We start from the raw sequence: 144,179 nt of genomic DNA, 5'->3' as shown, positions 1-144,179 counted from the left end.
GTGCCGTCAGAATGAGAGTCCAAACAGCTAATAAAAACATCACGATAATCCAAATAATCCACATGATTCCAGTCTATGACATTTTGTACAGTGAAAAATTGCATGTTTGTAATTAAAACCCATCATAAAGATCCACTGTTGCTTCTAGCTATCTATCCAAGTCCTCTATCCATGATATTACTTAATCCATTAGTAATAATTTGAAACTAAAATGGCCAAAGGGTGGATTTGTTTATTAAAATGTAACTTTTCACTGGACATGATATTAATTTGTGGACTGGAGCCGTGTGGATTGTGGATTATTTTGAGTTTTTTTTTTTTTTTTTTTTTTTTATTCAGCTGTTTGAACTCTCATTCTGACGGCACCCATTCACTGCATTGGTGAGCAAGTGATGTAATGCACAATTTCTCCAAATCTTTTATGAAGAAGAAACGTACATCTTGTATGGCATTTGGCGGATAATTTTTTCATCAGATGTTTATATATGAGTGAACTGTTCCTTTTAAAAAAAATTATCATATTAAAATAATTATATGTCTAAAAGCAAAAGATGATAATAAGTATGTAAAATTATATACATACATGTATGCGGAAAAAAAAAAAAAAAAAAAAAAAATCAGACATTCCAGTCTGTGTGGGACCCCTTCAACTGAACTCCACAATAAACAGTACTAGGAGGGGAAAAGTATATGCAAATAGTAACTGAGTCATTTCCTGCAAGTACTGTATGCTCAGCTTCAGTTTTCACATCTGCTCTTGAAATTACAAAAACAGCACGAGGTGACATTAAACCACAAAATGTGCCATTGACGACGAACTGCATGCAGCTGCCATGTATTGATTCCTAAATCCAAAAACTTTGACAATGAGGTTATACACCTCATCAAAGTCTAAAACAGACATTTTAATCCAAGTTTGCTACTGCTGTTGCATTTAAATACATAATAATATTTTTGTATTTGGAATTGCAGAGCTTGTGGTTTCCTCCTCACCACTATCTTCACACCTGTGTCCCCATACGTTTGAATGAAGCTTGTCGTGTGCATGGTTGACTGTCAGGGAATTTTTTTTTTTTTTTTTTTTTTTTTGGCCTCTAAACACTACGCTTGCATTCTGATTTGAGAAAATAAATAACGAGAACTAAGAAGCGAACTAAAAACAAATGTATTCATATCGCTTGTGTTGCTGTGAAGAGCTGCTCTTTGATGGTTTGGAGCATCATTTTTAACTTCCTGTAACGGTTTTTACGCCTCTGCCCATATGCAGTCGAATTCTTCCACTTTCTGTCAATGTAAATGTCAACCGATACAAGTGAAAACAAAATGCGTCAATTATTCGTAAAGAGCCATGCTTTGGAGCAATGTCTGTCGTGCGTCATAGCTTGATAAAGTGTTGCTACCATCTACACAAACGCAGTTAAAAAATTCGAAAGTTGTGGATAATGTTTTACATTAATGTTTCATTACTGCATTACCATTATAACAATAAGAAAATACATCTGTTACATTATTTAATCATCTTTGTTAATGTTAATTAATAAAATAATACAACTGTTCATTATTAGTTAATTAACTGGACTAATAAACTAGATCTTTAGAATTTGTATTTATTTTTATTATTGTTGTTAGTTAATTTTAACTAATGAAATAATAAATTTTAAAAAATGTAACTTTATTGTAAAGTGTTGCCAAACTGTGAAATGTTATTTCAATTCAAAATAACTTTTTTTCTGCTTTAGTCAATTTTAAGATGTAAATTATTTCTGTGATGGAAGTTAAAAGAGCTCTAAAATAAAGTGTTCAGTCTTGCGCTGAGCTGGTTTATTTTTATTAGGAGACTCATCCTCTCAGGGGAATTTAAAATATGTTCAAGTTTGAACAATACAAATGGAGAGGGATTTTTTTGGCCTGCTTTCCAGCAAAGTCCCGGCCTTGAATATCCAAGCAACCTTTGGATGGTTTTTACTTTTGGGAGGCCAGTCATAGGCACAGTGAAAAAAAGCAATGAAATGTAATGCAGTAATGAAGCGGGCTGGTTCCGGTTTGACTATTTTCACTGGAATGTACTGTTAGTCTTCAGCTGAGCCTGTGTTCTTCAGAGCTTTATACAAGATATGCACTGTTTAGTCTTTCTCTTTGGGCCAAGTACTGAATCTGTTTTGCCGTCACTTAGAAATGCTGACATGCTGTATGATTAAATAAAATTTCTTGACACTGTCAATAAGCATATTAAAACTGCACTCATATAACAAGTATGTTTTCGGTGAATCTTCAGCAACGACATGTACGCAAACGGTTAATACATCTTGCCATGTTTGACAGATCAAACTGAACCTCGGGGGGAAAATGCAAGCCTTAACCTGAGAACAAGACTTCACAGACTGAAGAATTAAACATCATGCTGTACAATCACACAAAAATGATTGGGTACTTTCAGTCATTCTACTTTAAATAATAATAATAATAATAATGTTTTAATTTTGTTGTGTTACTTGCCATTTATTTGCAATTACTGTTTCTGCTGAATTATCCTTTTTTTTTCATTTAGTTAATTAGTAGCTAATAATCAATAAAAATTGTGTTACTTTATATAAACTTTATAGTTTATATAAACTTGTATATCCTTACATTGTTCTCGGCCTTCAACCTTGAATGAATTCAGAAGACATTTAACAACATACTTGTGTTTTTATTTATATTTGCATTTATATTATTGGTTTATTTATTTTATTGTGCAGCACTGTGGTCAACATTTCTGTATTATGTGATTTACAAATAACTGAATTGAAATTGAAAATAAATGCACACAAACCAAAAAAAATGTAAAAAATAAAATAAAATGAATAAATATTCATTAAAAAATTATTAAAAAAATTATAAAAACGTTAAAAAAAAGTGCATGCAAAATATTCATATTGCATAAAGGAGGAAAACAAAAACAACAATGTCCAATTTATTTTTTAAAAAATATATTAATTTAAAAATAATTTTAAAAAATTATAAAAACATTTAAAAAATGCATGTAAAATATTCATATTGCATAAAGGAGGAAAACAAAAACAACAACGTCCAATTTATTAAAAAAAAAAATATTAATTTTAAAATAATTTTAAAAAATTATAAAAACATTTAAAAAATGCATGTAAAATATTCATATTGCATAAAAGGAGGAAAACAAAAACAACAACGTCCAATTTATATCACCACATTTTTATAACTAACTAAATAAGTAGGGGTATGTAGATTTATATTACATTTTTCATATTTTTGGTATCATGCTGGTATCTTCACCAACCACTAAAGATCTTAATGGTTCTTCCCACATTCTATTAAATAACATAAGCTTACCCATAATATGGAATCTTAATCTTTCTAGGAATATAAGGTACTTTAACACCAATCGCCATTCCCTATATAAGGGAGGACTATCTCCTACCCATTTATTTCACAATAGCTTTCCTTGCCAGTATCAATACAGGATGAATAATGTCTTTATGTTCCTGTAAAGGAGGAGGGAAAATGCCTAGTAAACACATAAATAGGTGAAGCTTTAACTCTAAATTTACAAACGTCTGAAAGGCCCTCACAAATTAACATCCACCTTCTTACCTTCCCACAGACAATGGAATAAAGTGCCAAGGGATTTTTTACACTTCATACAGTTAGGTGACACCTGTTTGTTAAATTTGCTATATCTATATGGTGACACACAGGCTTGATGTGCTACTGTATGTGGAAAGTCCATTCCTATTACCAACACAATGTCTAACTTGTAAATATTTATAAAGATATTTTTGCGTGAAATGACATACATGAGACATAATCTTATCATAGATCATATATGTGATTTGCACCAGCTTGCTTCCATGAGAACAAATTAATAAAAAAATGCTCTCATTTTAGGACACAGACTTGAATTTTCAACCAGCAAGGAAAGAATAGATAAGGGTTGTTTATAATGAAGAAATCTTTTAATAACAGAACAATCCTGAAAAGTTGCAAATATAACTGCAAAACTCTTCAATTCAGAAGGAACCACGAGTCCATTTCTATTTCAACCCACGAAGCATCAGGGGGTTTATGAATCCAGCTCATAATTATTTGTGCTTGTATTGCCCAAGCATACAGCTGAAAGTGTGGCAATGCCCATCTACCTGTTGGTTGTTGCAGAACGTCCAATTTAATCGTAGATTTCCTGCCTGTTATGTTACAACTATATATGTTATATTAAGATATGTTATCCCTTGGGGTACCCATCTAAAATGTTCAATATATAAAGGCTTGATTTCAGATTTATAAAAGGTAACTTTATAACCAGAGACCGACCCCAGTGTTTTGACACCTTTAACAATTTCCATCGACGAAAGTAAAATTTTTTGTTGGTTTTTCCCCAAATAGACACAATGAAAAAAATACAAATCACGCTGTCATACACATTTTTCTAAAAGCTCTATAGCAATAGCAAACAATAAGGGTGAGAGTGGGCAACCTTGAGGTGTCCCACGGTGAAGATCAAATGAGGATAAAACAATGTTATTAGTTATTAAAGAGGCTTTAGGATTTCTTTATAACTTCAAACAGGTAGCCCCACTCTAAAGTCAAAGTCATTTATATAGCGCTTTAAACAAAACACATTGCGTCAACTGAACAACAGTTGCTTTGTAACAGCATTCGACTCTACCCCATCGAATGCTTTCTCTGCATCGACACTAGAAGGCCTTACTCTGTAGTTCTTTCAAGATAGTTCACAATATGAAATAAACGTTGGGTATTATAATAAGTGTGTGTGTGCAAACAATTTTTACAAAATAAAAAATTGTGACAATGTTTTAAACTATCATGTTTGAAAGTGTCAGTTGGGCTCAATATTCATTGAGTGCTATGCTAATTTGACTGTACTTTCACTCTGACATCTCTCACTATGAGAAGTACACTCATCCAGCGGCGATGATTCAGAGTGTCTAAAAACATTACCTCTTAGTAATACTGAAATCATGGCAATATTGCTATGTTCTGAGGGATTATTTAATGTTATAATGTAGGAGAAGCTTGATAAGTGACAATACGAGAAACGTCATATCGTTTACACAAATATGATGTCAAATCTGACGTGTCTGCAGAAATTTGGGGATTTTTGTCTTTCTTTAATCTTTTTTTGTTTTCTTTCATTTTCCATCAACACTGTCTCAAACTCAGAGCCAGTGAGACGTGGTGGATGGAAAGCAATCACCGCTCAAGCCCCCACATGGAACAAAACCACTGGAAGATATGATCAAGTAAGTCACCTGTAATTGATACTGTACATGAAGGTCAATAAAAATAAAAATATTCAGGCGGCATTAACTTCTTAAAAGATCTCTACTATGAAAAATACTCTCAAATCTGACTCTTAAATAAAGAGTCCAAAAGGGGGTGTTCACAGTGAGGCCATAGAAGAATCACCTTAACAACCTAAAAATAACTTTTTTACATGATTAGGAATGTTTTGTGCAATTGAAAGATGTTTAAAGTTCTTAATGGAACCATCAATGGCAATAAAGAACCTTTATTTTTAAAAGTGCATATTCAAACGTGATTTTATCTTAAAGTAATAATTCAAACTAAAATAAAATCTAATCGCATCGTTTGCTCACGTCAATGAATAAGTGTCGTTGTTTTTAATGACTTTCTTCTGTGAGAAGTTTCGAAGAATTTCTCAAAAACATACTGGCGATTTTTTTATATAGGTTTTTTTTTAATAAATAAAAGGTGTCATAAATGAAATACTCTTTCAATACTGAATCATACTTTGATGACAATAAGGAAGCTCTTGATAATGTTCTAGCAAACATTAAAAAGGATGTTAGGTTTAACAAGAATTAATTCAGTTCCTCTTATTCAATATAATAATTTGGCATTTGAATGTCAGATGAAAAGTTATAAGCAATTAAAATATGTCAACACTTTAACAGCTAGATTTATATTTCCCAGTGCTAAGTTTATTTGGAACAACATGTCAGTGCTAATACGTAAACTGAACGTAGGAAATTTTAAATGACGTTTATGATGTTTATGAACTCTTGGATTGGTTCAAATGGCAATTTGGCCTACTGTACGCTGTTATTTCCATCTGAGTGTATCTTAGATCTAACACAGTTGAATGAGGGACAGCGTGATTCAGATGTGTAGCTGACATCCGCTGGAGCACAAAGTCCCTTCCATGGGGGTAGACAATGCCCCCCTCTATCTGGCTGCATGATAGTCAATACTGAAATGACTCAACCATGCAACAACTCTCTTGACATTTGAGGTCTTTTTGCTCCTCAACATCGTTGCACACTGAGCAAAGCTGTGGTAACACTTTCAAATTAGCTCAGTGTGAATGTGTCTAACCACACTTTCAAAGACCTCGACAATGACATCAACATTTCTAAAATGTTGTTTTTCAGGCCCTCTATTCCAATATTTGACCGCAACTGATGTATTTGGGCGCTTAAGTCACACTTAAAGATGTCATTGCATTGCGCTATTTATAAGTAGCATTTGTTTTTAACTTTATAGGGTTGTTTCTGAAGAAAATAAGTATATATTTATCTGTATAGTTTCAGTTTTCATTTGAATTTAAGTGAAAGTTTTAGTAATTTTATTGTGTATTTTTCTGTTTTTGTGTACACTTTTATTGTCTATATGTGTGTGAGTGCGTGTGTGTGTGTGTGTGTGTGTGTGTGTATATATATATATATATATATATATATATATATATATATATATATATATATATATATATGTATGTATGTATGTATGTATATATATACAGGCTTGATTTCAATGTCTAAAAGAGTTTAAGAGGCCACTGTTCGTCTTATTCCTGCATACTATCTATGAATCCTGAAGTATTTATGCATTTAGACTTTGCATATCCAATATCTTTCCAATACAGACAGATTGCGCCCTTGAGTCCATTTTACCAAAACCCAAGACAGTTTTCTGAAATCCAATTCACTGACTTCCTGTCCAAAATCTGAATCTAGCCCACACCATCATCTTCATGCCCTCTTTATTTACGTGGCTGGTGGAATTGTGGGATTCCTACACATGTGAGAATGTGGGCCGTAGACCAAAATCTGTAGTTTCCAACCACACAGTCCCCTGCCACTGAATGAACAATAGGAAAATTGGCACAAAAGGAATTTTCTGTAAATGAGAGCTTTATATTAAATAAATAAAACTCCTACTTCTGTGAATACACACGACTTCTTTGTAAAAGCACTTGAGTTAAATGGAAGACTCCATCCTTGAGATCTGTTTGTATCTGTATTTTAATAGACTATTTATGTATGTTTCAAGGTCTAATCTCACTGTAGAAGGCAATGTAAAAGAAAACGAAGGCCTCTGGCGTGAGTGAAATCGCAAGTCTAAAGCAGTTCAAACTCACTGGCGTTGACTGATTTGTTAGAAACTTGTGTCTTGTGCTGGCAGGCTTATGAATGTGCCTGTTCAAACAAACTGATTGTAGAGAGACATTGCTGAGGTCTGAGGTAAAGCCACTTTCACCAAACATGGAGGGCAGGAAGAGAAATGAGGCCAGAATAACTGAGCCCTCCTCCTTCAGCTCATTTCTCTCAATTACCACTCCACCTCTAAATGACTTTTACTCACTCAGCTGCTTAAAATGGTCTGATGTTGTCTTCTGTCTTGTAGAATGGACAATTTAACATCTGTGCAGCCAGTAGTCAACTATCTTAGAATGTGTGCTGTTTCTAATGTTTCTACACAGGATGATATTGCACTCATCGTAATTGTATACTGACACCTAGTGGCCTGGAGGAAGCAAAACACAACAACAAAAATTATCGCACAAATAGCAGTAATGCACTTTTACTCAAAATTCCTTTTCAAAAAAAAAAAATCCTTCCTTTTCGTTTTTCGTTTAGGGGTAAAATGAAATTTGAAATATCTGAGCAGCAGTATTTGGTTAGGGAACATCCTGATGCTGCCCACTCTAATGAAAGCAACATTTATATGACTATGTAAATATGTGCTGCGTGCTTTCCTCTCAGTAGCAAAATAAAAATAGCAAAAGTGGAGGAAACAGCATTTCTTTTCTTTTTTTAGCATGGGTATGTTTGTACAAGCTCTCGAATTAGCACTCCTGTAATGTCACGTGTATTCACATGGCACTTTATTCAATATTTTGAATAAAGCAGTATTAAGCATGAAAAATAGTGTCAGTGTCTCATTTCATCAGAAGCACAACTTAATTTGTTACTACTGTATAAATAGGATCCCCACTGTTCAGTTTTTATCGGTGGACATCTCATTTTTAAGGACGAAATGAACCCAGAGAAGAGTTATGAGTAAAAGAAGGTGGAGCCTCAATCATTTTATTTTTATTTATTTTTTACTTTGTTAACTCAAATTTTAGAGTCTTCTTAATTAGAATTTTTTATCTATAAAAGTTTAAATGAAATACTGTCTATACTCGTGTTTAATAGTCTACACTACTAGTCTACACTACCATATATGTTCCTGTGGCTCAGTGGTAAAGCATTGTGTTAGGAGGTTCAATTGGGTTCAATTCCCAGGGAACACACATTGCACTATAAGACTTTTTAGATAAAAGTGTTTGCTAAATGCTAAATGTAAATCATGAAAATGTAATTAAGCTATACTGATGCTCAAGCTCCATGCACATGTTTTATTTATTACGCTATTTACTGTATGTGACTGGAGTCTGTTACTCGGGAGTGGGCATATTTCTCGGAAGTTCTATTCATTTTAAACATTTTGATGATGGTAAAGCACATCATTAAACTATTACAGTAAAATTAAGAATAGAACAAATACTGTTATTCATATTTTAATTTGGACAATAAAAGAAGTAAAATGGCACACTAGTTCCCATGACAGTCCATCGTTATTTCCAGATAAAGTCTCATATTCCCCTTTTAAGTTCTTGAATCTTGAACATTGAAATGATCGATTTCCCATACACATACTTCCCTTGTGTGATTTAGACATAACTGAGGCTTTAATTCAAGTTTATTTATTTGTATAGCGCTTTTTACAATACAAAAAACAGTCAAGCATATTAATTGTATGCATTATAAAATATTACATAAATATATATATATATATATATATATATATATATATATATATATATATATATATATATATATAAAAAATTCTTTCTTTCTTTTTTTTTTTTTTTTTTTTTTTTGATTTATACCACTTTTCCATCACATAATTGTATCAAACACAATACATAGTTTGGCATGTGAGCTGTACAGTGGTGTAAATATGTATGACTTGCAGAAAAAAAAAGTTGCACTGCTGGACTCTTGTTAGCTGACAAAATAAATCAATTAGTGAGAGATTAGAAGGAATGAGAGTTTATTTTGGCCACAAATGTACTTGCTGAAAACAATAAAAACCATCACACAATTTGTGTTTGACTGGTTAAAATGGGACTTATTTTGGTTAAAATGGGAACTGTAATGGTCCTTGTGGCTCTCTACTGGGGATTTATCACCTTTAATTGTTGGCTAGTTAAAACCACTAAATCCTAATGGAATGTCCCAAAACAAAATACAGGAAACCTTTTTTTTTTATGATTTTAATGGTTAATAGTTGATGACTTGATGGTTTGTAATTTTTGTAATGGTATTTTTAGTGGAAACCATTATAATTTATGTTTGTTCGTTTATTTTTCTATTTATTTTTCAGCAGGGATTTCAGTTATTTAATCATGGAAAAATGCACATATTGTACAGTAAATTCACTGTTTAAATTCTGGTTTCCCATTGTAGTACTTACATCTCACTAAAGACCCACACATACAACTTAAACTAAGATTGCTGAATGTTTTTAGCATAATGTTATGCATTTGCTTGGATGTTTTATGAGGCTTGCATGTGCTAAGGTGTTCAGTGTGGCTGTTAGCCTGTTGATTTTGGGTTACTAGGGTGTTCTGTGCGGTTGCTACACAGTTGCTAAGTTGTTCTGGTTGTTTTTAGGATGTTGCTATGCATTTGCTTGAATTTATTATATGTGATTTGTATGCGCTAATGTGTTCAGTATGGCTGTTAAATTGATTTAGGAATGCTAAGTTGCTCTGCGTGTTTTAGCATGTTGTTATGTGGTTGCTAGGGTGCTCTGTCTGGTTGTCATGCAGTTGCTACGGTGTTTTTTAGCATTTTGTTTTGCTATTGCTAGGATGTTCTGTGTGGTTGCTATGCAGTTGCTATGATCTTTAGAGTTTTTTATGTTGTTGCTAAGGTGTTCTGTGTGTTTGCTGTGCAGTTGCTAAGGTGGTCTGTTTGTTTTAGGATGTTGTTATGCATTTGCTTAAAACTTGTATGATCTGAGAGGCATAAGAGTTGTTAGGGTGTTGTGTGTGGTAGCTATGCAGTTGCTAAGACCTTCAGAGTGTTTATAGCACATTGCTATGCTGTTGCTAAGGTGTTCTGTGAGTTTGCTGTGCAGTTGTTAGGGTGTACTGTGCAGTTGCCAGGATGTTCTGAGTGTTTTATCATGTCACTGCTATTTAGTTCTAAAAGTCATTTTTATTTTTTATTTTATTCTTTAGCAAGCTGGCAGGTTGCTATACATTTGTAAATATGTTCTGTGCAGTTGCTATGGAATTACTTTATAGCACTTTGCAGTGTAGTTACTATGGTGTTCTGTGTTGTTGCGCCGCAGTTGTTAGGGTGTCCTGTGCTGTTGCTAGGGTGTCCTGAGTGGTTTTGGTGTGTTGATATGCAGTTACTAGGGTCTCTCCTTCAGTTTAAGCCTATGGGATGTTTTCTGATGAGCACTATATATAATATTATGGGCCTCAAAACAGAACCCTGAGGGACTCCATATTGGAACAAGATATAAGTTACACACACAAATACTTGTGGTTAGGTTTTTAAACATGCCGCTTAAACAGTTTACATTATTTTATACTGTTTGTGCTACTGACATGTGTACTGTTGATCCCTTTAATTCTTTCCCTGCCATTGGCAGATTTTCCAACTTTCCATGTTTTCACTGTTAAATGGTAGGAGGCGCTATTACACATCTTCTGAAAGAGTCCTGAAACTCTGGATCAAAACAAGGTAAAAAAAAAGAAGCAGAAACAAGCAGTCACATATGTAAGCAGGTGCATCTGTAAAATAATGTGATTATCAAATATTGACCAGCATATAAATCATTATGAAATAAAATGACACCCCAGGAAGTGGTGAAGGATTGTGCAAGCTTTGGGCCATGTGTCCACCAAAGTGTTTTACCAAGCTCAAAACACCAGGCGTTCTGCTGAAGATGCCTAACTGTGAATGCTTGAGAGAGCTTCTGAGGCACTGCGGTTGGTCGGTGAGAAATTTGTTCCACCCATCCTCCACTGTGATTGGACGGCTAACTAAAAATGCATAGTGTTGAGCATTGCATTTTACCCTAAGTCGAACATTCTTCAACTTTCTGCACCGAGAAAACATAAATAAATAAATAAATGCTCAGCACCTCATCACACTCCTGGAATTTAAAAAAGTGGCACTCCCATTGAAAAAAAAAAAAAATGCTTTGATGGACACATGGCCTTAGGGGTGTTGATGGAAGTGATCAACTCCATGTTTTGATCATCATTCTGAATCAGATCCAGATGTAGTCTTTGACCAAAACACGATTTTCTAACTTTTTTTTTCATTTTTTTTTTATATATAATGAAACATACACGAGTGTTGATAAAAGAAAGTATGCATGATGCTAGAATTTTGCTGTTGTTTAGAGGCTCTATTATTTCTTTTGACATAATTGCATGTTCAAATATTCATACAACAAAATATTTTTGGAATGTGAACATATTTGAATATGATCAAAATTGCTAGTTAACAAAAAAAAAAAAAACACCCTGTTGTGGAAAGTGTTAAGGTCATTAAGACGTTCACTAACGTCAATAAACCTCCAGATCTTGAAGGACATCAAATGTTTGGTCAAGGGGAAACCTTTGCACCCACTGCAGGTTATTTTGAGTTCTGGAGACGCTGCAGGCCCTCCTCTGCACAGCTCACACACTCTGCAGCCGGCACACAACAATGGGCGCAGGATGCTGTGGTCAGCGCCTTGTGTACGGCGTGATCTTCACACCACCGTGAGTGGAGAGACCATGACGTGGGTGGGTCAACAGAAAAACATAACTCAGCTAGATAGCACACACTAGTTTCCACAGGAAGAAACAATATGACCCGCTAAGCTAAGATTGTGCAAGTATTTTTATAATGCAATGTTCACATTTTGCAGCAACATTTAAAGGGACAGTTCACCCAGAAATGTCTGACATCACTTACTTACCCTCATTTCATTTCAAACACGTATTGCTTTCTTTCTTCTTTTAAAGAATTGTTTCGTCCCAATAATCCAGTGTTGTTTTGGACCCCATTGGCTTTTTTTTGTATGGGCAATAAAAAAAAAAAAATCTTCATTCTTCAAAATATCTTATTTAGTCACAGTATCTTATTAAATGATATAATTTTCATTCATGGGTGAACTTTCTCTTTAAGTCCCACAGTCTTTTGAGATATGCCTTTGGACAGCATAAACTTAATATAAGTCAACATAAACAATAAAGTCAACTTCTTGGCCCAGTATAAAGTCCACCTTCAGAAGATCATATATTATGATATACTTCTGGTTGATCTTTGACTGGGTCTTTCCTCTTTGTATATATTATTTTTCTTGTGTGCCAAATTAAAATTAGATGTGTTCAGTGGAGTATTTTGTAAATGAGGTAACAAGCTCTTCGCAAATACACTTCCTGTTTTACTGAGCTATTCTGAGACCAAAGAAAAGCAAGACAGTATTTTGTACATAGTGCAAAGGTCATCAGTGATTTGAAATGCTTATTTTGATAGTCTTGATGAATGATATGTCAGGTTTTAGACTAGATTACATATACTAAAATTGTCAAATAATGAGAAACATGTCGATATAAATGTATTATAGCATTATATTATATTTTTGTTTGTTTGTTTATTATATTATTATTTATTATATTATAGTTTCTATTTTAATGTGGGATGTACAGTAAAGTTTCTATCAAAATCAATTATTTTATATCAGACTCTCTCTCCCTCAGTTTAACGTGGGTATTCACTTATTTTTTTTTATTTTAATTTTTTCATGAAACAGGATGTAAGTTTAAATTCATATATTCAAATATTAGTCATAGTTGAGTAATATGGTTCCACCTCCTTATATTTAGCCTTATTTCTGACACAAATTTAGAAAGGTTGAGCTTCATCAACACCAGCTGTTTTGAAGCTGATTCAGGAGAATGTTGCTTTAAGATATATTTTGTAAGGCCTTGAATCTTAACTTCACTTGCTTCCCATATTAAAACCTCAAATGATCATTGGCAGATTTTACCATCTTCCCTGACATCATACTGCGGTCCAATAATCTATCAAACATGACAATGAACTTTAACTGCAGTATAATAATATTCTTGTTTACCCCTGTGTACTACTTACTAATTATTGCATCAAAACGTGGAATAATCTGGAGATAAAGAAAGTGGGCCAAAATACATTTTAGGGTAAAATCAGTGACAGATAGATGAATGAATTATTCAAGTAAAATGTTATTATTTAAATGTAATAAGAAATCAGGACAAATACTGGTCATTCACTTAAATGTGGTAATAGGCTTTCGACATGGAGGAAACTCCAACACACATGTTGGTATTTAAGTGAATGTTGCTATGGCAAATAATGCTAAACAATGAGCAAACACCAACAGTGGTTTAAAAAGAGGACACGGTTATATAATAGACTGAATGTCTGTTTTGTTGTGACATTTAACCCTCCCCTGCTCATCCTCCATTCGGAACTGTTTTTAAACGTATAAATTATGAAATTAATTAAGTCATTGTCATTGATGTATGTAGCTATTCAAAAAAAAAAAAAAAAAAAAAAAAGGTTTTCAATAAATAAGTAAAAAAAATAACTTGTGTGGAGTCCTAAGAAGAACTTTGTGTGAGTAACAGACCAACATGGTGCTCCAGAAGACTTGGAATATGGTGTACAAGTCATTTGGGCTATTTTTCTTCTTTCTTTCTTTTTTTTTTTTTTTTTTTTTTTTTGGTATTTATTTATTTGTTTGCTTGTGTATGTGTGTGTGTTATTTTGTCATTTTTATTTAGTCTTTGGAGACTTGGGACCATAGTGTACAAAGTCATGTGGGCTATTTTATTTTATTGTAATTTATTTTATATTATTTTTATTTTTTATGATTGAGTGAGTGAGTGAGTGAGTGTTAAATTTGGGCAATTTTTATCATTTTATTTGTTTTGTTTTGGTGTGCATTAATGTCTTTTTAGAACTTGACAAATGTGGTCACTATATACCGAAAGATCTGAGACTGTTATGCTTTAGGTTTCCACAGAATATAATATGAACTGTTTGGAAGGTGAATAAATAATGACAAAATGTTAATTTTGGGGCGAACTGCTCCTTTAAACATTGTTGTGAAATGAACGCCACCTTGATATAGTTGCCTACTGAGTGGCATCACTGTCTGAAAGAGGGCACAGAGTCATCATTAAGTGTAGTCCGTACAATGTCTCATCCTAAAAATTACTAAATATTTGTCTCCACCCTTACCGGATTACTAGCTCTTTGTATTTTCCAATTCCAATAGAAGATGTTTCAATTGTTACTGGCCTTTTGAATTTCACATGACTGAACCTTTGACAGGATGAGGTCATTTAGCATGCGAATAACACAATGTAGATCAGCACATTATTCAGCAAATCAGGTCCAGACATCACAATATTTTTGCTGATCAGATTCCATTACAAGAAACTTTCTAGGCTCCAATTTGCTTTAAATGTGATGATGTGATGATGATTTTCTTCTCATTTACTTAGTATGCAAAGTCAACTACAAGTAAACAATTTTTACTTTTTTCTGTCAAATGCGTCATTTGAGCCAGGATTTACAGTGCTTTCAAAATATTGCTCAGAATCATCAGCAACAGCGGTTTAACCAGTGGCCTGAGTTTTGAGCTGGGCATCTGTATGTTGGACCAAGGGGTGATGAGGCAGTGTTTTTTTTAAGATTATTTTTATTTTTCATTCTATTTTTGAGGAGTTTTTTGTTTTGTTGCTGAGGTATCAAAATATGATAAAATTTTCTAGAGTCTAGAGATAACAAAAAGTTTTTTTTTCAGTTCATGACTAAGCATCTCACATTGATTTTTCCACCAAAAATATGACTTTGCAAATATTTGTAGTATCTTTGATCACAACAGATTTGTAAAGCAAGAAAAAAGTCCAGAACTGTCTGAAAATCTTTTCCAGTTGTCATGTGCACAGTCACATTATTGAGAGAGAGAGAGAGAGAGAGAGAGATTTCCTCAAAATATTTTCTAGACCACAGGTTGCATATGACTTCTGACCTTTAATAAATAGTTCAGCTTTTCCATTACCAACACCTTAGTTTGTATCAATCATTCCTCTCTTCCTTCTCTGCAAATATCTCCACTGCTATCGACATAAAACCATAACAAATTGAACAGCAACCCACCCACCCACTCCCCCATCTTAACAACAAATACACACTCTCCTTCCGTTTCTTTCCACTCTTGGAGGTGGACGTTTCTAAACTTATCCTTTCCAATCATCCTACTACCTGTCCGCTAGATCCTATTCACACTCACCTCCTTCAGGCCATTTCTTCTTCAGTTATACCTGTTATACCTCTCTTCACACTGAGACTGGCAAGAGCAGCTTCCAAATCCTCAATACTCATATTGCTGGATCTGTCTGCTTCTTTTGACACAGTTAACCACCAGATCCTCCTGTCCACCCTCATGAAGATGGGCATCTCAGGCATCTCATCTAACAGTTTAAGGCTTGACTCTTAGGTTGGTCATTCAGGGTGTCTTGGAGGGGTAAGGTTCTTGCTTCTGGGGTTCCTCAGGGCTTAGTGCTTGGACCACTTCTCTTCTCTTCACATTGCAGCCTGTCTGACAGACATTTCTGGGTGGAATGACCATGACCTTTAACTCGACCTTGCTAAGACAGAATTGCTCGTGGTCTCAGGCAACCCAGCACTTCATCGCAATTTCTCTATACAGCTAGGTTCGTTACCCATAACTCCTTCCATAACAGCCAGGGATATTAGAGTTGTGATTGAAGATCAGCTTAGCTTCACAGATCAGATTGCTACAACAGCCCGGTCCTGCAGATTTGCCTTGTGCAACATTGGACGATTGGACCTTAACTATTACAGCAGGCCAGACAACTCCTTGCCCAAGCTCTTGTGCACTCCAGACTAGACTATTGTAATGCTCTCTTGGCAGGCCTTCTGGCATGTACAATCAAGCTTCTGCAACTGATCCAGAATGCAGAAGGAATTATTCTTATACTAATGTTCGTTCTATTCCTCTAATATATTAAATAAAAAATGCACAATGAATAAACCTTACTATGAGTTCTGTGCTAGAGTAACAGAGACTTGTCACAGCACTTCTATACTGTTGCTCCCTGGTTGTCCAATTACTAAATGAGCAATAAAAATAACAGTATCTTAGATCTGCTGCATATGGATGACAACACATAAAGATGAGTGTATGGGATCAAGTGAAACACAGATGAGCTGTAACTAACTGTGGCCTGCACTTCCTCGTTCGCCTCATGTGACTGTGAGTCATTGTGGTTTGGCACAGTCAGCGCACACCTACAGATATAGATTTTACAACTCAGCGTATCCAATACAGAGAACATTTCAAAATGTCTACCTGTTTACGGCCCTCACAATGTTTGTTTTTATGCATTTGAATTTTGAAATAATTATAATGCTCTCCAGTCCAACAATTGTGTTTTTTTTTTTTTTTTTTTTGCTGCCTCAGCCGATACTAAGACTGTGAATTAATTGAAAACATTCCTCTGAACGCTAAAAAAAGGTAATCAACTCATGTGGTTTGTTTCTCAACAGGTTTTTGTTTGTGTGACAGCACTTATGTAGACCACATCTAATCTGTGGAGGAATGCTGTGGAACAGGTTATAGTCTCCATGACGATGCTAAAATGTAAAAACACAACATAAAAACATAAATAAAGGATTCCAAAACAGACATTATAAACACTGCTGCCGGTGCTGTCACCGTAAATAAATACATTTAATTAAAAATAAATACATTTTCAACCTGATCATATTTTTTTAAAGCATTCATCATGTACAGTGGTTTTCAATTGGTGGGTTGAAGGTCTGTTCTGATTGTGGCCAGAGGGAAATAACGCTAAATATAACCAATTAAAAAGCAACTAGCTTATAAAATGTCACTTTTTATAATTATGTGTGACAAATAAATAGGCTTTATGACTTTTGCTGCTGACATCAAACTTAAATTAGCTTATAAATGATATACATACATACGTGTGTGTGTGTGTGTGTGTGTGTGTGTGTGTGTGTGTGTGTGAGTGATATATAAATATGCTTTTTGAAAATAAGTCTTCCCATGATATGTATTGGTGATGTAAAAACCTAACACAAATTAATCTCAAAATGATGTCACCTGGTAGAAACAAAAACAGGAAAGACGGCAACACGGCAAGAGTGTGTGACATGCCCTCATCATCTAACACCAAAACTATGCTGGATAAAAGTTGTATTGAAGATAAACAAGGTTTTTGCTGACTACAGTGTGTTTTGTGTTGTGAATTATTGGTTGCAAGAACCCATCAAATTTCAAGAGGCATTTAGAAACTAACATTTTAAAGTACATTTTACTATTCAGCCTGCATCATGTCAATACTGCACATCACTGAGCCTTTTGATGGTAATATTAATATATTTTAACGTTTGAGTTTTAACTCTCCTTTGCCTTTGGGTCAGATTTGCACCCCAAATCTAATGCTATTTAACTGTAATTTTTTTTTTCTCTTTTTTTTTTTAAGATTCTCACTGGTTTTCATGCAATCTGCCAAAATTCCGCAAAGGAAATAATGATTTTAACTTGTCAAAGGTTAAAATATGAAATGTATGTAATTTGGGGTCCTTACACAGATGGCTTAAGGGCAACCTTTGTTTATTTTTGAACAATTAAAGTTTGTCCCAGGTAACATCCGCCATTGGATCTATTCACACAATGATTGATGTATTTACTCTATTTACTGATGAAACTGTATTATGTTGCTATCATGGCATGGAGGAGTGGCCTGTTAATGGAGAATGAGTCAGAACATAAGGTAATGGTACCTGTATAGTCCAACATTACACAATAGAACACAGTGATTCATCGCAGAGTTGTTTACAGCGCTGTAGAAGTGAAGATTTTTTTGACCCTGAGTGACATGTTTGCTTATAAAACATACCTTTTGCACAAACTTGGCAAAAACAATCAGAGGCAAACTATGTTATAACTTAGTCAGGTTTAAGAGTAGCCTTCTTTACCGCAAATACTAGCATTCTGGAGCTGGATTGAGGTTTTTAAACACAAATATCATCTATGCACACCGAAATCCAACATATGATCTGGAATCTACAGCTCCGGATGGGTTTATGAATATCCTTCCCGGTAAATTCTCCACCTCGATACTTCAACAGTGTTTAGTTCCTTGGAATTTCTTAACCAATATTCATTTTGAATTTATTGATATAATTTCAAAGAGTTATTTCGATTTGGTTCTTAGGGGGTGACATTTTCCACAGACATGCACAGAATGAAGGTTTAAGAATGATACGTTCTCATGCGCTGAAATTCTACGTCCTATTGCGCAAATCTGTGCTTACACATGGAAGATCAGCCAGTCATGCCATCGCTCACACAATTTTTGACATTCGATTTTCTAGAATGAAAATCAAGGTATTTTAAAGGCATTCCACATGAGATACCTGGTAAAAAAAAAGAAACACACATGAATCTGGCTTCTGTGCCAGAAGATTCATTATTCTTTGGAAATATATATTTTTTTTTAATGATATCCATTGCACCGTCAAATAGAAATAGGTTTATAAAAAATAAAAAGGCAGATGATTCACATAGTTCCAAAAGATGAGCATTACTCATGCTAAGCACTTTGTAAAATTCATAGGGCTATCCATTTCACCATATCCTTTTCCATCTCATCCTAAATGCTCACTAACAGGTTTTGACCAACACCGCCCAGCCATATTTCACTGACAAATGAAAAGAGATTCCAGATGATAAGCTGTGCAAGAAATGAGAATCACGTGAAAAATATATATATATATATATCTAAAAACCTGAAGCCACTATATCTAAAAACCAGAAGCCACTAGTGGACTTTCACAATGACTCCAACACTCACATTTCAATATGAATAAATAAAGCAAACTTAGAATAATAAGATGCAGGGATTTGAGTCATATTGGTATAATGAAAATAAAAACCATAATGAAGGTTATGATTAAAACCTCACCGGGCAAGTTTCTAACTGGCAAAACCCATATATAGTATTTCTTACAAAAACACATTTTCTCAAAAACAGTGCTACAATGTAAAGACAAAATAAATAAATAGTAATTATAATTAATTACAGATATTTTTGGAGTAGGATTGAAGAAAATAGTATTTCTTCTTCCAAATCTCATGTTTAATTCAGTGTGCTGCTTGTCTTTTATCTGTAATTAATTACGTTAGTAATTAGTAAATCATACAATCTTTTTTTTTTTTTCAAGTTTAATATTTGTACATGTTAGCCACATGTAACAATGCATGACTGTGACTGCAATAAAAAAAAAGAAATAAATCATGAAAATTAAAAAGCATTATTTTTTACCTGCTACAAATGAATGGAAAGCATTAGGCACCAAACCTTTCAGTATTTCCTCCGATTAAAGGAGCACAGACATGAACATGAACTAAATAATGATAATACTTTTGACAAGATTGATTAATGTGAGAACTCTAGTGAGTGGCTTAGATAAAGCTGATTTATACATAAAGCTTGCAGATCACATGACCAGCCATGACTTATATTCAACTTAATAAACACCTTATTTAATCTCTGAATTAAAGCTAACAGGAATTGTTAGTCACATCATTTGTTGCCATTACATACAATGACTGTACAGTGTGGTTTGAATGCATTTTATGTAAAATTTTCAGTTACTCAATAAGATGTGAAACTACATTTCCCCAGAGATGTATAGTAACGAAGTAGAACTACTTCACTACTGTACTTAAGTACTAAAAGGCGGTATCTGTACTTTACTAGAGTATTATTTTTTTCTCCTACTTCCACTTTTACTTCAGTACATACTTTCGCTGAGTTTAATACTTTTACTCCGATATTTTTTTTATGTGCTGCATCGTTACTCGTTACAATTATAAAAAATTTACGAATCATTCCATTACAAACCACTGCCAGAACTGTAGATGGCATGGCAGGTTTGATGAAGCAGGCACATCATTGAGCGAATCAAGCGATTAAGAAGACTGCGCATGCTGACTGAACTGCTGTCTGTGAAGAGAGAAATGAACACCGAGCCGAGCCAGATAATGACTCGTTCACGAGTCAAGAACCGGTTGCATCGGTTCTCGGATGACCAGTAACGTTAGTTCTTTCTGACAGTTCGATTCAATAAACCAGTTGAAGAAAACAGTTCACCGATTCTTTTGCGCTCGATGCAATGGCGTCATTGGCGTTGACTGCACCTGGGCTCATAACATTAACACGGAATTAGTTCAGAATCAATCACCAAAAGAATCAGTTCGTTTCAGACGCTCTGTGTGTCGGTTTGCAGTAGGCTATCATCAGCTCCTCGGTTCACGAATCGGACGTGTCTGACAGAAACGGTTCTTGACTCGTGAACGAGTCATTATCTGGCTCGGCTCGGTGTTCATCTTCAGTTCTCTCTTCACAGCAGTTCAGTCAGTGTACTGTTTGAGTCAATGAATTACTCCGGGATATTGGTTTGTTTTAACTCAGAGGGAGTGTCAGACACATTAAACAAGTTAACAGCTTAATTCATCTGTGGATTAATGCGTATTGGAGACGCGAACCGTTTAAAACAATTCAGTTCGATTTGGTGAACTGTTTCAAAAAGATCCGGTTCCATCGAACGATTCGTTCGCGAACCGGATATCACAAACTGCTTTGTTTTTTACTGTCTTACAACAGACACGGAAGAGAAGACAATGCTAAATAAAGTCATAGTTTTTGCTATTTTTGGACCAAAATGTATTTTCGATGCTTCAAAAAATTCTAAATGACCCTCTGATGTCTTACGGGTTTGAAACAACATGAGGGTAAGTTAATAATGACATAATTTAGCAAATTGGGCTAACTAACCCTAGTAACCGTTTTTTTTTTTTTTTTTTTTTTTTTGTTTACAAGAAGTTACAGTCAAAGGAATTGTGATGGTCCTTTAGGTTAATCATTTGAAATAGTAAAAACAATATGTTCAAACTTTGGACTACTTTCTTTAATAGCTACATAACACAATACTTCTACTTTTACTTTCAGTACTTGAGTAGTAAATTTTAAAATAGACTACTTGCAATACTTAAGTACAAAAAATGTTGAATACTTTAGTACTTTTACTTAAGTGTGGTGCTTAAAGAGCACTTCAACTTCTACTCAAGTCACTTTTTTGATAGAGCACTTGTACTTTTACTCAAGTATGGGTCTCTAGTACTTTATACATCTCTGCATTTCCCATCATTCTCGCTATGTGCAGCACAAACATGATCAAATAAACAGATAGCATCAACTACACACCAAATCAGAATCAAAACAAAACCGCATAATTTTCTTTTAATTTTGTTACCCTAGTACTAAAAGCCATTTACTGGGAAGTGAAAGTGCAGGAAGCACACACTTCTCCTTTAACTTTAATGTCATAAAAATAACAAATGTAGTGACTTGCTCACAATCCAAACAACAAAGCTAAGAATTAAAGACACGATTTAAAAATAAACCAATAATCACATCACTTTTATATATATAAAAAAAAATTAAATAAAAAAAAAGAGATTGGATTCGTCTGTCCATGAGAGAGACAGCATTAGATTGGGATTCTCCCAAAGCCATGTGCTGATGTGGACTGAGCAGCTGTCGCCTGCATTAAACAAATTCCTTGAGCTGCAGGATGAGTCAGTGTGCGCTGTCTTAACCAGGGCTCTGACTCATCGCCACATGAGTCAACACAACCAGCCCAAGCCAGAGGGCACAGGGCTATTGACCCCACCTGTCCTGGCCGCCATCAAAACATCAACACAAGCCTATAGGCCACTACTGACATGCCATCCGTTTTCTTTTCCATTTTCATTTTCATGATGAAGGAAACTGATTTAAAAATTGGCAGAGCATTGCAATATCAAGTGCAAGGTTGGGGATTTGATTCCCCAGGAACACATGATAGGTAAAAATGTATAGCCTGAATGCACTGTAAGTTGCTTTGGATAAAAGTGTCTGCTAAATGCATTAATATAATTTAATTTAATTTTAAAAAATGTTTTTTTTTTACATTACATTTCCTACACACATTATTAGTGATTTGTTTACACTATTCCTGCAGAAATTACACACTGTGATTTTGATCTCCAGTAAATAGCGAGCGAGTTGCTAAGTTTGATTAATTTCCATTAATCAGTTTAAACTAATTATGCCAGTGAACTAATGATTCAAAACTTTGATTCTTTGTTTATCAACTCAAAACCCCAAATAAGATCCAGCCATAGTATTATTATTTGTCTTCTTTCAAATTATTTTAGAATGTTTCAGTAAAAAAACTGCATGAAGATAAATGTATAATATATTAATATAGCATTACCTAAAAAATATACAATATAAATCATTGTCTTCAATTCTTTCTTCTTAATGGTGTGTGTCTGTGTGTGTGTGTGTGTGTGTGTGTGTGTGCGTGCGTGCGTGCATGCGTGTGTGTGTGTGTGTGTGTGTGTGTGTGTGTTTGTATGTGTGTTTATACAAAAAAATATAGTATTTACTTTGAAACAATTTTAGCACAAATAATTTTAAATAGATGCTAAGTAGAACAGTAATTTAAATATACAATTTTCGAGAAAGACTGAAAACTTCAGTAATCTTCTGATTTAATTAATTTCATGTTAAATCAGAACAAATGAGTGCAGGCAGTACTCAAACATGTCCCGACATCTCACCCTGCCAACACTCATTGAAAAGTTTCATCAGCAGCGTTACCTGCCAAAATAGAAAACTGGACTTCTGTCAACTTTGTGTTTTCTTAAAGTTCTTAACATAAACATGTGCAGAATTCCTATTTCAGTGACCTATTACCGCTTTTCCAGTCTATTCCTCCTGTGGCCGATGACCAAACTTAACTAGCCACACGTCATTGTGAGAGTAAATAAGGGTGCTGAGCTCATGGAATGATGCATTAAGAGGACAAAGTTTGTACCACTCTGACCATATGTTGTCAGCATTTTATTCATTAGTGTCTTCATTCGAGTCATTTGGAAAATTTCTAAAGAACATCCAACAGAGTGCCTTTGAGTAACAGGTGTGACACTGTTATAATGGAAACTAAAATGAAAGTTGGCCTTTTCCTCAAGTACCGACTTCCTTGCCTGGTGCACAAACTGGTTGCTCCTGTTATAAGTCACAGTGATACACTGGTACATTTGAATTAACAAAACTCTTACGCAATGAAAGGCACACCCAAAGTGCTAAAGTGGAATGCTGCGGGCTTTTCATGAAAGGTGTGAGGTAAAACCAAATAGTAAAAATATTTTTTTCAAATTGTTTTTTTTTTTTAATGAAATGCTGAGTGAATTATATTTTTGGTCTGATGTGTTCAGAGCTTTTGTTGGTTTTAAAAAAAGCTGTTTAAAAAGAAAAAAGACTGACATGAATCATCATGCTGTGAGATTCCTGTCAAAACTGTCACACAAGCACTCCTGATCAAAAAGGAGATTTTCAAGTCAAGTCAAGTCTGCTTTATTTGTAGATTCTTCCACATGTACAGTACATACATACAGAGAATCAGAACTGCGTTACTCTCAGACCCCCAGTGCATACAGATAACATTAACAGTAGAGCCTAAAAATCTACTGTAGATCAAATATAAAATATAACAACTATACAATAAGGGACCTGGGGATGTCAGCCTGATGGATAAAGCTGTCCTTAAGTCTGCTGGTCCTGGCCTGGAAACTCTGCAGTCTCCTCAATGATGGCAGCAGACTGAAAAAGATGTGTGACGGGTGTGTGGGATCACCTGAGATGCAGAGGGCTTTGCGAGTGAGACGTGTTCCATAAATGTCCTGGAGGGAGGGGAGAGAGAGACCAATGATCTTCTCAGCTGCTCTCACTATGCGTTGCAGAGTCTTTGGGCAGGACGCGTTACAGGCCCCATACCACACAGTGATGCAGCTTGTCAGGATGCTCTTGATGGTGCCTCTGTAGAAGGTGTACATGATGGGGGGTGGGCTCTGGCTCTCCTCAGTTTGTGGAGGAAGTAGAGACGCTGCTGTGATTTCTTGGCCAGTGCTGCTGTGTTTTCAGTCCAGGAGAGGTCCTCTGTTATGTGCACACCCAGGAACTTGGTGCTGCTCGCACCATTGATGGTCAGAGGAATGTGCTGAGTGTGTGCTCTCCTGAAGTCAAAAACAATCTCCTTCGTCTTCTCCATATTCAGAGAAAGATTGTTGTCAACGCACCATCCGGAGCACAGAACACTTTGTCGTTTGATGTATCCAACGGTCGCAGTGTTGTCTGTTTGGACCAGCACGTGCTTTCCCCGTAAGCGCCTTTTTAGATGGTACAAGGCAAGGTGCACTGCTAACAACTTACAATTAATATACCAGTGCGGATAAGGGCCTATCCAAATGAATACAACCTCAGCGTGCTTAATGCCCAGACACGTGTGGAAGCAATTGTGACCATTACCCACATCCAGAAACTCACGGGTGAAAAGGCATCTTTAAAAAGACAGTCTGTCATCTTTACAAAGATGCACCTGCATCACCCTTAGTCATATATGAATAACATTACCAGTTCTGTATTGAGAAACAACAGTATAGATAGGTTCTCCCACTAAAATAAATGAAATAATGTGAATAAAATATATAAAATAGTAATAAATGTGAATTAAAGAAATAATAAAAAATCTTTAATTGTAAATGTAGCCTACTTAACATTCTGCCCTTCTAAAGTACAGTATTTAACAATCCTGAACTTGTTTGCTAGTCTCATCCGATTACCTCAAGCTGGTTTATTGGCTAGTTTTAAAGTGGTTCTGGACACTTTTCAGCTGGTCAGACTACTAAGACTAGTTTGGCCAGCCTGAGAGACCAAATTTAAAGGGTTACTCCACCCCAAAATGAAAATTCTAAATTTCATCCAAAATATGTTCTGAAGATGAACATAGCTTTTACGGGTTTGGAATGACATGGGGGTGAGTGATTAATGACAAAAGGTTCATTTTGGGGTGGAGTATCCCTTTAACCAGGTATCACCAGCAAACTGGCCAAGACTGGTCCAAACCCTTTTGGGTTTTTTAAAGAATTGCCATTGCATTTAAACAAATTCATATCAACCCTGACACCCAACGTCTCCTTTGAAATCTAGGGAATGCAATTCCTTAGTTTTGTTCTGACTCAAATGTGCGTAAATATCAGATGCAAAAAGGCATTTCCAGATCGAGCCGATTAGACGTCCACATGCGCACACACACACACACACACACACACACACACACACACAAACACTTATCCACTCAGGTAGAGTTGTTCCGATTCCGATACTAGTATCGGAAATATCTCCGATACCACAACAAATTCTGGCATCGGCATCGGCGAGTACATGAACCCATATACCGATCCGATACCATTTTCTTAAAAAATACCTAGTTATGACCGCAAGCTTTGCCTAACCGCTGCACGGTTCTTCTTCGCTGCTCAAAATGCATTGAAAACACAGGAAGTTGTGCTGTGTTGCCACAAGCAACCCCTGTTTAGAGCAGCGAAGAAGAAATGAAAACGCGTTAGCAGCCCTGATCTATATATGACTGGATCACTCATCACATTCTAAACTGCCAAAAGACAGTGAAGCCGCTTCTATATTATAGATCAGTGGTTAGCAGTATGTCTCTGTAGTACCGGTAGTTACAGACTCTCAAGTATATTCAGTACCGGCAGCTGCGTTCAGTCGCTTCCGTGTAAGTCAAAGCGCAGGGCTCCAGACAGTAGCCGAATATATACTAGTGTCTGTGAATATTAAACTGCAAAATACTATTTAAATATTACTCCCGCAAAATCTACATCTCTGTGGGTGACTGGCACAGATGCGCGAGAGCTCGCTGTTTTGTAGTCTCTGCTGTGTGTCATGAGGACACGAACGCATAAACCGTCACTTCATGAGAATTTACCGTTTCATTTGAGAATACTGTCATATCATAAACACAGACACTCAAAGATCTTCATGGCAGCCCATTAAAATAAATGTTTGGTTTACATGAGTAAATTGACAATATATAAAGCTACTGTTGTAGCCTACAGTAATAATAATACGTCTCTATAATAATAATAATTATGCCTAGATGGTTGCTTGTTTTTTACTTGTTTTGTTGTAAAGAGATTATCTGATTAATAGATCTTTTTTTATATTCCTAGACTTATTTGTTGCAGTTTTTTTATACAGTTATATTGTAAAACTTAAATACCTTTTTTAGTTTGCGGTGTTAGATTTTTGGCTGCATTTGAAGTTCTTTTTTGCATATGAAAATAAATAATACTGTCAAATTCATGTTAGATAATAAAAATACTGTAATAAATACAGTAGTTCACCATGTATTTGTTCATGTTTTATTGAGGGATCTGTCTGAAGCACACCATAAAAAGAATTCTAGCAATTTACACAGGGCTAGTAGTATATACAGCTGTATATACAGATACACACCCAGGTATCGGATCAGTACTCGGTATCGGCCGATACCCTGAGCCCAGGTATCGGAATCGGTATCGGGAAGAGAAAAAGGGTATCGGAACATCTCTACACTCAGGGGTGATTCATTTCAGGCTTGACAGTTACCAAGTCCAGCACAGCAAAACCCAGACTTATGAGTTGACCTGAGAGCATTCGCTCTCACGAAACCGTGTCACTGAGACGATGTGGTGAAACCTGTGGCTCTTAAAGCAGAGTTAGATGAAGGCAGATTTATGGACAATTTCCTCAGGTATAAGCACACAGTTCACACACCACCTGCGTCCTGCTCGGGCTGACAAGTCAAGTCCGGCTTTGAGAAAGGGTTCTATTCATAAAGCTAGGGATGTTCCGGTGAATACTCAAACCACATGGGCTGTTTGAAGTGTGATCCGCTAGACTGCACAGCAGCACTCTTGGGCTTAGTGCAGCATGCAACTCCAAAGCTAAATCTGACACTTAGTTTAGCGTTTACACAGAGGTAGGTCACTGTGCTCTCTCTCAAAGAGTTGTATTTGCACTGCACCATCACAGGCAAACAGTCATATGTGTGATTACGCTGTGAATGTGCTAAGCTATCGCGTGTGGCTGAGCACACAGAGCAAAGTATAATTGAAAGTCAAAATGGATCCGGAAGACAACAAGTTTCTATGTAGAGCTTTGAGAGAAAATTAGCAACTCTTTGAGAAATATTGTTAGAAGCAATATTGATCAAAATAAAGCCACTTTTTGAGGTATAGTCACAATACGAGAAATAAAATAAGTAATAAAAAAACAACAATTATGACATATAAAGTCACACTTACAAGAATTATCGTCACAATTTTGAAAAAAATAAATATCAGATGTGAGAAACAGTCATATTTACAATAATGATTAATTTTCTTAATCTAGATTAATCTCACTGTAATCTTGGAATTAATCTTGATTAATCTAGATTAAAATTGCTCATTTGAATTCTGCGAAGGCATTCGGAATATATATGCTACCCAAATAAAATAATGACTAAAATAACGTTGAGTCTTTGAGAATGGGTTTCTCAAGCCAGGTGGTGCATTAGACCAGGGGCTCATCTCCTGATTCCAAAATGCATCACAAACTGCTTGAGAAAGCTGTAAATTAATTCCACATTGCACAAGGTGCAAACAACCTAACGCCTGTTTCATACATAATCCCTCTGCAGTGCGTATGCGTTAACGGATTCCAGCGTTCACGAGGTTGGGGCCCGTCAGTACGTTCCAGTGGCGTTGCGTCTGCAGCAATGCAGCGATCGTTCACGTACCGAGTAGCGACTGCAAACGCGTCCTGTGTGAAAGCACAATGAGTATGAGTCCCTTCTGCACCAGATACGAAACGCACACGGACTGCATACGCACTGCAGACGGAGTATGTGTGAAACAGGCGTGAGTCTTGTCGAGGTTTCCATTTGGAAACTTCTTAAAAAAATGAATAAATTCCCTGAAGCAAACCTGGCGGCTTCAGGTGCATTCATATTATCACGTCACTTTTGATGAGGTGATTTCACAGTAGGCATACACACAGGTTCGAAGACTCGTTCTCACCCCCTACAGATTCAGCTGGGTATACATCCGCGCTAAAATATCAAGGTGAAAGTCATCATAGCTCGCGTAGTATAGACCCAGCTACCAACCCAACTTTGAGAATAGATTAACGGCGATATATATATTTTTTTACACCCAATAAGAGTCTGCCGTTAACGCAGCACGTTAACACTGATAACGGCCCACCGCTAGTCACAATTATGAAAAATTAAGTAACAGTTGCGAGGTATAAAGTCACACTATAATTAAAGATGCAGTTATAGAAATAGTCCGGTTTTGAAAGTCAATTAATAAGAAGTTGTCAAATGTAAAATTGCAATAATGAGAAATAGAGTTGCAACACTGTGACATATTAAGTAACACTATCAGAAACAAGTCACAATTATATATATAAAATAATTTTAAGACAGTCACTCTTACAAAACAAAACTCTTATTCCAAAACATACAACTGAACATGTGTTAAGTAATATGAACCTAACTGGACGAAGCTTGTTTCAAGTGTTGATTTTGTGTTTTTTGTTAATAATGACATCTATGGGTCATATGTCAATTGTGGTAAGTACAGAGAAAAAACAGAGGGTGAATCACAGACCTCCATATAAAGATAGACTCGTTTACATCCTCTTTGTCACAGAAGAGAATGACAAAACATTCGGGAAATGAGCCTGCAGGCCTTGCATAAGAAAGCCTTCTCAGCTCACCAAACTGCACGTTTCTGTGAAAAGTTTCTGCAAGCTTATGTAAAATTGTGCAACATGAAACAGAAAGAAGACGGGCTTTGATCCGCTGGCAGACAAACATTTTTAGAGAACAGCCAAAGCTCAGAATGTTTCCTAGCATAAGGATGATTAGTGAGGCTTTTTTATGTCCTTATTCTTTTACTTGGTCTTATTGTGTGTACATTGTTTTTAAGAATGCAAAGCATAGAAATAATTATAAATAATACTTTATTTATTACTTAATTAAATATCTGGCTTTAACAATCATTAAGACAAACAACAATCTAATGAAGCTGCACAAGTACTGAGTCTAGATATAAGTACACAAGTATGCACTTGCTTAATGTGCAGTAGTGAGGTTATTTATTTATTTATTTTTTTGTAGTACATGATTTTCACTCTTAAACACTGGATGTAGCTTTTACCTGCAACTGAAAACTGCATGGAATCATGTTCAAGCACGTTTAACATCTGCACATAATAGTTAGGTATGTTTCCTTCATTAAGTGCATACTTGTCCTTTAAAGGAGTTTGCCGGGAGGGTCGTGGTGTTATCAGAGCATGGGGAATGTTGACAGACGGGATGGTACAGAGATAACACTCACACATCCCTGAGATTGAGAGGCCATGAGTGACGCACGCAAGACTCTGACGCCTGCTGTTTTTTCCTTTATCCCAATGCATCTCTTTGTTATCAATCTCTTTTTTTCTGTCAGGGTACTTCCTATAAATTATTTTTATTTTACTCTCAGTGTGGTTTCCTAGCTTCCTTCGATTACCGTCAGTAATCTGTGCCTCTTGACCCCTGAGGGATGGTGGAAGGTTTGACTTAATTTACGGGCTTGATGTTTTGACATGGTCACTGGAATATCTCCTCAAGTTTTGAAACATTTGGGTTTTTCTGCTCTTAATTCCTATAGACAGACTGAGGAAAATTTTGTGGTTGCAGAATAAGCTAGTTTCTTCAGTTTCTTACACCCCTTTCCTTCATGTGCAAAACAGGAAGTCCTCTGAGGCCATTGGGTTTGTTTCTATTGTAAGTTGGATTCCTCATTTAATTGTAAATTTGACAAACTCTACGGAGTATCTGAAAAACCAGCACTTCCCAAAACCTTCCCGAAACCCCTTAGACATAAAATAAGAGATTTTAATTGATTTTAATTTATATATTTTATTATTATTATTAACTATCTTCATAAAAATAAAGAAATAATATGTATTGTTGTAAATTAAAATTGTAGTGTAAAAAAAAAATAAAAAAAATAAAATAAAATTAATAGTTTTTAGTATTTATTAATCAACTTATTTATGTTCTCATTCTCAATGCATTATTTATTAATTTATTTGTTTGTATATATATATATATATAATTTTTTTATTTTTATTTTTTTATTTTTTTAGTTTTTTTTAAGTTGAAAATTAAATGATTATTGGAGTACATTTTACAAGAAAATACTATTTCAGTTTTTCTACTTCAACGTTTAATGCTTAATTCAATGTTACTTGTTATTTCTTATTATGATTTGCTTAACTTAGTAGCAATTTATGAGTACAATTTGTTTCTACGTTACACCAAATTTGATTGCTGCAAAAATCTCTATGATGAGTGTAGAGGTACTCGCACACGAATGCCTCAAACAGACCAGTTATATAGCAAGAAATAAAGCACCTTGCAGCGTGAGCATTACAATCAATCTCTTCTCCCGTTAGAAATGTTCTGTGTTGGGTTTATAAAGTAAACCTCCACAAACATCTGTGGGTTTATGACTTCTAACTTCAAGAGCCACAGAAGTAAAAGCGAGGGCTGACAGATGGAGCAGTACTGCTGGTTAAATGGAGGAGCTCACTCTAGAATGAGAGATTTTGTACCCAGTCTTGGTTACCGTACTGCGCTCCACTGTGATCTCTTGGCCTAAATATTCCCACAGGAGAGATGCAATATGGCCACCACAATTTTATTATAAGCTAATGTGAATTTAGTAGTGTGAGATAAGGCCATCTGAACTATGAAATCCACTCATTTTCTTCAACTGAAGTTCGACACTGTCAAGGCACAAGCTGTCGTTGTGAATAAGAAGTATAGTTTAGAATACTTCATTTTATTACAGAAATAAAATATATGTTCTATTCCACAAAATATATTCTGTTGTGCTTAACAGAAAAAATAAACCCGTACAGGTTCGAAACAACTTGAGGGTGAATTTGGAGAACTGCATTTCAGTTTATTACATTATGTTTTTAGGAGCTTAGATCATGAATGTGTTTCCACAAACATATTTTTAATCAGAAAGTCTTCAGAACCTTATCAACCTATTGCTTGCTGAAAGAATGCCAAATGAGTCTATCACTGGAACGTGAGAGCTTTACAAGCATGTCAGTGCCAAAAAGGGCTTCTGCAAAACATAGTACAGCAGGAAACCTTTAGTTCAGTTGTTTTAGTATGGCCTCCAATAAAGTTTCTCGAATGGCAGATGGTGGGCTTATGTTCATGTTGAGGATTTAAAAGAGTTGGTGAGAGATTTCAGTTAGAAGACTCATAGTAGTGCAACTGTACTGGCCAGCTAGGAGTGCTCTGGGAGAGTGTTTGTGTGTGTAAACACATGGACTGCATAAACAGAGGTATTGCAGAGTGAAAGGTGGCATTTGGTGGAAAAGGCTAAGTTTGTTCCTCTGTGAATAGTTCACACTGTGGAAATGTGTTTCAGAGGGATGTGTAAAATCTAAAGACCCTAAGTAAAAAACAGAGCAGAGGAGAGAAGTGCAAACACACAAGTTATCCTTTAAGATGCTATGATTCTACTGATCTATTGTGTGTGTGTGTGTTAACATACATTTTTTTATATAATATTACATTATAAATATGATATATAATAGATGTGGAGTATACCTGTCACAACACCCAGTCATGAACTCTTATTTTGTAGGCTTCCTGTTCCTCTTTGTTTCTCTATTCACTCCCGTTTAGTTCCTGTTGCCTTGTCCATTTTGTTTGCTCCCTTAGTTACCCTCAAGTGATTTAGTGGGGATTAATTATCTCCACTTATATCTCATTATGCTTGTTACCCTGTGTATTTATACCCCTGTGTTTAACTGCACTGTTAAAAAATTACTGTAAATTTTACAGTAAAATACTGGCAGCAATTTACATATAATTTACATATTTTTACTGTATTCTCAATTACAGTTAAATTATGTGAATTAAATTACAGTAAGACGACTGTAAAATTTACAGTAACTGGCTGGCAACCCTGCTGCCAGTATTTTACTGTAAATTTTACAGTATTTTTTATATTTTGTATACTGCATTTTTACAAAAAATATATTGTATACTGCATTTTTAATATATTGTATATGGCATTTTACATAATTATTTAAATAGCAAATGCACACATTCAAGTAGTTTAAGTGTGAAAAGCAGTTCTTTGAAAAAAGCATGTGTATTTGCTATATTTAAAGTATGTAAAATGATAGCATACAATATATTTTCCCTATTGCTGACTTAACTTTACCTGCATAAAGTGTTGTATAATGCATAACTTAATTCACCAAAAAAATAAATTAAATAACATTTTTAAAATCTAAAGAAAAAAAACAGGTCAAAATGTTATATACCACTTTCAAATTTACATGAAAAAAATACATTAAAAGTATATTATTTTAAACTCATTTTTATTTATTTTAAAATTATTTCATTTTTTTTTTTTATGGATATGAAATTCTGGCATGATTTTTTTTATTTTTATTACTTGGAACATATTGGCCATCATAACCAAAACATGACCAACATGGTCATATTAAAACAGTTCACCCAAAAGTGAAAATTCTGTCATTTCTTACCCTCATGTCATTCCATACACTTAAGACCTTTGTTCATCTTCACAACACATATTAAGATATTTTTTATAAAACCTGATGGCCCAGTGATGCCTACATTGCTAGCAAGATCATTTCCTTTTCCAAAACCCAGAAAGGTACTAAAAACATATTTAAAACAGTTTATGTGATTACATTGGTTCAACCTTAGTGTAATGAAGCAATGAAAATACTTTTTGTTTGCCAAAAAACAAAATAATGACTATTCAACAATAATAATTTTTAAAAAACACTGCTTCATGAAGCTTCGAAGCTTTATTAATCTTTCAGTTCAAGAGCATATCAAACTGCCAAAGTCACATGATTTCAGTAAATGAGGCTTCATTACGTCATAAGTGTTTTGAAATTGCAATAGTTCATGTGACTTTTGCAGTTTGATACATGTTCTGAGCAAATGATTTGAAACAAAAGATTCGTAAAGCTTCTAAGCTTCATGGAGCAGTGTTTTGAAATTGCCCATCACTAGATATGGTTGAATAAAATAATTGTTTTGGGTGGGTTTTTTTGTGGCAAAGAAAGTATTCTCGTCACTTTATAATATTAAGGTTGAACACCTGTAATCACATGAACTGTTTTAAATGTTTTAGAGGCTTTCTGGGCATTGAAAAAAGAAATGATCTTGCTAGAAATGCAGGCTTCATTGAGCCACATCTTCATGTGTGTTGTGAAGATGAACGAAGATCTTACGGGTGTGGAACGACAAAGTAATTATTGACTGAATTTTCATTTTTGGGTGAACTAATCCTTTAAAAACCACAAAGACGTTTTCAGATAGCTTTCATCACTTAAAGAATAGACCAATATGGCCAAACAAGTCATACAAACTTTCCATCAAACAGATAAAAATCAACCAAATAACAATTATGCTCCAGATGAAGTTCCATCCCAGGATTCAAAGTGTGACTAGAAATATTGAAAAGAGCAAAAAGGACAATACATTAGATATATTACAAAACATAATAATACTTTCAGAAACAAATAGGGGGAGGACAGATACAGTTAGTGACAGATACAGGGATGAGAGGTACAGTCAGAGACAGATAGAGGGATGAAAAGTACAGTCAGAGACATATAGAGGATGAGAGGTACAGTCAAAGGCAGATAGAGAACAATAAAAGGAAGACGCAATCTTGGTGTGTGTGTGCATCCTTACATTTCAGAAATTCCATTGGAATTTGCACAGAAGAGTGGCAACATGTGGGTTGACTGCCACACATTTTCTTCTGTATCACTTGTCCTGTTTATTTTTTCCGATGGCACTTTTCCCTTGGCTTTGGATCCTCTCTCCGGATTTGTGCCCACAAAGCACCTAAAGGGTCATGAAACAGACAATATGTAATTAAGATCGGTTTTAGGACCTCCCAGAAAGTTGGAGATGTCCACTAATAAAAAAAAATAAAAAAAACATATTTAACTCAATAGCTTGCTGGTGTTAAATAGGGAGACTAGGGAAATAGGGAGACTATTTTTCCTGTCTATGCTCCTTTTCTGTATTCCTGGTTCCCGTTCCTGTGTTGGTTCTTTGTTTATCTGATCAATCTTACTGTAATCGGATCCTCTGCCTTTTGTTCCCATGCCTCCAATGTTACAGAAAGACTGACCACTTATGGACCCAGCAGTGAGGAACATGTCTCAAACAAGAAGATGTATTGAGGACTATGTTATTGGGGGGTAGGGGGTCCATAGTGGCATGACTGAGCAGCTCAGCTCGATCATGTCAATGTGGGACCCTAGTTGGACTTCAGGACTTTCATCAATCTTGCATTGCAGGTGGGCAGGTCTGCTTTTACTGTGGGTGTTGTGGAGGATGAATGCAACATTCACGCTGCACCCGCCACACCAGAGTTTCCGGGGCAGTGTTGACAAGGTTTGATAAGTTTCTGTAGCTTAGCCCACCTCCTCCCCACCTGCGTACGCACAGATCTCTGATCTCACAAACCAAAATAACAGACATGCTTTTCGAAGGCCAAATGTAAAATCAGATGAATTATTAAAAAGATTACTAAAATGAATATGTATGGATGACACTTGATTACAATGATAGTTAATTTTATTTCCCTTTGTAGTAACAGTAACAGTTTATTGGAAATAATAAATAAGTTAATAGTCTATTAGTCATATTAATTATATATATATATATATATATATAATAATTAATCTTATTATTTATGAACCCTGTTATAGTATTATTTATAAGTCAAAAACCAACACCAAAAACCAAAAAAACTTCTCTACCTCAGGTCAAAAAAAAATGTAGAAAGAATGTACAAACCGAAAATGGAAAATAAAAGTGGATTAAGAGAAAAATTTTATTAAACTTCTAGTAAAACTAAAGATACCAGACAAGGAACAATCAGTCAATGGAGGGGAAAATGCTTATAAATGTATTGAGTTGGTCCAGATTTGACTAATCGCAGAACAAGAAAGTGAGGTGATTTCCCTGCAGAGGCTGTCTAAATATGATTTTGGCCCAAAGACATTGTCCTGGTCCTGCTGAGTCATGACATGTTATATACAGATAGAAAACTAAACATGGCACTGTAGAAGTGAATGGACAAAGCACCGAACACATAACTGATATAATCACGATTTAAACATTAGTAACATTTTGACAACCTGGAAATCAAACACACATTTTACTAATGCTATTATTTAAACATTAGAAAAACTAAAAGAACTCCAGGATCTCATGTTCTAACAAGGCAGTATGTCTCTTTTGGTGTAAAGAGCCTCTCATAGCTCATACTTCTCACATTACAAGCTAAAACATGTAGCAGCATATGTTAAATTAGGCCTAATTAAGTCATCACCATAAAGAACACACACTGACTAGTTAGTTTTGAAAATAATGTGGGTCTGATTTCTAATTTAGGTGGAGTAATAAAATGCCTAATAGCTCCATTTAGGAAATCCCCTCACACTGGTAAAGGTGACAGGCTATTGCTCACTGAAAGGAAATCTCAAACCCTCTGTGCAACTGTCTATATGTTTGTTTGAATACATGCCGTAGCGAGCATGTGATCATGAGCAAGCAAAGCAAACCACTGATGATTGATGAGGAAGAGTTTCCATACTTGTGGCTGAATGCTGCCAATGAGGAAAACAGGGAGCCAAGATCCCTGAAGAAATGTGTCTGATGACACAAGTGAGAATTTCCATGTCTCATGCACCATTTTTAACATCTATGGCCAGCCAAATTGGACAAAGTCATGGAGAGAGGCAGCTATTTTTAAGTGAACATGAGATGGTGTGCCTGTTTTAGCTGCCTTAGTCAATGCAGCAACTGATGAAGTTGACCATGTAACAAAAGAATACAAGTCAACAAGTCAACATGACTGAAGGCAACATTTGCTCAAAATTCCAGAGGAATCAGCAATTAATATGTGCAAGTGAAGTGATTCAAATTTGTGTTTCGGTTGTGAAATGTTTAGGCCACTCATACTCACACATTACTGTACACAGATGTCATTATGGTCCCAACAAACACGGAACATTCTCAGAACTTTGGCAAATGTTCTGGCAAGGTTCTCTAAAAGTTATGAACAAATGTTCCTCTTATAACCACAATACAATGTTCATTCAAAGTTATCAGATTTGTAATTACATTCTCAAAATTTTAGCACATAAACCATTCATGGAACATTGAGAATTCTTATGATGTTAATTTTGCACATTACTTTCAGAATGTTCAGAGAACAATCAAAAAATATTTTTCAGAAACGTTCCCATGTTTTCTCATAACAGCATACATTTTTATTGGTTTCAAACACAAATAATAATAATAAATAAATAAATAAATATTTACTGTTTTTTTTTATCCTCCAAACTAAAATTACAGTTTCATAATATTTTTATAACTGTATTTTAAACAAGTGAAAAACATACATTCAGATAAGATTCAGAAAATCTATGAACAATTTTAAGCAAAACACTAAATGAACCCTATCATATTTTTGTAAATGTATTACTTAAAAGTTCCCACATGTGTTTTATGTATACTAAATGGTACACATTTTACAGTTGATTAATTCCCGAACTTACAAACATAATGCACTCATATCTTTGTATGTCATATTTTACATTTTGCTTATGTGCTGATTAATGGTAGGTTCTCATTGTGACAACTTACCCCATATACTCTAACAACATTCTCTGCACAAACTTAAATACTGTGTGACGTGTGTGTGTGTGTGTGTGTGTGTATATATATATATATATATATATATATATATTTTTTTTTTTTTTTTTTTTTTAATAGTGTAAAAAGTGTGACTCCTAATCCCAGCCTCCCTTATTTAATCAAAATTACTTTTTGCCTAATGATTTGCCTTCTCAACACAAATGAGCCTTCATACAACATGAGTCAGACTGATACCACAAAAAAAGAAACCAGGACCCAGCCAACTGTCAACAACATAGTGCTGTCTTACACACTTGTGCTATTGAATAAAAAGACCAAACCACACCGATTTACATTAATAACATCCTGAAACTATGTAAGGACATGCAGCTGCATGGTCCTTATTACAAATCATACAGAGTGATCTATTGAAAAGTTTATTTTGTAATAATACCCCTGACTGTGCATTTTCCAGCTTATTACGACAGACATACAAGTAGATAGATAGATAGATAGATAGATAGATAGATAGATAGATAGATAGATAGATAGATAGATAGATAGATAGATAGATAGATTTAATTATTATTATTATTATTATTTCAGCCTGCTGTGATGTAGTAAGAAAAACACTTGCTGGAAAACATAAACAGTATCGTTCTCAAGCAAATGGGGTTCTGTAGGCCATGGGAAACGTCTGTCGGGGCAGTTATCGCGACAGGTTACTGTAAATTAATCACACTACTCTCTTGTTTTGGCTGTCGGTGAAACTGAAACTCTTTTTTTCTTTCTTTCTCTTTTTTTGCCACTAGCTAAAAACACTGAAGGCGTGCTTTACAGGTGGGAGAGGCATACGGGAATATTATCGCCCCGCCCACTTTTGTTATTTTTTTCTGTCTTTCGTGAGCATAAAAATGCACTGGGAGCCTTATGAACATAGCATAACGCTTCCAGTGCTCGTTCACGACTTCAGACAGCAACATTCCTTCACAACAGAGCTCCACTATGTCCGATACGCTGGGCAAAAGTCTCATACGGGTAAGTTCAGTTGAGTTTTGTTTTGTTTTGTTCTGTCTGTTTTCATTTTGGGACCACGTCAGCATTGGCAAGTGTGTTTCATCCTCCTGATTCATATTGTTATTCTTTTTTTTTTTTCCAGAATCTCATCAACCTTGGGCTAGATGAGCCGTTTCTACAACTATCCCGCCCGTTCGCACCGAAAAGCATCAGCTCCGAGGGGCTCTCCGGTGACTTCTGGGCGGCGGACTCCACGAGCGACCGAGCGCCCAGCAGACCGCAGTTTCCCCTCAAAGCAGACCGATCCATGAGTCTGACTGACACCTTCAACAGAATGAAGCCCCACGACGTCCCCCCACCGCCCGGATTTCCTCCTCTCGCACCCCTGCCTTCGAACCGGTACAAGACCGAGTTGTGCCGAAGCTTTCAAGAGCACGGCAGCTGCAAATACGGCAGCAAATGTCAGTTCGCCCACGGCGAGAGCGAGCTGCGAGGGCTGAACCGCCATCCCAAATACAAAACCCAAGCCTGTCGCACCTTCTACCAGTTTGGATACTGTCCGTACGGAAGCCGCTGTCACTTCATCCACGAGGACAAAAACTCTCTGGACGCGTTCGAGCAGAACCCGCGTCAGCTGCGTCAATGCGTCAGCTTCGCCGGGTTCACGCGCAGCAACTCTCCCCCGACTTTATACGAGCCCCTGAGCTTCACCCGTGCGGCCTCGGTCTCTCCCCCTCCCGCGGACATCTTGTCCCCGGTCTTCAGCGACTCTTCCCGCGACATGTTCCCCTTCAGCCGTCACAGCACCGGAGATATCTACAACAACGCGCCAGAGCCTCGGTCACGGTGTGTCTGCGGACACGGAAATAACTTCCAGGGCTCCAGCAACGAGCTGTACGCGAAGGAAGACCTGAGCAAAGCCAACCTGCAGCGCTTTTCCTCCGAAGACTCGCTGTCAGACCGCGAAAGTTACAGCAGCACCGGCAGCTCGAGCGGCTCCGAGTCTCCCTCCTTCGACGGCTCGAGCGGGAAGCGCCTGTCCGTTTTCGCGCGGATGTCTGTGTCTGACTGAGGACTTTACCGCCATCCCTTCCCAATCATTCAACCAGTCTGCTATAATGAGCAACGCGTCTTAATACTGTTAATTTATTGTTTTTATTATTATATATTGTTAAAGCAGATTATTTTTATACCAAGCTGCCCTCCAAAACCTAAGCAGGCATTGTTTTTATAACGGCGTTGTATTATTTTCTGTCATATTGTCTTCCATTTGCTTATGTTTTTCTTGCTTTCAACGTTGTTTGGCAGTGAGCGTTGCAGACAAGTGCCTTAAAATATCATAACCTATGCTACTGGCGTAGGTTTAGAGTCGCTTTGGAAAAGACTAAATGTAATATATGTGCATATATAATTATGTATGTATATATATATCATATATCCAGTGTGTGAATTAGGGTGTTGCCCTTTCAAAGGAAGTTCTTGCCTTTTTGGGGGCGGGGGGCATGTCAGATCCCCAAAGAATTTGCACCCTTTCTATATCAACCAACAATGTGATAAACTTGAGAAAATGACCGTACATTCACTCACAAAGAATGCACTTTACAAATCAATAACGGGTGAATGTTTCCATGTAGCATTTTAACCAAAGCATTATGATGTTAGGTACCTGTTTTGTACAAGAAAACTAAACCAACCTATATATTTATATTGGAAAAGAGCTGTCGAGTTAATGTTTTGACAACCCTGGTTGGGTCCTTCCTCAAGGAAACTTGTCTTTTATCAGGGACTGTAACAGTACAGTATTTCTGTAGAATAGTTTCGCTTCATTTGCAATGTTTTTTTTTTTTTTTTTCTAATTGTATAGACATGACTAATATATTTATTGAGTATTTATTGAAGGTATAGCAATGTATTTTTTACTTATTTATCAATGTGTGTCATGTTGGTGACAAAAAAATAATGGAAATGGTTCATTTGACCAAAATAATGTAATAAATGCAAATTGTGAAAAAAAAAAAAAAAAACACTTGTACTGAACTAGATGTTTTCTCTACCCAATGCACCACAAAATCACAAGAATATAAACTCATATCACCATCAGTGTTCCTCGCCCGCCTACATTTCAAAATCACTTCATCACATGCCTAAGAAAAAGAAATGCTTCTTTGGTAAATACTCGGACCGGGATCAAGCTCATATTTGGCATACGCGAAGATATTTCACACAACAACACCGAGATCTGACCTGAATCTCCCAAACAGCTATGCATATGACAAAACGAAGTCTGAAGCGACCAATAGCTGTGTGTAGAGATCAAATCTGCCCTGCGTTTCCAGTGACGTTGTCAGCGTCGAGATCTGTGAGCTGGCCAGTTTAATGGAGTGCAGTAAGATCTTATCGAGCACAACACTGGCGCATGACAGCGTCGTGCATTACATAAACCTACACATTGCCTGCTACTTTAGTTCAACGTTAAAGAATTAGGAACCTGAATACATTTGAACTGTTTGCCCATTTTTTTCCTCTAAACTTGTGTTGTAACTTTTAATGTTTAACTGGAACAGAGCCTCGATCTCCTAACCTTTTCATAAACCAGTGCAAACATACTACAATACATCCCAATATGCAAACACTGTATGTTTATTGTGCAACCCGATCAGATGACTTAAAACCATTCGTATAGTGCTTTTGACAGTGCATACAGTTTCAAAGCTTCACAAAGATACCTTTTCAACAGTATGTTCCACATTTGTCATTTGGTGACAGTTTCAATATTAAAAATGTAGTTTTAATACGTCGCCTTGTTTAGGCCATAGTATATAAATATGTAAGGAATAAAAATTAAAAATTAAAAAAGTTATCCACCTTCTCTTCTTCAAAAAAGTACAAGTGGCTATTTCTGTCCTCTGTCATGTTGGTACAAGGCATATGTAATGATGAAATATAAAAAAGACCCCACCTCTGTGATCCACCCTAAAAGTGCTTTAGCTAAAAACATAGTCGGATCATCACATTCTCACACTCCACAACGTATCTTCATTCTGATGAGTTAAAGATAGAAATAACGACCACCATAACTCAAAATAAACATAACGGTGTCATGTGTGGGAAGATGGCACTTTAAGATATCGTGTCGCAGTGTGGTCCGAATCAGGAAGTGTGGGCCCCCGCCAAATGCCACAGGAAAATCTGATTAAATTGACAAGAAAACTGCCCCATCATTCCATCTGACAGCTCTCTGGGTATGCTAGCATTTGCGGCGTAGAAGCCGTTGTCACATTTAAGAGTTAAATGAACTTTATAGTCCGTTTCACTGCGCCAGAACACACACAGGATGTGTAACCATAACAACAGTGGGAGTCCAGCAAAAGCAAATAACCAGACGAACACACAAAAGGCCCGTCTTCTCCCTCTCTCTTCTTTCAACGTTTCAGCGTGCTTTGGGACGCCATTGGTGCGCTTCACACAACAAACAGTGGCAGCTGTTATGCAGCACAGTAAAGCCAGAGCTGAGATGTGCAATAACAGTAAGTGGCTCGTGATTACCTCACTGTTTACTAATGCTTCTGTGCCCCGACAGCTCTCCCCGGGTAGAAAAGAAGCTTATTTTATCAGCTCATACTGTACACCCTGCTAATTTCGAATGGGAGTTCATTGAAAAAAGTCACTTTTGTTCAACAGGTTTGCTTTGTTTTAGTCATGGGTGACTAATTTATAAAAGTAAAAACAGATTAAATCCAGATTATTCTTGTAATAATATATACTGTGTAGCAAACAGTCAGACACACTGTTTTTTTTTAGCTCCTCTTGACTTGTTTCCGTTTCAAAAAATATATGGAAACACACAGTTCTCCAAATAGAGTCGGTAGTTTTGATGAGGAAGTAGATAGTTACAAAAGGCCACACATTGAATAACTTATAACACTAACCTCTATATTTATGGTATACTATGGTGTTATCACACCTTTATACGTTTAAATATATTCTAACGTAGATTATATCCATCCTTTTTGGTGTTTCCTTGAACAAGATGTGCACTCAAAACCAAAAGGGATAGTTCAACCAAAAATAAAAATGATTTCATCATTTTACCCTCAAGCTGTTTTAAACATGTATGAGTCTTGGTAACCAGACAGCTGATTGTAGCCATTAACGTCTATGGGAAACAATAAATAAATAAATAAAAATACTATGGAAGTCAATGGCTACCGTAAACTGTTTGGTTACCAGCATTCTTCAAAATATCTTCTTTTATGTTCTATTGAAGAAGTAAAGCATAAAGGTTTGAAACGACATGAGGGTAAGGAAACGATGGGAGATTTTGGCACATGTAGCCCTGAGATTCAGATTGATAGTTAACCAGCATGAGTTTTAATGGTTAATGTATAGATTACTGCATAAGAATCCCCTGAATCTTGAATATCTGGGGACATTTAGGAGCACAAGTGAAAAGAAACCTAATAAGATGTTCATATAATGTGAAATTTAATTCAATAAACAGCAGTGCATTGAAAAGCGATGAGGAAGCAGGTCTCATAAGCAACAAAGAAAAAAAAAAAAAGGAAGTAGAGCACAACAAAAAGTTTTCACCAGGTTACTATGGCAACAACCACACTTAAAAACTGTGGTTTTGTTGATTTCCTTTTACTTGAAGTCTCAGGATTAATCTGGAATTCATGATTTCTGAACTGACGGTATGACATAACTTTACTGTTTAGACAATAAATGTGCAAAGCCATTGTTCAAAACAAAAGCCATGACAGAATTTGTTCTTGGTAAGTTAGCCGTCCAACCCTTTCTATCAATGTTCAACAGACCATAGTGGTTTATAAAGTACTTTAACCTTTCACCCTGCGTACGAACCTGTCTCAAGGCACAATTCCCAGTGTTAGTGACAGCCTGGATGTCTAATGTTTAACCTGCTTGTTGCAATACATTTATGTTCGCTGACTGCATGATGAATAGGAATGACAAAGAAAACGGAGCGCAGACTACTGTTAATGTTTCATTGGTTAGATTTTATGAGCTCGCCTTATCAAATTACCACAAAAACGGCCTGATCCAAGCAATCGAGAATGTCAGTGGACTTGATTTTAAAGGTTGGGTTCAATACAAATAAAGCTCTGCTGATAGCATTTGTGGCATAATGCTGATTGCCACAAAGACATTTCGACTTTTCTTGTTTTCTTTATAAAAAACAAAACAAAAACAATAAAAAACTTTACAAATAAAAGCTAAACTTTTACAATGGAAGTAAATGGAGCAAATTTCCTGAAGTAAAACTTATATGAAATATTTTTAAGATCTCTTAAAACTTGCATTAAATACATTTTCGGGTCTGGGGACAATAGAAATGATAAATCGACAGCATTTAATAAAAATAAATAAATAAATAAAGTGCAAAAAAGTTACAGAGCTTACAGAGTTCATAAAGCCCTTTAAAATGTTAAAATTTGCCTTAAAAGAATATCATGATCAGTTTTTAATACAAATAAAGTTCAGCCGACAGCATTACAGAACAATATTGATTACCACAAATGTCAATTTGTTATGGTTAAAACCAAGGCAAAACTCAAGTAAGGCACTTACAATGGATGTAAAGCGCAATTAAAAAAATTAAAAAATAAGGCACTTTAAAATGTTAAAACGTGCCTTAAATAATTCTGATCTGCATTCAAGACAAATAAAGCTCAATCAACAGAATATATAAAATTGTTGATAACACTAAGGCCCTTACAATGGCAGTAAATTGGATCAGTGTTTTATAAGTATAAACTTCTAATTTATTAACAGCACTTTAAAATCTTGTGTTGTAAACTTATGTCCATTTTGGGGTTTACAGCATTACATTGTGAACCCAAGTTGTATCGGGTATAATTTTACACAGAAATGGTTAGTAAGTAATTTTTCCACATTGAAATCATTTTAACACTCATATTGTTTGTGACTTGTGGCCATACTGTTGAAACAATGCATACAGTATTTTAACATGGATTCTCTTCCATTGCATCCCAGATGTTTGCTAGAAAGAAAATGAAAGATAAATGTATTATATTTATAATCAATACTAAGATACAATGAACTTGTGCAGATAAACCGTCTAATGAACTTGTATTGAACCCGGAATAGTTGTTTAAGGAATACAATCAGGTTAAAGGCAATATTCAGTTTGCAGGAAGTTCTACGATGGTTTCACGTTATCCACGTGGTTTCAGGTTTTGCGCTGTAAAATCTCTTTGCGGGGGCAAGGTTAAGATTGTGGAAATTGCTTTTCTGCTTCAAGTAGCATAAAGGGAATTGCACAACTCCCGCTCGGAGCAGACGTGCGCAGCGTCATGGAAACGCATCTGGCTTTTATTCTGCCCGTGCAAGTTGCTGTCTAAGCCTGTCAGGGATTCGCCCGCCAAGAACAAGATGAGGTCAGATCCCAAGCAAGGAGCGTGGAAGGAACACATGTGGCCGAAAATATGAGAGCCGAGTGAGAGATTGCTTAAATCACAGTCGCTCGCTGCCAAATGCCTTGCATCTGTGGTAAAGTATTCTCACTGCTAACTGGAGGGAGTTTTTCCATTTGCAATGTTACAATCCTATGAAAACTTCCTGTAAAACATGCCTATTTTCGAAAATATGATTTAAGCCCTTCAGGTGCATCAGATGGGATATGTTATGTCATTCGGAGATTTTACCATGCAAAAGTATGAACTCACAGATCCAGTTATGATAGTTATATGCTAAGGCTTTATGTAACCATACCACACCCTGCCATGGCCAGAGGGTAAAGGTCAAAGTAAAAGTAAGGATTAAAAGGGGGATTTTCCCTCATCTTTCCCATCACTGTCTGTGTATTCGCGTCACAAGCAAGCAGGACCTCTCCTCGCTGAGACTGCTGGATGAGCGCTGCTGGAGTGAGGAATGTACCGAAGAGAAAGCATGTCTAAAAAAGGAAGCCACTTCCACTGCTGGCTGTTGACGTCAGTCCACAAGCATTTCCCTCTTTTCCTTCACGAAGCTTTCAGAAGAAAATCAATCTTTAATCCAGTTTCCTGTTGCCTTTGTAATTGATATATTTAGCAACATATTTAGACATCAGAAATGATTTATAAATTACGGTTTTGTATTGATTAACAGTTTTTTTTTTTTTTTTTTTTTTTTTTATCAGTTAATGGCCTCAAAAAGTACTTGGATTTAACCCTGAATAGACACAACCAGAAGTAATAATAATAATAATAATAATAATAAATAGATAGATAGATAGATAGATAGATAGATAGATAGATAGATAGATAGATAGATAGATAGATAGATAGATAGATAGATAGATAGATAGATAGATAGATAAAACAATTAACCTAATTATCTGTGTTGTAATTATTAATTATAAATTATTATTAGTAGTGGTAGTAGTAGTAGTAGTAGTAGTAGTAGTAGTAGTAGTCATAGAAGTAACAACAATAAAAGTTGTTGTTGTTGTTGTTGTTGTTGTTGCTGTTAACAAAACAATAATAATACACATAAACAACAATAATAAAAACAAACTATTATTAGAAGTAGTATTAGTAGCAGCAACAAAAATAATAATTGTTGTTGTTATAGCTTTCATTTTTATTATTATTGCATAACACAATGAAAAACAAATCTTGTTACAAAACAACAAAGCTGGTCATATGTGTCTTTTTTATGACAAATTATCATAGTAATCCTAAACTCTGATAAAAAGTACCAAAATAATGTCTAATGACTTATAATAATCATTCGACTGGCTGATTATCAGTGATGGATTTAGTTTTTTTGTTGTTAAATGCAATGTACTTAAATTTAAACTTCTGACTTACATTTCAAAATACTGTGTATAAGAATCTTAGGTTATGTTTTTCAGATATTAAAGTTAAACAAGTTGCACAGTGCGACAAATTGACATTTTTGCAAATATATTAATCTGAAACACTTTTTTTGTAGCAATTTGTAGCAAAGAAAAGTTTATGATAGTGAGGAAGATAATAGTCATAGTTTTAGACACATTCTTGCACTTGTAGAAATGTGCATCATGTTATTTGTGTAAAAGCACAAAACAACCGCGTAAGTCTCAACATAAAAGAACAGTTATTGTTCTCTTAGAACTTCTGCTGCTTTCTGTTTCGGGTTCCCCTGTGAAAGATAACGCAAAAGTTTTACATCTGCAGAACTGTTTTATTCCCATATTAGGATTTAATCAGTGTGTAGGAAATCAATAAAAAGCGCTATAAAACTATGAAGGACTGAACAAAAGTATATTGGCACTAAATGATGTCATGTCTGAAACATGCTCAGGGAGGGTTACAAAATACATGACTATACTTCAGGAACGATGAATTAGTTACGAATCTGCTGGTAATTAGCTTAATAACTAGACAATTGTCAGGAAAGTTATGACTGCAGTACACTTCACAATACTCATTTATGATGAGTCAGCTGGTTGATATAGTCATTACATTTAATTATACTCATTAAACCCTCATTATGTATCAATTGTAAAATTGATACATAATGATTATATATATATATATATATATATATATATATATATATATATATATATATATATATATATATATATATATATATATATAATCATCACGTAACATCACTTTTTATATAGTATGGTTTTTAAAAGATTTGTATATATATATTTGCAATTAGTTTTAGTTTGATCATTCATATTTCCTCATATGTTTATTTGCAATTTTTATAGTATTATAAAGATGCATATTTTATTTATATCATATTTATTTATTTATAATCTATATTGTTTTTAGAAAATGTATTTTAAAATGTATTTAAAGATTGGTTAAAAATGTAATTAAATTAAATTAATAATTTGTATTATATGAAGGTTCCAGGGTTTGTACAGTTAAGTTAAAATTTTAACAGATAGATAGATAGATAGATAGATAGATTGATTGATTGATTTAACTTGATATACCAAGTACAACTTAAACTGAAATGAATATTAATAATAATAAAAAAGACACCTGCTAACCAACATATTACCAAACTCTGTTTAATAGTCAGGCAGAAACTCAGACACCAGACATGTGCTTCATCCAGATTGCTTTGCTGAGGCATGATGTTTTTTTTTTTTTGTTTTTTTTTTGCAGCATGTGAAACAGCCTTTCAGAATGAGACATGATACCAGCCTCAGCATACGGCCAGATGGTCAGACTTCAAACAAGTCATTACAATCTTATTTATGTTGAGTCTAAAATAAGTTCTCTCTTGGGGATTCTGAAACACTGCACATGACATTGCAAGTGTATGGCGGCGAACAATTCCTCTTTATGGCCACTGAGGCTGGCTATTTGAACAGGTGTGTGAATTCTGAGAGGGAAGTATGAATGTCAGTGGAGTTTGAAAGAGCCACTTTCTGCAGACGCTTTTTGCAGGCAAGGCCAAATTCCTTCCTTCTGCTCTGAAAATGATCTGGTGTGGAAATTACCTGCCAACCAATGATAGAAAAGGAACTATGGGTTTAAGTATTATAAGCCGGAGAACAGAATGTTTCTTTGGGGAAATGTACTACTTTTGAATTTCGCTCAGCCCTCTTCCAGGAAAAAGAATTGATATTTTTCTCTGAGGATCTACATTGCAAACTAAGTATGCTGAGCGTCTCCATTATTTCAGCATTAAACCAGTGCAAATTATTCATCAGCTGCCCTGTCAATAGTAGGCCTAATTGCAAACACCAACCAGCATGTATTGGAGTCCGGGACAAGTGTTCACACTTCTGAATATTTATTATAACTTTTAACACACATTGAACGTTTGTAGGATCTGCCATCCACGGTTCTACACGGCCTACCCTCAGCATCCATCTAAATGGCTCTATGACCAGAAACGTATTAATATGTGCATAAATCGACTCATTAACTTACAGTATAAGGCTTACAGTGTAATTCCATTGCCAGTTGCGCTTGTTCCTGTTGCTCGTTCCTCAATCTGGCAACCTGCTTGAGGGCGGAGTTTGGGGCATATTTTACATTCAGACTGCAGAACCAATTTCAGTAGAAGTGTTGCTATCTGGTTGCCAGCGTTTTAGTGTGTTGCTATGCAGTTGCCACACATGCTGGGCGTCAGTGCATTGTTATGAGGTTGCTCGGGTGTTCATAATGGTTGTTGGCACGGTTGCTAAGTTGTTCTGTGTAGCTGCTGGTTTACATACTTCCCCAAGTAGAATGAGCCCACTCCCAAATCTCTGAATTTTTTATTATCCACCAGGTCAAAACAAAAGGGATGAAACTTTTAAAAACCCTTGACGGTAGCAATATAAATAATGATGCATGATGCTTTAATAATAATAATAATAAAAAGAAAATTGTAAAGACGAGGGCTGAGGGGAGCTTTTTGAAGAACTGATTCTAAATGAAGACCGTTATGCAAAATAAAAAGGTTAGTCCACTGGAAATATAGGGGTAAAGGGCCATTTCTCAAACACGTCTAAAACATCCAGCCGGTCAAGTTTTCACCGCCGTTCAAACTAAAGCACGTCTGATTTAAACCACATGACATGCTTCCATTATGTTGCTCAGCGCTGGAGCGAATGTAACCACCTCTGACTTTTTTCCATTCCAGAAGTGTGCAAAGCTATTCCATTCTAGCTGTTACTGCAGTATCTGGCAGTCGGAGAGGAAACGTCTGAGGAAACACGGTAACAAGAAAAATCTTTAGAGAGGCATAACAGGATCTCAAAGAAAGCTTTCAGCCATGTTTTGTCACAGCGAGTCTATGGACCGTTCGCCAGTCACTCACACAGGAAGTTTGTCTGTCGAGGGGAGCGCAAGCAGTACAGTCCTGAAATAATTCATATTTTCATATCCTTTACTGAATCAACAAAGGATATTGGCAAACTGATGTCTTCAAAACAGGCCAAGACAAGACTAGAATTATCTGTCAAATTTGGTTACACCTTCAGAGCCACAGGTTCTCATGAGAAAAAAGTCATAGTAAGATCAGTACTGTGGTATCTGTGCCCTAAATTAGTATCCAGGAGTGCTTTCCCTTCACCGCAGAGTGTCTTGGATTGATGTCAGTATGTGCGTGTTCATTCACATCAGGTGTGAGGTCACACTACACTTCCTTTACTCTTGTTTTCTCTGGCTTTGTTTACACAGACAGTCCCCTAGTCGAAACTAAGCTTTCATTGCTAGGCAGCATGCTAGCGCTTGCAACACTCACTTGAGAAGAACCATGGCAATTATTTCTGGGTTTATTTATTTATTTATTTATTTTACTTCTCATCACAATTCTCCACAATTTGGTGCAATGTTGGCTTAAAAAAAATAAAAATAAATAAATAATAAAAATAAGTAGTAGTAGTAGTAGTAGTAGTAGTAGATATTCATAAGTAAATGAACTAATGGGTTAATTAATTGTAGTAATGTTATATATGTTTGGGAATTTATATATAAATATACTGACACATGGCTTTATCTGATCTGGCTGTACTATTTCATGCTACTTTATTTTCTTAAGATGATACAAATTGTATTAAATACTAATATTAAATGTAAATGTCACTATCTATGGGGAATTATTATTATTTATTATTGGGGGAAATGCATAGTCATTTGACTGCATTTGTAACATGAAACAGTCAACGAAACAAAGATACGATGTACTAATGTAGTATCTGTAAAATAAAATAAAATAAAATGTTATATCCACTGGGAATGTATAAAATCAAACTCAAGACCTGATTACAGTTTTAAAAAGAGCACTGTTCTGTGAGGGAGTTTTCTGTTTAAGTGTTTGACATGTATACAACAAGCACGCATTTCGGAAAGCATGTTTTCACACGGTGGATCAGAAGCATAATTGTGTGTCCGTTTTCAAAGCCTTGCACACCAGGACAAATCCACACATGCACTGAAATGTGATTGTGCTTTAAAAACACCTAGGGGTTCGGAGACCTGTACTTCTGAGGCCGCTCTCTCTCGCTCTCTTGCTTTCCTAAAGTGCTTTCGTCAGCAGGGGGGAGAGGACTGGTGCTTCTGAAACACATGTGGGATGTGGAGCTGTGACAGGATCACAAAGAGTGCCATTGAGCCCAGAGAGGCTCTGAAAACACCAGCAGTCTCCCTTTGCTTTCCACCCTTTTGCTGCCTCCATCTGTGGCCTGATTTCCTCTCCCTCCACAAAACACATAAAACCTCAAAGATTACCAGATTTTGTTTCCCAAAAGGGAAAGGCATCAAGATCCGAATGCTTTGTTGATTTGTTTTGGTCTACTTCTCACAAATGTGCTACATGCTGAAATCTTATGACTTTAAGGCAAAGTTAGAGTTAAAATATACTTAATTATAGACTATTATATATAAAATCAACCTGTTGTGAAAAGTAAGTGGTTTTGTGAGTCTGGCCTGTACCACGTCAGCAATTCAAATCATATAACGATGTCAACAATTATTAGTAGAAATTATAACTTAATAGAGCTAATTATTTGAGTTGATTATTTTATTTATTCATCTTTATATTTATATTATGAATTATTATATACTTTTTATTATTTATTTTTATTGTTGTGGTCATTTTGTATTATTTTAATTTAATTAATTTAATTTTAATTTAATTATTATTATTTTTTTTTACCATTTATTTATTCATTTGTGTTTGTTTGTTATTTAAATGCATTCATTGTTATGGTTTGATTTAATTTGTGTATTTATTTTGAATATCTTGAATATAAAATCACACCAATCACTCAGAAAGTTGGCTGCATGGTTAAAAAGAAAACACAACAGCTCCTGCGATTTATTTTGGCCTCCATAGGATGCTGAGCAGCATGTTCTGAATGCAAAGTACTTTTATTTTATTGTCACTTCAGTTGGACAGATAGATTTGATTAATCTGGGATTAAAGGGATGTTTGTGCTTTCTGTTCATTCTCAGGGAACTGACCTCCAAACCTTGGAAAGACCATTTGGAAACATCCAGTTCATTCAGAGTTACTCAATCGGCCTTCCCCTGAGAGGGAGCAGTTTTCTTTTTTTTTTATTCACAACTGTTTAGTAAGTCCTTAGACAATGTTCTTAAATCACTGTCTTTTGCAAGTAGCACAATGAAAAAATGTCTTTCCCCTGACTCTCAAACACCCACAGCAGAAATAACTGGTAGGTTTCCAAGAACACCAGAAAGTGGGAAATCTATGTCCACCCTTGTTATTTAAAACAACACCCTAAAAAAAAAGGATTACTGGATATCCAAAACTTTTATGGGAAAGAATAGTGTAGTTATGTGAATGATCCTTCCTGAAATCTCAATAGGAAACCATGTGATTTCCAAATTCTCTATTTTTCCTGGTCCTATAATACAGCTCTTCTCTGATTTTCTACAAAAACACATAACCTCCTAGCCTTTCAAACACAGGTTTGACAACGTGATTACAAAAGCCTCTTGGGTTCTGAAATGTTAGTTGTGTCTCAGGCCACAGGCACTTCCTCTATTTTTTTATTTTTTTTATTTATTTTTTTGGAGGAAATGAAGCAAGCAGGAAAGAGAAGTGAAACTGACCAGTTGTGACATTAATGAAAACATGAGCCAGGTTTTTTTTGTGTGTGTGTTTAGTTTTTTTGCTGTCATACGGTCCCGCACTGTCTATATTTGTATACTGTTGCAGTTCAGACCTTCCTTGAGGAATTAATAAACATTATAGAACATGTAGATGTAAATCTGAAGACATCTCGCCACTCATCTGAAAGGCCTCATGGGATATTTGAGGATGGGGATTCCCCATAAATAATATTCCCACGCCACAACTGTGATACAAATTAAACATGAATGATTACGGTGCAAATATACAATATCGATGACTTTTATTTTAATATGAATAAATACCTGGAACATGCTGTCTGCCGTTTCAGCTGAGCGGCAGCTTCCTGCTCAATGTCATGTTTGTCATGAGGAAATATGCTTTGTCTGTAGGCCGCTGTGCCATTTCAGCTATAGAAGATGAATTATAATAAACTACAGTAGATTAAAGAACGGTCTGTTACAAGCTATTTACTGTGAGGTGAGCATTTTAATAATGGAGAATTAGCAGCGTTTGTTTGGAACACACGGGGTGTATTTGTAAGACTCTGCTGACCTCTGCTGGTTGTTTGGTTGTATTCGGCGGTAAAGAGGAATTATTTAAACCTTGTTTTCTTTATTATTCTTTATGACTATGATTCTTAAGTGGAACAGAAAGTATGATGCATGTAATAATAACAGTCTCGGTCATCTGTTAATGGGAAAAAAGTGTCCACAAAATTCAATGAGCACAACACTGAAATGTTTTTTTTTTGAGTAATGATGCTAATATTTCAGCTTTGCATCACAAGAATAATTTACATTTATATTTACATTTATTCATTTAGCAGACGCTTTTTTTCAAAAATTATCGACTATAAAATAAATATGTAAAGAAATAAAATATATAAAAAGAGTTATTTTAAATTGTTTTATATATATATGTATATATATATATATACACAAAATTAAAAACACTAATATATATATATATATATATATATATATATATATATATATTAGTGCTTTTTACAATTTTATTAAAAAGTTACTGTAATTTATTTAGACATGTATAACTTCAAAACAGCATAATGTATCATTTTGGCCGACAGAACTTGAAATGAATAAAAATAACTAAAAAATAAATAAATTAAAAAAATGTAACATTCTGCTTTACTATGTGTGATTTTAGTGGTTTTCAGAGTTTTGTGTCCCCATATTTAACCAACTTCTATTAATCTTTTTTTTTAAGTACCTGTTTGAATGCAAATGTAAACACAACTAGTTACAGATAAACCATTGCAAACATGAAGATATCAGTCAAGGTTTTTTTTTTTTTTTTTTGTCTGAGAATGTTTCATCCTAAAAACTTTGCAAGAGTTTCTTTCCCTGTCCCATTGTCTTACAGTAGCCAGGTTGAGCTCCCCACCCCCAGCTCTTTCCGCTCACAGATCCCATTCGACACAAGAGCCTGGAGAGCATATGTTGGACCCGCAGTCCCAGTGAATGTGGCCATCTGCTCGGGATTCCATATGATCCGGGCCGTGTGTGAGAATGCGCCTGGCTTTGTCAAAACTCACTGGGTGATGTGGGAGAATCTTCCCCGCACACAATAGAGAACAGTAAGACAGTTTTAACCCTTTCCCTGGTTCTCCTCTCTCAAAGGACGCCTCCCTGAACCATTGTCCTCTCTGACAAGTGAATAGTGAACAGAATCAGTTTCTTGTTACTTAACTATCAAAAGCTCTCGTGGGATTCAGTTTCAACTCTTCATAACACCAACAAGACCCTCGTATACCAAGGTAAAATAAAAATAAGGTGGGAGAAATGAAGAGAATGTAAATGTTTTTTACCAAATGTGCTTTATATAGCAAAGTTTCATGGTAGAGCCACAGGCCATTAAAAAAAAAAAAAAAAAAAAAAAAAAATACACTTTCACCACCGGCCTGTTAATACATTAAAGGATAGGCAAATGCGGGGTTAACCAGCTAAAACAAAAGGATGTCTCCTTTCCATACTAGATGTGATCTGCTCACACCTCCCCCAACAACGATCCACAATAAATCAAGGACCAACAAACCCACAGCACTGATAAGATAAAGCACAAATTAGCAAATAAAGTCATAAATGCCTATGGATGAACTACTTCAAAAAGTCCTAAAATGCTAAGTGTTATTTATTGTACAACAAATCAATTCCAGGTCAATGTTTGTTTTTTGGCAGAAAAGAACAAATTTGGGTCTGACTCTTTTGCAAGCATTCAGCATTTTGGAAATCATTTTCTTTCAAACACTGGGAGAAGTTTATTCCTTAAAACAATAAAAGATTAGACTGCAAGATCAATGAACATCAATGGTTTCATTTGTGGTTTCTGACCCTTTTAAACTTTCATCATATGAACAAAATCTGATCAAAACACTCTTGTTTCGCTCTATAAAAATCAAAGCCAATTTGGAATAATGTGAGTATAGTGAGGATTACCCTACCCGTACTTTTTGGGTGAACCATCCACTGAAATCAATAAAGAGAAACGCCAAGAGTCAATGTTCAACAACAGGGTTTATTTTCAGTACAAAATAGGAATGGCAGCAGGGAGAAGAAATCAATATATTAACCTTAATACAAACGTTATCAAAAAACATGTTTTCTATAAATACAATAAAATAAATAAAAAAGGAAAAATTAAGTTACTTGAAACTCTCCATCATGAAACGAAGCCAACAAAAGGCATATTTCAGACAATCAGATGCAAAAAAGGGACCCATATCAGAACCAGCTCTAAAAACGACTAAACCAAACACAAGGCCACTAAAGGCTTGTAGAGTAATAAACGGATTTGCCTAGATTTACATTAATAACAGCTACACAATCAAAAAACTATGACACAGGCAACTCATTCCGAGGAAAGTTCCAGCTGTGCACTTCCAGAGGCCCGCGTACAGAGCCTCGGAAACTTAAGGCAAGTAGGTCTGGGAACGAACCAAACGCTGATGTCAAAAAAATAAATAAAAAAAGCTGGAAGAACTCAAACCGATATTTCAGACTAGCACAACCCAATAAATTCATATCTAACATCAAAACATCCAGAAACAGTCGGTTTATGATGGTAGTACATGAACGGCGGAGTAAAAAAAGAAAAAAGTAAATTCTGGTCTCTAGTTAGGAAGAGTACAAGGAGTTTCTCAAATATTGAAAAGGATCTTTAAGACCTGGTCATAACCTCTCTTTGGCCATTTCAGTACGACCTTGTAAATAGCTGATTGCTAAATGCGTCCTAAAAGTTAACAGCTTCATGCGTTACCAAACCACACGTTGACGCCAGAACTTTGCAGGTTTTCAAGTTAATCATTTTCCCCACTTATCTTTTCCAGTCATCAAAACAAAAAATAAAACCTGGTGAATCGCTCCCCTTAAAAAGCACATGAAACCCCACTTTAAGAACCATTTCAACATTCACTACCTTCAAACCGTATGCATGTCGTTTCACTTAAATAAAATCTCAAGTATCGGCTGAATAATACAGTAGGTATACCGCAGTATACGGTTCAGTCCTTGCGAGGAGCGACAGTCTACAGGAAGAAGCTTGCGCCAGAGTCGCTGCCTTCGTTGAAGATGCTGTCATCGGGCACCGAAAGCTGGCTGAAGATGGGCAGCCTGCGCCCGCTGGCTTCGGGTCCCGAGGAGGATTCGGAGCCGCTCGTACTGCTGGATGAAGAACAGCTGCCACCCTCGTGGTCTGAGAGAGAGGTGTGAGAGAGACTTCGGAGACCTAGGGAACCCCCGCCAGTGGGACTCTGTCGCGAGCAGACCTCAGGCTGGGAAGGAGCGGGCCGGGTGGGTGACAAAGTGGGCGTCAGTCCCGAGTGAGAGTAGCCAGAGTCAGGAGACGGCAGAAACTGAGGGTGCAAGTCTCGGGCCTGGTCTAGAAGAGTGTTGGGGTCTATATCGGGGAAGGCCAGGGAGAGAAGATCGGACATGACGGCCGACGTTGGAGTCGAAACCGAAGGTGCACACAGGAACGAGGAAGGCGCTAGGGGGGCTTCTAGAGGTTGGGGAGTTGTGGGAAACCCGGCGAAGCTGAAGCTCTGCTTGAGGAGGGGGGGCCGCTGGATAGTCGGGTTGCAGGTCTGGGGTCGGGATTGCGCGTGATCATCTTCAGCGTTGTGCACGAAGTGGCAGCGGATGCCATAGGGGCAGAAGCCAATGGAGTGGAAAGTGCGGCAGGGTTCGGTCTTGTATTTCGGGTGACGGTTGAGGTCTCGGAGTTCTTCGGGGCCGTGCGCAAACTGACACTTGCCGCCGTATTTGCACAGGCCTCTTTCTGCGAACGTGCGGCAGAGCTCCGTCTTATAGCGCGAAGAGGTCACAGAGAACGAAGACGTGGAGCCGGAGAGGGAAACGGCGCCGGACGTGACTGAAGACTCCTTTAAATGGCCGGGTTCAGCAGAAGACCAACCCAGACTTCCAGTGTCACCCTCCACCATGCTAACGGAGCGCTCCGACCAAAAGGACATCTTGCTCCACTTTGACCGAGGCGATGCTTTCTGGGGACCCCAGTGGCTTGTGTTCATGATTCCACTCTCAATGCTGTCAATAGAAAGTCCTGAACTGGTGGAGGAAAGGGTGCAGGGACTGTCAGGCTTCCCATATCCAACAGCAGCTGTGTGTGAGGGATTCATTGGCTCTCGAAGATCAAGATTTAAAAGGTGCTGGGAGGAAAAAAACAAAACAAAAAGGGTTAGACAACTTGAAGTAGATGACAAAGACAGGCAGTTTCACTTAAAACAGCAGGCAGGTCATTCCTACAGATGCAGTGGAAGGGAGTCGGACTCATTTTTGTAAAAGGCTTTCAAAAGAACCGGTTCAAAAAACGATTCTCGTGGTTCCTAACATTCTAATAAAAAGCGATACATATGCACATTTTGTCTTAGTTTTAACTTTTTTTCCCCTCTTTTTCATGCCACCGATTCACTTTTTGCAACCATTTTTCAGTTGTTTTCGACAGGTTTCAGTGAACCGACTCATTAGAACGATTCGTGTACGAGTCGAACACATTCATTCCCAAGTATAATTGAATAAAACAATAAATAAAAATACAAAACATGTCAGCTAACGGTTACTTCCTATTCCCTTTTTTTTGATTCACACTAACCCGAAGAAAAAAAAAACACCTTTGCAGCAGTTATTTTACAACTCCGGGGACTCAACTTGTTTACGTTTAAAAACCAAACGGAGTTCAAATGTTTGCGCTCTAAAATCCCAACAATGACAAAAGCAATGGTGTTTACACACAGTTCTGTTCAAGCTTCGCACATGCAAAACTAGCACAGCATTATCATAATGGCTGATTGCAAAGGCGCTCGCTCGTGGCCCACGTTCCCTCCCAAGTTGGGAAGTTTCTAGCACGCTGAATTTCGTTTAATTGATTCGACCAACGATTGCCAACCTTACAAGAAAACGTTTGCATGAGGCATTATACGTTTCCTACAGAATGCATTCAAACGCATTGTGGAAAATAAATAACCGCCCCTAAAAACATGACTGATGCATGCGCTAATACACCTGTCTCAAAACGATCACACTGTAGTTTTTACACTCATAACGCTAAATATACCTTGCACAGGACATCATCCAGATCAATGAACTGATTGAGTGCGTAGGATGGCATAGTCCAGTGTGACGAAGACTTTATTTTGCGATTCTTCCGTGATCCCACACAACTCCCTCGTGGTTTTTCAGAACTCCACGCTTTTTGGCTCAACACGTGTCTTTAAGGCTGCTGCACGGCGACCACACCCCCACGTTCTCTTTGCTCCGCCCACTCCACGCTGAACAGTAGAAAGCGCGCGGAGGAGTTGTTTGTGTTTGTTTGCACCACACAGTTTACACCCATTATGGCTATGACACAGAGATATTATAGACCTATGTACATTTATCTTACATCAGAATTGTATTAGGAAGATTATATAGTAATCATTATATATGGGAAACGAGTCTGAAACACCATATCACAGTAGGCCTAAATTCTTAAGACCTTAAAACTCCAAAGAAATGCTTGTTTTCTGTAGTTTTATCATTCAGTCCAGTGTTATCAAATTTAGTAGTTTAGTAGTTAGTAGTAAAAAAAAGTGAACCTGTTACAAAAACTTGCCTTGTGTAGACATATTTGGCACTTTAATAGGCCATTTAAAAAGTGTGACAATAGCCTACATATGCTACTTAGCTATATGAATTATGCTAATACAGAAGATTGGAATAATTAATGATTATTATTTTTTATTAGACTTTTTTAGACTTTTATGCCTACACCAAGGCTGAATTTATTAGATCAAAACTGCATTAATAACATTAATATTGTGACATATTATTACAGTTTAAATTGTCTCTATTTTATTATATTTTAAAATGTTATTTATTCCTGTGATGATAATGCTGTGTCATCACTCCAGTCCTCGGTGTCACATGATCCCTCAGAAATGATTTAATATGCTGATTTGCTGCTCGAGAAACTTTTTCTGTGATTATCAATGTTGAAAATAGTTTTTTTTTTTTTTTTTTTCAGGTTGTAAAAAGTAAAAGGAAATTATATACTTTTATTCAACAAGGGAGCATTAAATTGATCAAAAGTGACAGTGAAGACAAAATGTGGCAGAAAATGTCAGATTCAACATATTAGAATGATTTCTGCAGGATCATGTGACACTGAAGACTGGCGTGATGATGCTGAAAACTGAGATTTGCCATTACAAATAAATTATTTTCAAAAATATATTAAAACGGAAAGCAGTTATTTTAAATTGTAATAATATTTCAAAATACTAAAGTTTTTACTGTATTTCAAATAAATGTCTTGGTGAACATAAGAGACTTAAATCGTAATTTTTAACTTTTTGCCGGTACTATACACACTATTCACTCTATTTCATTATCCATTGAGTCTCACTCTATGCTTATTTACTAGATATATCTAATTAGTTTAAGAAAACATTGTTTGAGGCTACTGTGAATTATAACATCTCGGAGTTCGGTCACGTCAGTCTGTTGCTGTCAGACCTGGAGACGACGACTCTCTGAGGTGCTTTGATACAACCCAGCGAAGGTGTTGAAAGTGTCACCCACTGGTGGAGAGGTGGAGATAAAAGTCATTTTATATCCCTTTTCCTGGTGACCACAGACATACTGATCAGCTGATCCAACTGTGAGAGGAGACGGGGCTGGCTCTGTGTGGTGTATGAAGACCTGCGGGTGCCGGCACTTTTAACAATGAAGGTAGATTCTTCTGTAGTACCTGGTTAGCAATTATACCTAAAATCCAAAGAGTGACTTTGTTGGACCTACAATTCATAGTAGTTTTTTGTGGGACATGCCAACCCAATCTCACGGCAATTCGTACATTTTTCACAGAGTGGCTTATTCGTACGAATTCGTACGACCACGCTCATACAAATTCATAAGATTTTTGCCAAATCGTACGTATTTTACGAGTTTAACAATTCGTATGAATTTGTACGAATGACCTACACCTAACCCCGCCCCTAAACCTAACCGTCACTGGGGTTTAGGCAAATCGTACGAGTGAGGTCGTACAAATTCATACGAATAAGCCACCTCATAAAATACGTACGAATTGGTCGTGATATAGCGTTGGACATGCATAAGGGTCTGTATTTTGGGGTCTTCATCAATAGATCTTTAGTCAGGGTAGTGCCATATTTGATTTCCGACAGGAATGAAAAAGTTCAGTAGACAAAAACTCCATAAAACAGGTTTCAACGTTATGATTTGATGAAAATTACATGATCTATGACCTTTATACATGCATGCCATTATAAATATTATAAGTGTATCCCTCATAGCCTTGTTTTCATCCGAAAATTCAATATGACATCTAACCGGACTAACGTCTATGGTTACCACGGATCATGATGATTATCAGTCCAACCTTTTGTGGAATGAAAAGTTTCAGCATTTTTAAAAATAAAGGTTCTTTATTGGTATTAATAGAAAATAACTTTTAAGATCCATAAAATCCTTCCACTTGACACAAAGTTATTTAGCGGGAAAAGGTTCCTTAGATTAATAAAACTTTCTTCACACGAAGAAAATAAGGGTTCTTTAAGGAACTGATCACTGAACGTTTCTTTGAGGAACCAAAAATGGTTCTTCAATGACATTACTGTGAAAAACCCCGTTTTTGAACCTTTATTTCCAAGAGCGCATGAATGTTAAAGGTTCTTCATGGAACCATGTCCGTGAAGAACCTTTATTTATAGTAGACCTGACTAAGATCTATGGTTGCCAAGGCTCATGATGTTTATCAATAACACTCTTAAAAATAAAAGTTCCAAAAGGTGCTTTCCACAGCAATGTCATAGAAGTACCTTTTTTTTTTGGTTCCCCAAATAACCTTTCAGTGATCAGTTCTTAAAATAACTGTTTTTTTTTTTTTTTTCTGACTGTAGACAGAATTCTATAGAACTTCTAAATAATTATTTTGTGGAATGGAAAGGCTCTATGTGTGTGTGTGTGTGTGTGTGGGTATATATATATATATATATATATATATATATATATATATATATATATATATATATATATATATATATATATATATATATATATATATATATATATATATATATATATAGTTAATTTTCAAGAGATATTTAAAAAAAATGTGCACAGGAAGCCATTAAACCATTCCACTTCCAAAACTAACTTTAACTTAATAGTGTCTCCTTTCTAGATCTCGAAGGTAGTAGCTTTTAGTGACTGTAACTTTACTCTCTCATCATGTCGAGCCGCACTAATAAGGTTTACCCCTTTGTTAATGAAAAGCAGAAAAGACCAAAATTTGAGGGAGGAGGTTCCAATAAACCAATATGTCGTCTTATGAAGGGCTTGTTGAGACACAAGGGCTCTTGTGAACTAGCTGACTTAAGTCTAATTTCCATCCATGCTGCTGTAACTTAACCTCACAACCAAACCAAACGACTGCTTTGTCTAATACCTATTGTTAAAGATCCTGCAAGACTACAGCTTATAATTAGAAACACTCTTATGAGGAGGTCAAGGAACCGGAGACCTCATTACCATTCTAATAAGGAAAAACAACAAGTGCTTTAGACGGCGAGTGATGTAATGGTTCGGTGGGAGTTATGGAGGAATTAATAGAGAATAGACCAGCAGAGAATGACAAGGGTCAACTTCAGAAGTCCTCGCTACTCATTAGAGGCACAAATGATTGAAAACTAAATACCTGGTGGTCTACAACACTAAGCCTGTTGTCTTCGGGTCATTAGCGTGTGATAAACAGACATCTGGTCAGTTTGATTCGGGGACTTGGAAGAGGCATTTAAGGGGCTTCGATGTTTGCTGCGATGTTATTGTCAGACAGGGGGTGTGGTTGGGGAAGAGGGGTGCTTTGGGTGGGTTGGGTGTGTTGGGGACGGGGGGGGTGTTTCCCTCCTGCTCCACTGATTGAGCAAAAGACTTTAAAGTAAAAAGTTCTTGGGCTAAAAAGCCTCCCCCGATCCCCAAGGGAATGGAGGGGTGGTAAGAGAAGGAGGTGGGGGGCAGGGAAGGGGTGATTGTTTAGGGAAAGGGGAGAAATGGCTGAAGATCCTCACCGGTCTAATCCTTAATCACAACAGTGTCCAAGGTAAAAAGGAACATCACCCGAAAAGAAACCCCCACCTTTTGCTGCACTCATCAGATGACCAGAAAGGAAATTATTCAACCAACCACACAGACGTGAATGTGTACAAACTACTACATACACTACCATTCTGTGCGACTTGATGAAAAAATAAAAAATAATAATAATACAAATATTTTATTCAGGATGCAGTAAATTGATCAAAGGAGATATTTATAATAGCACAAATGAATGCTGTTCATTTGAAATGTATTTATCAAAGAATCCTGAAATAGAAAATGTAACAATGTTTCCACAAAAAAATGATTAAACACCACAACAGTTTTCAACATTGATAATGATTGAAAGACTGGAGTAATGATGCTGAAAATTCAGCTTTGAAATCACACAAATAAACTGCATTTTAAAATGTTAAATGTAATTAAATCTGTTTTTAAAAAGTTACAATAAAAAAAGAATTTAAAAAATAAATAATTTGAAATGTAATAATATTTAACAATATTACTGTGTTCTACTGTATTAAAAAGGCAATTCATACAAACAATTACATGAATATATCCCTTCTAGTGTTTTTAGTTCCTGAATTAATATAAAGAAATAATTTTGATTATTTTAAGGGTTAAAGTCAAAATTATGATGCAAATGTCCTGATATTCTAACAAGCGTTAAAATACTAACTAAAATATTAAATAATTGCATAGTTATAATTTCAAATACAAATTTGCAATTTTTCATATTATTTCATTTCATGTATTTTAATATTTAATACATTTTTACATATTATTAATATTTGAAAATAATAATAATAATAATAATTTGTCCAACAAAACAAAGGCATGTGGTATGGCTGACATGCAGAAACCAGAAAATGATATCATAGAGAGAACCCTGCAAACCTGCAAGACTGTAAAGTTCATAATCTAAAATGCCATTTGGTGTGATTCTGTAAAATACATATAAATTAATATTTCTTAAGTAAAGTCTCTTCAGAGTTGTATGTATTCACGATGTAATGAAAATGCTACTTTTGACTTTTTGGTTACACAGCATGACATTTTTTGACCCTTCAAATGAAACCTTTCTTGAAAAAGTATTTCAAAACTTATAAAACCAACATGAATATAAAGTACTATTTCTGCTTTTGTGCTTAAACCCATATTTTTCCTTCATGAATATTCTTGTTTGTTACTGACTTATTGATGAACAAATGAACAATGAACAGAAACCAGTACAAATGGGAAACAAATGACATTTCAAAATCTCCCAAACAAAGTCTAGAAACTCAACAAGTGAGCTTTCATATGACCTTAATCCATTACTATGCACCACATGTCACTTCAAATGACCTGTAAACGTCCCAAGAATGATGTCAATCAACTTGTAATGGGTTCTGCAGCTGCGGAGGCCCACCTTGCAAATGGGAAGCCATTACATGACATAAAACCTCATCTCAAGGAATCCAGCGGTCTCGAAACAAACCAAAGCCACAACAAGATAGCTTTGGCCTGACAGGGATCTCCATCCTTTAGCAGAGCATGAAAAGAATATTTCACACCCGCCTCTCAGGGCTGTTCTCATGCAAATGTTGTAAGAACGCATGGGAAACACATACGGGTGTGAGTGACAAAAGAGCTCACAAGTGTCTCATGCACTTATGTGCAGCTAAAAATGAAAGTCCTAAACATATGATTCATGTCTTTTATGACTTCTAATGATTTTTTATACGATTAATCTCCATTGCACACATTCTGATGCCCTAAAATTGCATTCCCATACAAAAAAAAATAAGAAATTTAATTAATTTTAGGGACCATGCATTAGTGGGAGATTGAAAAAACAAAACACATCTGTATTTTCAGTCTAAAATGTCCCATTATCCTCCACACAAGCTGCACATTAGCATGTTGCCTGCAGAGGGCTTGAGTTTTTTGTCCTGTGCACTATTAATCTGTTTAATTTCATTTGCAGGTGCTGAAGCACACACCCCTCTCCATTGAGTTCACCATGGGGGTTTTGGAGAGAGAGTAGACAGACGACCATCTGAGATGTCCTTGTCTGAGGATGAAACCATGCACCTCTCAGATAACGATGTGCAAAAAATTTACTTTGTACTAGTACAACACTGAACACCTTTACAGGGACAACTTTGAATCCTATTTAATCCTTAAATATTTGAATTGCCTAAAGAGTACATATATTATACTCTAAGGCACTAATATGTACCTTTTAGCAGTAAATAAGGTATAAAGGTGACTCTTTAAGGGTACTGCCACAGTAACAAGCAGTTGTATGCTTAAAAGTGATTCACAGTTTCTTCTGCTCATCAAGCCTGCATTTATTGGATCAAAAATACAGAAAAAAATGAAATATTGTGATATATTATTACAATTTAAAATAATTGTTTTTTAAATGTATTATACTTTAAATTATCATTTATTTCTGTGATGCAAAGCTGAATTTTTAGGATCATTATCACATGATCCTTTAGAAATTATTCTAATATGATGATTCATAATCAAAGTTGGAAACAGTTCTGCTGCTTAATATTTTTTTTTTCGAAACGTGATACTTTTTAGGATACTTTGATGAAAAAAAAGCTATGTTTTTAAAATATAAATATTTTGTAATAACAATATACACTACTGGTCAGTAATTTGGGGTCAGTAATTTTTTTTCTTTCTTTTTAAAAAAAAAATAAATAAATAAAAAAATTAAAAAAAAAAATATATATATATATATATATATATATATATATATATATATATATATATTTTTTTTTTTTTTTTTGAATAAATGCAGTTCTTTTTAACCTTTTATTCATCAAATATATGAGACAGCAGAACTGTTTCCAACACTCATAATAAATCAGAATATTAGAATGATTTCTAAATGATCATGAGACTGGATGTTACATGTGACACTGAAGGCTGGAGTAATGATGCTGAATATTCAGCTTTGCATCACAGGAAAATTTTTTATTTTTTTTTCAGTATATTCAAATAGAAAACTATTATTTTAATAACAATGTAATAATATTTCACAATATTACTGCTTTTTCTGTATTTTTTTATCAAATAAATGCAGGCTTGATGAACATAAGAAACTTCTTTCAAAAACATTAAAAATAGTAATGTTTCCAAACTTTTGGTCTGCAATGTATATATATATATATATATATATATATATATATATATATATATATGTATGTATGTATGTATGTATGTATGTATGTATATATATATATATATATATATATATATATATATATATATATATATATATATATATATATATATATATGTGTGTGTGTGTGTGTGTGTGTGTGTGTGTGTGTGTGTGTGAGACTTGACTAAGTATGGAATGTCTTAAAAAAAACACATTATGCTTTTAGTAATAGTTCAGTTAAAATTAAAATTTTGTCACTACCCACGGTGCTAATCGAGTCATGACCAGTGGTATTTTATTATCATTGATTTAATTTAATATTTTGTTTCGCAACAATTTGCATGAGTAGATTACATACACAGTCAATGGAAAGACGTGATCAGACTTTGGATCAGACGCGTCCTCGCTCGGGTCTAGATACGTGATGCCCCGCGTTTGGCGGGTATGCCCCATAACACTAATCTATTTGATCATTCCTTTTCGACAGAACCAGCAGCAGACGGCAAACAGTAATTATGTTCCATAAATAAGTAACACAATCCAGCATAAAACGTGCAAGAAGAAGTAAATAAGGAACTGCTTGAAGCAAGCTAGTGGTTTTCTGGATGCTAGACACTACTTCCACATTAGTCCACAACACTGTTGCTAACTAACATCATTGATAGGCGACTGCACCGCCCCGTGTCACTGTTTAGAATGGGAATTTTCTCATAATTTACAAGAAGTTGAAAACATTAGAGATATTGTTAGTAATCAGCTGGACAAAATATATTACACTAGCCTAGTTGTTTTTGGATATTTTACTGCAAATATACTTTAAAGTAAGTACATTTTTGTATGTTTTATACTATTTAAGTTAAAGTCTATTTTGTTTACCATATTTTTGACGTTAGTTTAACTCTGTTGTTGATGGGTTTGTTATTTTAGCATTTTATTTTCATAGCATTTTTAGTATTTTACATTGATCTTTTTTGAGCTCATGTGTCGCACATAATGTCCCACTTTAATTTGCAGAGAGAATTATTGAAAAGTTATTTGTAATTTAATGCTGAAATGTGTTAATAATACGTTGTTAATTTCAAAACATCTGTTTGAGTATCCAGACGAGCTAGACACTAACACTGGATCAACCGGCCAATACAGAAGAAAACGAGAGTTCGGGAAACCTGTTTGAAAACCATAATTTCATTGCAGTTCTGTTTGGTGCCACTAGAGGAACAAAAAAGGACACACTCCTGCTTTTAACATTCAGTCATGTTTATCCTTTTAGTGTGGGACCTTTTCCATCATCCTGACACTAAACCAGGAACAGGTGATCCAGACAAACCAAAACAATCTGCACTAAAGACAACCTACAATGTAAACTATACACACGCTCTCTGCCCTGTTAATATATGTATGTGTATACTTTCTTTTATCAGAAACCTTATACATCTTTGTAAGAATAAAATATAACCACACTTTCCATATGATTAAATATTTGTATAGTGTATGTATTAACTGAATACGTGCATGTTTGTAAAAGAGTGTGTGGTTGTCACAGTGAGTATCTGTGCAGCAGATAGGGGCTAGTTTACTGAAAAACAGTCCTGGAGGTAAAAGGTGTCCAGTTACGGCAAAGAAAACAAGTGAACCTAAGAGAAAGGCAAACCTTTACCAAACATACACATGCAGTGATCGCGGTAACACTCTAACTGTCAGACCTTTAGGGATGAGTTGCTGCTTTTTAACTATATTTGTCTGTTCACAGTTGCATACACAACATTGCCACTTGTTGTCAAAGCAAAACCGTTTTTAGGGAATAGAAAACTGTAATGTTTATTGAAGGAAGGAGAATATGTATGTCACTGTGTGTTATTCGGTGTAAGAATGTGAGCTAATTTCCTTGTGAATAAATGTAAGAAAATGAGAAGTGAAATGCATTGCCATATTGGAATATAGCCACTTTTACACACTCCAGTTTCCAACTGAAATGAACACTATAAGCAGTAAAACACAACTTGTATTCCTTTTCACCCAAATTACGAAGACGGGCAGATTATCAATTAACAAAAACTTATTTGTCCAATGTCCACTTTGAATGTGTCACAAAACATGCAAAAAAATTATTTTGCAGATATGTCACAACATGCATGTTCTTTCCAATGATACAGGATACAATCTGTCAACGTTTTTCTTTTTTATTATCATTCATAAAATAAAATAAAATAAAATAAAATAGTTGGCCTTCACTTTGTTGCTCTTAAGCCAATATAAAGGTCTATCCTGCAATATAACATAGTAATAAATAAAATAAAAATGACCATTAAGCATCTATTATGTTAATCTATAAGCCAAACTCCATCAGTTACACCAACGCTATCTCACGACCAATTCGTACTTATTTTACGAGGTGGCTTATTCTTCTGAATTTGTACGACCTCACTCGTACGATTTTATACGACCCCAGTGACGGTTAGGTTTAGGGGCGGGGTTAGGTCTAGGTCATTCGTACAAATTCATACGACTTGTGCAAATCGTAAAATACGTATGATTTGGAAACAATCGTATGAACTTGTACGAGTGTGGTCGTACGAATTCGTACGAATAAGCCACCTTGTGAAAAATGTACGAATTGCCGTGAGATCGGGTTGGTTACACCGAAGAAGCACTTCCCCATTCCCAAGCAGTTAAAACAAGCTAGCTTTTCATCTTTATTACTCAAGTTAGTTTCTTATTTTTGATCCCTCACCCCACAGGAAGTCTCTTCAGGCTGTGTATTGTGCCCAGCGCTGTGCTTCGCTCCCTGCCGAGGGCCCAATCTCGCTTCGTAATGAGCAGATTTGTTTTCAAAGCCTCCCCCTGCTGGTCGCCTTTATGAGCGCCTCTTTAAAGATACTCAAAAGCACGGAGAAGTGCACTTGTATGGATTTATTTGGAATGGAGAAAAGAAACTACACTGGTCCCATGTACAGAATCCCATTTGTGCTGCATTGAGTTAATGAAGAGTTACAGCATTTAAGACCTGTCTCGGTGGATTTCCCAGAGTTACTTGGCCACAGCAAAACATCTGCTTCCTGTATGGGAATGGGACTAATTCTGTTCCCACACACACATATACATACACCCTCAGGCTTACCCTGCACTCTTAGGGCCCTTGCTTTCTTTTCACAAGGCTGTCCAATCATAATAAACTTTGGAAAGTCCTCTAATGAGATTCGGGGCAGCTCTGGAGATCTGCCTCTCAGTGCATGCCTGAGCACCTACATTGTGTTTTTCCACACGGGGAACAAAGAGAACATTGCACTCTTCCAGAAGAGACCTCTCTCGCTTAGAAAGGACAAGTTTTAACTACTGAGTACCCCATGGATCAAGCCACAAGAGAGCGAGAGACTCAGTTGTGTATGCGTTAATCAATACTCACCAAAGAAAAGAGATGATTATGTTCAATGCGTAGTGTGCATTAATAATACTTTTCCTAATAAAGACATTCAGAAGGTGCTTTCTTTCTTTTAAAGTTATAGAATGTACATTTATGGTCAGGTGCATGGAATAACTTGATATATATAGCATTCGTCTAAAAGTTGCACAAAGTTTTGGTTTTTGATTTTGCTTCAGATTTGCTATCAGCTTTTATCCGCAATGGGGGTTTTATTTTTTAAATAATAATAGTAATACAAGGTAACTGCAACATTTTATCTCATCATTTTGTCTTTTGTTCTTGCAGTTCTGAGAAGCAAAGTCAGAGTTGTGAGATAAGTCGCGAACACCTTTTTTATTCTTAATTCTGTGGTGCAAAAAAATCGCAAGATGTGAAGTCAAAATTCAGTAAAAAAAAAAGTCAGATTTGTGAGATGTAAACTCAGATTTATGAGATATAAACTCAACTCAGAATTGGAAGGTATACTCAGAATGATGAAATATATATGCAGAATTATTACATATAATCTCAGAATTGTGAGATATAAACGAATCATTGCGAGATATAGTCAGACATTATTAGATATAAACTGAGAATTGCACGATATATTCAGAATTATGAGATATAAATTCAGAATTGCGATATAGTCGGAATTACGAGATGAAAACTGATAACTGTGAGAGATGAACTAAGAATTATGATTTGTATCTTGCAATTCTGTGTTTATATCTCACAACTCCACATTGTGAGGTAAAAGTCGCAATATCCTTTTTTATATGGCGGAAACAGGCTTCCATACATTTTATATCAACACAGTGCCAAAGTTGTTTTTTTTTTAATTAAAAATTTCAACCAAAATCAAACACTGAAATAGGCTGAACAAATACACAATCTGCTGAATAGGTCAACTTGCTAAAAAGTGGAATTTATGGACTAGTTGTGCTTGGCTACAGTGTTTTCTAAATTCATGTTGATGGTTTCTTGTTCTAGTCGTCACAAACCATGTTTATATTCTCTGCAAGTGAACATTCATTTAATACAGCTCACTTTGGTTTTATTTCCATTTTGATTGCAATAATAAAGTGCTCTTTCACTTGTTCTGGAACAACATTAGAGCACCCACCGCTCCTTACCCCCATGTCGGCTCCTAAACGACCCCTGAATCTAAACCAGGCCTACATTATCCAGGCCTGTCCCTCAGGCCTGTTGTTTATTCCTTCTTGAAGGCTCTTGACAAATAATCAAGATATCTGTCTGATTTGCAACTCCTGAGGGGAGACTGGGGGAGGACGTCAACACTCTGGACGAAAGTCTGCAGTTTCTTTGCCCCTCCTATAGACATATGAGCTTCAGGGCTGATACTTGTTAAGATAATAAGGCTCATATCCCACAGGCATATGGTTTGCTCCCAACCTTAAGTTTCCCATTACTTCTCATGAATTGCGTAGGTAAATTTTTTTTTAATATACATTTATTTGATCACGTTAGTAGTTTAAATCTCCAGCTTAATATTTTGTATACAGTCGATGACGACAAATTACTATACAAGCTGGTTCGGTTTAGTGATCAACCAATGTAGGCTGCATCCAAAAAAATTGAAAATTCTGCCTTCGGATGACACATTTCAAGGGTGGAATGGCATCAAGGCATTTGAATCCAAAGTTAGCTTCACTTCCTTTGATATCCCACAATCCTGTGCATTCCATTTCATGATGGTTAAGCTAAAAATAAAGATGGCGTCTGAAAGTTGCGTTCGGTGGTCAGTTTCTTTGTAAATGTATGTTTCTGATTTGCACTTTTGTGGTTATTTCTAGTGAGACATCAGTATTAACGTAATGAAATATTCATTTAGTTATCACCAAAGTTCGTTCTGTATTGTTGTAGATCATCAAACCGATATTTTGCCTAAAAAGCATGTCTGAAATCAGTGCCTCCAAAGTCTGGTGAGGCAGTGAGGCAACAAGTCAGCTCCCTAGGCTTTCGGATGATTCCAGAACGAATGGCTTTCGTGATTCAGTTCTGATTCCTGAACAAATGGTACTTCAAAATAAATCGAAAATATCCAGTGTGATCTATGTAGTCTGATTCCCAAGTGAATGACTCATATGAGTTGGTTCTGATTCCTGGATGGATGAATATTATGAGTCGGTTCTTTTTATTGAATTAAAAACAATCAGTGCAACCAATGAAGTCCGATTCCCGAACAAATGACTCTTAGGAGTAAGTTCTTTTTAATGAATATAAAACATACAGCACTGATTCTCGAGTAAATGACTCTTATGAGGGGCTTCTTTTTAGTGAGTCAAAAACATTCTGCGTGACCAGTGTAGTCTAATTCCCAAATAAAAGATTCGGATCAATCAATTCTTTTTTAGTTCATTTAAAAACATAAAGCACTACCAAGGTAGCCTGATTTTGTACATATGACTCTCATGATTCTGATTAAAAAAAGAATTTGTTTTAGAAGTCAGCTCTGATTCCTGGGCGAATGAGTATTAAGAAGTCGGTTATTTTTAGTGAATCAAAAATATAAAGCACTACCAATGTAGTCTGATTCCCATGCAAATGACTGATGAGTAAGTCAGCTATGCAAACACACCTTTTCAGAGTGTATTTATTATAGCAATCGGTTCTTTAAAAGTTCTAAAATAACTGGTAATGTGAATGTTATCTAACTAGAACTGTTATAAAGAAATTGGAACTGGTACCAGAATTACTGTATGATCTTTTACACTGAACTGACTGCTTGTTTGTTTGCAAAGTTCATAATAGAGTAAATACAGTTCAGTCTACTCTTGGAGAATCAACACATGTGCATGCTATTGTCACAAATCTCTTTAAACTGTCTGATTAAAGTGAAGAATGCTCTCTTACGAAGAGTTCTTGATAAGAATGGCTGTCATGCGTGAGTGTACGGCTTGCAAGTTGCCTGCAACAGATGAATAAGAAGTCTCCTTTACAATGCTCCAGCTGGGACTCATTACAAACACAGTGCTAATTCATCCCAGTGCCCAAAGTTTGACACTAGTTGGCCGTGCCCAGTAGCTACGGCGCTGGGATCAGAGGTCCTGACCCGTCCTTTGCCCTCTGAGAGACCCCCTTGCCTCAATGCTCCTCGTAACAGCAACCCTGTTGATTCAATTAGAACTGGAGGAACGCAGCGAGACACTGGACAAAAGGTTCAGCGCAATGCAGACTGTTCATAGAAGAGCCAGCGAGGCAAAAGCACTGTCTATCAGACCGTCCATCACTACACAAATGCACAAATGTCCTGAAGAAGCCAAATGGGATGATGTGGCAGAAGAAGTGGGGGGGGGGGGCAGATTGGGTAGAGATGGACAAAGGGGACATTCTTTTATTTTATTTTAAGAATGGATGCTATCCGACCCCAGCAGTGTGACACAGAATGAATCAGCTGAGAAGGTTGAATGAGCGGATTACCACTGACACAGCATTTCATTAGATAAACGGAGACGGATAAGCTAAAGTATCTTATTATGAGGGTTGTGCACTTCTATTGAACATTTCTCATTTTGCGTATGCAATAAAATGTAAGTTGTCTATTTAGTAAGTACTTCAAAGTAGTCGTAGGGAAAAGAAAAGAAGTGATTTTATACTATAACAATTTACAACAACGCAAGGATAAACGGGCAAAATTATTTCAAACTTATGTGATTTATTATGAATGTACTGTATCTTACAGTATAGTAAAGTATTACTGCTCTGATGAAGAAACAAATTATAATTTTTCAGTGAGCTATTCCTTTAACATTGAACTGTTTAAAGCATAATAGGTCAACAATGAACAATAATCAGGGAGGACATCATGTTTCATTTGGTGTCATGAAAATAAGAAAATCTTATGAAATGCTGAACCAATGCAGTAAACATTCACTTCACAGTTAGCTGCCCATCACCTCAAATCTTGTACATAATCAACTCGACGCAGACAGACCTCAGGTAGCAGTGCCTTTCCTCTCAAATCCTCTTGATATCCCTCTGTCCCTCTTCTAATCAAGCCGAGGAATTACCAGGGGAAGTGATTAGGTACAGGTCTTTCGTTTTTTCTCTTTCTTTTTAAAAGCGTAATCCTTTCAGCATAGTGAAAAGAAAGACTCCACAGATATCCCGGCATTGTGGCCCACTTTCTCTCTCTTTTACAAAGAGACTGCTGCCTGGTTCCCTTTTGAAATAAGAGTTGCAAATGAAAAAGTTATTGTTTGCCACTTTTAAAAGCATATTTCCCACCCCCTCAACCCCAGGTCCACGTCTAGGATTCGTCCTGCTGGAAATCTTGCCAATTTATGGAGAAGACAAAAGGGGGAATGTTTTTGCCCATTTTTCTTGACAATCAAGATGTTAAACAGTGCTCTGATGGCATAACATCATGACTCTAAGATGTGGAAACACTTCAGTGTGTCAGAGTACATATATATATATATATATATATATATATATATATATATATATATAATTTTTTTCTATTTTTAGTTTTTATTTCACAGCCATAAGTGCTAAATGTGTACAGCATGTACAATATAAAGGTTTTATTATGCTTTATTTTATTATTTTATTTGTGAATTCCAGAACTGCTTAAAAACATCCTTATGAATATGAATATGAATATAAGTACAGTTATTTATTTTTATTTTTCTTAGTTCTATAAAATATTTACATTTTATTTTAACATTATTTAAAATTTGTAAACATTTAAATGTATTTACTTTTGCATTTGTACTTTCACAGTGCTGTTTACACATTGTGTACAATATGAAATATGTTACTATTGTTTTTTTTTCGGCATGGGAATTCCAATATCACCACACTTTGATGAAGAATAATAATAAATATAATAATAATAATAATTATATATATATATATATATATATATATATATATATATATATATATATATATATATATATATATATATATATATATATATATATTATTTAAGCTTTTATTTTATTACATTTTTAGTCACTAAATAATTTTGTATGTGTTATTTCGTAGTTTGATAATTTACTAACATTTTAAATATCATCATCATCATCATCATCATCATCATAACGAACAATAACAACAAGAGCAGCAGGATCAACAAAAGTAATAATACAGAAAGAGTACATCCACCCAAACATTTAACTGGTTGTGTATGCCTGTATAAATCTTTACAAAACATAATACACCACCTCATTAAATGACCCTAAAGACCACAGTGTTTTCTGATTGACACCACGGCTGATCTTACACTCTTCTTCAATTCCAGCACAGTACACTGAATAGGGTTTAATGAACAGGCTTGTGAAGGCATCACACTTAAACCATGGAGTGTTGTGCTGGGATTTCGTGTTCCTCCTGCTGCATTGATGGAGCAGCTGTGGCTCGAGTTCCCACAGTTCCATTAATCCCCCGCAGCACAGACGAAAACACACAGGATGCGGAGAGGAGTGTCTGCGCTGATGTCCCGGTGCAGTTTATCATTAATATGATCCTCTGCGAGATATTAATGCAAGTTAACCAAAGAAATGCATACCATCTTTTACAGCAGGCAATTCAAAACAGCATGCATTTTGCATTTGACATGCATCTGGCAGATGGGCACATCACTAACAGAGGAATCTGCCTTCCATAAGACAATAACAATACAAACACCCTTAAAATACATCACCATGCCCTTTATTTAAAATAAATAAATATATTTTTAAATATATTATTTTATATATTTTATTCATAAAATATTGTTTGTTATTTACAATGTATAGAGTATATAGATTTTTTCAACATTACAATGATTTATTACTTTTTATATTGTTCTGTATTTTTTTTTGCCAGGCCCCTTATTAAAAATAATAATAATATAAATAATAATAATAATAATTACTGAAGTCATCCTGTTTCTTTCCAAAGTATTATTTTATATATTTTTAAACATTGCACTTATTTATTTTAGCCACTACCTTTAGTTAAAAATATCATACACTGAAATATAATATTATAAATATTTAAATTCCTGCTTTTCATTAGAGTCATAGTTTTTTGGGGTCTATTTAAAAATACTACTACTACTTTGTAATAAATAATAATAATAATACAACTTTGACATGATAATGTACTATTAACTTTACTGTGATTTTTTTTTTAGCCTACATTACAGTGATAAATATTTGGGGAGGAAAAGTAATTATCACGAAATTAACGAAAACAATGCAAAACATCTTAGTGGTCTTAAATGTTTAAATTGTATCTTTTTTTTTTTTTTCAAATTCAGCAATATTTTATGAAAGAGTTCTGAAAGAGAACACATATACACTGAAAAAAAAAAAAAAAAAAACGATTTTCACTCAGAAATGACTAGTAAAATTAATTATTACAAAGAAACGACAAGTAACGCACTAAATTAAACATGAACTTTTATAGAAAAACTGTAAAACATACTCCAATAATCTTTGTTTTAATCTTCAGAAAGTATAATGTAGCCTAATAAACAAATGAATGCTACTCTATAAAACAGCAACACTGCAGAAGGCAAGACCGACCTAAAAGACCAACAGACCATCTGTTGGGCCAAAAGCCAGCCAAACAGGGTGAAAGTGAGGAGAAATGTGTACGTGTAGGATGTTTGCTGCGGGACAGAAGGTGTTTGAAGTCGGCCTTCGTTAGACTCAGCTGCAGACTCTCTCGTCTGGGCCTTCCACGAACCCTTTCATGACAGCACAGGAGAAGGGAGACAGCTGGCTGTTTCTTCACCCCCACCAGCAGCAAAGGAAAGCTGCTGCACAAAAGAGAGCTCCTCAATGGCCTCTCACTGGGGAAGCCTTGCTAAACTTCTTTATGTGGGCCCTCCATTTAAGCACGCCACTTTTTGTTTGTTTCTCATAGCAGCAGAAGCAGGCTTTTGGGACGTATAAACGAGAGAAGAAGAGCGCATGACCTTACACACTACATCTGACAGCAAAAGAGAGAGAAACGCAAATGAGCTACGCAATAACAGTCTGGCATTTACAAACAGAGAAAAAAACATTAGCTGTGTTTTGTGTTGCTGACATATTGACTTCTGCGATAATTCTGAAACAATTATCACAAAAAAATGCCCTTTTTTTTTTTCTTTGATGATTCGGCATCATGTGAAGATTGGTGGCAGATTCTTTGTTTTTATGCTGAATTCATTAATATTTGATTTCTACCTCCGTAGAGATGTTTACTCTCAAATAAATATATAGGATTCTTAAACTGTTCATAAATCATTTTAAACTGTGCTAAGATTATTCGATTTGTTTTTGTTATTCTAATACGAAATTAGTTTGAGTAAGGTTTCTGTGCCAAAATAATGATAATAATGATTCAGTATACATTAGAGTGGTGTCAAGAAACATGCAATGCATGCAATTTCATTGTTACATAGCCGTAACTGCATTTTAAGTATTTGTATTCTGAACAAATATTTTCGTATTTACAATAATTATGTGTGTGTGTAGTATATGCATACAGTAAATATTTGTTCAGAATGCAAATAAATATTAAAAATGCAATTACTACAATATAACAATGAAAATGCATAGAGAGAGAGAAAACCTGTACCAGCTATTAAAACAAAGATTAAGTTAACGCTTAAGTTAAAGCTTGTACAAGATCATACAAATGAAACTTTCATGATCAAATATTATGTTTGTGTGTGCTTTCATAAAATGTGTCCGCTTGACAAAGGTTGCCCTCTTCTGGTGAAATCAAGAATGTGTTTCTGCAAAACTTCACCATTTCCCTTTTGGCGCTCTAGCGGTTAAAAAACAGAACTGCACACATCCCGCGGAAGAACATTCTAACCGGAACTACTTCCAGTTTACGTCCATGGCAAATCACGCAGGTAAGTGTTACACCGCAGCAGTGACGACTCAGGCTATAAATATTGAATAAAGAAAAAGTTACACAGTGTTGCTTTAAGAGATATACCTCAATTTATCCAACATACCCAAACCATAAATGTTTCTAAAACTAAAAATAGCTGTTTTTACAGAATCCATATATTTTTTTTTTCGATGATTCTCAAAATATGTATTTTTCCAAACAATAAATCAGATGTGTCCATACTAAATGATGGCTTTAGATAACTGGGCTGAGTTAACTACAGATATTAACGGTCCCAAATATAAATAAATAATTTTATTTCACAAGAAAAAAAAAAAAAAAACATATCAATCTCATTTGAGCACCTACATTTTTTATTTTCTTATCCAGCCAAAGGAGTATAAAAAACGTGGACAAAAACATGTTGAGTAGTGAGGTTACAAAATATTAAAAAGTTACAAAATGTCACGTTTATGAAAATATGTTCCCATGGTTATCAGTGACAGCAATTTAGTCTTCAATTAGAGTTGTTCCGATTCCGATACTAGTATCGGAAATATCTCCGATACCACAACAAATTCTGGCATCGGCATCGGCGAGTACATGAACCCATATACCGATCCGATACCATTTTCTTAAAAAAGACCTGAGCTGCGTCCGAAATCGAATACTGCGTACTGGGTACTACATTTGAATTTGAACGTACTACTAGACCGTTAGAAAAGTACGTTCTATATAGTATGAATGTGGGTAGTATGAATGGATTTCGGACGTACTACATCCGCCATGTTGACATTGTCACGTGACATACGTCGTCACAACAGCGCGTAAATTTAAAGAGCCTCTACTGAGCGTACATCGGTGATGTCTTTCGTTTTTCTTACCGCTTTCGTCTGCGTTTTTACATCGTTTGAATTAACAATTCAAAGCAGGCGTCGGTCAGCTGTTCACAGATCATGCCTTCGTTGACAGCTTGTAAATCCTTTACTAAATATAAATTTAGCTTTTAATTTTCTACCTCAGAATAACAGCAGCTACAGCTGTGAACAGAATGACAGACTGATTTTATGTAAGGATATAAAGTAATTTATTGTAATAAATAAATACAAATAAAATTACACAAAACGAACATAAATTAATAAACTTGAATGAATGCTTAGACAAATACACATACACACACACACACACACACACACAGATATATACACATAAATACAAATACATTATAGAAATATACACAGAAACACACATACACACATCACAATATATACATTAATACATACATAATATATACATTATAGACAATATACACACATATGTAAATACATATAGTTAAGATTTAGATATATCAGCAAAAAAATTTGTAACCTATTGAAATTTTATTCTAAAAAACAAAAACTACATATTAACAGACTGTGAACAGCGTCATACAGGCTGCTGTCACTGGCCTTCGACATCCAAGAGCTGCATAACATTGTGCACAGAATGAGCAGGTCTGTCATGGGGATTTTGAGGAGGCTGATTGCCTTCTTCACCACAGATGACCTGGGGGCAGTGGAAGCAGTTTTCTTCTGGTAGCTGACACAATAGATGGCTGTCACATACAAATTGAAACTCCAGCAAGTGAAGCCCAATGTTATTTCAACAGGAAGCGGTTTCATTCTGTTCAGCTGCAGGTCACCACCATGGTAAGTACCTTGATATGTTTGTAGAGTATCCTGGGTCTGTGTATGATGCCAGGGTGCTGAAGAACACTGGAGGCCTATCCACCTGCAGGAAAACACATCCTGGGAGATGGTGGGTATCCTTGTTTGAGTGCACACATCTGCCTCATCACAGCAGACAGAGAGTCTGAACACAATCCTGCACAGCTTTGATTCAACACCAATGATGCTCATGCACAGAACATTGTTGAGAGAGCCTTCAGGATAATGCAGACCAGCTGTGCTCCATCTTCTTCTTCAAGGCCCTGGAAGTGAGTTCTGCCTTTGTGCAGATGTTGTTGCATGCTGTGCAGTGCTCCACCACCTCGGTCTTCTGAATGAGGACATTGCTGATCCAGAAGTTGTGGAAGATCATGACGATGATACACTGGAACCCCAAAACACAGAAGTCAGCACAGGAGAGCATGTGCGGGACAATCTGAGCACAGCTGTGTCACACCAGATGACCATGTGCAGCTCTTCAAGAGCAGATTACCTGTAGGACAGTTGAACAGGTTAAGACTCTGCAAATCACTTCATGTTCTCATAGTGCTATTGTTTAAGCTTGTGTAAGTTGTGTAAGTTAATTTTAAGACTGTCAAATCAAGATATACATATATTAGTTATTTAAGAAATATAAATACTATAAAAAAATCACATAAATATGTATAAATACACATGTAAGTATTTAAATTTAAACGTGTGTGTATTTATATATTCACATAAGTATATTACACTCATAACTGGGAATTCATATTACCGTTGAAAATGAAAATTTTACAATTTGAAAATCTAGAAACATATCACATAACATATCATACCAACATATTTACAACAAGTTTAATTTTATAATATGTATTACTTTATCCCTGGGGTATATTTTAGATTTCCACTGTTTTCCACTCATTTTTGATTCCCAAATTTAAAGTCCTCATCTACAGTTACTGAAATGAAGCTGCTGAAGTTTATTTTCCTGACATTATTATAGAAACGTCTTAAGAAATTCCCTTTTGCTGTTGCTTTAAGCTCTATTATACTACTTTATGAAAATGTTAATGTGGTTTTGTCTGAAGCTTTAAAAAATAAATAAATAAATACATAAAGATAATAATTTGTATGGGTATTTCTCTAAAGTGTGGCACCCATTCTCAAGACAACATTCTTCAGATGTTACGATGTTGCCTGTATAAAAAAACAACTGGAAACTGCTACAAAATCAGTACACACAACTGCTTCAAAAGTTATTTGTTATTAAGTACTTTGCAACTGACAAAATAGCAACTGGAAATACCTGGAAATTCATATTGTAATAAAAAACAAAACAGCATAAATCAGTGCTTATCCTAACATAAATACATGTAAAGAGTGTGTGTAGTTAAGATTAATTTTAATTTATATACTTACTGAAATATGCTTTCCAGTGGATAGGGTTTAATCAGTGGATGAGAACAAGATTGTATTCATCAGTCTCTGTAAGATCAGAACAGGATTTACACATTACTGATGATTTATGATCAAACTGAGGCACCTATTAACAATAGTTTGCCTTGTAAGTTATCCAACAATTTTTTAAAATCAAAATATAAACACTAGTAAAATGTAATTTAACTCGTTTCAATTACTTAACATTTTGTAACTTTATATCATTAAATTACTTAACGAGCCATCTGTAGAAAGCAGCCTTAACAAGCTGAGGCACAGCCTCTCATCGATAATGATTATTAAACATATTTTTAAACTCAATTTACAAAATAGTCTCATCAGTTTACAATATGTAAAACTTTAACAAGTCAGTCGTTTACTTGGATTATGTTAAACAAGTACACTTTAACCACAATGAACAGCGTTAATCCATAAGGTACTTACACTTCAAAACAGCGGCGTCACGATTTGCCGTTATTTTCGAATATGAGTATGACGAGTCCTCTCCCGTGGCCTCATGGGATAGAGTAGTGTCCATCCTATGCATACTACGGAATTCGGCCGGAAGTAGTAGGCCATCCGGGTACATCTCGCATACTGTTTTTCGAATTCTAAGAATTCGGACATACTACTTGCTTCGCATACTGTTTTTCGCCTACTATATAGTATGGAAGTATGCGATTTCGGACGCAGCTCTAGTTATGACCGCAAGCTTTGCCTAACCGCTGCACGGTTCTTCTTCGCTGCTCAAAATGCATTGAAAACACAGGAAGTTGTGCTGTGTTGCCACAAGCAACCCCTGTTTAGAGCAGCGAAGAAGAAATGAAAACGCGTTAGCAGCCCTGATCTATATATGACTGGATCACTCATCACATTCTAAACTGCCAAAAGACAGTGAAGCCGCTTCTATATTATAGATCAGTGGTTAGCAGTATGTCTCTGTAGTACCGGTAGTTACAGACTCTCAAGTATATTCAGTACCGGCAGCTGCGTTCAGTCGCTTCCGTGTAAGTCAAAACGCAGGGCTCCAGACAGTAGCCGAATATATACTAGTGTCTGTGAATATTAAACTGCAAAATACTATTTAAATATTACTCCCGCAAAATCTACATCTCTGTGGGTGACTGGCACAGATGCGCGAGAGCTCGCTGTTTTGTAGTCTCTGCTGTGTGTCATGAGGACACGAACGCATAAACCGTCACTTCATGAGAATTTACCGTTTCATTTGAGAATACTGTCATATCATAAACACAGACACTCAAAGATCTTCATGGCAGCCCATTAAAATAAATGTTTGGTTTACATGAGTAAATTGACAATATATAAAGCTACTGTTGTAGCCTACAGTAATAATAATACATCTCTATAATAATAATAATTATGCCTAGATGGTTGCTTGTTTTTTACTTGTTTTGTTGTAAAGAGATTATCTGATTAATAGATCTTTTTTTATATTCCTAGACTTATTTGTTGCAGTTTTTTTATACAGTTATATTGTAAAACTTAAATACCTTTTTTAGTTTGCGGTGTTAGATTTTTGGCTGCATTTGAAGTTCTTTTTTGCATATGAAAATAAATAATACTGTCAAATTCATGTTAGATAATAAAAATACTGTAATAAATACAGTAGTTCACCATGTATTTGTTCATGTTTTATTGAGGGATCTGTCTGAAGCACACCATAAAAAGAATTCTAGCAATTTACACAGGGCTAGTAGTATATACAGCTGTATATACAGATACACACCCAGGTATCGGATCAGTACTCGGTATCGGCCGATACCCTGAGCCCAGGTATCGGAATCGGTATCGGGAAGAGAAAAAGGGTATCGGAACATCTCTATCTTCAATAAGTGGTGTCGAGGTAGAATACGACATTCAGAATATTTCCAAACAGGTCCAGTCTCTGAATTTAAGTGATATGGAGGAAAAAACTGTGAAAAATGTACCTTGAAACTGCAAACAGCATTATATCAAAATTTATGTTGTAAACATTTAAAATCTAGCTCCATGTAATTCACATTCACAATGTTTTAACTCAAGAACCATTGTTGGTCAGAGCTTGTTTAGTCCATCCTAGAGTTTCTGAACTACAACCTGGAATTTGCCTATAGAAAGAAAAAGAAAAAAAGGTCAAATCTCATTTTACCTTTATGTATATGTTTGCCATTAATGCCCAAAAAATATTTTTTTTAAATATCATGTAGCAAAAAAAATAAATAAATAAGTAGACTATTTTATTTATTGATAAACTGATCATATATATCAGTTAGTTAGCAATAAGAGCTAAATGGCATAAACTCACATGATGGCATTAAAGAAAGCTCTGCAGTGACAACGCTCTCCAAGCCAAGATTCGACAGAGCTCCTCGAATCAACCCACAGGAAAAGGCCAAGTACTGCAGAGATCAAACTTAGATATACTAATATTTCATTTCTCATGGTATAAAACAATATGGGTAAAAGAAATCTCAGAAAATAATATAATATAAATGAACTTAAATATCACTCTTACTTTAGGGGCCTCTTCAATGTATTGCTTTCCACTGGAAAACTGAGTCAGTAGTGCAAATTTATTATCCTGTAAAACATACGTGCCCTAGAGCAAAGCCAGAGAGAAGAACTGACAATAACGCTGAATTCTGCAAGTGCACTGCCGCTGATTAAACACAAAACTGAACTTTCAGAGTCACACCTGATGGTTCGTCCTCAAGTTGTCGATTTGTTTTTTGAAGATGGTGCTCCAGAGGTCTTTACACAGGAACTTCATTATGTCCAAGTCATCTTTGAAAGTGGGGCAGTCTTTTGTAAACCTTCTCAAAAGCATATGCAAAATCGGGCCATCGGTTAGGTTTAGAAACTCTGGATACTTACAAAAAAAATGTATGAAATCTGTAAATAAATATGAATACCTTTCAATCAGTCCTTGTCCAACTCTGAAGCCCATCAACTCTAGAGTAGAGACACACGTCACTCTCTCCTTAAGAAAACACATCAGAGCATGATGTACATGGAAAGGAGAGGGAGAAAAAAAGCTATGATAAAACATAATTAATGCATGGAAAAATATACAAATATATCTGGACAATTGAAGACGGTACCTTGTCAATGTCCTCCCGAGTCGCCTGTTCTTTGTACACGTGAGCAACAATCTCCATGTGGAGGAATCCAAACAGAGCGTCATCTGCCATATCTGAAAGAGGAAAGTTCCTCAAACATCTGGAAAATGACAATTTCTGTGTTTAACCCGTTCAGGCCTGCAGACAAATTAAAGTGGCTCTTCCTCTCTCCCTTTTTGCACTAGTGGATATTTAGAAGTGATTACATGTGTTTTGAAAACATTTTGCCATATAAATATGCTAGCTGAGAAAGAGATTTTGGCAACTTGCTGCGTAATGTGTCACGTGGTGATGTTAAATTCAACCGTCGAATACAAGGGTTTTCTAGCTGGGGTCCGTGTAAATAAATCAGTTTTTATAAATAAATAAACAAATAATCAGTACTAACAGTACTAGTGAGCAGAAAAAAATAAATAATAATAATTACACACACACACACACACACACACACACACACACATATATATATATATATATATATATATATGTATATATATATATATTCTTGCGTATTAGTTCTCTTTGGACATGTTTTGTATTGCTTTATATATTTATACACGAGAACTTAACAGAAGCGGTGTTAATATTGTGTCTTCAGGGCGACGCATGCAAGCTTGATGCTAAAAGCATTTTCCAATCGGAACTTTATATTAAAATATTAATGTGATTCGTAAAACTACAATCCCTATGTAGACATTGTCTGTGTGTTTAAAGTGAAACATAGCAGCTAATGTTAGCGCAGCTACAGCGAGAGAGCTGGAACCTGCTCAGTCTGTTAAAGTTAAAATATGATATTGCATTAGAATAAACACACATTTAAATCACTTACTCCTTGAACGTATCTTCAGGCATGTAATAAAAATACATGTATAAAGAACCAAACACACAAAACCGTCTTGTTTTTAGTATTGCGCTGATGCTCACAACTAATACTGCCCCCTGCTGTTATGGAGTTTAACCACCGCAGATTTCTTCTCTGACCCAAACGACTGTAAAGTTCATTTGAGAGTTTATAGTGATATTTCACAATATTACAGTTTTACTGTATTTTTTTTTTATCAAATTAGCATCTCGTGAGCATAGAAGGCTTATTTTTAAATAATTAAAACATCGAACTCGCCCCATATAGTTTGGATATTGTGACAATTTCGAAAATCCCGTGTAAAGTGTTTGCCCTACTTAAATATGATTTCGTGTTAAAATTATAATTTTTTTCTTCCACTTGAGTATGTTGAGCACTTTATGACTTCTGAGTTAAATTTTGACACAATACCCATAGCTTAACATAAATGTAATTTCTTAAAACCCTGTATGTGCACTATTAAGATTGCTGGAGTAATGTTACATCCCAACCCTAAATAATTGCATGTCAAAAATACTATGACACATATCAGTGAAATATTACTTTATAATAAGAGGCAAGCAGTTATTGAAATTAACAGACTTATAAATTCATACTTAACCACATATTAGTTCAGATTAGATGATGAAATTCATGATAACACACCTTCATTTGTTTAAAATCAGCCTTAAAGTGTGTCCCAAACCTAATTGGAGGGAACTGATATTTTACACAACTTTAAGCTTCCCAGTAACTTTTTTTTTTTTTTCAGATAATGCAAGATGATTACAGACATAAAGCTACCTTGGTCCGAACTGCAATTTTGAAACCGTCACTGTTAAGTTACTTACCATCTAAGTTTCACATCGAGTGTTAGTTTGTAAACAAACCAAAGCAAATAAATAATGAGTCTATTGTTCTATTTCTCAAAAGTGTTACTGATTAAAACATCAGAGCACCGAATACTTTCCTATGAAACTGAAAAACGCATATGTTGATGTTTCGGATCAGGCCGCCTCCTGAAACATCTACAGAACAAAAGACTTTTGTTGTTCCTACTGAATGTGTAACGTCCCGAACAAGCAGCACTCAATCGTGCTTACACAATCCATTCTGTACAACAGCGTTCTTGGTTGAGGGCGAAATCCCCAAAGAAGGTGGGCTAGAGGTGTTTGCTTCGCACCCTTCCAGGGCTTGAGGAGTCTCAGTGTCACTGCCCGACTCAGAGGGTGACCTCTTGTGGACTTCCAAGAGAGAGACCTTCCAAGGAGCAGCTGCTGGTTCGCTTTTGGGCATGAGGAACATGGGATGTTGATCAAAAGTCTGCGTTTGAGCTTCGTGCACACTTGGACTGGCTGAAGAGTCCACGTCTGGGGTCTCAAACTTGGATTGGTGGTTCCTGGTGAAATTGGAGAGCTGCTCCAAGACCTGGATCTGGCGATCCATCATTCCCAGCATGCTGCAGTGGAAGGCTCTCTGCTCGGCCAGCTGTTCTCCAAGCCGGTGGTTCAGGATGGTGAGCTGCTGGAGGATGAGGCTGCTGGTCTCTTCAGACGTTCCTGCTGGGATAAAACAAGAAGAACTGTGACTCCTGAGCTGCTTTTGGTCGTTGTACCAGACAGAACTGAACCAGTACGTCACCTGGGAAATCACTGTGGCTGCAGTCAATGGCGTCTCTTGTACTTTCTGTGCTGTTGGGAGTGCATAGGGACGGTGGCTCGGTCTTCACTGCATAGAGGTATTCTCCTGACAAGCCCAGGGTCATAACTTCATCTGGTCCTACAGGCCAGCTCGGCGGCTCAGGACCAGCCACGTCATCTGGATTCAGACTGTCGTCAACATCAGGTTCAAGTTTAGAAGACATGCTCTCAGGCTCAGATTTAGGGAGTAGGCCTTCAAGCCAAGGACCTGGAAGAGGACGAGGAGATCAACAGGACAAAACCTCATCGCGTACAGTGATCACAATTCAATTGGACTTGCATTATAAGGAATGAATCTAGAGGAAATCTTGATGACATTGACCAAAAATAAGTTATTCAACCAATCAGTTCAAAACCAATTTGACTTTTTTCTTCTGTGTTCCCTAGAATTCGACTACAAAGACACACTATATTAAAACACAAGTGAATGAAATGAGATTTGAGGGCTGTGGTGGAGGGTATCAGTGAATAACTTATAAAAAATCATTCTAACCTTTCAGTTGGGGCTCCACAGAAGAAAGTCATACAGGTTTGGAATGAGGGTGAGTATGTTATATTTGACTTTTAAGATCATCTACTCTTTTAATACAGTGCGTACAGACAAATAACTTCAAGTCATGCAAAAAAGCCAATGGAAACCAGTACTGTCTGCAGGGTCCTCCAGGTCCACGAGTGACCGTCCTAGCAGGGCGTGAGCATCTGCGAGGTCGTCCTCCCTGCCTCCCGCCTTCGGTCTGCGCACCAACATGTGATCCAGCATATGGAAGTAGCGGAAAGACTCGACGGCAGAGAGGCGAGCGGCTGGACTTCGGTAGCTGGCCAGTTTGATCTTACGGTACTTGTGTTTGAGGCTCTTCCAGCGGTTTCGGATCTGGGTGACGGTGAAGTGGATTCCCCGCTTTGCCAGACTCAGCCTGAGGCGTCGGAAAAGGGATTCGTTGCGCTGACGCTTCTTATCCAGCTCGTGGACCAGACCCATCTGCTCTATGAGGGCCAGCATGGCAAACGTGTCCGGTTCAGTCCACCACTTGTTGGGCTTCTTCTCGTTGAGGTTCATGGTCTCCTCCCTGTTTGAGGCCCCTAAACATGCAACCCACTTCAGAAAGAAGGAAGATTAAAGAAATCATTCAGATGATCTGACACTTATTACTAATTTTAAATGCATTACAAATCATTACTGTAATTATAACAGTGAGAATTCAAAACAAGAAAACATTGTGATGTAAAATTATTTTTACGATGTACAATATTAGGTGCTGTTCACATCAAACACATTTCTGCATTGCACTGCACTGCTTTTCCATAGTTTCTTGACATACCGTCTAGCATTTTTAAATATAAAAACACATTCTGTGTGATTGGCCCAGAGCAGGCTGTGCTTGTCAGAAGGAGGGACTTTGTAGAAAACTATACATTTGAGAAAGCCAGGGCATGGAGGACCTACAATAATGTACAGTATTTAAAAAAAATAATGTTTTTTTTTTTTTTTTTTACATTAAAGCATGTCAACATATTCAGTTACACCAAAAAACACACGCAAAACAAAACAAACAAAAAAAAAAAAAACTAAAAAAACCCATTTGACTGCAACATTAAAGTGTAGGGCGACTGACTTAATTACGTGATTCATGGGAGAGGTCGTTCCCTGCTATCTCTTTATGCACAATTTCTCAGCGGCAGCTCTCTAATTTATGGATTTTCTGCATAGCATTATGGGTAATAAAAAAATTATCTGTTAAACATGATTATTTAAAAAAAAAAAAAATGAAAAGTGAAATAATGTGAATGGATGGCTTCTGAGCTCACAACATGTCTATTTTTAAAGGTTAATACATTTTACTTCTGGACACAGCCGTTTCATTATTGTCCCGCCGTCACCTCAGCACACAAATCATCAGAGAAGAGATGCTGCTGGGAGTTAGTGTTTTCTGATATAAGATTATATACATGCATTTAATAATAATAATAATAATAATAATAATAATAATAATAATAATAATAAACTGATAAATAATTTATAATAATCACTGCAATATATTAAAATAGTTTTCTATTTTTATTTTATATTAAATAAATTTAAAACGTTATATTTATTTAGATAGTTAATTCACTTATATGTTAAATTGTATCATAAAACGGTTCTCAATCATAAAATTTTTAAGAAAATACACCAAAGAGAAGCATTATTGTCTAGTAATCTGACATTTGTACCACAACGCAAATCATGATTATACATATATGCATTATTAGGCCTAGTAATTATCCAGTCAACTGACATTCAGTATAAACCTCAACACCATAAGCATAAAGCGTTCACAGATAACACAGACCAGACCTGTTAAGTTGTAACGTTAGGCCTCCTGCACATACTGTAGTGCAGCAGGGATTCATCGAAATCGCCTCCGCATCGGCCGAAACGCGCTGAATTCGCCAGATGACAGACTGCGAAAAAACATGTAGGTGCTTCTTGATTGTGAAAGGTTTTGAATGTTATCAAGGCACTGAGAACATCTGTTTACTTCATACTCAGTCCTTTCCCTCTTGATTTCTCATAGAAATAAATCGAGCAGATAGAACGGCCGTTAGCATGAGACATGAGACCCAACACAGGCAGAGATTAACGGGCCGAATGACGTTTCACATTGAGAAACGATGGGTATAAAATTATTATGACTGTTAACTGTGTGTTTTAAATGTAGCATAATTTAAGGATCGCACGTTTCGTTTAACTAGTGTAAATTATTGTCCCACGGCGTTATTGAAATTGGTACTGTAGACGGCGTTGTCATGTGACGAGCGTTACTTTTCACAGCGCTGTTGAGGATGGACCAATGACAGTCGTTTGCGATTATTTGTTTTAGATCGTTTGTAAATTATCGTAAAGGGATTACTATAGCGGATTTATGTTTGGTTTATCATGTAGGATTGTGAACTGAATGTACATTTTATTATTGTTCATTTAGGTACACAAATGGTCACCGTGAGACAAAACAAACTCTGAGATTTGGCTGTAACTCAATGATTGATGTGGCTTATTGGGCCACCAAGCGCCCCCTGGTAGAAAAATACACATTTATAACAGAAAACGGTAACATTTGCTGCCTAGTGCGATTTTTACTCCCGCTTGTGGTTGAATAGCATTAGATAAGGCATCTTTACTGCCACATGGTGCATCGGAGTACCTAGTGTTGCTTCTCATAGGATTGTTGAATAAGGTGTACACATTTTAATAATGTGCAAACTTAAAAGTAATCAAAATAAAATGTAGAAAATAGGCAAAATCAGAAAAATAATCGACAATCAATGGGGAACTACTACACCTAGTATTACTATTCACACCAGTGGGGTTGGTTGTAACAATGGAAATCTGTTTTTTACATTAACGTTGTGATTATGTAGTACACATCCAAGTGAATATTATATTATATTATATTATATTATATTATATTATATTATATTATATTATATTATATTATATTATATTATATTATATTATATCCCCCAGACTGCAACTAAAACAGTTCTAGCCAAAAATAGGCAATTGATTTGTGAGTGTAATTTTTGCTGAAATCCCCACTGGAGACTTTATGAATTTGAATGTTCTTTCCTGCTTGTTTTGCAATCAGATCTTCTGTAATGTTGACGTAATAAACTGAGATAATGCAAAACAAAGTTCTAAACTTTCACACAGTCCTTATCTCAACCGAACACCAGCGATGACGGCACATCTGCTAAAAGCAGCCAAAGCACCTTTCATGCAAAGTCTGTTCACTGGACGGATATTTGCAATGCCTCCTGACAGCTATTTCGACATTCAAGTCAAAATTAAAAAATAAATAAATAAATAAATAACAACCAAACACTATTTACAGCAGTTAAAAAGTTATAAATTATATGATAAAAATGTGAAAAACGTTTCTGTTAAAATCTTACTAAACAAGTCTCTAGTTGTGTTCAGTTAAACACCTTTTCATTATTCATATATAATAACATTATTAAAGGGTAAGTTCAATGATTTTCAGCTTAATTTGTATTGTTACATGTAAAAGAACAATGTTTATTCTTTTTCCAAAATACCCAGTTTATTTCTAAGCAAAACTCTGCTGCATGATTCGAAACACAGCTGTTATGGTTATGTTCTTTTTTGGCTTTGTTTCTGCCTCCTCATTTCCCTGAGTCCCACTTGTATATTAGTTGCAATAGTTTTTGATTAATTAACTCCACACTGTATCTGTTTCTCCCTGGTTACATTCCCAGTATTTAAAGTCTGTGTTCTGCAATATTACTTTGTCTGCTATTAATGTTGATTTGCTTTGTATGCTACGTGAGTGTCTGCCTGCCCTGTTTATCCCCAAAGTGAAGATTAAAAAATTATTAATTTTTTTTTTAAATCACACAAATCTTACCTTTCATTGGATAATAAGAATTTAAAATGGGGGGAAATATCATTATGATTTTTTTTTTTTTTTCTCAAATACACGTTGAACACAATTATTGGAACTCCTAGAAATTCTTATAAGTAAAATATCTATGAAGTATATTTCTTTTCATGTTCACAATTTTGAGCACTCCAGGGTGATTATGAACATGAAATTATCCAGCAATTTATCTTTTTGATAATGTCTAAATATGCATCCAAATACAATACCTAATACAATACCCAAGAAAAGAAAAATAATTCTCAGCAACAAAAGATTTTCACAACCATGTTTTAAAAATAGGCCTAGATATACATATACATTGTGTTTATACTATTCATTAATTTTTCCATTATTTAAACCAGTACTTATTTGCACATTTTACCTACTAGTAAATGTACTATTTTACATAGAAATAAATGCTATATAAATTATTTTATACTTTATACTTATACTAATGGTCAGCACACAGCAATGAAAGTGTTAATATATACTATGTAATAGTTTTTAATTTTATTTTAGCCATAGATCATTGTGAATCCATGAAAATAAACGTGTTCTCAATAAATAAAAACTTTTGAAGGGTTTGAATAATGAACTTTAAAGAAAATTTAAAAATTTATTTTTAATGTTGATTGAATAAATCGCAAAGGCAACACCATTTAAGATATCCAAAATCTGTTTGCAATTTAGCATCTTTAATATGTTGTCATCATGTAGACAAAGTAGTACGCAATAATGCACAGCCTGATTTAAAAAAATAAAATAAAATCCACATTCAAAACAAAATAGCAGACTTCCTGTTGGTTGCAACTATACTGTAAACTAGAAATGTGTCCGCCTTGATGAGAGCAATATATATAACGAATTTGGTGTCTTTAGCTAAAACGTTCCCCCTCACAATTATCAAAAGGTGACACTACAGAGTGCCTCCTTTACTAGTGTACTAGTCTCTGTCGGGCTCTAATCCCAAGGGAACGAAGGGCCCTTGCATAATATTCGAATCCATTGCCTGGGTAGTCTGCACAACAGGACAGAAGGGGGGTGTTGTGTTGGTATCAGTGATTTTGAACAATGAACAATGTAAGCACATTTGATGGGAATTAAAATGTAGTTGTACACTAGATTATATTTGAGTAAAAACAACACACAGCACTATTAATTTATTATGTTGGTTCAAGTCAGGCTACAGTTTGTTTGAGAAAGCAAACCATTCTGGTGAAAAAAGCAGAAACTGTGATCATAAATGTCATACATGTCCGCTGACTCCTAGTTAGGGCTGTCACTTTTGTGAAAAAATCATGTTTGATTTTTAAGACATAAGTGTCCATTGAATCGATTGTAAAATCGATTTTCCATGTCTAAAAAAAGACTGTTTCCTTTTTCAAAGTCAAATAACAGCCGAACGTAAAGAGAGCGCTGGAAATGCACAAGTCAGCAGTATTTCTTATTTATTGGCATGAAGTTTCTGGCAGAATAACAAAAAGCAACAGGAGTGCACCAGAGGAATCTCCTCCTCCTGGGCGTGGTCCAGAAGGATCTCTGTTTTTCTCTGAGAAAGTGTTTTTTATCGTCCTTTTGAATTTATTGACACACTATTTTCCTCTTTAATACTGTAAAGTTGCTTTGACACAATCTGTATTGTATAAGCACTATATAAATAAAGGTGACGACTAGTGCAGATTTATATAATTTATATCCACAGGCAAAACAGTATAAAAAAAAATCTAAATATGAGGAAACGTTTTAAATGGAAGGGTCTGTGCCCTAGTACTGATAAAAAGCAACACTTACATTTATGCAGATATTTTTATTCAATGGGCTTGCAATAATAGAGTTCAAGAAACTTTTGGATCAAAAATATTGCATTCAAGAAACACATTTTGCTTTTCCTAGGAATCAAACCTATGACCTTGATGTTGCTAGCTCCTGAATGAACCATTAATATCTGGAATTAATGAAGTAAGAAAAATCCCACATAATCACTTAAGATGGTCAGTACCATATACTAGAAATATAATGGTACATTTAATAAGAGTGAAATATATACGTTTTGATTTTGCACCTGTTAGTGTTGTTAATAAAAGTAAATTTTGTATACGTCTTAACTCAAGCTTAGTACTTTACTGTCAAATAACAAGAAATAAAAATAAACAAGAAATGAACATGTAATATTATTAGTAACTGCACTTATTAATTCCAAAACAATAGTAATTTTATGATTAAATTAGCTATATTTTAATACTCCCACACATCACCCCCAGCAATATCAAATCTGCTCCTGGTGCCAATATCTGTAGAACTTAGTGGCACTGCTTTCAAGTTAGTCTGGAGCCCTGAATCTTCTGCGGCAAATGGGTGCCATCAGAATGAGAGTCCAAACAACAGATAAAAACATCACAATAATCCACAAGTGATCCACATAACTCCAGTCCATCAATTAACATCTTGTGATGAAGTGAAAAGTTGCATGTTTGTAAGAAACAAATCCATCTTTAAGACAATTATCGCTTCACTTCTTTTTCCAAATCTATCCCAATCAAGGAACAAATTCATCTACATCTTAGATAGCCTGAGGATGAGTACATTTTCAGCAAATTTTATTTTTTGGGTGAACTATTCCTTCAATATTAATATACCTTGTTGATTAGGCTATACAGACAGAGATGACGTCATGGAAATTAATAAAGAATGCAATGCAAAACAGGAATAAAAATAGTGCAGTAAACATGCTGCCTTATGGCACTGTGAATTTTTTTTTTTTTTTTTTTTTTTTTTTTTAGATTTCCTGGTTCCTGAAAGTAATGTTATTAATACCATCAGTCCGTATCAGTATAAATCCCTCGTTTTGACTTGACATAGTTCAAAACGGTTTGGGAGTTGCTGTTCTTCTAAAATCTGTAGCTATGGATTCAAGAGCGATGTTTGTCTTATTATGGATGTTGCTGTCGTCCACCTCCTCTGGAATCAAACTAGATGGAAATGGCTATGTTGACGTTATAATCGCAATCAGTTCAAGAGTACCACAGGATAACACGCTCATTGATAAAATCAAGGTGAATGTGTACTTTTTGTCTATTTAACTAACTTAATGTAATTAAATGGTTTTAAATTTTAAGTCTTTTCTCATTTTATCTTTTCACATTCTTTCTGACAGGAGATGGTCACTGAGGCGTCGTTTTCCCTTTATGATGCATTGAATAAAAAGGTATATTTCAAAGAAGCTACAATTCTAGTCCCACCTCAGTGGAATGGTATTAACTTTACCAAAGCAAGAACAGAGTCATTTGGAAAGGTAAAGAGAATTATGGCATTTTATCTTGCATGCCAAATATTAATGTTAAAAAAAAAAACAAAAAAAAAACTACACTTGCATATGATGTTTTAATTTCTATGTGAAATGCAGGCCAAAATAAGAATTGATAATGCTAATCCAGCATACGATGTTGAACCCTACACTAATCAGTATGGAGAATGTGGAGCTGAGGGCGAGTACATTCATTTCACCCCAGAATACCTCCTGAATGACTCTTTTATTCAGCTTTATGGATCAAGAGGTAAATGTTGTTTTATCTTCCTTCAACATTTATACATCACGAAATAAGAGAGGTGAGAAAAGTCTCTCTCTATCTCTCTCTCTCTCTCTCTCTCTCTCTCTCTATATATATATATATATATATATATATATATATATATATATATATATATTGTCTTTCTTTTTTTCTTTTTTTGGCAGGAACCGTTTTTGTGCATGAATGGGCTCATCTGAGATGGGGTGTATATGATGAATACAATAGAGATAAGCCATATTACCACTCTAATAGCCATACTGAAGCTACAAGGTGATAACCAAAAGAAAGCATATGATTAAAAGGCGTTTGATCTTATTGGAAATTTTCTGAACCACTGGTTTCCTGCTTATCTTTAGGTGTAGTGAAAAAAATGGAGGTCAGTTTTATAATGTTACAGCAGGAGGATCTCTTCAACCTTGCCGCATTGATCCACAAACTTCTCTGCCTGCCAAGGGGTGCATGTTTTTCCCAAACAGGAATCAAATCACAAATTGCTCCATTATGTTCTCACCGAGTCTGGATCCTGTAAGTATTGATTGTACATATATCCTCACATGAATATTTCTAAGTGTATTTGAAACAAATATCATCAAACTATGAGTCGACACAAGTTTTGGTCAAAGTTTTAGTCATACAGGGTTAGTGGCCTTTATCAAAGAGATCGTTCAGGGCCAGCCCTCATCGGCCATGAGGAAGAAAAAAAAATATTATTGTGAGAGGAGACAGATCCAAGTCCAAAAATTTGAATGCTTTAAAGAAAACAAAGTAATGAAGTGAAACAACAACTAACAAATGAACAAGGAAAACAAAGAGGTGTTATTCAAAGGTGGCTGCTGTGCCAAATCCAATCATTTTCACAAACGTCCCAATATGATTTAAAGCTAAACAGTTACAGAAAACTTTTAAAGGGGGGGGGGGGGGGGTGAAATGTTCGTTTTCACTCAATATCCTGTTAATCTTGAGTACCTATTGAGTAGTACTGCATCCTTCATAACTCCAAAAAGTATTTAGTTTTATTATATTCATAAGAGAAAGATAGTCTGTACCGATTTTTCCTGGAAAAACACGAGCGTCTGGAGGCGTGACGTGTGGGCGGAGCTAAAGAATCACGAGCGCGAGTAAGCTTTTGAGTTCAGAGCGTTTGGAAGGACAAAACCAACCAAAATAAACCATGGCTAACAGTCAGATTCAGCGTATATTTATGATCCAGAATCAGATCCAGAGGCTGAAATTTAACAAGAGCAGCATCAGCAACAACGTCTCTATGTGGTATGTACTGAAACTGTATATATTTGCTTAGCGGTTTTGGAAAAGGACTAAGTTCCACTTGTCGTCTTTTTTTCTTTTTTTTTTTTTTAAGCTGTACATGTGGAAAGTGCAGTTTGATTACAACATTGCATGTTGTTTACTTGATGTGCTTACGAGCCGATAGCTAAGTTAACAACACAGAGATATTTGAAGCAGTTTTACTCACCGCCTGTGGTTCCAACACACAATCGTGACCCTTTTTCGTTGGGACTGCATTATCCTTAAGAAATAAACGATGTGCAAATCCAGCGTCAAACTGGGCCTTGTTTGTAAAACAAGCATTTTCGAAATGCAGGGAACAAACAAAAACACTTGCACAACTCCGTTGATGCTCTGTAAAAATAAACTCCATCCACTGGTCCCTTAATGCTGTTTCTCTTTTGGTAATCTGTGCAGGGTTGTCTTGCCCTGGCAACCAAAAACACACTCCTTTTGTGACATTTTGCGACGCTCTCACTCTGATCAGTGAATGTGTCTGCTCAGCTATACGGGAGCGCTCTTCCAGCAGAAGTGCCCGTAGGACCCATATAAGGAAATTCCGCTCCATCTAACGTCACACAGAGCCATACTCGAAAAAAAAACTTTCCGAAACTTGTGACAAACCGGAAGGAGTATTTTTGGAACAGAAATACTCCTTCAAACGTACAACTTAATTTTTGAAACTTTGTCCATGTTTAGCATGGGAATCCAACTCTTTAACAGTGTAAAAAACTCAGTATGCATGAAATAGCATTCCACCCCCCCCCCCCCTCTTTAAGAAAAACGTTAACAGAAGGAAACATTTTAAGACAAATATTTGCATAAAGATAATTGTTTTACCAAGTTCAGAATTAAGTTTGAGGATGGTTTGTCAAGCTCAAGGTAATGCATAATTCATGCATAATTTGTGTATATAATAGATAGATAGATAGATAGATAGATAGATAGATAGATAGATAGATAGATAGATAGATAGATAGATAGATAGATAGATAGATAGATAGATATACAGGTGCTGGTTATATAATTAGAATGTCATCAAAAAGTTGATTTATTAATTCCATTCAAAAAGTGGAACTTGTATATTATATTCATTCAATACACACAGACTGACATATTTCAAGTGTGTATTTCTTTTAATGTTGATGATTATAACTGACAACTAAGTAAAATCCCAAGTTCAGTATCTCAGAAAATAAAATTAGAATATTACTTAAGACCAATACAAAGAAAGTTTTTTTTTTTTTTTGAAAAATTGGCAAACTGAAAAATATGAACATGAAAAGTATGTACAGCACTCAATTCTTAGTTGGGGCTTCTTTTGCCTGAATTACTGCAGCAATGCAGCGTGGCATGGAGTCGATCAGTCTGTGGTACTGCTCAAGTGTTATAAGAGCCCAGGTTGCTCTGATAGTGGCCTTCAACTCTTCTGCATTGTTTGGTCTGGCATATCACATATACTCCTCTTCCCAATACCCCATAGATTTTCTATAGGGTTAACGCTGCCTTCACACTGGCAGTTGAAATCAGCTCCGATACGGCTACGAAACGACCAGAAGTCATTTATTTCCTATGGAGATTCGCAGACAGCATGCGAATGGCTACGAACCAGGTCCGAACAAGTGTGGTGTGAAAAAAATTGTGTCTGTTGGTCATCCGGATGCGTTCAAAAAATGGAACTCTTGTGAAAGTCTACGTACGGTTCCTATCCGACAACTCCAGAGGAAGTTGGCATTGCTATGGTACCAATAAACAAACCTGAATTCATAACTTTTAATAAAATAAATAATAAATAAATAATTTTATAACGATAAGTTGTCATGTCATTTTTTTTTTCATGATTTTCTAACATTATAAGAGCAGTTAATACAATTAAAATTAATAATTAAATATGGCCCCCGCTCTCGGACACACTCGGTCTCTCTCGCTCGAGTGCAGGGTTGTTTGCAGCCCTATATACCACTATATCACATCTAGCTGACCTGACATGCACATTCAGATACAGACAATATCAATCGTTCTAATCTCTCCGCCATTTTTGTTCTACTCGCTTCCGAAGCTTTCCGATGCTTTTCAGCGGTGTAGTACGACATCCACTGGGGGAGTATTGCGTATTACGGAGCTGATTTCAACTGCAAGTGTGAAGGCGGCATAAGGACAGACGAGTTTGCTGGCCAATTAAGAACAGGAATACCATGGTCCTTAAACCAGGTACTGGTAGCTTTGGCACTGTGTGAAGGTGCCAAGTCCTGTTGGAAAATGAATTCTGCATCTCCATAAAGTTGGTCAGCAGCAGGAAGCATGAAGTGCTCTAAAACTTCCTGGTATGTGGCTGCGTTGTCCTTTGACCTCGGAAAACACAGTGGTCAACACCAGCAGATGACATAGCACCCCAAACCATCACTGACTTTGGGAATTTTACACTGGACCTCAAGCTACTGGACCTCAAGCAACGTGGATTGTGTGCCTCTCCTCTCTTCCTCCAGACTCTGGGACCCTGATTTCCAAAAGAAATGCAAATTTGACTTTCATCAGAGAACATAACTTTGGACCACTCAGCAGCAGTCCAGTCCTTTTGTTCTTTAGATGCTTCTGATGCTGTCTGTTGTTCAAGAGTGGATTGACACAAGGAATGCGACAGCTGAAACCCATGTCTTGCATACGTCTGTGCGTAGTGGTTCTTGAAGCACTGACTCCAGCTGCAATCCACTCTTTGTGAATCTCCCCCACATTTTTGAATGGGTTTTGTTTCACAATCCAGGGTGTGGTTATCCCTATTGTTTGTACACTTTTTTTCTCCCACATCTTTTCCTTCCCTTCACCTCTCTATTAATGTGCTTGGACACAGAGCTCTGTGAACAGCCAGCCTCTTTTGCAATGAACTTTAGTGTCTTGCCCTCCTTGTGCAAGGTGTCAATGGTCGTCTTTTGGACAACTGTCAAGTCAGCAGTCTTCCCCATGATTGTGTAGCCTACAGAACTAGACTGAGAGACCATTTAAAGGCCTTTGCAGATGTTTCGAGTTAATTAGCTGATTAGAATGTGGAACCAGGTGTCTTCAATATTGAACCTTTTCACAATATTCTAATTTTCTGAGATACTGAATTTGGGATTTTCCTTAGTTGTCAGTTATAAACACAAAAATTAAAAGAAATAAACATTTGAAATATATCAGTCTGTGTTTACTGACTGAATATAATATACAAGTAAATATATATATAAACTATATATATATATATATATATATATATATGATATATAATGTATATCAGTTCTTGTTTAAGTGCATTTATAAATAATTAAAAGTGTGATTAAAGTAGCCAATAAATAAATAAATAAATTGATGGGCAAATGGGAAAGTTTAAGGAAATGCTAAACTCATCTTAACTCTTTTCTTTTAATCACTCATTTATTTCTGAATGTAATTTCACATTTATTTTTCCTCTGTGAAACATGCTAATGAGAGGGTGTCAACCATGGGCTTGGTCAGTCGTGTCTTTCCCTGAAAGACAGAGTAGAGCAAAGAAAATGTATCGTTTCAAATGTTTATTTTGTCATCATTTGCTATATCCAGCCAAGTAAACCAAAAGATTAAAGGGTGATACTCAATAATCTGTATTTTCTGCAAGCTTATTTTCAAGATAAATTCAGATGTCTTTTCAAAAAACACCTAAACTCCTAAAGGTCACCAAATGAGCCTGTTTAAGCACATATGAAAAAAGAATATTAAAAAAAAAATCCTAATTTTATTGTATCTGTACAGTGCAACATCAAAGGTTTTTTTTTTTTAAATTGCAGAAAATCAAGTTGCAATAACGAACAAGACCACATGGAAATGCAAAAAAAAAAAAAAAAAAAAAAACTAGCCTAAACCAACCACCTGGTAGACTGCATATATCTACTATTGTAGACCGATCCATTCTTTATCACGAATGTATGTGGAAACAACGTGAATGTTCAAAAATGTCTGTGCCTGTGCATAAATACATGTGTGATCAGTGCGTCAAGAGCACTCATACATGTATTAATATAACAGACTCACGCATGCTTACTGTACGACTTCTGTATGCCAACGCAATCGTGTTTACCTTGATTGCAGTCTTGCGTTGTGTTGGATGTGTTGACAATCTGTTCAGTCTGTACTTCACACAGCGTGTGTGACGTGTGAGGACTCATGCTCTTCAGAGACAATAACAGATTATGACAGAGCTATGCAATCTCTGATGTAATCAGTTTCCATTATATTAACGCTGTTTTGGATGGATTGTTTGAATGCATTCGCTTCCTGGATCATTAGACTGAAAACTTTTACCTCACTGAAGCAGGATTTATACATTCGCCTGGTTCCACTCCGTGTGCCTAGGCTGACTGCACGCACTTTCCCAAACGCATGAGGCTTTCATACTTTTCACGTTCGCCATTTTACTATTCTTTGAAGTGCCATGCGGCGACGAGGTGTAATTGTCCTCTAAAACCGCAGGGAGTCACCGGTGAGAAGTAATTTTCCAGTAAAAGTCTTGTGACAAGTTCATGAATTAATAATTTCTTTATGTTCAAACAAAACAATCTTAAACTTTTGGCTTTATTTCGCATTAAACACAAGACAACTTTAAGCAAATAGTGTATAATCAGTATCTAATGAATTCTAATTCTGTTTTTATACAATAAAAATAAAACGTACTTCAAATAAAAAGGCTTGGATAAACTATGCAAAAAAAAACAAAACACCAACAACAAAAAACTATGCATTGTTTTCCATCAAAAAGCACCTGATGGAGTTTGACCTTCACATTAAACTGCTTCTATTTCACACAAATGCCGACACCGACATGCATGTTCAACTAGAATTGCCCTGAACCCCTGCATCTTCGGATGAGTTTGCGCTCACTTAAAACAAACCTCTGGCAAGTTGGCAACACTGCGATGACATCGTAGTTTCCTCATGCACCCAAGCATGGTATCATTGGTATCCTTCATGCGATGGAGCCATTGCAGGGGGGCGTGGTCCGAACAGAGGGTGAACTCCCGTCCCAGGAGATAGTAGCGTGGGTGGGTAAGGGTGAGGACGGCCCACCTGATGGCCAGGCACTCTTTTTCAATGGTGCTGTACTTAGTCTCTCTCTTAGAGAGCTTACGACTAATGTACAGCACCGGCCGTTCCTCTCCCTCCATCTCCTGAGACAGGACTGCACCCAGCCCCCTGTCCGACGCGTCTGTCTGCAACAGAAAAGGGAGAGAAAAATTAGGAGTGTGTAACAACGGCCTGCCACATAGGACAGCCTTCACTTGGATAAAGGCCTGCTGACACGGCTCCGTCCACTGGACTGTATCAGGCGCCTCCTTTTTAGTCAGATCAGTCAAGGGGCTGGTGAGGTCCGAATAATTAGGCACAAACCGTCTATAATATCCCGCCAGACCCAAGAACTTTCTTACCTCCTTTTTGGTCTTGGGACGCGGACAGGTCGCAACTGCGGCTGTCTTATCAATTTGGGGACGCACCTGTCCATATCCCAAGTGGAAGCCCAGATACCTTACTTCCACCCGCCCAACCGCACACTTCTTTGGGTCATGAGGCGATTTAGAGTGGCGGCCTGACCCAAGTGGCCCTCCATTGGATTAGAATGAGCCGCCTGGAAAAGCATTTCCCTGCGGCTCCTTGGAACTAACAGCTGGGTTGTATTGTCTTTTGTCTGAGCGTCTTGGGTCACTCGATACAACCGGCCTTTTAAAATGGCAAAATACGGGTATTTGGTATTCGCCAGCCTGACCAGGGGTGACCTGCGGGGTGTTCCGGGATGCGGATCATTGTCCCCACGTCCATCACTGGACACCTGTCCACAAAATGGTCCGGATCCCCGCAATGCCAGCAGGCCAGCCTAGACCTTCCCCATGCCCCAGCGAGGGGGAATGGGCTGAACGATTGGCGTGGACAGAGCGGAGGAACGGAGGAGCTGTCCCCTCCAGCGGTCATCAGTCCCGGCCCCCGGGGCGGGACTCGAGGAGGGCCGGGTGGCCCGGGAGCTAGATAGAGGGACAGGGCGAGAGAGAGAGGGAGAGAGAGAGTTAGAGGGCAGGGGTTCACCGACCCCTGGGCACGCCACCATGTGGTCCTCCGCCAGATGGATGGCCGAGTCCAGCGACGTGGGGCGGTGGCACTAGACCCACGCGGCTGTCTTCTTGGGTAGCCGAGCGATGAACTGCTCCAGCACCACCAGGTCGATGACATGCTCCACGTCACTTCCCTCGGCCAGTAGCCACTTGCGGCAGGAGTCCTGGAGCTGTTGGGCCTCCCGCTGCAGACTTCGCTAAACCACGCCTCCGCTTCCGCAACGACAAACAGTTGTTCTGTCATGGTATGTTACAAGTCCTTGTGGAGACTGAAATAATATCATCTTTCTGTTTTCCGTTGTCATCTCTTTTTTTTGTAGTTTTAAATAAGTTATCTGTTCTTCACGGTACTCCGGTAGCACAAACATGCCCGTGGACACTGCAGAATAGCGGTTTGCACATGTACTGCACATTGGCTTGGACAACGACACAGAAGTATAAATGAAAACTGACACACAGCCTACGGCATTGAGGCTACGGTGTATGTCCGATGCAGTAGTATAATTCAGTCTTAAATCAGCCACTTCATATATATATATATATATATATATATATATATATATATATATATATATATATATATATATATATATATATATTGTGACGAGTCAGCTGCCTCCTCCCTGATTATCACCGGCACCCCGTCCTAAATCGCCGCCCTTCACCAGGCTCCCGACTGGAGTGGGTGTGTGAGAGGAGGGGCGCTGGACGAGTCAGGGCTGGCGGCGTGTGATGGGGCACACCTGAAGGAAGTGGAGCCTCATTACCGCCGCTGTTTAAAAGCCCAACGCGCCTCTCCTCAGGAGACCGGTCTCTTCCCCGTGCATGCACACTGGTGTCCTCGTGGGTCCAGGAAGGGTGCGTTGAGGGACTCCCGCGCCACCAAGACGTGAGCTGCCGGACCCGCGATCCGGATGGGAACCGCACCCGTATACACGGCCGACGGGCCAGGATGCCGGGCCGTCCATCCCCTACCAGCGCCGCGGCCAACGAGAGAGACGCGGCCGCTAGGAGAAGCCGCCGCCCCTCGCGCCCCGGACCAAGGAGGGGAGCGCGTGCGGCCGCCGGACTCCGCCCCTTGCCTGGACCCTTCCTTGATGAACACTGCCCGACCTACACAAATCCCGCAGCACGACGAGGACACCAGATTCCCTGTTATTTTGGACACTTTCCCCCTTTGGCCACTTTTATTCCCTTTGTTTTATGATTTCTGTTAATAAAAGCCTCTCCGAGGCCTGACGCCACGCCCACTGTGTCTGTCTTGTGCTCCTACCGTGACACTGGTGGAGAATGCGGGCAAGGCGGAGCCTAGACAGCGCAGTTGGGAAACGTCTGGTGACGTCACTCCCTCTCGCTTGCAAACGTTCGTGAGAACCCAGACTGGGACGGAGGAAAACTGGGGACAGCCTCCCAGCCACACAAGGGGTAAGTGACTTTTCCATTGTCATTTTACCCTGTGGTTGGTTGAGACTGTCACTAAAACCCGGTTTCTCTGTCCCTGTTCTGGTGCGCTGCGAGAGGGAGGACCGCCCGGAGAGGAAGCCCCGCCCACTCCGACCGTTTGGAGCCTGGTTGAGGATGGTAGCACTCCCGTGTGGGCGGCGCCCTGATGACGGGGATGTCGCTTGGGAGGGGGAATGTGACGAGTCAGCTGCCTCCTCCCTGATTATCACCGGCACCCCGTCCTAAATCGCCGCCCTTCACCAGGCTCCCGACTGGAGTGGGTGTGTGAGAGGAGGGGCGCTGGACGAGTCAGGGCTGGCGGCGTGTGATGGGGCACACCTGAAGGAAGTGGAGCCTCATTACTGCCGCTGTTTAAAAGCCCAACGCGCCTCTCCTCAGGAGACCGGTCTCTTCCCCGTGCATGCACACTGGTGTCCTCGTGGGTCCAGGAAGGGTGCGTTGAGGGACTCCCGCGCCACCAAGACGTGAGCTGCCGGACCCGCGATCCGGATGGGAACCGCACCCGTATACACGGCCGACGGGCCAGGATGCCGGGCCGTCCATCCCCTACCAGCGCCGCGGCCAACGAGAGAGACGCGGCCGCTAGGAGAAGCCGCCGCCCCTCGCGCCCCGGACCAAGGAGGGGAGCGCGTGCGGCCGCCGGACTCCGCCCCTTGCCTGGACCCTTCCTTGATGAACACTGCCCGACCTACACAAATCCCGCAGCACGACGAGGACACCAGATTCCCTGTTATTTTGGACACTTTCCCCCTTTGGCCACTTTTATTCCCTTTGTTTTATGATTTCTGTTAATAAAAGCCTCTCCGAGGCCTGACGCCACGCCCACTGTGTCTGTCTTGTGCTCCTACCGTGACAATATATATATATATATATATATATATATATATATATATATATATATATATATATATATATATATATATATATATTTGAGAGGGGTTCCACATGTAGACATGCCCCTTCAAACAGAGCAATCAAGCCAGAGGGCTAATATCAGGAAATTAAAATGCTTTTAAATTTTAAATGTAAAAATCATACTAACAACAAAAGTACACCTAAGGAAACATTAAAAAAGCATTTTAAAAAAAGGAAATAATCCATGTCATGGGACCTTTAAACCGGGCCGGGCAGAGCTAATAGCCTTGGGCCAGTAGCACCGAGGCCAGAATAGTGCTGCGTTTCCACTGTCGAGCCTGAAGCTCCGCTGCGCTTCACTAAAAGCCGCCCTTTACATGCCTCTCAGAACAACGTCACGCAACCTCATCATTTCACCAACAAAGAGAAATTATCAGAAAACTAATAAGAAATAAATCACTGGAACTAGCGCGATCACAAAACGAACATGGTAAAAGTGGCTGTTTGTTTGAATGCTTTGTTAAATATTTAAATTCAAAAGCATCAACGTTTTAATATAGTGATACATTAATCATAATTAATTAATTTATCAGGACTCAAAATTAGTCACACAGAAATAAATGTATTTCTATTTTATTTATTTATTTTTAACGCTTATGCAAATAGCCTGCTTATTCAGTCGAGTCTTTCTGTTTATTTGTAGCTACAGTAGATTGTACATCACATTTAGAATTAATGATAATATATATATTTTTATAAAAGTTCCCGAATATAAAACATTATAATAGTTTTATGAACTCTCGAGACGAGACTTATGACAGATAATATAAGTTACTAAAATAAATACACGATTGTGATAGAGAATAAGAAGTTGACGTCTGATTTCTCCAGCAGTCACAGTTTACCATGTTTACTATGGTAATGTTAATGTTTAGCGTGCACAGTCGTAGAGTCCTGCAACGGGTCGGGTACCGACATAAAAGTGGGTAAAACGGGTGGATTGAGACATTCCTAAAATTCATGGGTGGGCATGCGGCGGATAATTATCTCCTTGCGGGCGGGTAGTTGTGCAGATGAAAAATATGTGCAATATTTGTGTCTAAATTACCATTACACAAACGGAACAACAATATGACATTTGACCTATCACGTCACCACCAATGTGACAGTGCGACTTTTGTTGATGCTTCTCGAGCGCTGCGAGTAAGAGAGACTTTTCCACAGCTGAATTTGAAATTCAAGAATGGAGAACGCAGCTTAAACCTGGTCTTGTGGATGATATCCTTTATCTGTGTATTAACTTTAAGGGAAAGTAAATCCATAGTTTTTTCTTGTTCTTTTTTTTCATTAATAGGTCTATTTGCGTATAGTTATCAGGTTCCATAGCCTTTTTAGGTGCCGATGGGAGACTACTTGAAAGCGCACTTTAGCCTGTTTCATTAGCCCATTCATGATGTTGTTGTGATGTTGAGAGAGGTGCGAGATAAAAAAATAAAACACTTTAAATGGAATGATTTTAGCGTGTGTGATTTATCGCGGGCACGGGTCGGGTCGGGTAACAGGCCAAATATTAAAGGGTCTGGGCGGGTGTGGATTTAATTTTTATATTATCAGGGGTGAGAGGGTCGGATCTGGTGCTGAACTTTGCGGGTACGGGTGGGCACGGGTCTCCAAAAATGGACCCGTGCAGGACTCTGCAATCTTTTGCATCGTTTATAAATATTCTGCCTTGTATGGTGATTATAATTCACATCGGATTAAGTTATATCAAACACTCACTACTGACTGAAAGTGAGTTTTGAGCTCAACGTATTTTAAAAAAGTGTTTAATTTTTATTTTTAATGCTGGTGTTATAGCTGTTAGCTTTCTGAAATGATCCGTGGCGTAGACACTCCCGAACAAAAAACATTATTATATTTTTATGAAAAAGGCTACGCGGAGCTAAACTCTCGAGACGAGACTTATGACAGATAATATAAGTTACTAAATAAATACACGATTGTGTTAGAGAATAAGATGATGACATCTGATTTCTGCAAGTGGTTGCATTTACCATGTTTACTATGGTAATGTTGATGGCTAGCGTGCATAGTCTTTTGCATCACTTATAAATATTTCTGCCTTGTTTGGTGATTATAATCCACATCTGATCAAGTTATTTCAAACATTTGCTTATGACTGAAAGTGAGTTTTGTGCTCAAGTTATTTTAAAAAGTATTTAATGCTGGTGTTATAGCTTAACATTCTGTTATGATATACGGCGCTGACGCTCTCCACACGTGGAGAAACTCCGACTTTGTTCATAACCACTCCTCTAGCCCCGGCTGGTCTGCTTTGGCCCAAGGCACGATCAAGCCCCAGAAGTGACAGTGGAAATGCGAGCATTACCGCTTCTAGCCCGACATTGGAAACACGGCTAATGACATCCCAATGAACAAAAAATATAAATTATCCAGTTGGTGTAGGAATTGTTATTGACCACCCGATGGCGGGGTAGAGCACTGTGTCAAAATTTTTGAAAGCATCAGTTTGTGGTAAAAGCCTCATTTGACACATGCCTATATGTAATGCTAGAGCAGAGGAGGCATGAACAAGAGCCAACAAGGAACAACAAAACAGCTACAGTTGAATAACGACTGACAAATGGACAAGGGTAATTGACTGACAAGAAACACCTGATAACAATGAAGGGCAAACTAATAGAAAAACTACAAACTGACTACAAAAACACATCAGAAAGGAAGTAACATAAAAGTCCTTACACAGGACGAGACAGGACAGGTTTTACAGTATATGGACATGAATCATAACAGTAAGTAAACAACAGAATGACAGTGACAGATATTTGTTTACTCATTACAGGCATGTGGATGGTTGACATAATATTTGTTAAATATAAGTTTCAATCAAAATAAAGAAAAATAAACTCTGTATTTAGTTGAAATGAAAATGGGGCCTTCTTTGGGTATTTGGTGACATGTATAAAGGAAATCCTATTTTCAGGTGACTGCATTTTGTCAAGAAGATGAGCACGATTATGAAGCTCAAAACATGTTCAATAAAAAATGTGGCAAAGCAACATGGACTGTAATTTTTGAGGATTCTGTGGATAAAGACGCACTTCGTTCTCTGAAACCACTGCAGTCCCCTCCACCGCCACCATCTTTCAAAGTTCTGCAGAGGACACATCGGGTCGTTTGTCTCATCCTTGATGTCTCAGGAAGCATGCAAGTAATAACACACATAACTTCATCTGAAATCAAAGATGCTACTATGATAACCTTTTCATGTTATCAATGCTTTGAAATGAGTTTGATAAATAATTTAGAAACTGTATGAAAAAAATGTATGCTGCTGTTGGTTTTTTTCGCCCATTTTCTAGGACGCTAGAATTCTTCAACAGCGACAGGCTGCCACACATTTCCTGCGGTACATCATTGAAGATCAAGCCAGTGTTGGAATTGTAACCTTTAGTACTTCTGCTTCTACTCTGCGATCCTTGACTATTATTGACAGTGAAAACACACGAGAGACTCTCATCCAATCGTTACCAACAGTAGCAAGTGGATCTACAAACATGTGCTTGGGCCTTAGTCAAGGCTTACAGGTGCCATATTAATTACACTAGTATGAATTTGTGTTTGTTCTATGCCAGAGTTTGTAGAGTTTGTTCTATGCCAGTGATCCTTTTTTATTTCTTCAGGTACTTCAAAACGACAATGGGGATGTATTAGGAGATGAAATCATTTTTCTGACAGATGGTCAGGCAACAGACAACATTACTGGTTGTGCTCCATCTGCAATACAAAGTGGTGCCATTATACACACACTAGCTTTTAGTAACAGTGCAGCTAGTGCACTGATAGAAATGGCGAACAAAACTGGTAAGTGTTATCAGCATTAATAACTTAATTTGCCAATGTATATCATATTATAAAATCAGCATTTTAAAATTCAATGCAAAAAATTTTTTTACATGGTGAAAACAGGGGGAATATTTTTCATAGCCAGAGATGACATGATCTCTAACCAGTTAATGGATGCATTTGCTATGCTTACATTATCAACTGGTGATTACACAAAAGAACCAGTTCAGGTTTGTCTAGGTTTCACTTATTGTACATAATACATTTATTACTAAGAGATTCTCATCAATGTTATGAGTATTTCATAATTTCATTTTTTTAAATTACTTTAGCTCGAGAGTGTTGGAGCAAGGACATCTGGTTGGTTCAACGGGACAGTATCAGTGGATCAGACTGTTGGGAACAAAACCAGCTTTGTAATAATCTATGAAAAAAGTTTTCCTAGTGTTTACATACAATCACCAAGTGGCTCAATCTACACTCAGACAAATATGAGCCATGATGGTTCACTCAACATAGTCACTTTAAACATTCCAGGAACTGCAGAGGTATGATAACCTTTATGAACAAATTATTTATTCAGTTTATAAATCATAAACATTTAAATGTATTATCATAACACAATAAAAGGCATCTGGGCCAAGTGTTTTAGATTGAACATTCAACAGACTAATTAGTTTATCAGTGATGATTCAGCTGATACATTTTCAGCAAACCCTTATTTGAAATGCTTTTACTTTCTTGTGTTTGGTAGCCTGGGGACTGGAAGTACAGTGTCCAAACCTCCTCAAATCAGGCTTTCACTATAACAGTAACAAGTCAAGCACCAGATGATGTGATTCCTCCTATTATTGTAAAAACCCACATGAACCAGCAGTTCAGTGACGGCTCTAAACCCATGACAGTGTTTGCTGAGGTTAGTCAGAATTACAGGCCTGTAATAAATGCTGAAGTGTGGGCTACACTGGAGTCGGAAACTGGGTCCGTGCATACATTACAACTCCTGGACAATGGAGCAGGTAAATTACACAAAAAAAATAAATAAATAATAATAATTACAATTTTAAGGTATGTTTCCCAAATTTGGCAAATTAATCAGAAATTCATCTTTTACAGGAGCTGATGCTTTCAAAGATGATGGCGTCTATTCCAGATATTTCACAAAGATGGTAAACGGGAGGAGTAGCTTGAAAGTAAGAGTGAAGAACCAAGAGGGACAGACCAGATTTGCTGCCGAGTATGTACCTGGATATGTGATAAACGGTAAACAAGATTAATATTGGTTGGTTTGAAAGTACATTTAAATTAATGGGGATATTGCTCGTATACATAGTTAATTCCTAAATTAATCACTTTTTGAAAGAATCAGTTGAGTGAATGATTCAACATGTGAATTACATTCAACTTTAAGCATCCTATGAAGTGGACTTGACAGACTATTATGACATTTTAAGTCAGATTCCACAAAACAATTAAATAAGATAAGAGAAATATATAACCAAGCTACATTGATTTTGATATTAGATATAAAAAAATGCATATTATGACAAATTAATGAAATATTTATAATTACAGAAGTATGTCATCATACCATAGACTCTTCATGTAGTATTTTTGATGACATTTCTGGGTGTCCCGAATGAACACATTTTGTCAAGTAGTCTTCATCATTGAATAAGGAGTAGTAAACACTACATAGGGACTATGTCAGTTGGAATGCAGCTTGTCTAACATAAAGTTCTGTTCCTGAATGATTCCGTTTCGAACAGAACTTTTGTGTAAATGACTCAGTTACTCACTCATGCAGACATTCGCATTGATATAACCTTCAAAAAGAGTAACTGATTTCTTAAATGTACAAACTGGAACTAACTGTTGTATTAAAAGCAAAATTATTATCTTTAAAGCTGCGTGCAGGAAAACATAATATAAAATAAATAAATAACATAAAATAAAATATTCAGGTAGTTCCTCTAATTTCAGGTGTAGTGCAGCTACACCCTCCAAAGCCTCCAGGTTCTGAGGAACCTCTTGAGGTGGGAAACTTCACCAGAACAGCCACCGGAGAGAGTTTTGCAGTGAAACTTTCAGACACAACTCCACCAAACTTCCCTCCCAACAGAATCACAGATCTGAGTGCTGAGATCCAGGAGGACACTGTGCTTCTCAGCTGGACAGCACCTGGAGAGGACCTCGACCAAGGCACAGGTAAAATATGCACTTACTGTACCAGTATTTAAAAGGTTTTTCATTTGTTTAACATCTTCGCTGACAAAATAATAGTTGCTTTAAAGTTACATTGTAAAATAATAATGTATCTTTAACTGCCTTGCATGGCACATTTGTTTTCCTTCAAGCTAAATCCTATGAGATCAGGTGGAGCTTTGACCTTGATATGCTTCGAGGCAGCTTCAGCAATGGTCATGCAGTCAATACAGCAGGCATCTCACCTCAGAAGGCTGGATCAGATGAAAAGTATTCATTCAAACTCAATTTCCAAATCGAAAATTGCACCACAGTCTTCTTTGCGGTTCAGTCTAAAGACAATCAAAATGTATCATCTGAAACCTCCAACATTGCTCCAGGTTCAATGATCCCCCCTGGTCCAAAACCCCCAGGAGAATCATACCCATGCATGAGTTTAATAATTCTTGTAATTTCTCTGTGTGTGGAAACTATGGTCATATGCTTTATTGTTCCTTTAACCAGAAGGGTGGTGAAATTCAGGAAACGCTTTGCTGAAAGGAAAGTGGCATTAACTATCGCAAACAAATTTCAAATCAATCCCTATGCCTAATTTTAACATAACTATGTACATCCAACAGCTTTATAATTTTTCTTAAAACATTCAATTCTATAAAAAAGGATTTCTTGGTTTCTGAATATTTTTGCAGCATCACAAACAAGCATGTGTATTTTTGCAGCATCTTGCAAAGATTATTAAGTATTTCTGTTTTGTTTTAACAAATACGTGACATTTGTTTATCTTGTAGGATTATATTACATTGTGACCTTATCTAGTACGTAGTGTTGATTTCCATATAGTTGTTGATTCTCATATAGTTCCATTTTCCTTTCTTTTTTTTCCCACATGTCCGGGGATAAATCCCGTTTTTTTGTGTCCTGTCCCAGACTGGAGTTGCCACCGAAATATCTTCTTTTTACAGCACTTTCAAAACACTCATAAAATACACTGCAGTGAGCCACTACGGTCAAGCCATTCACAGTTTGAAAATACATGGTCGAGCCAGCCATGATAAGAGAGAGAGAGAGAGTGCTTTCAGAGTGCTTTTTGTCGATTACCCAAAGAGATACTAAAATAAGATGTAATGTTTTCAGATTTTTCTTGTACTTATACTTTATAATTATCGGTGTGTTCGACAGTTGTGCTTCTTTGAATAATGGTTTTCTATAATACTTTTCAAGTCATTGTTTGATGTGTTGACAACAGGAGTCTACAAGTGTATACTCTTTCAAAATGCCTCACTTGCTTTTAGTTTTACTGAAATGGAACAACATTAACAACATAAGCCCTGTAGCAAATACCATATTTCTAATAAATTAACTTTGTGACTAAACTCTCCAAATAAATAGACACTACGAAAAATCCAGCCATTTTATGTCTAAATAAGCTGGGGTGGTGCTTACGGCATATATCTCGAGCTACCCATATATCTGGCATCCCTCCATTCCATACAGTAATCAGCTTCATTTTCAGTGGGTTTGTCTCAATCTTATTAATTACTGACTCAATTTGGCATGGCAAGGATGTGATCAGTTTGTGGCACTGCTGAGGTGGCATGGAAGCCCAGGTTTCTTTGACAGTGACCTTCAGCTCATCTGCATTTTTTGGTCTCTTGTTTCTCATTTTTCTCTTGATAATACCCCTTAGATTCTCTATGGGGCTCAGGTCTGGTATGTTAGCTGGCCAAACAAGCACACCAACACCATGCTCATTTAACCAACTTTTGGTGCTTTTGGCAGTATGGGCAGGTGCCAAATCTCAAACTTACACACTCTCGCTGATCGGAACTTCGTCAAGGTTGAGTAGCTCAGGCTCATATTCTTATCAGGCACTTCCCAAAACATAAAGATAATGAGTGCATTTTAACAGAGAGAGAAGTTCATATAATATCCAACTTTATTCTCTAATATAAGGGATAGAGAATGAAGTAAATGTGTTGAAAAAAAAAAAAGTCACATAGCTTAGGGGCCCTGATGACCTTTAAGACATAGGTTGTCAAAGTGGCCCAGAGAAATAAATATATGTTTAGCGTATTGAGGGAATTTTCTGAAAAAAAAAAAGTCTTTCACTTCTGTGGTGAAAATTTTTATCCCTTGGTTTTACCTCGTTGCTTACAGGTAAGAGGAAGGTTCTTGTCAGGACTACACAAGTGGTGCCAACGCTGTCAGGAAATACAGAAAAAGATTAAACAACATTAGAATTTAAGGTAGTTTTATTTTTAGTAAGTGCTTTAGCTTGCTTTGTTTAAATTGTAAACAAAGCAAATAAATGCATAAATGCAGGGCAGGGGCCCCTGGGATTGAAGTTATGTTTGGGCCCTATACCTATACCCTACATATGCCCGCAACTAGAACATTATTATGCATTAACACAAATTACACAAAAATGAAAATATGCTGATGTTAATATATAGTTGAATTAATTTGCAACAAGTCTAGCCTAGTCAAAGTTTAAATGTAATGTTCATCATTACAATATAAAAACAAGATGTGTTCCCCCAGTTGAAAAAAAGAAAAAAAAAACTAATTTTCATATCTGTGTCCACTTAAGTAAGATTCTTAAATTTAATCAATAAATTAAATCAGAATAATAATAAAAAAACATTTTGGTTTAAATATATATTAGTGTAGAAATATTAAATAATAGCAAAAATTAAATAAGCTACTTTTTTAAAATATGAAACTACAACCGCCAGTAGAGTGGCTCTTGTGAAGTCTTAATGAGTGACTTGAATCATTAAATCAACCGATTTGTTTAAAATGCTAATTCATTTAGCCCGATTGAATCATTTACTGGTCCATGTACTGGTCATGATTCCAGAAATTACACGTAATGTTTCCCGGCAATTGTTCCCGGGTTGCTAGATTTTGCACTTTCACACTGCCAGTGATTACCCGGAATATGTGCGTGCGTTCACACACAACGCGAAAAGGTCCCTTAAAGACACGTAACATCAAGATGTGACGTGTAATGTATGAGTCGAAAAGTACGTTAACTTTCACTTAAACTGGTGAATGATGTCAGCTTCAGCGCGGAAAGTGAGGAAGGGGCTTCAGAGATGCAGCTGTTATGCTGTTTGTTATATTTTCTTTTAGACAAATCAAAACTTTTTTTCACGAAATAATTTTGTGTCTGAAAGTTACTCAGTAACTTGTTTTTTGTACATTTGCGATTGTGCAAATATTTGGAACAACAAGACTCTTTGTATGATAGGCTAACTCTATAGGCTATAAAACAGAAACTTTTTTTAATCATTTTTATGACATTTCTGCCCCACTATGTGTCATGTCAGTGAGACGAGTGGGAGCGCTTAAGAACGTCAGATCGCATAATTTAGTGGAACATTAATATAATATAGAGTCCTCTGTATAGAAATAAGGTGTGAACATATGGTCATGTATCATTTTCTTTATAAATGTCCACTCTTTTTGGCTAAAGGATTAATAGAGCTGTTTAAAGTATCCATGTGATAACAAATCAATTGGCACAAATGCGATTCAATACAGTGGAAATGTGGCTAATAATTTCTGACTGCTATACAGGTGCTTCTCAATGAATTAGAATTATGTGGAAAGTTCATTTATTTCAGTAATTCAGTAGTTTAGGTCTTTGGTTCTTTTAATTGTGATGATTTGGCTCACATTTAACAAAATCCCATTAATTCATCTGAACAAATTAGAATATGGTGACATGCCAATCAGCTAATCAACTCAAAACACCTGCAAAGGTTTCCTGAGCTTTCAAAACGGTCTCTCGGTTTGGTTCACTAGGCTACACAATCATGCGGAAGACTGCTGATCTGACAGTTGTCCAGAAGATAATCATTGACATCCTTCACAAGGAGGGTAAGCCACAAACATTCACTGCCAAAGAAGCTGGCTGTTCACAGAGTGCTGTAACCAAGCATGCTAACAGAAAGTTGAGTGGAAGGAAAAAGTGTGGAGGAAAAAGATGCACAACCAACTGAGAGAACTGCAGCCTTATGAGAATTGTCAAGCAAAATCTATTCAAGAATTCTTCACAGGTAAACTTCACAAGAAATTGACTGAGGCTGGGGTCAAGGCATCAAGAGCCCCCAAAACACAGATGTGTCAAGGAATTTGGCTACAGTTGTCGTATTCCTCTTGTTAAGCCACTCCTGAGGCATCTTACCTAGGCTAAGGAGAAGAAGAACTGTTGCCCATTGGTCCAAAGTCCTCTTTTCAGATGAGAGCAAGTTTTGTATTTCATTAGGAAACCAGGGTCCAAGAGTCTGGAGGAAGGCTGGAGAAGCTCACAGCCTAAGCTGCTTAACACTAAGCTGCTAAGTGTTAAGTTTCCATAGTCTGTGATGACTTGGGGTGCAATGTCATCTGCTGGTGTTGGTCCATTGTGGTTTTTTGAAAACCAAAATCACTGCACCCATTTACCAATATTTTGGAGCACCTCATGTTTCCTTCTGCTAACCAGCTTTTTGAAGATGCTGATTTCATTTTCCAGCAGGATTTGGCACCTGCCCACACTGCCAAAAGCTTCAAAAGTTGGTTAAATGACCATGGTGTTGGTGTGCTTGACTGGCCACCAAACTCACCAAACCTGAACCCCAGAGAGAATCTATGGGGTATTGTCAAGAGGAAGATGAGAAACAAGAGACCAAAAAGCAAAAGAGGCTCCTACTAATTAGTACATGTACAGTAAATTAACATACTTTCCAGAAGGCCAACAATTCACTTAAAATTGCTTTTTATTCATTGGTCTTATGAAGAACCAAATAATTAAACTACCTTAGTCTTTGTGCGCTGAATTTATTTAATACATGTGTTTCACAATTTTAGTTGAATTACTGAAATATATGAACTTTTCCATGACATAATTAATTGAGAAGCACCTGTATAACTGAACAAATCAAAATTGGTAAAGTTAGGGCTCCCTACAAGGCGGGCCTCACGGGGTGCAGCCCAGTCAAGCCCAAAGTTAAGTCCGGCCATGATTGAATGTATACCTCGGCTTTGTACAAATTATGCATAAATGTGATAGATGAATGTATCTTCATCCTCACCTGTTTCAGGGTTCCTTTCCCAGAACAAATTCGGCCTAGTGCCCATCAAGGCACCAGCAGAATGGAGGACAGGGCCAGTAACCAGCCTAGTGCATGCGCCCAGTCTGGGTACACATACCAGCGGTTAAAAGTGAGAGGCTTGGTCTCCACAACAGAATAAACAAAAGACACCTGAGAATGAGCAGAAAATATGTTGTGAAGAAAGAATGAGAAAGAAAAAGTAAGAACAGAGTCAAGTCAATTTTTATTATTACTAATTTGTATGAAATAAATGAAAATGTTCAGATTGTATAATACAAATTATCACATAGATAGTAATGAGAGGCTTGATGAATTATATATTAACTTTTCTATTTTATTATTATTGTTTGTCTTATTATTTCATGATCAGATGGACCTAACATGCTTTTTAATTCGTATACTTGTCTGATAATCAAAATGTAATTTATTTGACACAAATTTAATGTGAATTTTTTTCTTGTTACCAGAATAGTGTACAATACTTCATGAGGGAAACTAAACAGTTAACTATTAACTACTTAAATGAGGCGAACTACTGGCTCTGAGAGCACTGTCCTTAGCTTAAATAATTGTTTAAAATCAGTTGAGAAAAATGGTAAGATATTTGTTGAATTTTTGACTAAGTATAAGCATTTGAGAATCCTAAATATTTACCAGGGACACGAGAGGAGTCAGGTATTTCCAGCACAGCATGAATATATAGTTGGGTCGCGACTTTGTCATGTCTTCAATTACGTCAAAAAACTTCTCAGCCCCTATGGTATGTAGAGGAGAATTGAACAAATACTTTGCAGTCTATGAAATTAAGTATTTAACTTTTTTTTTATAATAGATAGTCTCTCTGTTAAGGTACAACTCACCAAAAATCCAACCCATTGCCAGAGACTCAAACACAGATAGGAACAGAATACAGGCTCCATTACAGGCATAGTTGTCAAACAACTGGAATACATACATCCCCCCCCTGCAGGTCACAATACAACTTTTGATACAGTAGAACATATGAAAAATGGTTGATTTTAATTGTAATGCTTTTAAGGTTATACGATTATAGTTGAGTAGTTAAGCATTTTGTAATTCCATTGTTAATATTTAAAATGGGTAGTTTTCAGGGTAATAACACTATAGTTGATAACACTGGTCTATATGAATTACTGTTTAAATTATTGCTAATGGAATTCTAAACTACAATCAGGCAATGATTGAGCAGCAATATTGCTATTCCCAACTGATACAAGTAGGGATACAATATTGAGTTACTTCCTAAAAAAGTAACTAATTATGTTACTACATTACTTTTGCATTAGTTTTTAAATCTGGGCTGGGCTTCTATTTTTGCCAAATGTAAAAGCCATTACACACCAAAAGCCTCAGGCTAAAGGAAATGTAAATAAATGTCTGTACAGTAAAACACAGAAGAAGAAAGTTCAACACTCTTCAGCAATAAAAAATATGAAATGTTAGTTTATCTTGTATATTTTTTGCTTAGTACTTTGGTTGAATTGGATCATCAAAGGTCAGCAGCAGTCGTGTTACCCCCAACACTGGGTATGTAACCATGGTTCCCTGAGAAGTAGGGTGACCATACGCGCCATTCATATGGGACACGTCCCAGCCAGGATTTTAATAATGCCTAAAACATCCAGAGCAGTTTGACCAATAACATGCAGGTATTGTACATAATCGACCAATCTTTGGGCGTGTGAGAAGGTGAGATCTAGAGGGAACGTTCAAAGCAATGCAAATGTGCGCACGAGTTTGTTCGTTCGATTGACTTGAAGCGTCGCTGCGCACAAATCCCAAAAAAATAAATAAAAATGCTTCAAGTCAAACAAACGAACAAACACGTGAAAGCGATTCAAAAGCAGAAGGAGCCGTCTGCTCTGCGCTTTATAGCCTGCACAGTTCAAATAGCCAAAACCTGGATATTTTTGGCATTTTAAAATAATGGCTGGGATGTGTCCTGTATGAACGGCGCATATGGTCACCCTACTGAGAAGGGAACGAAACACTGCATCCTCTATGGCATCCTTGCCATGTTTCAGATGAAGAAGCGGATGACGTGTTCTCCCACAGCCCTTTTATACTGTGGTCACGCTGGGTAATGACATCATAGGCTGTCGCCGGCCAATATTATTCCCCTGTACTGAAGGTCTTTGTGCCCACTATTTCCACCAGCCATAAACCTTTGGATTGAGTTTATGTTGGAAGGCACCTCTTGGTATCTCAGTTCTTGTGCAGTGCCAGATGGCTAAGCCCTATCTGCTAGTCACAAATTCCTTCCTGGCACCTCTGGATGGTCCTGGGAGCACTAGAAGAAGCTCCATTTGAGCCCTTGTGTCCATTCGACTCAGTTTCAGAGAAGATTATGACTCTTAAAGTGTCTCTCTTACTAGCATTACCCTCATTCAAGAGAGTGGGAGACCTGCAAGCCCTACCAGTAGCCTACTCCTGCTTAGACTCTGCTCCTTGAATGGTCAAAGTTATCTTGCACCCAAGACCAGACTATACTTTTAGGGTTCCTTGTGCGGCTGGTCACCCAGTCATTTTAAATGTTTTCTTTCCTCCACCTCTGGAATGCTAGGACAGTCTATGAGGTCTACAAAGTCACCTCTAGGAGTTAGAGCCTACTCCAGTAGAAGCTAGGCGTCCATCTTTGCCTAATGTTTGTGCTGTGGCTGGCTGGACCTCTCCCCACACATTTATCAGTTTTCTTTCTTTTTTTTTTTTATGAGGATTCAAGCCCAGGATCTGAGGTCCTTCAGGGTTGACCCAGGGAACTTTTCTAGATGCAAGAGTATTGTCTAAGCCACGGCCTTGTCGTACAGTCACTTTCCTTTGGTGTGGCAGTGTTGGTATTGACATCCCATAATTTTAATGCCATGCTGTAGTGTCAAGGTCCATTCGAAAAGGGTATTTCTTAGGTTATGTATGTAACCTTGTAGACCTAGAACATCTCAGTCAAGCCTGCAAGTCTCTTTAGACAATTAGTATCTGATGATGCATTTCAGGAGTCTATTTGTGGTCTTGATGACACTAATTACTGTGTTATCATGTCCATATGCTAAAGTCAATCTGAGATTGGTTTGAGATTGTACACACATGCAGCGTCTCGCAGAGTTTCATTTCCTTCTCAGGGAACAGTGTTACATGTGTAACCTAACATGTTTTGGTTTATTAAAAATTGTATATCATAATATGTTTAAAAAAAACTGTAACTTGGTAATTACATTTGTTTATAGAGCTATTTAATAAAGGTTTGTTCAAATTAATTGCTCACACACACACACACACACTTCTCTGACCTCTGTGATCATGATGAGTTGTCCGAAGAAGCAAGTGAGACAGAAGAGCAGGACAAAGATTTCTCGGTGTCCAGATCTGCGCAGCACCATGGGGAACATGTCCATCACTGATGTAATTATAGTCTCCGTTCCAACAAACTTTGGAGGATGAAGCACAAATGCATTATTATAACTGGGGAGTCCAGACCTGTTCCTGGGGGACCACTGTCCTAATAAACACATCTGAACCAGCTAATCAAGGACTTCACAAGAAATTTAGTGTTAGTGCTGGTTGGAGCTAAAATTTGCCAGTTGTTGACCATCCAGTAGCAGGATTGGATAACCCTACATTAGAACCACAAACTATTTTGATAAGCTTAATATTAGATTATCAATCCACCAATATCAATAAACATTATTTAGTATTAATTGTGCTAATAACTTAAAACACAGCAAAAATTATAACATGTACCTTACATATTTTGCTTATTTCTTGTATTTTTGTTTTCAGTTAATGAAATATGTATGGGAAAATGGTATAGACAGTAAAACATTATCACTAGAAATAAAACAGGACCCATTCCACTTACAGTGGGATAAATCATTTGAGTAATTACTCTGTTAAAATGTGTTGAGTTGTTAAAATCATAACTTTTACAGTTGTTTAGGGTTTCTACATTTTAAGTGTGACTGAAATGTCCAAATACTTTATATTTAAAGAGGTGATTGATTATGATTTCATTTTTTTATTTTATTTAGTTAGTGTGTGATGTTGATGTTAGAGCATAAACATGCATGCAAAGTTACAATTTGCAAAGTTCAATGGAAAGGGAGATTTTTTTCTTTTTAAAAATATTTTTACAAAGCTCATCGTTCTGAAAAGAGAGGTGTGGTCTGATTGCCCAGCTATACAGTGAGTTGTGATTCGCAGAATACCTCAGGGATGTGACGGAAATGTTACACTCCTTACCATAGCGGTTCCCAATCCCAGTCCTCATTAATTTGTGTCAAGATGCACATTATTAAAGATACTTAAATGTCCTAACTGAACTATGGCCTAATCCTGTCTTAACCTGTGAAACCAGGCCTTAGCGTTATAAATTACAATTTAATATACATCCAAAAGTTCAAAATGAATATGTGTGTATGTATCAGTTTTAGCTAACCTGTGTATCTAGGCCCAACAAAATGATCATGATGAAGAAACAAACAGCCCACAACTGAGGGAGAGGCATCATAGCTACTGCCTGCGGATAAGCTATGAATGCTAGTCCTGGACCTAACAGAGGAAGAGCAAGATCAGATATTTTTTTAGTCATTAATGTCTTCACACATCATATAATACCTCACGCGTTTTCATTAAATGTTTCATTACCTGATTCTGCTACCTCCTCAATGGAGACGCCCTGTGCATTAGCCATGAAGCCCAAGACTGAGAATACAGCAAAGCCAGCCACTAAACTGGTGGCGCTGTTCAGAAGACAAAGCCAAAAACAGTCCCTGATAGACACAGATTATACAAACACATAAATACATCGGATTTACCTATTCATTTATGCACTCATTATTTTGTTTTAATTCCAATACTAACTAATACCAATACTAACCTGTAGCAGTTGTTATTGTATTGATTATAACTGCCTAGTGAAATAAGAGTGCCAAAACACAAACTGTAGGAGAAAAAGATCTGTGTTCCTGCCTCCATCCAAACCTAAACACACACACATACTCACTAGGTAAATTGGTAGAGTCTGACGTTTTAAAGTTTTGTATGTTGAATATGTTGTAACTCGTAGAATACTCATACAATGTAGTTATGTTTACAGTTATCTGAGGACAGATGCTGGGCTTACCTGTGGGTCTGAAAGACGGGCTGGTTCAGGGTACAGGTAAAACACAACTCCCTTCAGAGCTCCATCAAGAGTCAACCCACGAATCAGCAATGCAAGCAGCATCACGTAAGGAAATGTGGCTGTGAAATACACTACCTCCAGGCACAATACAATAATATAATAATACTCACACCGAGAACAGAATAAAATATCGTCTTTAAAAAAAAAAAAAAAAAAAAAAAAAAATAAAAAAAAATATATATATATATATATATATATATATATATATATATATATATACATATAATATATATATATGTATACATATATATATATATATGTATACATATATACATATGTATATATATATACATATGTATATATATATATATATATATATATATATAATTTAAGCTAAAAAATAGATGAGAGGCAATAGATAAATTATTCTGAGAAATTGTCTATGCCCTACTTGTATATATTATAGAAAAATATATGCTGCATTGAAGGTTCACAGATGCATATAGTCTACATTATCCTTAATGGAGGGACTTTTGAACAACCATGACTCTTCCTAAAGCTGGCCTCCTGGCCAAACTGAGCAATCAGTGGAGAAGGCCCTTGTTTAAAATGTTGAACAAGAAGCTCATAGTACTGTGGCCAAGAGAGCTCAACGCGCTGCAATTTAACAAAACACATGCAAATTGAAAAAGCACCAGCAAATACAAAAAAAACCCTTCTTCATCAGTTTGACAAAACAAGTGTTGCAAATCCTCACAACACATGCATATAACGAAACGCACTGCAAAATCTCACAACACATGCACATTAAGAAACGCTGCAAATCATCACAACACATGCATATCACAAAACACGCTGAGTTGTCAAACTGATGAAGATGTTTTCTTCATTTGCTGGTGTTTTTTCAATTTGCATGTGTTTTCTTACCACCGTATCATATCACCTATGTATGGAAACCTAGTCCAGAGCATTCAGAACTTTGGACTGGGTTGAAGGTTCAAATTCCAACAGGACAATGACCCAAAGCACACAGCAAGAGTGACTTATGGACAACTCTGTAAATGTCCTTGAGCGGCCCAGGCAGAGCTTGGGCTTGATCCCAATTGAACATTTCTGGAGAAACCCATCCAACCTGACAATGATTGAGAGGTAAGTAGGAGAAGAATGGCAGTTAACTGTCAAATGGATATGTGCAAAGCTTGTTGCATCACACCCAAAAATACTTGAGGCTTTAAAGGTTCTTCAACAGTACTGAGTTAAGGGTATGAATAGTTACGCAATGTACTTATTTCAGTTTTTTTTTATTTGTAATAAATTTGCAAAGTATCAAACCTGTTTTTTTCTTTGTCATTATGGTGTAAAGAGTGTAGATTGGTGTGAAAATAATAATAATAATAATAATAATAATAATAATAATAATAATTTAAAGCAGTTTAACATAAGGCAGCAACATGATAAAACATGAAAAAATGAAAGGGCATGAATACTTTCATAGAATATGAACTAGGTATTATTTACAATTTTATCTGAAATACATTTTTGCTTACCTTGCCTGTAGATTTGACTCCTTTCCAGATGCAAAAATAACATATAATCCACATTGCAATGAGGCACAGGAGAATCTCCCAGTTGATTTGACCAATCTCTTCGATCCCTCCAGAGAGAGACAGTACTCTGCGTCTGTAAAATGTGACAAGAAAGAGAGAAAAATATTTTTTGATTAAAAAGTTTTAGACTTTTTATGTAAAATTTAGTTTATTACTAATGTTCAAAATTATTTATTTACTCCCAGAACTCAGTCGCTGCAGGTGTAGAGTGAATCAGTATTGTCCGGTTAAGGGTCTGATTTCTGTCAACAAGATTTATACAGCCATCTAAGACAGAGAGATATTTGTTTTGCTTTGTTTTGTTTTGATTGCAATTTCAGCTATAATCATGAGCAGATGATATTTTTTTTTCATGCAATGTTTATTTACAGTATTTTGCAGATTATTACCTGTGTTCCAGCTGTTGTCACAGCTGGCCCATGGAAGTTTGGAGCTAAAAGAGAAGATGAGGTAGAAAAGCGCCCAGGCCAGTATGATGGTGTACATGCAATTGTACAGCAATATCAGCTGTCCTGCATAACCGATGCCTGACAAAAGCAAACAGACACACCGGCTAAAAGAAAATCAAATTCAAATCAAATCAAATGGATTCCATTAGCCCTCATTGACTCAAACTGGAATTCTCAGAGGGCTAAATACGAAATACAGTGCCTTGTGAAAGTATTCATACCCTTTACATTTTTTTTTATAGTTGCTACCTTTTTAAACTGCTTAAACTACTTTTTCCCCCCACATCATCTAAAAAAATAATTTAAAGAAGTAAAGAAGCAACATGATAAAATGTCACAAATGAAGTGGTAAGAATACTTTCTCAAGGGACTGTATATTTTACATTTATAACCGATGGGAAACAGCCAGGGGGTTCAACCAGCCTTACGGCTGCCCAGCATATGTCTTAAAGGAATAGTCAGGGCTGCCAACTTTTGAGTTGAAGTGAGAACTTTTGAGTGAGAATTGTCATTAATAACTTTACAGCAGTGCACAGTGAGAGAATTGCAAGATTTGTAAATTGTTACTTTTACAAATAATTGCAGCCACAGTTAAAAAATGTTCACTGTAGTATTCAATATTATCAAATTTTTCTATTAGTCAATTAGTCTGCATTTACAATGCTTAATTCACATGATTTTACAAATTATATTTTCCTTCCATCTATTGCTGTAGTTAACAGTAAATCATTGCAATTTTGAAAATGGATCTTGTCATTGTTTCTACACACTTTATTACATAGAGGGGATTTGCATGAGTACAGAAATAAATAAAATATCTCTCTATATAGAAAATAATTCTCACTGGTTTGAACGAAATGGCTAATCAGATGTGTAAAAAAAAAAAAAAAATTCAACATTTATTACTGTGACTATTACCTCAGTTCCCTGAGATAAGGGAATGAGCATGGCGTTTAATAACATTTTTAGCAAAACTCATGTTTACTTTGATGCTAAAGCCTTATTTGTTCAAGTTCTTCTAGCTGCATGAACAAATGGCACTTCAGCCAAAAGTAAGTATAAGTAGTACTGCCATTTCATTTTTTTATTGATAGCAACAGTTATTGACTCATTGCAGCCTTATACCATGGCAGCCTATTCAACACTTGTTCCTTTATCTCAGGGAACCAAGGTTATGTTAGTACCTCTCGAACAAGCTCTGTCGTTGTGTTTGATTATGCTTAAAGTGATAGTTCACCCAAAAATGGAAATTTGATGTTTATCTGCTTATCCACAGGGCATCCAAGTAGTGTTGTTTTGGAGGCCTGTTTCAATTTTAGTTTTAGTCTAGTCTTTGTGTGAATGCTGTCATTTTAGTTTTTATTAGTTTTAGTCACGTTCACACTCTTTTTAGTCTAGTCAAGTTTCAGTCAACTAAAAGTCTGAGCATTTTAGTCAGACTTATCCATGACTATTGTTGTCACGTGATAAAGGTTCGTTGACGAAAGCAACACTACATCAAGATATACTCTAGGTGACTTTGTTTCTTCAGTAGAACACAAACAGAGATTTTGAACACAAACCGTTGCAGTCTGTCAGTCTTATAATTGATGTGAATGGAAATCATGGCTAAAACATAAAAAAAATAAATAAAATAAATAAACATACACAAACAAAATCTAATTAAACCCTGCAGCTCGTGACGATACATTGATGTTTAAAGACACAAAAAGATCGGTCTGTGCAAGAAACTGAACATTATTTATATAATTTTTTACCTCTGATTCAAGCAATGCCCGAACTGTTAGAACTTTCCTTAATGCGTTCTCAAGCATATATATATATATATATATATATATATATATATATATATATATATTAGTGCTTGGTAAGTTAACGCGTTAATATCGTGTTAATGCATTAACTGATTAATGGCGACAAATATTTTAACGCGCGTTATCGAAGTTTCCGATATCACATGAAAACAGCAGATATGTGCTCTAGATCAACACAGTGGAGAATCGTTTTTTACCTTTAGGGTTTAATATTTTGAGTTATATGGGATGCGGTAACACATGTCCCTCACACACTATATATAATTTACAAATCTATCGCTTTTGCCACTCAGAAATATTCACGCAATCATGCAGCATGTATCAGAAGATCTGCACTCTGGCGTGGTTAGCGCTCACACTCACTGATATATATATATAACTGAACTTTTCTCTTGCCCATCTCTTTAAACCGGGCAGAGACTGCTAAACAGAACCATTACACTTGTCAAATGAACCAGGCTTTGGGGATCAAACGTACTCTGGCACGGTTAAGATTGCCTAGTGTGAGCACACCCTGATTATTCTCCCGCTGCACACACGAGTCTCTAAACACCCATCAAGTGTTGTCCCGTGCCGTACTCTTCTGTGATGGGTCTCGCGATCTTTGATAGGAATTTGCCTGTAGTAATGTTATGATAAAGGCTCTGGTATTATTGACAAATAACTTTTGCTTCATGCAGACTTTACATGTAAAATTCAAACTGTTCCATTACCAAATATATATATATACATATTTGGTAATGGAACAGTTTGAATTTTACATGTAAAGTCTGCATGAAGCAAAAGTTATTTGTCAATAATACAAAAATAATAATCATAAATTAAGATTTATATAATAGTTTTCTTATGACTCTTACCCTCAGCGAGTGGACAAAGGTGACGCCAACATGTAATGGCACCTTCCTGTGTGTACTGTCCCATAGCCGTCTCTAGCAGGAACAGAGGCACCCCACAAGTAACAACAAACACCAGGTAGGGTATAAGGAATGCCCCTGAGAACACACCAGTGCAAGAATGCATTATCTAAAAGGATCATGAATTGCATAAATTTAAAAAAAAATAATAATAATGGTCTCTGGGATTTTCTTCCACTTTAAATTGTTGGTAAAGTTTTTGCATAAAAAGCCATTAGAAATTTAGGCTGTATCATACCTCCTCCATTCCTGTAGCAGAGGTAAGGAAACCTCCAAACGTTACCCAGACCGACCACATTCCCTGCAATCGCCAGAAGAAACTCTGCTTTACTGCCCCAGTACCCTCGCTCCTCTATTTGTCCTTCTATTCTGTTCATTTCTTCACTCTGTTTCCAGCGCTTCTCTGATCCTGTTCTCTGGACTGCTGTAATTCTGTGGTGGAGGAGGATGAAACGCATAATAAATTAAAATAAAAAAAAAGAAGAAGAAGTCAGTGGGTGAGTCTAAAGCAGACAAAATGTATGATTAATATGATGCTTGGTGAGCCTCAGGTAAAATATGAAATGCAAAGTAATTCATTTGTTATTCATTTTGAATATGTAAAACGTACACCCTGAAATATGTTCCAATAAGTTATAAAAGTTTTAAGAGTTACAGCACTGAGCATAAAAGCAAAGAAACAGACTTATACAAGATTAATTCAGATGATGTATCAGTAATATATATATATATATATATATATATATATATATATATATATATATATATATATTTATTTATTCAAAACAAAATAATAAAAAGTTATACAAATGTGTGAAGAGTGAGCACCTCCAGTAATAGTGAACAGAATCTGTGTTTCAGCAAATTCAACAATCTTTTTCTTATGCATGTATTTTCCATATCTATTGTATTGTGTTAGTTTGTGTAGTTCTTGACTAAGTCTTCCATCTCTGTGATGAGGGTCTTTTCTTTTTTTCACTTTGTAGCTTACAGGTAATGGGTGATTTTTGTCAGGTCTGCACAGGTGATGCCAACTCTGTCATAAAACACAGACACAGTGAAACAACATTAACCTAGGTTGATTTATTCTTGGATAGTTATGCAGTTTATAAACCGTCGTCTAAGTGCCCATCCAGGCAGCAATGGAGGACAGGACCAGTAACCAGCCTTGTTTATATGCTGAGTCTAAAAGTAAGGGGATTGTACTTTACAAAAGGACAAACACAAGATATCTGAGAATTGAGAAAAGAGAATGAGGACATTTCAAAGAATAGATGGGGATGAAAAAGAAGAATGAGATCAGGCAACGTGAGAAATGGCTTTAGCCAAGGATATATGCTTACAATAGCGACCATTAAGACATCTGTAAGCTTTATGACAAGTATAAAACAATCTGTGAAGCTCGAACAGATGAATGACACTCACCAGGGACACGAGAGGAGTCAGGTATTTCCAACAAAGCATGAGTATGTAATTGGGTCTCGAGTTTGTAATGTTTTCAAGAATGTCAAACACCCACTCAGCCCCTGAGTGTAGGGAAAAAATGAGCATCATTTTGTTTAAAATTATAGTAAAAAAGAAAATCATACATTTATGTTTATGATCTGTTTAAAAAATGATCCAGGCTCTGAAAAAAAAAATATATATATTCTTTTAGAAGTGAAAACTATGGTGGCAGAGAGAGAGCTCAATGGACTGCAAATGAAAAAAAAAAAAAAAACACACATACAAATAGAAAAAAAAAGAAGAAAAAAAAACCTGTAAGTTAAAAAAAAAAAACCTTGGCAGTGCAAATTCTCACAACACAACCAAATACAGAAACATGCTGCAAATTCTACTGCTTTTATTTCTTAATTTTACTATCTGTATTTGGTTGTGTTCTGTATTTGGTTGAGTTGTGAGAATTTAAGGCACAAAATTAGCATAGCATTAGCATTAGCATTAGCGTTATTTTTATGGTTAGTATGCAGCATGTTTCTCTATTTGGTTGTGCTGTGAGAATTTAAGGCACATTTCTGTATTTGGCTGTGTTGTGAGAATTTGCAGTGCGTGTGTTGCTACACAGGTTTGACAGACTTCACAACATTTTAAAGGGATTAGATTTTGTTGTATAGAATAATATTTTATATGGCTTTTTTTCTCCTTATTACATTGCCTCATCATGAGTAGACAGGCTAGTTTCTGATTACAGAAAGGTTTCATTGACAAGTAAGTGTGGACAGTCCTGTTTAAATGTTGGCTGAAATAAGTTTTTTTTTGGCAGCTTACTTTTAATAAAGGCAGCGGCTATTTGCACTAAGTGAAAGTAGCATATTGTCTTATCAATGGATACTATTTACACTAAGTGCAAATAGCAGCATTTTTTGGTGATATGCTGTTTACACTGTTAAAATAAGATTTTCTGCTGTTTATACTAAATAGCAAATAGTGGCAATTATCTGCACCTCAGTGTTGTAGTACATTATAAAAATGCAATAATAACTTGAGTGTAAATTTACATTTTAATTCAAATTGTTAAATTGATGCCACCTTACTGGGACAATAATGCCCTCCCTACACCTACCCTAACCCTACCCAATACTTGTTATTTTCTTTATTTTCATTGAAAATAAATGCTTTTCGGATGTGATTTGAAATTTGCAAAACCCGGGTCGATCACGTGAAAATATGTACAAGACATGTTTCACCCTCTTCACCACTAAAGAAGGCATCTGTCAAGTTCGGTTTTCTTTGTGTGTGTGTGTGTGTGTTTGGTGTGTGTGTGTGTGTGTGGTTTTAACTAGCAGAATCACACATTGGTTTGCGGAGTACTATTTTGTATTTTGTATTTAAATACCTTTGGGAAAAGGCAAATGTCTTTTGTATTTAAATAGATTTAATTGTAGTATTTTTGTATTTAGTATTTTTGTATACTTGTTGATACAGGAAATCAGCAGTCTAATAAAGAGGTTGACTAGCAAAAAATATTTTATGTAGGCTAGTTTGAAACTATAAAAATACTGAGATTAAATATATAAAAAAAATGAAATAGTATTTTGTATTCTAAATCTGAAATGCTGCCCATCCCTGCCTTTGACAAATTCTTACTGGATCATTGAAATCTGTATTTGTACTGCTGCTGACAAAGAGAGAGCAGTTACCACAGACTGTATAAAAACTTACCATGTTTCGTTAAGAATCATCTTCAAAATACTGGGGTAAAGTTAATAGTTCAGATATAAACACTGATGTCAACTGCGCTTCAAATAATGTTTGTGTCGATGGCATTGCATCGCCACTAGGTGGAGACAAGTGACTTAAAAAAAAAAATATTTGTCAATGAAATAATTATGAATTCAAGAGAATCGTTTTAAAAACGCTGATTCATCAAGTAATGAAACAATTGAAAAAAAAATCATAATTTTAATATTAAAAATTGGTGGATTAAATATATTATATATACACTACCCGTCAAAAGGTTTTGAACCTTAAGATGTACGTTTTTTTTTTTTTTTTTTTTTTTTTTTTTTTATAAGAAGTCTCTTTTGCTCACCAAGCCTGCATTAATTTGATCCAAAGTACAGAAAAAAAACAGTAGAATTGTGAGATATTTTTACAATTTAAAATAACTGCTTATTATTTCAACATATTTTAAAATGTAATTTATTCCTGTGATTTCAAAGCTATTTTTTTTTTTTTTGCATCATTACTCCAGACTTTAGCATCACATGATCCTTCAGAAATAATTATAATATTGTGATTTGCTGTTCATATATCCAGACTTTTTTTATATTATTATTATTTCAACATTAGGGTATTTTTTCTTTTTCTTTTTTTTTTTTTACATTGCCCCATCCCTGAAGAACTCTCTGCATGTCTATATACTTTTTTCACCTGTGATGATTTGATAAATAAAAAGTTTAAAAAGAACAGCATTTATTTAAAATATAACTTTTGTAATAACATTCTTCCGTTAAAAAGCTTGAGGTCAGTATTTATTTTTTTTATTTTTGAAAGAAGTTAGTTTTTATTAAGCAAGGATTTGTTAAATTGATAGAAACAGTGATAGTAAAGCTTGATATTGTTAGAAAACATCTCTATTTTCAATAAATTATGTTTTTTTTTTTTTTTTTTAATCAATGAACCCCACAAAAATATCACAGGTTACAAAAAATAAGCTTTAATTTGATTGTTTTTTTAGGATCGGACAATAATTGGCAGATATTTAATTATTTGAAAATCTGGAATCTGAGGAAATCACATTTAAAGTTGTCCAAATGAAGTTCTAAAACGTTATTAGCATTTTTTAAATAAATTTTATTTATTACTGGTTAATGAATGGTTTATTACTCTTGACCAATAGGTGGCGCTGTTATCAAATTGAGGAGGTATGGTTAGTGTGAAGTGACAGTGACACATACAAAGTTTGGTGCAAATATGTCAAAGCTTTGCAGAGATATAGCCTCAGAATAATTTTTGCACTGTGCCTAAAATTTGTAACAGGGCTGTATGAAAACGGTTATGTCAAGCAACACAAAATGCTTAACATTTTGTCAGCAAAGTCTGAAGATGATCTGACTTGAGTTTGATGAAAATCGGACTAACAGTTGAGGAGGAGTTAGAAAAGGTAGGATTTTAACATAAATCAAAATGGCGGACAGGGAGTTCAGATTTCCTGCTAAAAAAATTGGTATGTCCGTCTATTGTCGGCACAACACAAGGAATGTTTTGAGATCAGTTTCATTACAATAGTCTAATGCAATCAAAAGTAATTAGCATTTTTGGAAATTTCATAATTTAAGGTTAATTAATGGTTTATTACTCTTGGCCAATAGGTGGCGCTTTTACCAAATTAATGCGATGTGGTCAGTCTGAGGTGAGTTTACAAAGTTTGGTGTAAATATCACAAACCTTTGCAGAGATACAGCCCTCAGATGCAGTTTGGCATCTTTCTAACAAATTCGTTCATGCGCTAAATGAAAACCATTTCGTGTATCAACACGAAATCCATAATTTTTTTTCCAGCTTGGTCTGAAAATGATCTGAGCCAAATTTGGTGATAATTGGACCAACGATCTAAGAGGATTTTAAAAAAAGTATGTTTTCCACATGAATCAAAATGGTGGACAGGAAGTTCAGTAAATTATGGCAAAATTGGTATCCATGTTTTCAGAATGATGCAAGAAATCTATCAACATCAGTCCAATTACAATAGGTTAATGTAAGCAAAAGTTATTAGCATTTTTCTCAATTTGCCTTGAAACGCTTCCGACACGTGGCATGTTGCGTGAAAAATAGGCGTCGGTTCTATTTCTAGCATGTACGCGTTTTCCGCCTGAGGCGCGCGTCGCACGCAGGCAGTCTGCATGCTCAAACCTGTTAACGTGGGAGCCGAATTAAAAACAGACACGCCACGCAGCTGAGATGCTTGCGCCACGCATCCAGGTGTCGCCGGCCTTCTGAGAGCCTTATTTTATGGACTGTAGGTGCTTTCCTGTGCAATGGCAGTCATGTGAAGTGAAATAAACAGCTGCTGATAGCTGTCTCCAAAATGCTTCAACGTGACACTGTAATAATGTGTTTACCAGTAAGAACCAGTTATATTGGTATCATTCAGTCCATTCCAGTAAAGGACATTTTAAGTTAATTTTTGACTTGACATTGTTTAAAACAAGAGATTGGGAGTTGCTGTTCATCTAAACTTTGCAGCTATGGACTCAAGATCGGTGTTTGTCTTACTATGGATGTTGCTGTCGTCCACCTCTTCTGCAATCAAATTAGATGGAAATGGTTATGTCGACATTATAATCGCAATCGGTTCAAAAGTTCCACAGGATGACAGACTTATTGATAAAATCAAGGTAAACGTGCTTTTTTTTAATCATTTAATTATTTAAATTGAAAACACACAGAAATAAACAGTATACACTTTATTTGAAGTAAAGCATAATTACGTATCTAATAATTACTTATCTTTTCATTTTCATTCTCACAGGACATGGTCACTGAAGGGTCGCTTTATCTTTATGAAGCATTGGATAAAAAGGTCTATTTCAAAGAAGCTACAATACTAGTCCCATCACACTGGAGCAGCAAGAATGTTACCAAAGCAAGAACAGAGTCATTTGATAAAGTACTGAGCATTACTTTGTGATTTAATTTAGTAAAATATTCATTTCCAATCACTTCATTCGTATATGATGTTGTTGACACCTTTTCTGTAAAATGCAGGCAAAAATAAGAATTGATAATGCTGATTCAACATATGGTGATGAGCCCTACACTAAACAGTATGGAGAATGTGGAACTATGGCAGAATACATTCATTTCACACCAGGATACCTCCTGAATGACACAGTCATCCAGCTTTACGGATTAAGAGGTGAATGTCCTTATCTTCCTTTAACATTTATACATTTATTATGAAATGACAAGAGGTTTAAAGTTCTATGAATACAGTAGTCTGTTATTTATTAGCTGTTTGCTTGTTTGTTTGCAGGAAAGGTCTTTGTGCATGAATGGGCTCATCTTCGATGGGGCGTGTATGATGAAAACAGTGAAGAAAAGCCTTTCTACCACTCTAAGGGCCGAATTGAAGCTACAAGGTTATAAACTGATAGTATAAAATAAAGAATATTATTGAAATTACATTAGAAATTAGAATTACTATTGATGTCTTGCTTATCTTTAGGTGTAGCAAAGATATTGAAGGTCAGTTTTATGAAGAGATTGCTGGAGGATCTCTTCAACCGTGCCGTATAGATCCACAAACTTCACTACCAACCGATAAATGCAAGTTTTTTCCAAAAAGAAATCAGAACACAAACAGCTCCTTAATGTTCCTACCAAGTCTGGGTTCTGTAAGTACTGAGTGTACATGTTTACACACGTTCCACATAATTATTTTAAGAACTAGTTAATGAATACAATTGCCTGAGCCAAAGGGGTCACAGCCTGTTTTCTTCTATGCAATGTAATTTCCAACAGCTGCTTTATATGTCACATTTGCAAAGTTAGGCATTACTTTGAGTTATTACACGGCTCTGTGGAACACTTGATTCTGATTGGTCAGCCGCGACATCCCAAGTTATGTTATCTCAAGATAACAACCCGGAAAAGAGTTGAGTTTTTCATAGAGCCATGATCTGTCCTTGAGTGTTTAGTTAAATATCTGCAATAATGCAGGGTATTTTGGTTTTAGGTGACCACATTTTGTCGTGAAAATGAGCACAATAAGGAAGCCCCAAACCTACAAAATGATAAATGTGGCAACAAAGCGACATGGACTGTAATCTTTGAGGATTCTGTGGATAATGACACACTTCGTTCTCTGAAACCACTGCAGTCCCCTCCACCGCCACCATCTTTCAAAGTTGTGCAGAGAGCACAGCGGGTCGTTTGTCTCATCCTTGATGTCTCAGGAAGCATGCAAGTAGGTTATAACAGATATTAACTTCATCTGAAAACAAAGATGCTTCTGTTATAAACTTTTGTGTTACCAATGCTTTGAAATGAAAAATAACTTGTAGCAAGATACAAAAAATGTGTATTTTTTAATTTTTTATTCACCTATTTTCTAGGGCGCTAGAATTCTTCAACAGCGACAGGCTGCCACACATTTCCTGCGGTACATCATTGCAGATCAAGCCAGTGTTGGAATTGTAACCTTTAGTACTTCTGCTTCTACTCTGCGATCCTTGACTATTATTGACAGTAAAAACACACGAGAGACTCTTATTCAATCATTACCAAAAGTGGCCGATGGATACACAAATATGTGCTTGGGCCTTACTCGAGGCTTACAGGTGCCATATTAATTCCAATTATAGGTGTTTTATATGTTTTTGATGTATTAAGTGAATATAGTTTGTCTTATGTCAGTGATCCTTATTTCTTTAAATACAACAGGAACTACAAAAGGACAATGGGGATGTATTAGGAGATGAAATAATTTTTCTGACAGACGGTCAGGCAACAGACAACATTGCTGCTTGTGCTCCATCTGCAATACAAAGTGGTGCCATTATAAGCACAATAGCTTTTAGCAACAGTGCAGCTAGTGCACTGATAGAAATGGCGAACAAAACTGGTAAGTGACATAAGCACAATACACCCTTCACTGAGAGTTTGATTGACAGGTGATCCGACCAATCATAATGCATAATCTGCCAAAACCAGACCAGAGAGTTCATAATGTCAGCAGACTTAACCTTGAAAAATAGTGTGAATTGTCAGTTTTCTGTGGTTGAATCAACATAGCTTCTGATGTTGATTCATGTTTATTTGGTGCTGTAAGTAAAGAGGAAGCGATGATTGGTTCCACTTGAACTGAGGGTCTACAGCGATTTGTAAAAGCACATTAAAGAGCCAAATAAATGGTAATTATAGTTTGAATTCTTAAGAAATTACAACATTTGAAAGCTAAAACTTTGATTTCGTTTCAAGTAACCAGTTCTGTATGCCGGGACATCATCAGTGTCCTCTTTACTCTGCAATATACTTTAACTGCATGAGAACATGATGTGTGGCTTGGCTTGTTGGATGTAGCAACAGTAACTAAAGGGGCGGGTCTTTGCGAATGGACAATTAATAACTTACTTTCTATCTGCTCATTTATTTTCCAATGAAAAACTGTTCCATGTTGAAAATAGGGGGAATCTTTTTCATAGCCAGAGATGACATGATCTCCAACCAGTTAATGGATGCGTTTGCCTCGCTAACATTATCAACTGGTGATTACACAAACGAACCAATTCAGGTTTGTCAAGGTTTCAATTATTGCACGTAATACATTCATTACTATAAGAGTGTCATCAATATTATGAGTATTTCGTCATTTTATTTTTCTTATGACTTTAGCTCGAGAGTGTTGGAGCAAGAACATCTGGTTGGTTCAACGGGACAGTATCAGTGGATCAGACTGTTGGGAACAAAACCAGCTTTGTAATAATCTATGAAAAAAGTTTTCCTAGTGTTTACATACAATCACCAAGTGGCTCAATCTACACTCAGACAAATATGAGTCATGATGGATCGCTCAAAATAGTCACTTTAAACGTTCCAGGAACTGCAGAGGTATGATAACCTTTATAACCCACTGAATCAAGTGTATACCATGGTTCAGACCATAAATGTAACTTACACTTAAATTATACACTCACAGTAAACCATTATTGATCTGCTTTTACTTTCTTGTCTTTGGTAGCCTGGGGACTGGAAGTACAGTGTCCAAACCTCCTCAAATCAGGCTTTCACTATAACAGTAACGAGTCAAGCGGCACGTGCTGATGTTCCTCCTATTATTGTAAAAACCCACATGAACCAGCAGTTCAATGACGGCTCTAAACCCATGACAGTGTTTGCTGAGGTTAGTCAGAATTACAGGCCTGTAATAAATGCTGAAGTGTGGGCTACACTGGAGTCAGAAACTGGGTCCGTGCATACATTGCAACTCCTGGACAATGGAGCAGGTAAATTACCCATAAGTGTGCACTCAACTTAAAATATAAATAAATAAACAGTAAGATACATATTCAGATTGTGCCCACATAAATCAGAGATACATCTTTTACAGGAGCTGATGCTTTTCAGGGTGATGGAATCTATTCCAGATATTTCACAAAGATGACAAATGGGAGAAGCAGCTTGAAAGTAAGAGTGAAGAATCAAGGTGGAAAAACCAGATTTGCTGTCCAAAAAAATAGTGGTGCCCCATATGTACCTGGATATGTGGTAAACGGTAAATCCTGAGATCAATATTGATCTGTTTTAAAAGTCATTAAAACGTAATCACATCTAAAAAATGGAAATTATTTGAATGAATCATTGTGTTGAACAAATCATTTGAATAAATGATTCAGTTACTCCCTCATAAATGTTCTATAAATGGCAATATAATTAGCTATAAAACTTTTTCGGAGAAAACAATTCAGACAATAGTCAAAAAAGTGGTTCTCAGAAGTTTTCATTCATTTGAGATGTACTCAAATTGTTCCTCTAATTTCAGGTGTAGTGCAGCTGAACCCTCCAAAGCCTCCAGTTTCTGAGGAACCTCTTGAGGTGGGAAACTTCACCAGAACAGCCACCGGAGAGAGTTTTGTGTTGAAACTTTCAGGCACAACTCCACCGAACTTCCCTCCCAACAGAATCACAGATCTGAGTGCTGAGATCCAGGAGGACACTGTGCTTCTCAGCTGGACGGCACCTGGAGAGGACCTCGACCAAGGAACAGGTAAAGCATACACTATAACCGTATTTAAAATACAAGATTTTTACTTCACTGACAAAATAGAAGTTGTTTTAAAGTTACGTAATGAAATAATGTATCTTTAATTGTCTTGCATGTGTAGAAAATATAAATTAAATAGATTAAGTGATTTTAACCAGTTACTAATGTCACCTAACATTTCTCAATCACTTTTAGAAACGTAACTATGACATTGATGATTATTTAACAGTGCTACATATTTTAACAAGAAGACAATATGTGACAACCCTATTCAGTGTATGTTGTGGCATTATTATGTAAAAGTGGTATTAAATATAGAATTTGTAGAGACTCTTAAAAATTATACTTTATTTTGTTGAATTTACACTTTTGGTTGTCTTCACAAGTCATGTATTTTGATGAAAGTGGTCTCCTCTAGTCTCAGGAGGATAATAGATGGTATGTTTCTTTTCCTTCAAGCTAAATCCTATGAGATCAGGTGGAGCTTTGACCTTGATATGCTTCGAAACAGCTTCAGCAATGGTCATGTAGTGAATACAGCTGCCGTCTCTCCTCACGAGGCTGGATCAGTTGAACAACATTCATTCAATCTCAGTTTCCCAATCCATAATGGGACCACAATCTTCTTTGCGGTTCAGTCGGAGGACAAACAAAATGCAAAATCTGAAACCTCCAACATTGCTCAAGCTTCAAAGATCCTGCCTGATCCAAAACCCCCAGGAATATCAAACCCAGGCGTGAATTTAACAGTTCTTGTCATCTCTCTGTGTGTGGTAATTATGGTTATATGCTTTATTGTAGCTGTAACCATATGGGCAGTGAGACGCAGGAATCTTGCTGTCTAAAGCAACACATGACATCAACAACTCAAATAAACATAAAATCAAGCCTATATGCATACTTTGAATGAAAACATGCAATAACTTTTAAAAACATTTCTTAAAACAATTATTTAGTTCAGACAAAATTTCTTGGTTTCTGACCATCTTTTTCAAGTGCATGTCTAATGTTGCCGCTATTTAGCATTTAAAAAAAAAAAACATTTATTCTCAATCAACTAATTTTTAAATACAAATCAGTAAAACCTTTCTGTATTAAATTAGCATTGTGGTGATTAGAAACACTGTTTTGTTCATTTGTTATTTGGATTTCCATATTATGCCTAGTTAAACATATATTGAAATAATAATAAATAAAACTGTATGCATTGATACAAGTTGTATGCATTGATGGAGTTTGTTATTGTAGTTATACAAACATAAGCCAATGTGATGTTTCACAGTCATCAGTCTCAGATCAGCAGCTCCAACAATCTGTTTCCTCTTTTTAAATATTTAATGAAATATACATTAGAATGAAGACCATTATTTACATGTGTTTGAATTTATTAATTAATGGAAAAATAACTGCATCGGTATGAAGCAGATACTGCTTTGCTTCCTGTAAAGTTTATAACTCTCATCTGTTCAGATGAAGAAGCAAACTTATTTTATGGCCTGTTTTGGGCAAATTATTCCTTTAAATTGGGAATAGCAGAAAAGTCCAGGACGAAGCAGGGCGGAGCAGATCTACCACATAAACATCCTTAAAAAGTGGATGGTGCACCCCGAGAAGCTTGCTGTTTTCACCCCAAAACCAGCCTAACTCTAAACTGGATGTCCACCCAAAGCTGTCTAGGACACTAAAGAAGGAACTGGAGAATTTGGTCAGTCACTTTATCACCAACTCATTGTTGGAATCCACCTGTTTCCAATCAGGAGGACTATAAAAGATGCATTCACAAACACTCTTTGCTGAATATTCTTACTCTGTAACCTGTTTCTTAGTTCCTGTGTTTCCTTTCTCTGCCTTACCTTTGTGTTTTTGACCTTGAATTGTTTACCTAATTTTTAATTGTTTGCAGCCTGCCCTGACCATTACCTGTTTATAGAATTATTATTTTGTCTGTCCTGGATTATACCTGTTTGCTGGTGTTTGACTTTGTCTGTTTTGACCACTCTTTTAAAATAAAGCCTGCAAATGGATCTTCAATTCTTTCGTCAGGCCTCCTGTGTAACAGAACATTCAGCCATACCCAGATCCAGCATCTTTGTGCGTGAGTTTGACAGTATATTGATATTGCATTGTAATTTAGTGGTTCTCAATTTACTGTGGGAGTCATGGAGAAAGAATGCAGCACTCCTGAAGTAACCCCCATTCTAAATTCTCATCCTGTCAAGATTGCCAGCTCTGAGTTTCTTCACAAGATTGCTTATAGTCTGACCGACCCACTATTGAGCAGCAGGCATCACATGGGCCTCAGTACTGGTCATCACTGAGACTGTTTCCCTAGGCTCAGTGCTCCCTGTAATGGTGGTTGCCATCATGATTGTTTGGGATACTCACTGCTCTGTTAATCCTCCTGAGTCAACTCCATTCCTTGAATCTGCTCCAGAACCTGCTCCTATCCATGTTTCTGCTCCAGCTCTTCTTGAGGAGAGAAGGGTGGGGGAAATGGGATACATCTGATTTGGCTCCTCTCAAGGCAGTGATGCCCACTTATGAACTACCTGTCTACCCTACCACAGTCAAGAGGATTGTTTATGAACTCTCTTTCTGTCCAGCAATGGCCAAGGAAGCCATTCATTCAAATCTCTGTATGTCCTGTTATGGCCAAGGAGGACCTTTATGAACTTTCTGCCTGTCCTGAATTCCCTCCCACCTCTTCTCCTCAGCTACCTCTCTTCCTCTGCATCACTTTCGCTGCTTCATATCTGTCCCTAGTTCATCCTTTGTGTGAGGTAGATGTATGGATTTGCCATGGAACTTCCAGTCTAGAGTTCAATGTTGGAGGCTCCACGGTTTCTGCCTCCAGCCTCCAAGACCAGGACTCCACCTTTGCCCTTCAACTCAGCTCCAGCTTGGCTCCTGGCTCCCTCATCTCCACCAGTTCTGCTGGGCTCAGTCATCCCTATGGCTCCGCCTTGGTCAGTCATTCACCTGTCTAGGCTTCTGAACTATACTTCACTATAGGCTTCACCTCGTCCCTTCATCCTTCTGGCTCTGTTGGTCTCCTCCCTCCCCTCGGCTCCACTTTGGTCCTCTGTTGCTACGGCTCCACCCCGATCTTTCTGATCCTTGCCTGTCCCTCAGTTGCCTGATCCGTCAGCTCCGCCATGGACCTCTCGATCCTCAGTGTCAATTTGGCTGTGCGGCTCTCCATTTATGCCATGGGCTCTTCTTCCATCAGCTTTATCATTATTAGTCAGGCCCCTGGTGGAAACAGCACCCTCCATCGACTCCACCATGGGCCTCCATGGCTATGGTTTGGACTCCACCCTGGTCATCCGCTCCTCTTTTGGGGTTTTCAACCCCGTCTGCTCACCTTGGTGGTCTTCACCTCCATTTTGTTGATCCTTAGCTCTGCCTGTCATGATCTCTTGCTCTTGGATATCTACCCCTGACTCTTGCTACTCTAACCCAGACTCAGTTTCCCATAACCCCAGCATAGGAACTCACTATCAGACGCAATCTGTTTGCAATCAGGAGGACTATAAAGGATGCACTCACACATACTCACTTTGATGAATATTGTAAGTCTGTAACCTTTGTCTAGTAGAAAGAGTCAATAGAAGAGTCTTAAAGATTCTTATAAAACGATTGTGTTGCATAGGTATTAACATATAATATACACTCTCATTTAGATCATGAAAACACAAACTTAGAGATACCGAACATCATATAGATGAGGTAAAATAAACTAGTGATCCATCATAAACATGCATAAAACATATACAATACACAAGAGACAATATACAAGAACAGAAACCAAACACACAATGCCCTAAAGTATATCTGAATTAATTCAAAGAAAGGTTTTTCATGTTGATGATAAATGATCACCAGCAACCAAATATTGATAATGTGGAAGTTATTGCATTTTGCTTTGGTGTCACGTTTTGCAGACAATTCAAAGGCAGAGTACATTAACTTCAAAATAGGGGTAAAAATCAAGTTTGAGCACACAGTTTTTAAAGTGGATCATTTTCACTACTAAAATATATAATTGTTAATTTTTCAGTGTCCTGCCTATAATTTAATTGGCTGGACAAGTACAAAATGTCTTGGGTTACGAATGTAACCATGGTTCCCTGAGTAGGGAACAAGACATTGCATCCTCTAGGGGGCGCTAAAGGGAACACCTTGTCGTGACCCGTGTCTGGACCATACATTGAAAAAACACTAACGTTTTGGCCAGCGACAGCCTCTGACGTCACTACCGGTGTGACTATAAACAGACACCGGGAGAACACATCATTCAGTCGAGTCGCAACACTAGCCTTCTGTGCCCATCTTTGATCCTCAGGTCGAGACAGTCCAGGACCCCTATGTTGTTTGGGCTCAGACCTGGACCTTCGTGGAATGAAGGATCTGAAAGCAGGGGAGCGCACCTTCGTGTGCCAGAACTTCTCGATCGCCATCTCAATGGAAATACCGAAAAGTTCAGAAGGCGAAACCTGAGCATCGAGAAGAAAGACTTTTCTTTCTTCCCGATATCTGCCAGGTTCATCCACAGATGTCTCAGGAGAAAGGCCCTAGCCTCTATCCAGGTCTCTTAGCAGATCAGTCTGATATGCTTAAGGCACTACCATTGTGTGTAATAAAGCCACAGCCTGACCTGCTGCTGCGTATCCCTTGCAATTTAAGCGAGATGTATTTCTTGAAGGGGCTTAGATGGCAAGGAGGGAGATTAAAAGAGGATGTCTCCCCTGCAGAAAGAAAGCTATTTCTACAGGGGGCATCCTCTCATAGCCACTTTCGCGCATTGCCTCATCGACATGCTCATTGTTGTCTCCTCAAAGACATTGTGTGCATGCTCTTCACCCAAACAAATGACAAACAAATGATTGTGTGTGTCATTGGGTGTCAAATAACGGCAACACAGATGCACACATTGTCTAAACGCTCGTGTAGTATGTTCATGGGAGCAAAGGAAGAGGACAAAGGGGTCGGCTGGATAGCTGACGTATTTATTAACTTAAAATAACTTAAACTTTCACAAACACCAAATGGTGACTTTTACTCTGACACGTTCGCACAACACTTCTGATTTACTCGTTCCGGTTTCCGTTTCCGGTTCAGGTCAACAGTCCGTCTCTCTCTCGACTACTTCCGTCTCTCCTGGCATTTTATACTCTCTCCGCGCCAATTACTGAAACGAGAAACAGGTGTTGATAGTTTTTGCCCAAACCACTCACTTACCGCTCATCTCTCGATTCTCTCTCCCACTGCAGACTTCGCTTAACCAATCCCCCCCGCCACAGCTCGCTAGTAGTAGCCATGACAGACAGAGAAAGATAGCTCTTACCAGTTCTTTCAGATGCATGCTTCAAACAGAACAGTCAGTGAAGATGAAGAAGAGAATGATGAGTGTTCTCCCGGTGCCTGTTTATAGTCATCCCAGTAGTGACGTCAGATCGCTGGTGTTTTTTCAATGTATGCTTCAGACACGGGTCACGATGAGGTGTTCCTCATAGCGCCCCCTAGAGAATGCAGTTTGATGTTCCCTTGAAAGGTAACTTCTCAGTTTGACACTCTAGCAAGTTAAGATCTTTTGGCTTTGTAGGGCAGTATAGTGCACTGTCTGATGTGATACTGTAGCTGCAGCTGCATGGTTACAAATGTATCTCTAATAGTATTTATTTTGGAATTAAAGTAGTTCATAACGTCATTACTGCTGTGCTGAAGGGAAAAGTTAATGCTTGTAGGTGCTTTATTTTTTATTTTTTTGTTAATTTAGCCACTGTATTGAATAAATACCTGGGGTTATGTTTGTTTAATAGATTAAATGTAATCAGATCTAGCAGTTTTAAAAGCTTTTCTAAAGGATAGGTTACTTTCCCACCATGCAACATAAAATACCTCTAATTTAGATTTTTCTCCAGCTGCTCTCCCTTTTCCTGGATGCTCTCTTTAGGGTGTGAGTGTGCTCATTATACCACGGTGTCAAACTGTTTTCATTAATCTCCCTTAAGCGTAAATGAGCAACTGTTTCTAAAATAATAGAAAAAAGACTGTGCATAGCAGTCTTTTGTGGTAGAAGTGATGGTTCTACCATACTTGTAACAAGGAATAGAATTTACAGTTTTTGCTACATGGAGTTACCACAATATTAGATAATGATCTGAGATGTCATCGCTTTGCTGAAAAATTTCACACTCTTAACATCAATTTCATGTGACAGTATTAAATCTAGAGTATGATTTTGACAATGAGTAGGACCTGACAATTGTCCTATAACCCCAACAGAGCTTATCATTTCTAAATGCTGATCCCATTGCATTTTTATCATTATCATCATGGCTATTAAAATCACCAACAATTAAGAATTTATCTGCAGCTAGCACTAACTCAGATAGAAGATCAGCAAATTCTTTAATGAAGTCTCTACGGTTCCAATATTGTTTTTTTTTGTTTTTTTCAGCAGATTTAGTTCACAAATAACTGACAGTAATGACTTATATTTATTATTTATTTTGATTTGATTTATTTTGCACCATTTAAGGTCTAACGATATTCCTGTTCATTTTGACCAAATCATTGAATCAGTGAGTTGACAAATGTATCATGAATTAACATTCATTGTGATTTGGAGTCTGAGGTTCACGGTTCCCCCATTGATCATGAGCTCAGCTCCCAAAATGACAACCAGCATCATTACCGTAAAAACGGGATAACAGAGACCGGATGACTACCCTTGAATTGCTTTAAATGTTTAACTTTTGCTTCTTAAATGTTTGTGAAAATGGGTACACTATAGTTTCACTTTGGAATACCGTTTCAGGCTCTCAGTAATTCCTGCAGAATTATATTTTATTAGTTACTAATGGGTTCCCTGTATTTTGACTTTGCCTCAGTCATTGCTTTACATACAGGAATAATTTGCTCAATGGTAATATGATATATAATGAGGGAACAGATACACATACTGTACTAATAAAATTATGAACTTATATTAAATGAGTTGGCTAGTTATGGCAAGGCATTTATAGTGGGGATGCGGTTCCTTGCTGAAGTTGATTTCTTACAAAACAAACTAATGTTTACCATACAGATAAAAACATCTATAAAAATGCATTATGCAATATCAACAGAGAGGACAACATAGAAATGAATAAATAAATGTAATCCAAATCAGGAACAGTGCAGTAAAAATGCTGCCCTATGTAGTGTATTTTCGTCTGCCATGCTTAGCCGTGGCTTTGACTAGTGACCTCAATATAGGAAGTATACAGTAAAATAGTAATCTCCTGTCAATAATGCAATTCCTAAAAACATTCCCAGTTTAGCAAACCATGCTCCCCATGCTCCAAATTTCACATCAATCCAATCCCAAATTTGTTGGTCTCTTCCGGCATTTGCTTTATCTACCATTTTTAGCCTTTTCAATTTGATAATTACTTCATTAAATGCTCCTTCTGGAGCAGTTTTATTTGTATAAATACAGCATTATCCCCCAAAACATAACACATACTTTTCCTTCTTCAGTTTACAAGTAATCTAGAGCTTTACTATTTTGCTCTTTTCATTATATTTGTTGCATTAAATTACTCTATTCTCCCTTCAAATCTTCCTACATCCATATTCCCCTTCTCATAATCTTCAAATTCTTGATCTTCCATTACTTGACATTATATTTCCACTTTTTCCTTTCCATTTGTTGGCTCACATCTGCTCCCAAGTATTTTGATCTCGTTAGCAGTCTCATCACTCTCTCATTCCATCTTCACCAGGGAGACTCTTTGCGAGTCGTTGCAATGGTCTTTCCATTGTTGGCAAGGGTGGGTCGTTACTAGCACGCCCTTCATCCCTCACTTCATGCTGTGTGGAGTTGTCAAAGCTGGTTGGTGTCTTTTAAGGTTAGAGATGTGAACTCAGGTGACACTCTGTAACCATTTTGCTGATTAATGCAAGGCTCTTCCTTGAGATCATAACTGCACCCTCACTGGTTCTCTTTGATGGAACAAAGCATTCCTTGGCCTTACTGGAACTGCTGTCACCTGTAAATGGAAAACTTCAGAGTTTTTTGTGAGTGATATCAAGCATGCTAATTTGTTCATCTTGCTAGTCGTCCTTCTTGGTGTGACCTGTGGAAATGTAATGTGGGCTGAGGGCTGTCTTGGCCCCTTTTTGAGCTTTCACAATTCCAGTGCTGTCTTTACAATGAGAAAAGGGTGAATACCCATTTTTTATAATATAACAAATAATTCGTTTTTACTCCGTTATCGGAATCCTTACTATTTTTAAATTCATTTCAGTTTTATTCTCAACAATTTGCTTATTCAATTATTTCTTTGTTTTGTATACTGAGTTCCACTATATAACTGGATACTTTATCTAGTCCTATCTTGCTCAGTAGCATAGGCCTTTTGACCTGGAAAACACCCATTTTATTTATTTTAACAGTCAGCAAGACAATATTTTATCCTTTTAACATAGCATGTTAACGCCGATAACGACCCACCACATATATATATATATATATATATATATATATATATATATATATATATATATACACACACATATATACATATACCTATATATATATATATACACACACACATACATATATATATATATATATATATATATATATATATACAGACACGCACACACACACACACACACACACACACACACACACACATATATATATATATATATATATATATATATATATATATATACACACACATACTCACACACACACACATATATACACACACATATATATATATATATATATATATATATATATATATATATATATATATATATATATATATATATATATATACTCTGCTCATGAAGAATATTGGTGACTTGCATTTGTTCATGAAGATCACCAGTGACTTGTCTCTAAAAGGTCAACGGTGACTAGCCTTGACTCTGGAAAGTCCATGGTAACCAGCCCTGACTCTGTAAGGTCAATGGTAACTAGTCCTGACTCTGGAAGGTCAACGGTGACTAGCCCTGATTCTGGAAGGTCAAAGGTGACTAATCCTGTCTCTGGAAGGTCAACGGTGACTAACCCTGACTCTGGAGGGTCCACGAGCACCTGACTCGACTCTGGAGGGTCAACCGGAACCTGACTCAACTCTGGAAAGTCAACGGACACCTGACTCGACTCTGGAAGGTCAACAGGAATCTGACTTGATTCAGGGGGATCAACTGGAACGTGACTCGACTCTGGATGTGGCGCTGTGCTGGCATCCATCTTGCCTCGTAGCACTTGGTTGACGGCCATCTTGTGCAGTGTCGCTGGACCTGCGGCCATCCTGGGCAGTGGTGCTGGGCCGGCGACCATTTTGTTCTGTGGCAGTGGGCTGGCAGCCATCTTGCCTCGGAGCGCTGAGCTGGCGGCCATCTTGTGCAGCGGCGCTGGCTCGGCAGACTTGCGCCTCCTCTTCCCTCTCTGTCCACAATGGGGAGACGGCGGTTCCTATCGGAACCCAGGGTTGACGGGGGGCCACAGTGAAGAGCGATGCTGGACCTCCTCTCGACCACTCACTCCTGTGCGACCTCCCCAGGTTCCATGGAACACGACCAGGCGGGTACCCTCAAAACCATTCCTCACCCGCTCGGTGACTGGGGAGGAAATATAAATAGACATACCGCTGGATCTCTTTTGGATGGAGTCCTTGTGTGATGATCGTGTACCCAGAGTGACACAGGGAGATAGCAAGATCCAATTGCAGGTATTTATTCACACAAAGGGTAAAAAATCGTTGTCAAAATACCAGCCAGGGTCAAAACCAAACAGACAGTCCAAAAATAAACGAACAAATAAACAAGGAGGGAACAGTAAAGGGAACTCGGAGGACGAGAAGATAAGGAGAAACTCGGAATACGAAAAGACGAAGGGGAATCTCGGATGACGAGAATGCTGCATACACGAAGGGTACGGACTCCATACAAACAACAGGAAAAGACTGAAATATATAGGGAGACTAATGACACTAGAGTGCCTGCACCTGGTGCAATTAACAGGAGTGCAATTACTGTGAAGACAGGACCAGACTAGAGGAATTCTAGTGCCTACGGTGAAGTGCCTAAGGGGAAGTGAGCCCACTAGTGGACACCCAGGGAAATAGAAACTAGACAGCATGACATTTCAGTAGTCCCTTAGTAAAAACAAAATTATCTGGTTGAAAACAGCAGTTCTCTTATTCTATGTTAGTAAAGCACGTTCTTAATTGCAGGAAAATAGCAAGCATTTTTTTTTCTTTGCAAAACGCAGAAATCAGCTACCTTTATTATCTAAGTATACTGCAATAAAACAAAATAAACCTTCCTTTTATAACAGCATGACATGCATATGGTAAAATAAAGACTTCAATCATATTTTTTCTTCTAAATTTGCATACATGATTCAGAATAATCTGGTATTAGTGAATTAATTATTCCTAACCAACATAAAATAATTCCTATTATTGTAAATAAAATAATTTAATTTAAATATTTAAGCAACTAGTTCACTTCCTATTGTAAAATGCCTATGGCTTTTGAATCAAAACGTCTATTAACTTGGTCACCCAATCTTGCTCTCATTCCG

General features: G+C 36.6%; 7 protein-coding genes and 3 long non-coding RNA genes across 15 annotated transcripts; 3 read left to right on the top strand and 7 right to left on the bottom strand.

The window, feature by feature from the left end:
* Positions 1-33,391: 33,391 nt before the first annotated feature.
* LOC113058327 (uncharacterized) lies at positions 33,392-71,185 on the bottom strand. The gene is made up of 3 exons (XR_003277958.1): positions 70,825-71,185; positions 34,206-34,361; positions 33,392-33,955 (listed from the first exon to the last, which is right to left on the bottom strand). It is a non-coding gene; the product is annotated as an uncharacterized LOC113058327 (long non-coding RNA).
* Positions 38,058-39,868, top strand: LOC113058326 (mRNA decay activator protein ZFP36L2-like). The gene is made up of 2 exons (XM_026226104.1): positions 38,058-38,210; positions 38,332-39,868. Exons 1-2 carry the CDS (start codon positions 38,178-38,180, stop codon positions 39,259-39,261), a joined length of 963 nt encoding a protein of 320 aa, XP_026081889.1. The 5' UTR covers positions 38,058-38,177; the 3' UTR covers positions 39,262-39,868.
* On the bottom strand, positions 51,199-52,417 carry LOC113058328 (uncharacterized). Its single transcript, XR_003277959.1, has 2 exons — positions 52,055-52,417; positions 51,199-51,975 (listed from the first exon to the last, which is right to left on the bottom strand). It is a non-coding gene; the product is annotated as an uncharacterized LOC113058328 (long non-coding RNA).
* Positions 54,268-57,499, bottom strand: LOC113058325 (mRNA decay activator protein ZFP36L1-like). The gene is made up of 2 exons (XM_026226103.1): positions 57,342-57,499; positions 54,268-56,436 (listed from the first exon to the last, which is right to left on the bottom strand). Exons 1-2 carry the CDS (start codon positions 57,393-57,395, stop codon positions 55,297-55,299), a joined length of 1,194 nt encoding a protein of 397 aa, XP_026081888.1. The 5' UTR covers positions 57,396-57,499; the 3' UTR covers positions 54,268-55,296.
* Positions 71,186-77,069: 5,884 nt separating the features above from the next.
* Positions 77,070-79,665, bottom strand: LOC113058324 (uncharacterized). Its single transcript, XR_003277957.1, has 3 exons — positions 79,365-79,665; positions 78,903-78,968; positions 77,070-77,994 (listed from the first exon to the last, which is right to left on the bottom strand). It is a non-coding gene; the product is annotated as an uncharacterized LOC113058324 (long non-coding RNA).
* Positions 79,666-80,764: 1,099 nt separating this feature from the next.
* LOC113058323 (trafficking protein particle complex subunit 6B) lies at positions 80,765-83,009 on the bottom strand. Of its 5 annotated transcripts, none has more exons than XR_003277956.1 (7): positions 82,869-83,009; positions 82,022-82,113; positions 81,833-81,900; positions 81,616-81,733; positions 81,436-81,519; positions 81,226-81,333; positions 80,765-81,028 (listed from the first exon to the last, which is right to left on the bottom strand). XR_003277956.1 is itself a non-coding variant. In XM_026226098.1 (7 exons), exons 2-7 carry the CDS (start codon positions 82,109-82,111, stop codon positions 80,997-80,999), a joined length of 486 nt encoding a protein of 161 aa, XP_026081883.1. In that variant the 5' UTR covers positions 82,112-82,113; positions 82,869-83,009; the 3' UTR covers positions 80,765-80,996. The 5 variants fall into 5 exon arrangements, 4 of the variants coding, with proteins under 4 accessions (XP_026081883.1, XP_026081886.1, XP_026081887.1 ...); XM_026226098.1 differs by having other exon boundaries at positions 81,226-81,319; XM_026226101.1 differs by having other exon boundaries at positions 81,226-81,319; positions 81,833-81,897.
* Positions 83,010-83,429: 420 nt separating this feature from the next.
* On the bottom strand, positions 83,430-87,167 carry LOC113058322 (uncharacterized). Of its 2 annotated transcripts, none has more exons than XM_026226096.1 (4): positions 86,916-87,167; positions 85,226-85,676; positions 84,522-84,788; positions 83,430-84,442 (listed from the first exon to the last, which is right to left on the bottom strand). In XM_026226096.1, exons 2-4 carry the CDS (start codon positions 85,635-85,637, stop codon positions 83,970-83,972), a joined length of 1,152 nt encoding a protein of 383 aa, XP_026081881.1. In that variant the 5' UTR covers positions 85,638-85,676; positions 86,916-87,167; the 3' UTR covers positions 83,430-83,969. The 2 variants fall into 2 exon arrangements, with proteins under 2 accessions (XP_026081881.1, XP_026081882.1); XM_026226097.1 differs by having other exon boundaries at positions 83,430-84,439; positions 86,916-87,162.
* A 4,647-nt stretch (positions 87,168-91,814) lies between these two features.
* On the top strand, positions 91,815-110,035 carry LOC113058321 (calcium-activated chloride channel regulator 4A-like). Its single transcript, XM_026226095.1, has 14 exons — positions 91,815-92,054; positions 92,156-92,293; positions 92,405-92,555; positions 92,735-92,840; positions 92,927-93,095; positions 105,288-105,515; positions 105,667-105,891; positions 105,988-106,168; positions 106,274-106,380; positions 106,483-106,698; positions 106,905-107,169; positions 107,267-107,413; positions 108,134-108,358; positions 108,508-110,035. Exons 1-14 carry the CDS (start codon positions 91,905-91,907, stop codon positions 108,945-108,947), a joined length of 2,748 nt encoding a protein of 915 aa, XP_026081880.1. The 5' UTR covers positions 91,815-91,904; the 3' UTR covers positions 108,948-110,035.
* Positions 110,036-113,264: 3,229 nt separating this feature from the next.
* On the bottom strand, positions 113,265-123,833 carry LOC113058320 (sodium- and chloride-dependent GABA transporter 2-like). Its single transcript, XM_026226094.1, has 13 exons — positions 123,614-123,833; positions 123,319-123,453; positions 120,545-120,725; positions 120,378-120,431; positions 120,139-120,271; positions 118,592-118,726; positions 118,346-118,449; positions 118,114-118,238; positions 117,905-118,017; positions 116,749-116,897; positions 114,315-114,418; positions 114,109-114,209; positions 113,265-113,604 (listed from the first exon to the last, which is right to left on the bottom strand). The coding sequence occupies exons 1-13, from the start codon at positions 123,831-123,833 to the stop codon at positions 113,479-113,481; spliced, it is 1,680 nt and encodes a 559-aa protein (XP_026081879.1). The 3' UTR covers positions 113,265-113,478.
* On the top strand, positions 123,796-135,611 carry LOC113058317 (calcium-activated chloride channel regulator 4-like). Its single transcript, XM_026226090.1, has 15 exons — positions 123,796-123,872; positions 129,064-129,215; positions 129,350-129,487; positions 129,586-129,736; positions 129,854-129,959; positions 130,046-130,214; positions 130,556-130,786; positions 130,935-131,159; positions 131,263-131,443; positions 132,006-132,112; positions 132,214-132,429; positions 132,560-132,824; positions 132,929-133,093; positions 133,361-133,585; positions 134,042-135,611. Exons 2-15 carry the CDS (start codon positions 129,066-129,068, stop codon positions 134,425-134,427), a joined length of 2,715 nt encoding a protein of 904 aa, XP_026081875.1. The 5' UTR covers positions 123,796-123,872; positions 129,064-129,065; the 3' UTR covers positions 134,428-135,611.
* The last annotated feature ends 8,568 nt before the right edge of the window (positions 135,612-144,179 follow it).

This window comes from Carassius auratus, chromosome 40 (genome assembly GCF_003368295.1).
Source record: "Carassius auratus strain Wakin chromosome 40, ASM336829v1, whole genome shotgun sequence".
Classification (NCBI taxonomy): domain Eukaryota; kingdom Metazoa; phylum Chordata; class Actinopteri; order Cypriniformes; family Cyprinidae; genus Carassius; species Carassius auratus.
This window is presented reverse-complemented; position numbering and strand designations above follow the sequence as displayed.

Excerpts from the sequence above, each read along its gene's own strand:
- LOC113058326 (XM_026226104.1), top strand. The coding sequence starts at position 38,178 with ATGTCCGATACGCTGGGCAAAAGTCTCATACGG. Across the intron at positions 38,211-38,331 it reads TGGGCAAAAGTCTCATACGG|AATCTCATCAACCTTGGGCT; the intron begins GTAAGTTCAGTT and ends TTTTTTTTCCAG.
- LOC113058317 (XM_026226090.1), top strand. The coding sequence starts at position 129,066 with ATGGACTCAAGATCGGTGTTTGTCTTACTATGGATGTTGCTGTCGTCC. Across the intron at positions 131,160-131,262 it reads GCCTTACTCGAGGCTTACAG|GAACTACAAAAGGACAATGG; the intron begins GTGCCATATTAA and ends TAAATACAACAG. Across the intron at positions 132,113-132,213 it reads ACACAAACGAACCAATTCAG|CTCGAGAGTGTTGGAGCAAG; the intron begins GTTTGTCAAGGT and ends TTATGACTTTAG.
- LOC113058320 (XM_026226094.1), bottom strand. The coding sequence starts at position 123,833 with ATGCGTTTCATCCTCCTCCACCACAGAATTACAGCAGTCCAGAGAACA. Across the intron at positions 120,726-123,318 it reads CCTTTGTCCACTCGCTGAGG|GCATCGGTTATGCAGGACAG; the intron begins GTAAGAGTCATA and ends TGCTTTTGTCAG. Across the intron at positions 113,605-114,108 it reads TGACTCCTCTCGTGTCCCTG|GTGTCTTTTGTTTATTCTGT; the intron begins GTAAATATTTAG and ends GCTCATTCTCAG.
- LOC113058323 (XM_026226098.1), bottom strand. The coding sequence starts at position 82,111 with ATGGCAGATGACGCTCTGTTTGGATTCCTCCACATGGAGATTGTTGCT. Across the intron at positions 81,901-82,021 it reads CTCGGGAGGACATTGACAAG|GAGAGAGTGACGTGTGTCTC; the intron begins GTACCGTCTTCA and ends TGTTTTCTTAAG. Across the intron at positions 81,734-81,832 it reads GGACAAGGACTGATTGAAAG|GTTTACAAAAGACTGCCCCA; the intron begins GTATTCATATTT and ends GCTTTTGAGAAG.
- LOC113058321 (XM_026226095.1), top strand. The coding sequence starts at position 91,905 with ATGGATTCAAGAGCGATGTTTGTCTTATTATGGATGTTGCTGTCGTCC. Across the intron at positions 93,096-105,287 it reads TCTCACCGAGTCTGGATCCT|GTGACTGCATTTTGTCAAGA; the intron begins GTAAGTATTGAT and ends TCCTATTTTCAG. Across the intron at positions 106,169-106,273 it reads AGAAATGGCGAACAAAACTG|GGGGAATATTTTTCATAGCC; the intron begins GTAAGTGTTATC and ends TGGTGAAAACAG.
- LOC113058322 (XM_026226096.1), bottom strand. The coding sequence starts at position 85,637 with ATGAACCTCAACGAGAAGAAGCCCAACAAGTGGTGGACTGAACCGGAC. Across the intron at positions 84,789-85,225 it reads CCTGGAGGACCCTGCAGACA|GTCCTTGGCTTGAAGGCCTA; the intron begins GTACTGGTTTCC and ends GTCCTCTTCCAG. Across the intron at positions 84,443-84,521 it reads CAGCCACAGTGATTTCCCAG|CAGGAACGTCTGAAGAGACC; the intron begins GTGACGTACTGG and ends GTTTTATCCCAG.
- LOC113058325 (XM_026226103.1), bottom strand. The coding sequence starts at position 57,395 with ATGCCATCCTACGCACTCAATCAGTTCATTGATCTGGATGATGTCCTG. Across the intron at positions 56,437-57,341 it reads TGGATGATGTCCTGTGCAAG|CACCTTTTAAATCTTGATCT; the intron begins GTATATTTAGCG and ends TTTTCCTCCCAG.